Below are 144179 nucleotides of genomic sequence, written 5' to 3'. Positions count from 1 at the left end.
TAGCTACACTGGGCTGGAAAGCCACAGACCCTGTCAACCCCTATACCGATGCAGATAAAGAATCTCCAGCTTGCTATGAGCATCCAGCTATAAGAGGGCGCCGCCGGTTGTAGAGTGCTTTGTAATGTGTTTAGCATCTTCCTTAGAGCCTGAACAGGATGGTTCATTATGATGGTCCTAAAAATAAGAAACCCCAGATCACTTCCTGGGCTCAGCCTCTGGCTCAGCAATTGTTTGTGAGAATGTTTGTCACTGGATACAGTGATAGGTGGTGTTTGTGGGTGTCACCTTTATCCCAGGGACACAGAGCAGGCAAGGTTGCAGGACTGTGTTTTAAACCATGATCACAGTCATCAACAGTAAGGAGGACATACATTACACGCAATATTTACATGAATACATGAGTGAGTGGGAGGGCGTGGCATATGTATCCTTGTGTGTGGTATGTGGGTATATATGCTATCTGTGTGGTGTATATTTCTGTGATGTGTGTGTGTATGTGTGGTATATGGATTTGTATTGTGTATGTATGTGTGTGGTTTGTGTCTGTGATGTATATATATATGTATGTGTGATATATGGATTTGTGTGTGTGCGTGTGTATTTGTGTGTGCTGTATGTCCGTGATGTATGTGAGTGTATGGATTTCTGTATGAATGTGTGGTGTGTATATTTGTGATGTGTTTGTGTGTGTGTGGTGCATACTACTTCCTAATTTGGTGTGTTCTAGGCAAGGCTTAGGAATCTGTAAATTTGAAGGCTCCACACATGGCTCTTATTATCACTACTTTGAGAGCTGCCCAGACCTTGCTTTTTCTTCATGAAGAAACGCAAGCCCAGGGAGCTGGCACTTCGGTGAAGGTCACACAGCTGAGAGGAGAAGCAGGGCCCAGCGGCCCTGATTCCAGCTCAGTAGGATTGTGATAAACCATCCAAGTGACTTCCTGTGCACTCACAGCTGGAGAGCACACGTCTTGCCTGCAGTGACTGGCCAGGCCGCTCTCCTTAGCCAAGTGTCTGGTGACTGTAGGGGACAGCAGCAGCAGCTGTAGAGGGCCCTGCATCCTGCCAGGAGACCAAGAGTCCTGCATGCCTGCAACATGGTCCAGTCCCCAGGACCCTGGACTCCTATTAGGGATGGCTTGACCTCTTGATGTGTGTGCTCCTGGGGGCGTGTGTCTGGTCTCGTTCAGATCTCAATACTGAACTGCTGTGGGAGGAGAAGGGACAGGAGCCATGACAGCCAAAGTCTTCCCTTTCCCAAGGTCTGTTAGGGGCAGCATGAAGGAAGGCAGGCTAAGGGAGACCAAATGGAGGCTAGAAGGTCTGTGGCGGGCTCCCTCAATATGCTGGCAATATCTCGCTTCTGTATCCAGGGCCAAGTGTAAGGGGTCTGCTTGTTGGGCCTGGTGCTTGCTAGCGTTCCAGCAATTCGTGTCAGGAGAGGGACAGGCAGACACAAATCCATCTGAGCACATAATGAATCACAACCCTGTAGTATTATTCCCTCAAAGACCCTATCTTCCTAATTAATTAACCCATATTGAGAAAAGTACCTGCTTTTAATTATTGTTATTTCTAAATTTCACCCATAAAAATGTGTGCAGATGTTTTCTCTTTGTTTTAAAAGGAATTGTGTAACATCCTTGACTTTGCTTTCTGACTTACAACTTTTCATTGTGTGTGTGTGTGTGTGTGTGTGTGTGTGTGTGTCATTCTTGGTTTTTTATTTGTTTGTTTGTTTTTTGAGACAGGGTCTCACAATGTCCTGAAACTAGCTCTATCAACCAGGGTGACTTGTACTCGGAGAGATCCACTGCCTCTGTCTCCCACGTGTTGGGGCTAAAGGAAGGCCCAGGTCCCCACTGCCTGTGCACGTAAGTAGAGGCAAGACTTTAACATCGAGCGTCCTCCTGCGTTGTTATTTTATGTGTATTGGTGTTTTGACTGCATGTCTGTCTGTCCACCACACATGTGCAGTGCCCACAGAGGCCAGAAGAGGGCATCAAATCCTGGAACTGGAGTTACAGGTAGTTGTGAGCGCTGGGAATTAAACCGGGGATTTAGGATAGTGCTGGTGCTCTTAAATGCTGAGTCAGCTCTCCCGGCTCTCAACGTTATGAGACAAGCTCTCTCACTGAGGCTGGAGCTTACGGCCTCAACCAGAGCATCTAGCCAGGAGACTGCAGGGCTCTTCCTGCCTCTGCCTCCCCAGAACTGAGGGCATGCTGCTGCCACACCTGCCTTTTTATGTGGGTGCTAGAGGTTCAGATACATCATGAGCTTGCGTAGTGAGCTTCCTCAGCTGAGCCATCTCTCAGGCCCTCCCCTCTGCCGCTGTAAAGTAAGTTCGCTGACTGACTCTTGGGGGTGCATTCAGTCAACAGGACTGTGATGTCAAGAGACGGCAGAAGACAGACCATGCCACAGAGTTGACGGGACTTGAGACCGCCTGGTTCCCTAATACCCAAGACTTAATTGCTGTGAGGGGACAATGATCCGAAAGCTTCTAGGGCCGCAGAGCTTTTCCTTGTTGGCCGTTCTGGGACCAATGACCCATGTGTGGAGCAGTCTGCTGGCCATGATGCACAGTACCTCATTCTACAGTCCCCAGAGGACATTACCCATTGTTCAGTTGTGCAGCCCTTAGATTTCCAGCTGATACCAGGAGTAGCTTCCCCGCTGTGCTTTCCTTAAGACCGGCAGCCTGGCTCATAGCTGGCATTGGGGGTGAATAGCTTTCAAATCTCATCAGTCCAGGGAACAGGTAAGAACCGGTTCCCCAGCCAGGGGAAAAACACAACAAATATTTTGGACTGAGCCATGTGCGCCCTATCTTGCTGGAGCTTGCATGCTCCTTTGGAGGCTCTTAGACGGCTCTTAATTAATTGCTGGAGAGCCAAGTGGAGCCATCTTGTAAGCGCCTCTCTTGTGCTAATCTGATCCAGCCGAGCAGGGGGAGGGCGCAGAGCTGGCCTGGATTGGGGATATAGATGGGACAGGCCGGGGCCTGAGGGCTTAGTGGCTCAACCCTGAAGTTTGGGATGACATTTAAAATGGCCAATCCGTTGGCCAAGCAACAGACTCTTTCTCCCAAGCAGAGAAAGGCCTTCTCTTAGCTTAGAAAGGAGGGACCCAGAGTCAAATCTTAGTCTTGTCCCTAGCCAGCACCTTGGGTCAATTAACTCTTTAAGCGCCACAGAGTCACCAGCACAGCAGACACTGATTCTACATCTCAGGTCACCGAAGAAACCAAGTAAGACATGGATGATGACGTCACAGGAGTCCAGGTCCTGATCCAAAGGCTGTTGGCCAGCTGGGCACGCTGGCATGCAGAGGCAGTGCTGACCCTGGGCTGTGGCCAGCTGGGCACACTGGCATGCAGAGGCGATGCTGACCCTGGGCTGTGGGAAAAGCAGAGGAGTTCTACAGGCTGGGTACACGTTTCTGAGGATTGAACAAACAGCGGGTATCAGGGGTTACATGCAGGGATGCTGGAGGGTAGAGCTGGGGCTACAAATGTCAGGGAGCACATCCCCAACTCCTGTGTATTAGTGGATACAGCTCCTACAGGGTCTGCAGAGCGTTGGGTCCCCACAACCATGGAATCCACGGTAAAGCAAACAGCACACAGCCACACCTCTCTCCTCATCTTTCGGTCCTTCCATCTTCTCAGTCTATGCTACGGAAGCTTGTATTAAGCACAGTCTTGGTGTCAAACCAACGTCTCACCCTGACCCCTTTTGGTTTAGTGACTTTGAATAGTGATTAGTCATTTAGGAACAGACTCTGACTCCAAGAGACTTCCATCAGTAGTGACCTTGGCAAGAAGGCAGAACCCAGGGTGAGCAGAGCATACTTGGGTCACACCGAGGTGGTGGTTCGTAAAGAGAGAGCGGGGGAGTGGGAGAGAGCCCAGAGAGGCTCAGAGGAGTCTGGGAAGTGGGAAGCTTCAAAGGGTCAGTGTGCAGTGTGATTAGACCAGCTGTGCCTGGTAGCTGCCAACTGCTGAAGTTTGGCTCCTTCTCACAGGTGCTGCAGGCTGGGCCCTATCTTCAAGAGTTGGCTGCTACAAAGAGTAAATTTATTGTCAGCCTTGAGCTTCCTGAGGCAGGCATTTTGTGTGGGCAGAGACACATGAGGGATGTGGCCACGACTACTAGAAACTATGTTAGCATTTGTTTCAGCTTTTCTAGGTGAAAGCTGAGATCTCATAAGGAAGAGGGTTTTGAGGAGCCTGCCCAGAGTTGTAACATGGCGAGAGGCTTTGGTGTCCCTTTTGAGATTCCGGTTCACCAGCCCCGCTCTGTGTCCTTTATCGGTTTTTTCCCCTCGTGCTTACTCCAGGAGTAAGGACAGGTCCTGATGCTTTTGTGGCTTGCCAGTGCACTCGGGTCGTTCCTTTTCTAACCAACTGTCGGTCCATATCTCAGAGGATCAAATCAACGAGGCTTGTTGGGCTCAGCCAGGGTAGGAGGCAGGCATCGGTGTGAGGCCAGTGCCTAAGAACTGGCTGTGCTGGTTAGAGGAGAGGTGTGCAGAGAGGCCTGGGTTGGAAGCATCAGACAATCTCACCAACACAAGCACATCAAGGTGAATTCAAGCCACTGACATTCTAAAATCCCTGCAAGTGTGACAAGGTGGATGGCCTCTAAGGAGCTGTCCTCTAAGGAGCTGGCCTCTGGGGTAAGCCCCTGAGGCACACAGGACTTTCTGCACTTAGATTTTCATCCCTCAGTTTGGGGAGAGCTCACCAAAGCCCAGGGAACGGTGGGCAGGGTGCTGGGGTTGATCCTTTCCACAGGCTGTTCCTGATCTGGGGCTGGTTCACTGGGATATAAAAGTATAGTCCTCCTCTTGCCAAATGTGGTGGTGCACACCTGTAATCCCAGTACTCAGAGGCAGAGGTAAGAGGGCCGCTAGTTCAAAGTTAGCCCGGGCTATATAGGAGGGATATCTTGTCTCAAATATGTATATATTATTTATGTATATTTATTATTCATATATATAGTTTGCCCAAGGCAAACTACAAAACAAAACAAAACAACAAAAAAAAATTTAATTCCCTCCCCCTTAGTCCTTAGTCCATTTTTTATTGCTAGAAAAGATATCAAAATATAAAGAAAAGATGTTTACTTGGGTTCACAGTGCTGATGGTTACAGTGTCAGTTTGGTGAGGTAACACTGTCTGTTGAGGATCCTCCTGGCTGTTCTGAAAGGGTGTAGAAGCAGAAGGAAACATGGTTGCATGCAGAAAGGGTCAAGCATAGGGTTGGCCTCACCTCATAATGAGTAAGTCTCACAGTGACCTAACACAGCCCTTTAAGAAAGTCTCTCATTTCTGCTGAGGGCAGAAGCCTCTTTACCTGAGGCCCTTCCTCCAGGCCTCACCTTGGAAGGGGTCAAGGACCTTGACACCACCACACTTGAGAAAAAACTTTTACCACATGAACCCTAGGGGGTTGGGCCAGGTCCTAACCCCAGCAGCCCACGTGGGCCTTTGTGTGAGAACCAGAGGACCATGTTGGGACCCTGGAGCTACAAACATGGCTGGGCTTCCATAGCCTACACTCCATGTGTGTGTGTCCCTTCCCACTATAGCGACTGTGCCACTTAAAGAGTCTAAATCTGCGTTGTCCTTTCCTTGGTGACAGTTTTAGTTTGCTTTCTATGGTTGTGATAAAACACCAGGACCAAAAGAAAAGGGTTTATTCCACCAGGGAAGCCAGCGGAGGTACTCAAGGCCAGAACTGAAGCAGAGATGCTGGAGGGATGTTACTTCCTTCCCACGCATAGCTCAACAACCTTTCTTATATAGCCCAGGACGACTTACTCTGAGCTGGCACCGCCCACAGAAGGCTGGGCCCTCCCACATCGATCATTAATCAAGGAAATGCTCCGCAGACTTACCTACAAGCCAGTCCGATAGAGTCGTTTTCTCAGCTGAAGCGCTCTCTCTTCCCACGTGATCCTGGCTTGTGTCGAGTTGACAAAAACAAACAAGAAAAACCAACCAAACACAGTGGCACGTCATTGGTCGCTCTATAAAAACTGTAGAAACAATGACTATCTACAATTTTATCTTGTTGCACAGTCTCTGCCCCCGTGGAGCTGACACTTGGTGTAAATAAAGGCATACAAGGCAAATGCCAAGCTGTGGTCCAGACGTGAGGGCTGAGTGCTTCCTAGAGAACTGGGAAGCTGCCCTGCAAAAGGATGCTCAGCGTTCTCGGAGAAGACAGCATTGGTAGCAAGCCTTGAGGGTGCTGTTTCTGGAACAGGCCCAACAGCAACTAGTTGGAGACGCACAGTTCGGTGCTGACAGTTCACCACAGGCTCACACAGCTCCGGAGCCATGGCTTCCTGCTCTGTGCAGAGACGTCTGATGCCACCAGGAAGCAGGCTCTATGGGTGAGCTCTCCCAAGTGATCTGCAGCCCAAACTGGAGAACAATCAACTGCCTCTGTCCACGAGAGGAGAGACGCGGAGCCCACAGGTCGTACGAATGGGTCGCCGTTGGCTAAGAGCTCTGGTGTGATTAGGGGGACACTCAAAAGCTCAACCAACAGATGCAGGGGGGTGACCAATTGGGGAAAGTGAAGCTGCCTTGTGCTGACGCATGGATCAGAGACACAGAGAGGAAGAACGTGAATGATAGTTGAGCAAAGTCTCCAAGGTCCCGTCACACCTCGGTTCCACAGGGCCAGGACTCCACTCAAAGCCTTTCTCCTTAAAGATGTTTGACTTTGTTCTCTTTCCAGGGCTTGACAGCAAAATTCACCTCAGGGCTTCTTAGGGTATCTCCTCCTGGGCTTCAGTTTCAAAGGAAAATTTTGTTTTTGTATTTGTTGTTGTTGTTTTGTGTTTTGTTTTTAAGACAGGGTCTCACATAGCCTAAGATGATCTTGAACTTCTCATCCTCCTGCCTTGACATCCAGTTGGCTGGGATTCCGGGCCTGTACCACTGTGCCCGACTCACAAAACACTGGAGATTGAACACAGGACTTCCAAAACGCCAGGCAAGCATCCTGCCAACCCCGATATACCACAGCTCTAACCTGGGAGATTTGTAACTCCGGGTATATGGGTATATAAAATGGATCCACAAATAAAATAATTACTGGTAATAAATCATAAAGAAATTTACTTTAACCACAGAAGAGAGAGGAAGGATTTTGGGAGCCAGAGGGGCCATGGACATCGCGAGAATACAGCCCACAGGATCCACTAAGCAGAGCTCATATGGGCTCAGACACGGAAGCAGTCTGTGCTAGGCCCTCAGCATATGTGGTATGGTTCAGCTTGGCGTTTTAGTGGGGCTCCTCATAGTGGGAATGGGGGTGTCTCTGACTCCTTTGCCTGTTCTTTGGGACCTTCTCCTCCTACTGGGTTTCCTCATCCAGCCTTGATGTGAGGATTTGCGCCTTATTGTAACTTGCAAAGCCATGCTTAGTTGATAACCCTGGGAGGTCTCCTTTTTTTTTTTCCAGGAAAAAAGCAGGCGAGTAGTAGATCTGGGGGAGAGAGCAGTTCAGGGGACAGACTAGGGGAGGGGAGGGAGGGGAGGCTGTAGTCAGGATATATTATATGAGAAAAAATAAATAAAAAGAAAATTAAAAATAAAAAAATTAAAAATTAAAAAAATTAAAAATTACTTTAAAATAATGCTTTGATATACACATAATTTTATCATTTATTAGTAATGGAACCAAATTCACACACTAATGTAGGTATTTGGGATTGCCTAACCCAATCCAGTTCAATCCAAATATGTTAATTTGGTAATTAAATGCTGAGGAGTAATCATAGAGAAAGAATAAATATCTTTGTTCCCCATAATTCAGCCTCTGTGTTTTCTGTAGTAGAAAACGTCCTGTGTATGAGTAAAGAACAGCAAGTAGTAACACACGAGGGTCTTGAGTCCAGGCCACGATGTTTAGGCAGGGTTTTGATTTAGGTTTAGAGTTTTGGTGTTGCGTGGTGAGAAGTCCGGCGCAGAGCAGACTGTGCTCAGAACCAAGGGCAGAGTGAAGAGTCACATGGTGCGGCTCAGGCTAGTGAGCGTTTGCCAGAGACACAGCAGAGCTTCCGTGTGTTGTCCCTCTTGGTTCCACGCTGAGTTCAGCTTTGACTGTGAGGCCTTTTGTGAGTCTCAGTCACCCTTCTGTCTTTATGACTCCAGGTGGGGTCACAACTCACAGTTTAAGAAGCTTAGACCTTTTGAGCTGTGCAAATTGGAGAGCCTGCTGTGTGCTACACAGTATCCAATCCCTGTTTGCTTTTCTACACTGGCGTATTTACTCACTCAAGCCATGGGAGCCTGAGTCTCAGGGAGGCTCTGCAGTGTAGAGATCCAGAGCATGGCTTCTGAGAAGAGACGCCCACAGTGGGACCCCCACTCTGCCTCTTATTAGCGGGGTGACCGAGAGCTACACATGTTGCCTAACTTATCACCGGTTAATAAGAAAATAATAACCACACCTACAATATGACTATTTTCACGGTTAAATGAGATAGACTGCCAATGCAGGGTACTCCATAAATGATTAGGGACAGAGTTAGCTCCTGAGGTGTTTGCTGTGTGTTGCTGTGACTGTCTGTGGCTGGGATGAAAGGGCATGTAACTTGTGCCTGTCTGATTAGTGACCTGGGAGAAGCTAAGCTGGCTCTTCTTCAATTGCCTCTGCTAGATTAGATAAACCCAGGTGCCCAAGCCTATCCCACGACCATTTTTATGCTGATGGAGCACAGGCAGGGTGCTCCTAGACAATAGGCTAAGCCTCACTTAGGTCTCATTTGTCCCATTCATAGATGAAGAAAGTGGCATTTTATGACAATGAACTATACCCAAGTTCACACAGATAATTTGGGCAAGGCTTGAACTCTCTGCATTCCCCCATCTAACTGCAAAGTCCACCTGCCACCACACCAAATTACCTGATTTTAAGAAGCGAGGGGAAGAATAAGGGTAGTATAGTTTGTACGTTTCACTGAGGTGGGTTGAAGGAGACCTATTCAATTGGCATCAAGGGCAAGCAGGTGGAATGGCTCAGCAATCAGGGCTGTTGAGCTATTGGCTGAGTTGGGTTTGTGTTAATAACTGTACCACCCAGAATGAGTCCCTGACACTTTCAGGATATTGTTTTTTCTTCTCATGTACAAGGAGAGGTTTTATATTACGCACCTGTGCGCTAGCATGCTCTTCTCTCGTAAAACAATATAGAATTTGCTTTTTGTCTGAGCTGGACCAAGTCTGGAGCATCTAAGCAGCATTTTCGAACAGAGTGCCACATTTCAAATCTATTCAGCTTTGTGTTTGCATTGAGGTACGTGTGTATAGGACATGTATGTCACAACTAGTGGTTTAGCCTAGTATTCATTGTCTGGCCACGGAAGTTGTCTTAGTCAGGGTTTCTATTCCGGCACAAAACATCAAGACCAAGAAGCAAGTTGGGGAGGAAAAGTTTTATTCAGCTTATTTCCACACTGCTGCTTGTATTAGTCAGGGTTCTCTAGAGTCACAGAACTTATGAATAGTCTCTATATAGTAAGGTATTTATTTGTTGGTGACTTACAGTCTGAAGTCCATTTTTTTTTTTTTTTTAACAAAGGCCGGCAGCAGCTGTGAAGGATCTAGCAGATACTCATTCCCACAAGGCAAGCAGGCTAAGAGAGAGAACCTTCCTTCTTCCAAAGTACTTACGTAGGTCTCCAATTGAAGGTGTGTCCCAGATTAAAGGTGTGTGCCACCACACCTGGATCTGGGACTTGCTTGTCCCAGATGACCTTGAGCTCAGTGATCTCCTTGCCTTAATATCCTAAGACTCTTAGTCTCTATGCCTCGAGATCAGATCAGAGGTGGGCCTCCTAATTCTGGATTGTGGTTCATTTGAGATATAGTCAAGTTGACAACTAGAAATAGCCACTACACTGCTCATCACTAAGGGAAGTCACACAGGGCAGGAACTTGGAGGCAGGAGCTAATGCAGAGGCCATGGAAGGATGTTACTTACTGACTTGCTTCCCCTGCCTTGCTCAGCCTGCTTTCTTATAGAACCCAGGTATACCAGCCCAGGGATGGCACCACCCACAATGGGCTGGGCCCTCCCCCTTGATCACTAGTTGAGAAAATGTCTTACAGCTGGATCTCATAGAGGCATTTCCTCAGGGAAGGCTCCTTTCTCTGTGATAACTCCTGCTTGTGTCAAGTTGACACAAAACCAGCCAGCACAGAAGTCAATGTAAAAATTCCCCCTTTAGACACATACTGTCTGTGATTGCTGTTGTAGAATTCTGGCTACAGATCCACAGACAATGAAGTTCTATCCCTGATGGGAAAGGTAGCCAGACACAGTAGCTGGTTTGGCTAAGTCACTAGTTGTGACATGCGGTCTGTGGCCATCCATGTGACTCTGAGGAACAGCTGAACTGAGATTCCTTCTCACAGCCTCCTGTCAGCCCTTCACCCCTGGCTGTGTCCACTAGGCTTCAGCCATGATACCTCAGCAATGCTGTTAGTTATTGCTACGAAAGGGACTCTTCCTTCTCCTGGAACTTGGATTCCAGTTATATAATCCATCCCCATGCTCAGCTTTACATATCTTATATTCAGTTTCTATAGGTTAAGTACCATTTAAAACTATATTTTGGTCTATCTAATTTTTTTCTCTTGACTTGTCTTCTGGTTCGAGAATATCTTTTCAATATTTCCTTTTTCTGTCTCTGTGTGAGTGACACCTTGTGCGTGGGTGTCAGCGACGGCAGAAGAAAGAGTCAGATCACCCAGAGCTGGACTTAGAGGCGGTTGTGAGTGGCCTGGCGTGGGAACTGCTTTCTTTTAGCCACTGAGACTTTATCCAGCTCACGTTAATTCTTCCAAGTGCTCTATTTAGTAGGTTCTTAACTTAAACTTGAACATTTTCAGCTGTAATACATAGATAGATCAGTTCAGGACTCTGTCAAGTCTCAAAATAGTTACCTAGTTTTGTAGACTTTTTAATCATTTATGCATTTCAGGGTCCATTTTGGATAACTCCTATGAGAGCGTCTATTTATTTATTTGTTTGTTTATTTTGTTGGGCTTTTACATTTTAAATGTCATGTTTGGGAATTTCATACACACATGTAATGAATGTGTTTTGATCAAATCTACCAGCTATTTGTTCCCGTCTAGTTCCCCCCCGCCCCTTCCACCAATGTCCCATCTGCTTCCTCCCTACTCCACCTCCCCCCCAAAGGCATGCATTTGTTTTCTAAACCCAGAGTTCAGGCAGTGCTACCTGTGTGTGCACGGGTGTGGGACCCTTTACTTATGCACGGCTGTGTACCCCTGAAGAACATCAACTTTTTGTCTCCCACTAGCCAATGGCTAATAGCTCCTCACCTGGGGTTAAGACCTCTTGGGGCCCTTCACCGTCCCCGCTGAGGTTTCTGCTGCCTTGGCCTCATCAGGTCTCGAACATTCAGTCCTAGACACTGTAGGTTTCGGTGTATAACTGAACAATAACTATACCTGCCAAATCCTGGGACCTGTCTTTCACCTGTAATTCATCTGGCTTTTCTGTTATCCATTTACGTCTTTTGGTTTGCCCAGTACTTTGTGTTGAACCAAACTTTTTTGAGCTTATTTGACACCCTGCATGTGTTTTTATAGCAGTTTAGAATTATTTAGAGCAATTCATGCGACACTGGGCTGGTTGGAGTCCCAGCTCCTGTGTGTGAAGCTGTACGCTCTAGTCTCTCTTGCTCCTTGGGTATCCCACCAAAATGCATGTTCTTTAACCAGTAATGCCTTTCTGTAAAAAAAAAAATTCCATGTCTTGTCTCTTCATTCTTTAAGAATAACAGAGGTTTATAAACTGCTTAGCGTCGTTGAGAAATGAAAAATTGACCTAAGGAGAAAAGGTAGGAAAATTGACCTAAGGAGAAAAGGTAGAATCAAATCTCTGTTGGGCTCACCTTCTCCCATTCCCACATGCCCTCTCTTCCCATGAGAGTGTGTCCTCAGATTTCTTCCTGTTGGTTTGATATCTTCAAACATTGTCCTGCACATGGTCACGGATGCACACATGCATATACACTCTCTGAAGGTTTAGAAAATTGTTCCCGGTAGATGTGTTGCTCTCTAGCACAGGAGCTCATCAACTCTGGAGGAAGAAAACTTACATAGTTTTCACTGACCAAATGGATACCTAGCTAATTTCAGAGTAGGCTGCCTGGTGTATGTCTCAGAACCAGGCCTTTGAAAACCTAAATCTCACCGAGAGTTTCAGTAACTTCGTCGGTACAAGCCAAGAGCCACCCCACTAACCCCGTACTCGATTTCTCTCTTCTGCCATCTTGGATCTGTGTAGGGAAAACTCAAGCTAGCCAAGAGCTCATGTTTGAATCCCGTAGTGAACTTCGAGATAGAATTTTATTTTTCACCCATTCATCTATTGCCTGTTGGTGGCAGGCTCTCACTATGACGCTCAGGCTGGCCTCAAACTCATGATCCTTCACTTCTGCCTCCCCAGTGCTGGTTGTAGTTACGTAATGTCACCACGCTTGGCCAAAATGGTGAATTAAAAGATATCCAAAAGCAAAACCAAGCAATCCAAATGTGGTGACCATTACCCAGTGAAGCAGGGCATGTTGGACCCTAGGCTATGCATACCTCTGCAGTCATTACATGTACTTCTAGTCTGGGCAGCTCCTCCAGGAAAAATCAAGTTCTGTGGGATCTTGCTTGTGTCCTGACTCTGATACTTTCTGTCATCATTGTGACCAAATGCTTTTGAATGAGAACGGCAACTCCTTACAAACCACTCATCTTCTGGCTCAGACCTGTCCTTTTAAAATTCGGTTGCATTAAAGCGAGGGGCCCCGGCCTTTTAATATGTCAGAGATGGAGCTGAGTATTCTTCATTAAAGGTACTTATTTTCCCAACTGAATCCCAGGATTCAGTGCTGAGACAGAGATGAAGAGACTAATAGATCCTGCTGAGGGAACCACCCGCTAAGTGGTAAATACAGTGTGTTTTAAACTAGTGACAAACCCAAGGGCTGAACTGACTCTTTGATCTTTAAAAGGCTCATAAACAGGGCAGTGCACTTCAGCCTGTATTTATGTATTCAAGTATTGGGAGGAAATCCAAGCAGAGTCTTGGGCTGCAGGAGCTGGCAGTTTAGACAGAAGAAGAGCAATTCCATGGCCTTTTTACACAGGAGGCAGGCTTTTCTTTCCTCCTGTTAACCAATGAGCTAGCAGCTCGGAAGGCTTCTTTTTATGTGACACTTGAACCAGTCATTGTACAGATGTAAGATGTTTGCGAAGAGAAAGACAGACAGTTGAAATCAAAAGAAAGAATGCTTTTGTTTCTGAGTTACATCTGTGGTAGGAGCCGTTCCTGTCTGTCCTGATGAAGAACTCTGACTATCAATGCCTCGGTGCCACCCACATACACAGATTTCTCCCCCCATCCCCACTTTTGCACTGAGATCATGAACCACATCTGGTCAGTTAATTTATGAACAGCTTGCCTATCTCATGGAACAGCCATGAGCAAGGGCACCACGAGGGCTTTGGGGATAGATAGCTCTTGTTAAGAAGTAGTTTAAAAAGTTAGATATTGAGGCCATTCATATCTGGGAACAGTTTCGTGCTAGTGTGTTATCTATCCCCTTCTAATTCAAAATGATCAAGTCCTTGAGAAGAAATACACTGTACTTGTGTGTAAGAGTCCAAGATACCAAAACAGAAACCTCAGTGATGATGCCTGCAGCAGCCACACTGCCTTTTACCTGGTTGCTGTGGTAACTACAGGTGTGCACTGGTCACGTGACTGGTTGGCTTCTGAGATTCCATAGGAATTGTGGACAGCATCGAGCACAGTTGATCAAAACTACAGTTTGATCCATCATCACTTCACTTAAACCATGTTCTGTGAATTATGATGAAGTAAATGTGTAAATAACTAATCACCTAAGCTGATAGAAAAGACATTCCAGAACCCTTAGTAAATCCTTGTCTCATAAAACATAAACAAACATATTAGTCAATTTCCTGTTATTATCACAAAGTACCTGAAACCAGGTACTTTGTGGAAAAAAGAAAGAAAGCTAAGAGCTGAAAATCCAAGATGGGTATTCTCAGCAGTTGGTCTCTGCTAAGGGAGCCTGTGTGTGCAGACAGTGTCCTGAGGAGGACGTGTAAGCAGAAGAGATCACAGGCTGAGACAGGAAGCCAGGATGAGCCCAGGGAAGGGCCAGGCTTGCTCTTTTATCAACTTTCTCATGAGAGACACACTATTTCCAAAGACAGCACTCCCGGTGACTGACTGACTTACTCACCTTCCCCTAAAGAACACAGTCCCATTACTCCTCACTTCTCAGGGAAGGGGCTTCAGACATAGAACCTTTTGTAGGATGCTCTGCACTCTGGTCACACTGTGATCACTGAGTAACCTTAATCAGTACCTCAATTTTATGTCAACACCTATATGTAGATACCCACAGATACAGTATCTAGTTGTGTCTGGTTTTGAGTTTCCTACAGATAAAGTTATACTCTAGGTATTCTGATTATTACACACAGTGGTTACCCATTTTCATCCCCTTGTACTATCTATCCACCATGAGAATACAACAATGTTTCTATCCAGTCTTCAGGTGCCGGACCCTGAGTTTCCAGCTGTTAGAAGCACTTGAGCCTTTCTTCTGGTGCTCAAGAATAGAGACTATGAGACTTTTTTCTCCTAGTGGTGGGAATGTTTGGACTTTGAACAGAAATATGTTCATCTTTTTAGGAGTGGTGATACATTGTGTCCCAAGGTGGTTGTATAAATTTATATCCCCAGCTGTGGTCCAAAGCTCACTCCTGCTCCTGTTCATGTTTTGTATTGTGTTTCTTTCCAATCTCATCCAAGCCTTTATCATTTGTGGCAGATGGATACATAAACCTTCAGGTTTAATGACTTGTTTCTGTTGCTGTTTGCAAGCGAGGATTCCCAGAGATGTGTTGAACAGTTAAAGAGAGAGATAACAAATGACAAATAAGAATGGGGCACTGGGAAGAATGGGAGGAGGGAAGTAGGGCCAGTTCCCTGAGGAACTCAGGTCGTCACAAACCTCAGGGAGGAGTTGGGGGTGGGCAGGCATCAGGGTTCCACATGGGTGATTCTAGAGAGAGCCTAGTGCCTCCCCACAACCAGCCAGCCGTCTGTGCACATGGTGGTGGTACCAGAGCATCTGGCAAAACTTGTAGGAAGCTGGAAGGAATAAAATCCAGAGAGACTACTTCTTCCACTTGTCAAGTTTTCATGGACATGACTTGTGGACATGACTCATGTGTGGGCCGGTTAGGGTTAGGGCTCTCGCTGGTGATGGGAGCCTCATATAGATGAGAGATGATTACTTAGCTGGAGCAAGACATTGGCCCTTCAGAGGCTGGACAGGAGCTCTGCAGACACTGTGCAGGGCTCTGTCTAACGCAACACCATCTTCATTCCTTGGGATGTGGTGTTCTTGACCCAACCATCACCTCTGCATTTTAAGGAGGAGGATCAGGAGACAGATGAAAGATAAAGAATGGAGCATGCACAGCAGCACACATTTAGGAGAATTCCTGGAAGCTGCCACACCCCGAAATAGATAACATTGGCCAGAAGCTCGTCCTTGGGAGCAATAAGCCAGAGGGAGGCTGGGAGGTTTGGTCTTCCTTCCAACAGCCATGTGCTCACAGGGAGCTGTTTCCTGGGGTAAACACACACACATGATTGGCAGCTGCACCTTCTCTGAAGTTCATTAACGGAAGAAAGGCGCGCATGTTTTTGCAACACAAATCCTGTTGCTCTGCAGGTTGTAACACGAAAGCTATTTTGACAATCAAGGCACCACCGTCTTAGAGAAACCCTTCCTTCATTCTTGCCAGGAGAAGTTGGCATAACCGTCTTGCCACGCTGAGGGTCAGGGTACCCAGGAAATAAGGCCAAAGGAAGAGAACATTTCTCACCCGTTGATACAGAAAAAAAAAGAGTTCGGCCTTGATGCGACCCTGAAATGATTCGGCTCTGGGGCTCTGGAGAGCTTCTCAGCAGATGGGATGCTGCTGCCTCATGAGACCCACAGGCACCATCCTCTACAAGCATTTCTACCAGAGGTTCTCAGCAAGTTCTGTCAGCTACTGTACTCTCCACCCGATGGAGTCTCCATCACTGGGTCTGGAGGAACCAGCAAAGATCTTTTGGTTCAGTTTCCCTCCTTTTCCTGGACCACTAGCCTGTGGCTGCAGGAAGTACTTGTCTTTCCCCAGGCTTCCACGTTAAGCAATGGCCACTTTGTCCCGGGGTTGCTCACACTGCCGATTTCCCCCTTCATCTGTCAGCAGATCATCTGTATTTTCCAAGTGAGTTCACAGTCATCTACTTCTTACCCAGTGGGGTGAGAAAACAGGAGCTGAGACCCAGCTGTGTCTTAGTGATGGAGTCACTTCCTTTGCTCCATGATTCTTTCCTCTGCAGCAACAGGTTGATCAGTTTCCCCAAGATGCCTTGTGGACTCACTCCCGAGGGCATTAGCCCACCCCACTCTTCTCACTCAAGGAGTCAAAATGCCATTGGGACATTCCCCAGGATGACTTCACAAGGCCTGGGATGAATCTCCTGTTTCTGTTCCATCTGTCTCTAGGCCAGCTCCAGTGTTGTGACCCTGGCACTTGCTGTTTCTTTTGCCTGGAATAACTCATTTCCCTCACATCATAAGGAGTGCTTCTCTGGATCTCATCCCCTCATCCCATCTCATTCTTGTGTGTCCCATTTTCCTTCCTCTTCATGGACAGATTCCCTGTGGGTTGAATCATAAAAGGACAAGCTCAAGTTGGAACTTTAGGTTCCTCTGAGTATGACCTCATTTGGAGATAAAGTCTTTGCAGATAAATGGAACCAGGACAAAGTCACCGTCACAATGTGCCTCGTGCAATGACCACTGTGTGTTTAAGTGTGAAGACATGGGGACACAGAGACACATGGAGGACAATGTGTCACTGAAGGAGGTGGGGATGGGACAAGGTCTCAGGGCAAGTGCTTGTTCTTTGTGCTATCACAAAAAGAAAATACTGTGTTATTTACAAATAACAACAAGTAGTTTTCTCATAGGTCTAGAGAGCAGGAAGCCTAGGGACATGGAACTGCTGTCTTCATGCCTAGTGAGACCCCCTAGAGGGGCACCTTGTAGCTGTGTCCCCTCAAGGGAGAGACACTGTGTGGGATAAGGAAGCCATAGAAGGGGAGAGGGTTGGTACTAGTCCCTTTCACACATCTTTATGATCCCTTAACCAGCTGGGCATCCTTACAAACTTACTCCCCAAAGTCACACCTTTTAGCATGATCGGCTTGGGGATCAAGTTTCCACACAAGAATTCTGGAGGGCAGCTTCGGCCCACAGCATTGAGGAACACAACTGTGGGAAATGAGAAGAAACAAGGTTCAAGGGTTGTTCTTCCCTAGGGTCTGCAGAAAGATCAACTTGACTGATACCTTGAGTTAGGCATCTCATCTCGATAGTAACTGTCTGTCATTTGAAGCCATCTGGCACGGGGTGCATTGATCATCATCAGGAGGGCAAGAACATTCACAACCATGCTCCTGTGACTGGTGTGGTTTGGGGTATACAGTAGATACTGCAAATGCTTTCTGAAAAGTGAGACAAAAGTTTATTCTTCTGGGGCTGGTGTGGAGGGCTCTCCCTCCCACTGAATTTAGACATTTCTATTCTATCCCCTGTCTCTTTCCTCCACAGTGGGTGACTGCCCCATTGGTGGCAGAAAGGCCACTCAGGTGCCAAAGAAGCATCCCCCCCTGACTGTCAGAGGCCAATACCTTCCCAGGCTGCTGACGAACCAGAGCCTCTGTAAGGACTCTTGCTGAGTTCTTCACTTCAGAGATGTAGTTCCTGTCCCTGGGACCAGGACTCAGGGAGGGTTCTACTCTAGTACAGTATCTGGGACTCCTGCTGGCATAGCCCCTTCCCAGCAGGCAGCAGAGGGATGCTGTGACTACATCAGCCACACGCTCAGTGTGAGAGTTTCTAACACAGCAGGCAATGTACAAAGAACCTATGTACCTCTGCTCAGCCTCAAAAACCAAAGTTTTCCCACTTTCACAGCTTTGTGAGAGGCTCAAAGACATTTTGTAATTCACCCCAAGGACCCGAGGGAACCTGCGGTAGATCCGCAGTTTGATGGGGTTCAGTCTCTCTTGCTTTCTGATGGCCATAGATAGCAATCCTTTAGGGCAGCTCAGAAGGAATCTGCAGGGCGTGGTGGTCAAATGAAACTGTACGGAGCAAGAAATTCAGGCAGAGTAGCAACTGTTTTCTCTTTCTAACGCATCTTAGGATCCTTGTTTCCCTTTGACAGATTTATCCTGTGGACTGCATTTAGCTTAGTAAACCTGGTCTTCTGCTTGCAGTCCCGGGATACTTTGATGGACAGGAAGAGGTCCTGGGTGACAAATGTAAGCCACACAGGTTAAGTGCCTCTTATTCGGTGGGTGGATACCCTGAACCCTGGAGTTGGGAATGTTGACATCACACTCCTTCCCACGGGACTCTGTTGGGAAATAAAACAGGTGACAAACAGAATATTTACGTGCTCCCTTCAGCTAAATGGCACATACTGTGCTTCTGCACAGAGAGTCATAGAAGTGAGCTCACAGGACTCATATGCGATGTGAGCAGAGTCTCTGGGACCCTGCTATGGCTTTTGTCAGCTGGGGAAGGACAGCTCCACCACTGCCTTCATCTTCTCTGGCTGTTCCGCTTGTCTGTGTGCCTCTTGCTCCCTATTTCTGTCCCCACCCCTTTTCCTCTTTTTCTCAATAGGATTGGACTAGACGGCCACCCTTACATGTCAGGACTGCGTCTTTACCATATCCGCAGCAGGCTCATTCTTGGTTAGGCCACATGCTAAGGTGCTGGGATGTAGACCGTCAACATTATGGCTTAAGAGAGAACACAATTCAACCCACCGTAGTGATTTGGCTACTTTCTCTTCAGACAGGCCCAAGCAGAAACATTGCTGTGCATCTGTGGTTGATCATGCTGCCTTGGACTTTGGCTGAGATAGGAGCCCGAAGCCAGAATGCAACCTGAGGCCCTGGTATGGACTAGAGCAAAGCTGGGGCTTTGGTAGGAATTTAAATCTGGAATTTATAATTTTAACCTAGCACATTCAATGGCTCAGATGACCTTGGTGGTCCTAGTCTGGGAGCTCTGAGAAGCTGATCTAAGGGTGTGTGTGTGTACATGGTGTATGTGTGTGTGAGTGTGTATGTGTGTGTGTGTGTGTGTGTGTGTGCATTGCACACAGTTCTGAGAATTGCCCTTTGGATACAATTCTCCCCCTTACCCCATGTTCTTGTTAAAAAATAATTTTTCGTACAATAAATTGCTGACTATGGTATCTCCTCCCTCAACTCCTTCCAGATCCCTCCCTCCTTCCTTTGACGGGTCTCACTGTGTGGTCCTGGCTGGTCTGGAACTCACTATGTAGTCTAGGCTGGCCTCAGACTTCCAGAAATCCGCCTGCTTCTGCCTCCCGAGTGCTGGGGCAATGATACAATTGTTCTGTCCTTGACTGGTTCCAATATTCTCTCATTTCTGCATGTCCCCACAGCTGCACGGAGAGCCTCGTGCCACCTCCCGGAACCCCAGCTCCTAGGAGACAGCGCTTTGTCATCAGCTCACGCTCCAGCCCCATCCAGCTCCCAGTGCTTCCCTGCCCAGTACCATGAGCCCTATCTGTCCGTTGAAGGCAAATGGCACTTATTAAAATCTTTCCCAATGTCCTCCGGTTGAGTTTTATGAGTACTTAAAAATGTTTTTCATGCCTAATTACTGCCCCACCTGTTTTACTTTGACGGCTCATTTACCTGTCTGCGGAACCGCCGGCAGTCTAATTTGTGGGTCTCATGCAGAATAGAAACACAGGGCCTCTTATTAAAAAGTTATTAATAATTTCAAGATGGCAACAGAAGAATAACCAGGCTGGTGCGGGACCTTCCCGATAGCACGGTCCTCGCAGATGGCCTTGTCTGTCGGCCTCGTCCCCGGAGGCGAGCATCCTCACTTGATGCCGGCCACTCAGTGGATGTTGACTGAAGAAGTGACTCCACAGAACAGGTCTGATGCAGGTGGGCCATTTTGTGAGAGAGACCTCGCAGTTCAGTAGAGCCGCCCTCTTCCTCAGCTGCCAAGGTGAGGGGGAACTGTGGCGGCACACAGTTATTTGTAATAACAAATAATCACACTTGTGTGTATGTAAGACTTTTCATCTTCAAAACCTTTTCAAAACATTAATTAATCCTCACCAAAGCACCAATGAAATCGAAACCAAAAGAAGAATGTGAGGCATGCGGGGTTTAATTACCAATATTAAAAACCTGGCGCACAACTCAGTCTCCCTACAAGGACAGCGGACACACGCCACATGCTTCCCACTCCAGAAAAAAAGTGTGTGAGGGCAGGGGGTGCTCCTTCTGTCTGTCTAATCAGCAGTGGTGGGGGTGCTACGTGTGCATGTGTGTGTGTGCTCACATGTGTGTGTGTGTGTGTGCGCAGGCGGACCAAGCATCTGAGGGGGGTTGTGTTTATTTACTTCCGAGTAGCCCTAAGATCTGGGATCTCAAGTCTAGCTAAGAGTGGTCATGAGTCCAGGATGGTTCATTTTGGGCAAAGATGCGACCAATTCTTCTTGGAAGTCATAAGGTCCAGCTCAGGATTTATTCTCGGTGAAAACTTGGAATAATACCAACTTTGGAAGTGTGTTTGGACCAGGAGAGGGCTCTGTCTGCTGCTGAAGCGAAGCTTAGACAACAAGGCTGGTAAGACGACATGACAGACAGTGGAGGCCTGTGTCTAGTGCTCCAGGGGGCAGGGAGAGAACATGTCTGTCCTCTCTGGAGCAGAGAGAAGCCTTGACCCAAGGGACCAATGGTCCCTCTGTACCCTCTGAACAGGGCAGCCTGTGGGTTCTGGCTTTCCTGGAGTTCTGTCTTCTGGGGTGCTCAGCTCCCCAGAGCACAAAAGAAGGGCTGTCAACGGGGCTCCCTTTGAAACGGGTACTAAGGGAATGGCAGGTCTCTGCCACCATAGACACATGTGACAACAGAAGCCCCAGGCTAGTTTCCTGTCCATTGGAAGCCATTGTTCTCTCTGACCTGGCCTCCGAAGTGTACCCTGCTGGAGCCCCAGGCAGTGATGTCCTAGGCTGTGTCCAACCCAGCCCCTCCTCACTCTGATTCCTGATGCTCTCAGTAGTCCTGAAGCTTTCCAGAGTGGCCACATAGAATCACTAAACTGCTAGTAACCATTTGCACGGGGAGGAAAGACTTGGAAAGTTCTCCATCACCGCCAAAGCCAGCTTTGTCTTATTTACATACATGGGCAGACTGTGTAACTGGCTTCAGGTTGGACACGTATATTTTCCACTTCATGTCTGCACATTCCATTTTTTCCTTTTTCATAGGTGTGTGTGTGTCCATGTGTATGCGTGTGTATGGATTTGTGTATGTGTGCACGTGTATGTAAGTCTGTGTTTGTGTATGTGTGCATATGTGTGTGTATACATATGTACATGTGTGCATGTCTGTTTGTATGTATGTATGTGTGGACTTTTTAAGCTTCTTCTATTTCTTATTTTGCTTAAAACAGAGTATCTCAATAACCTGGAACTTGCTAAGTATGCTGGGTTGGCTGGCCCCAAGTCCCAAGGACCATCTCTCCAGTGCAGGGCTTCCAAGCACACAGGATCACAGCAGCTATTTATGGAGACTCTAGGAGCTGAGCTCCGGTCTTCTGTCAGGAGTTCTGTGCTGACTGAGATCTCTTTAGGTCTAGAGGAATTAATACACACCTCTAAACTTCCTCATAGCTTAAGAACCCCTGGCCCCTGGGGTACCTGACCTTCCTCCCTAGTTCAGGAAGGGCTCAGTCTCAAACTTGAAGTGCTCCATGGAAACATTTATATAGTGTGCTACAGTGCTCTTGGCACACATCTCGAACAGACAGACAGAAATCAATTTGACAGGGCATAGGTGCTTGTCAACTGTTTATTTGCCATTCGGGTGGGTTTTAATATTGGAGCTACAGAGAAGACACAAAGGAAGGAAGGTTTCAGTGGCTTAGGGCTGCCTGCACTGGCTCTGCGTGAGGACGAGGACAGGGAGCTGCTCACAGTGGAATGCCTGCTCTCCTGGGCTCCCGAGAAGGCTTCTGGGACATTCTCTCTTACCTTGTGTGTTTTAGGACCTGAGCCTGGCAGTAGCCCTTAGGAGGTGTTCTTAATGCTAGAACCAGGAAGGACGATTCCTTGTGACCACATCTGACACCTGCCTCGTGTGTAGGCAGTAGCCGAGGCTGCTAAACTGCATTTCCTGAGGTGTTTCCCCCCCAATACATGTGTTTTGCTGCTATTTCAATTTGGAAGTTTATTTTTTTTTCCATTGATTTTTGTACATCCAGAGTAACAGAAATAGCCAACAGTTCACTGGAGACTGATTTTTTTTTTTTTGCACATTCATTTCTCCTAGAACATAAAGTGAACTTTAGAAAAAGGTGAACCATGCTGTTTATTGTCTGTTTATAAAAGTGAATAAGAAGTAGCTTGGTTTTTTTAAATCTAAAATAAACAAGTGGAAAGAAGCATTTTTCTTCTACAATATTTAGCGAACATAAGAAAAAGTCCTTAGAAACACACACAAAATGTGAAAAAAGTCATTACAGGCATTAACAATATTTTATAATGAAGCTTGAAATCTATTTACATACATAAATACAATTGAGTTTGTTTATAAAACTCTTCTGAGGAAAAAAAAATAAAAGACAAATGATCAGCTTTGTCCATACTGACTTGCCTGAAAGAGGGAAGGGCATTCCCAGCAAACAACAATAGACCAACCAGCCGAGACCCCCATAAATGTATACTGCAGAGTAAACCAAACAGTACTTTGTTCAGATATAAAGAAAATATATTCTGAGATTGTTCTCAAACCATTTATTTTCATGTATGAAAGACCCTCAGTGTCTCATGCCTCCTCCTACCATCAAAATTAAAAGAAACAAAAACAAACAAAAAAATCATCAAACCCAAAATCCCCAAGACGGAATGTCCTGGGGGAAACGTTATTTCAAGAAAGAAATCTGCAGTCCTCAGTTGAGGCTGTTTGAAAGAAATGTTTGAGAAAGAAGAGGCGGAAGGAGAGACACTCCTTCCAGTCCGAGCATGCGTTCGCCTGCACGGGACACTTAGGCAGCAGCACAGCCACTCAGCCATGAGTTGTGACCCACGGAGTTTCTGTTGCAGTGTCTGGACAGAAAGCAGATCGAAAATGGCCGGCAACGCCTCTGTTCTGTTGTTAGAAAAGAAACCAGTGAGCCGGAGAATGGCCGACTCACTTTGTTCTTTAATAAACAGAGAACTGGGTTTTCTATGTTCTGGACACTTGACATGGTGTGTGTGTGTGTGTGTGTGTGTGTGTGTGTGTGTGTGTGTGTGTTACCTACCTATAGACTATGCAGGAGGAGAGTGTGGAGTTTGGAGGAGGAAAAAGAAGAGTGAGAAGGAACATTGGGGGACACGTAGGGCGAGAAAGGCCAGAAGAAATGAAGCATGTGTCCAAATCATAAATAGGGCTTGAATATAAGCAGTAGAAATGGCTTACCCCACTTCCCCTCTCTGGGCCAGTATTTCCAACAGCTCCATTTTCTCATGATTGGCTACTGGTCTTCCCTGAAGACAGTGAATCAGTAGAGCCCTTGATGCACCTGAGGGCAAGGAATAAAATTTCTCGGGTAGAAAAATATGTGGAATCTATCTCCAAGACAAGGAGCGCCTGCCTGATTTTTTTTTTCTAAGATGACTAAATATTGCCTATGTCGATGAAGGTTTAGGAAGCACTAGATGACTTCACTGTAACAAAGTGGCATGCTTCTTGATGCACAGTGCCCAGGGCAAAGGCTCAGTGTGTGAGGTTATCTGTCCTCTCAGGGCTAGAGCATCTTCAGGTATCAAAATTAATATGAAAAAATAGAAATCTTTTTCCTTCGTCTTTCCTTAGCCAGACATGGCAGCCTATGTAAGAGGAGCATCTAATTTTGGAGAGACAAACTAACGGCCCTTTTGAGAGATTAAAATTTATTTTTCTGACAGCACAGCTGTAGACGTGTTTTGTGGAATAGCCCAGCGAGACGGGATGGAGGAGGAAGGTATGTTTGATGTGAAAATCTATTCTGGATTTCTCCGAATTCTGCTAGAGCTCTTCTCCAGACAAGAACAACCTGGTATCACAGGTTACCAAAGTGCTGCTGCTCTATGTAAAACAAAGGATCAATATATAGATATAGATATAGATAACTCAAAAACAAGTTGTATCTTTTTAAATAAGTCCAGCTGTTTTTGCTGCCTGCAGCCAAAGATCTAATCTGAATGCTTAAATTTATAAAATAACAATAATAATAATAAAAAAATCAAACACTGCTCTGAAGTCCTGCTTTCAAATGCTCTTCGGAGTTGACCTGACATCATTTCAACTAATTTAAGAGGTACATTAAAAACAAAAGCAAAAAAAAAAAAAAAAAAAAAAAAAAAAAAAAAAAAAAAAAAAAAAAAAAAAAAACCTAAAGAACCAACCAGATCATTTTGAGCACATGTATGTCAGAACCAGCGGTTAGGCTTTATGAGTTGTGGAACAACTTAATGTTGACCAAATCGTCCACTTGAACAATAGTACCATTACATTTACAGTGACACAGTGCACATCTGGATGGTAGCCATGGCAGACTGCAGGGACAGGAATCTATCACGCTGATGCACAGGGAAAGTACACAAACCCCAAAGGTTAGGGACTCAGCCTGGTTGAAGAAGACGCTGGTGAGGAAGCAGCTTCTGGGAAGAGTCCTGTGCAGGATGACCTGGTATCTGTCTCCCATGACTGAGCCCACTACATAGGTAGAGGGAAACTGGCTCCTTCAGATGTTTGGGCTATGCTCTCTTAAAACTCAGCCTTTGGGCCTCAAAGGTCTTATCTCTTCTATTTGATTCTTTGGGGTGCAGCCTCGATTTTTGGATTTAGTCAACGAGCAGGCACTATCAGTGGAAGGCAATTAAAGGATTATAATCACCGGTTTGGGTCTGTGTACATACTAACCCCTGACCAGCAGATCGCTTGCTTGAACTCTGTAATAAAGCACACCTAAATGAGGAGGCCTTGGGGCAAGCATATCTCTAGGCCAAAATGAAATCCTCTTCAGAACTATAATCCTTGGCACCTCTCTGAACCCTCTGAGGACAGAGTTTTGCCCTTTTACTTTTATTTTTTGAGGGAAGGAGCCAGGTAGGAAGGAGACCATTTGTTGAACCTAGCAGAAAATTATGTACTTCTGACCTTGGAGTGACCCTTGGTGTCTACAATCCAATTAAAAACATTGCTGCATTAGCTACCAACTTGTTTGAGTAACGTAAAGGGAGTTTAATGTAAACAATATCTCTAGATAACCAAGCCATCACATAACCCATCTCTTTCTTTTTCAGCCATCTTCAATGCAATAAGATTTAACTTTGGCTATTACAAGAAAAATGTAGTACTTGATATTTCTCTTAATATAAGTACATTTAAATAATTAAAAAAGTATCAACACATATGTAAATGTTCAAACATCGAGATACATAAATATCTAGGGATTTCTTTGTGGAAATACAGTAGTTAAAAAAATGACCCAAAACTGTAAATGTCTCTTTAAAAAAAACACAAAAACAAAAACCAAACACAAATAAAACCCCCAGCTACATGAAAGTCTAAAAGTTAAATAAACCTTACAGAGAAGGGAATTTTATTTCTTTGAGTTGGTCAAAGGAAGAAAACAAAGCAAGCTTAAATCTATACATACTTAAAAATAACGACCACCCAGATGCAAACAGGCATTTTTTTTTTTTTTTTTTTTTTGCCATCGATAAGGTGCGGAAAAGAAAATAGATGCCAAACGGGGGCGGGGGAGGCTGCGTCCTCCCCTCCCGGAACCGAAAACATTCCACACTCTTTGGAATAAACAACGTGGTTAAAAAGTGAAGTCAAGGGTATAAAATCTTTCTTTTATTCACAGCATTACTAAATCAGAAGCATTCACAGTTTCCCTCCGGGAATCTTCCTGTTGGCCTCCAAGGGCCCTCCTGGCGGGGTCTGTGCATGGATGGACAGCGGGCGGGCTCAGTCCCCCGAAGGCGCTCAGTAGGGTCGCCACACGGCCTCCTCCAGGCGCGCGGGTGGCATGTTGGTGGGCGAGTTGCTATGGCTGCCCTCGGTCTCCACCACGTCGCTCTGGCTGGGGAGGCTGGGGTTGAGCAGCGCGGCGCCCGTGGACGCGTTGGTGCAGGGCGGCAGGATGCGCGGGGGCGAGCGCTCGCCGCCCACCATGGAGAACTGGTAGGAGCCGGCCGAGGCGCCGTAGTACAGATGGTAGGAGGGCGAGCCGGTCTGGAAGGGCCCGGCCTGCGCCTGCGAGGAGCCGGGGTAGGGCGGCGGCAGGTAGGTGTGGTAGCGAGAGGCCGAGCTCATGGCCGACATGCCGATGCCGATGCCCGACGTGACGGGCGGCGAGTAGGTGAAGGCGCCTGGGTAGTGCATGCGCGGGTCGGAGATGGACGGCAGCGTGGGGAACTGGCGCGGGTCGCCGAAGGCTGTCAGGTCCGGGGCCGCTGTGGGGGAGCGGGAGAGATGGCGTGAGTGTGTGGTCAGTGGGGGGGGGCAAAGGCTTCCTAGTCGGCTAGAGTGCTGCTCAGGACACTCATGGAGCAGAGCCACGGAGCGTGCTCCCACCCCAACACTCTGGACTGCCCAGAGTGCCCCAGCCGGCGGAGGGGTTGGGAGTGGGGGAACACATAGAGGGCTCCTGCCCCAATTCATTGGACTACCAAGAGTGCCCCAGTTCATGGAGTGGGAAATTCAGGGAGTGCTTCTTCCCCCAAACACTGGACTACCCATACTGTCCCTACTCATGGAGGGGGAGGACACAGAGAGTGCTCCTGACCCAAACACTGCACCACGCAGACTGTACCAGCCCATGGAGGTGGTTGACCACCAAGACTGTTCCCACCCAGGACACACAAGATTGCCCAGACTGGCCCTGATCATGGAGGAGGGAGCGCGAGGAGCGCCCCCACCGCCAGGGAGTGGGGGGACTACCCAGCAAGACCTGGGCTTCCCTCAGCATGTCTGGCATGAGTCACATCAAACAGTGCGAGACAGTGGTGGCAGACACGTCGCAGGACGTGGTGTAGCGCCGTGGCATATGTGCCGTCTAGGAGGTACCTTTCACACACACTGTAATCTAATGTAATGTTTACAATACCCATGAACGTTAGATCCCAGGCCGGCAAACACTCACTCCTCGGCCAAGTCTGGCTGCGGAGAAGTTTTGTGTGTCCTAGGAGCTAGGCATGAGTTTTATCTTTTCAAAAGGTTGTAAAACTGCAAAAACCAAAACACACAAAATTTGTATTTCTACTTTGTTAAGACGTAAGTCTCAATCTGTAGTAGAAGGCAGCCCTGTGTGTGCTTTCACGGGCGCTAGGTAGCTCTCAGTGCTCTTAAGTAACCAGGACAACAGAGCTCCCAAAGCTGAACAATGTCTCTTTGGTTCTTTACTGGGAAACAGGAAAGCCTATCCTCTATATGAAAACATTAATGCTGACTAATAGATTGGCAATATAATCAGCCTATCGGCATGACGACATTAATATTACAGTATACGACGGCATAACGTTGAGGTAAATGTGGTAGTGGATGCATTGATATGTTACTAGTACAATATTATATGTTAAGTATATTACAACAATAAGATTATGTCATTGCAGATAGTATTCAGGTTGGATAATAGAAGACTGTCAATGTTTGTAGGCTCTGAACTCTTGAAGGTGCCAATGACCCCGGGAGCAGTGCATGCTCTTAACCACTGAGTCATCTCTTCAGGTGCCTCGAGTTTCTAACATAAATGGATATCAAAACTTGTTTTGTCCGGAAATGACAAGCTTTCTTTACAAGACTCATTTTGGATTTACGGTTCTGCAGACAGCCCTTGGGTACGTTCCAGTGGTTCACCGCGTCCCTCCGCACTTGCCACATGGGCACACTGCCTCTGAGGCAGCCCAGGGGACAGGAGGGCCAGCATGGGTTCCCTTGCAGATCAGTTGGCCAAAAGTGGCACTGCTGTCATCTTTGGGCCGTATTATGTCTATCGGGTGGTTGGAGACTGACTTAGTCCTTGAGGACTGTTTGGAGGCTCTTCCGCCTTTACCCACAAGATGCAGGTAGTGCCCCCTCCCCCACTGCGACATCCAAAAGTATCTCCAGACATTGCCAAATAACCTGAGGGTGGGCAGGAGGGGGTGCACAACGCCCCCTGCCGAGAGCTGCCACCTTGAGTTAGGATGGTGTTGTGGTAGCTCATGTCTGTCAGTCAGAGTGAGGGCAGGCAGGGACTGTCCTGTTTGTGCCATCGCTGCTCGGCAGCAGCAAGGACAGCACAGGGCAGACACCAGAACCTAAGGTTCAAAATGTTAAATTCTCAAATTAAGGTACAGAAGACCTAAGGTCAGCTGGCGTATGGTGTAGACCCTTTTTGAGTTGAGCCTACTAGAGAGAAACCCGAGGGGAGCAAAAAAAGCTTCCTTTGAAAGAAATGCTACCCCCGTGGATTAATCTGTTTTTGGAAGGCATGGGCTGTGATCAACTTCCTTCTGTTCCGAGCCTATTATTCCAGCAAGGAGAGCCAGGGTTTGTGTTCTCCCCCCCCCCCCCCAATAATCTTTTATTGCTCTAACACGATTTTACAAAAGGAACTCTTGTGTACATTTGGGCTGAATGTGAGAGAAATAGACTCCTCATCAGAGAGGTAATTAGAGTTTATAGGAACAGCCCAAGTCTGCAGCAAATCCCTCTACTAATGAGGAAACCAGGAGTCTGACTTTCAAACAAACACTCCTGTTAATCTTTTCAAAGCAAGTCAGACATGTGGGCAGGGAAAGGCTGTAAACCAACAGTGGCTGTGGTGCTGCCCTGGCTAGGCTGCTCTCTAACTTTTCCTCCAGCCAGGCCACACCTCATTCTTCAGGGTTCATCTCTGCGCTCTGCTAGCAAACTCTGTGTCACTTGTTTGCTTTCAGAGAGCCGTGACCTGTTTGAGAGTTAACAGGAAGCTTCACTCCATTTTTTTTTTTACCCCCAGTTAGATTTATACAGTCTAGGGAGAAGCCAAGGTAGGAGGGAGAGCATCAGGCACACACAATCAGCTTGTCAACTGATGCAATACTCTGGACTCAAACAAATGACTCTGCCCATTATCCCTCTTGCTTCATTTGTCCTGAGACAAAAAGGTGAATCCACTGGAAAAAATGAACGAGAGGTCACCCCACTTCACAGCCGTGTCTTAACATGCTCTGCCAGTCCCTTCCAGTCCCTACACGGTAATGTGGTAATGGTTCCAAGTTACTGGAATCCCGAGTGAGCCCGCGATTTGTCATGGGCATAAGCAGAGTAATGTTACAGTCTCAGCTGCCGGGGACAGAGTGTGTGCAGGATCTCAGATAGTGTGGCTCTTTTCTACGGGAGGCCAAGTTCTCTCTCCTCCCTCTCTCTCCTCCTCCAAACCCTATTCCCTCCATCCCCCTCCTCTCTCTTTTTAAAACACTTGTGTGTGTGTGTGTGTGTGTGTGTGTGTGTGTGTGTGTGTGTGTACGTGTAAGTGCAGGAGGGAGATGCCCCCAGCAGGAACTGTGAGCAGTTGTGAACCAGCTAATATAAGCCTGGGAAGAGCAGCCAGTGCTCCTAACTACTGAGCCATCTTTCCAGCTCCACGTGTTTTCATTTTTAAATCCGGTCTAACCTTTCTTCTTACAACTCAGCAGTCATACAGGATTTATCCACCACCACGCTGTGGCTCCTCTATCCTTTTGGCTGGCCTAGTCCGCCTCCCACCCTCGCACCCCCAATTCAATATCGAAGGTGACTGCCCCTCCCCCATTTGCGGGGAGATTTTAAAAGTAGGAAGTCTGAGGATTAGAAGGTTCAGCTATTTTCACCGGAAGTGCCTCTCCCCCAGTGGTGCTCTCTGCCCTGACAGAGCTAGTCTTGGCTCTAAAGCCTGACTGTATGAGGATGAAAGCTGTCTCACCTCACGCCCCTCCCACTTCAGTCCCCTCCCACCTCAGGCTCCTCCCACTGCCCCCAAAGGATTAAAGGACCTGAGGCCAATAATGACCGCCTTAAAAGGATCTTCTGCATGACTCAGATTAGTGCGTGCGCTGTCTGTCGCCCAGGTTGGCAGCTAAACATTAATTAGCAAAAAGAAAAAAGAAGGGGGAAAAGAAAGGAAGAAAAGGAACGAAGAGGAAAGATAAACCTTAATATGGCAACTCCTTTCAGACAAGGTGTGGAGTCTGGAGTCTGTCTGCAAGGGACAGAGACAGACAGAGCCTGTCTGCAGGACAGAGCAAGGCAGGTGGGGCTGGGGGAAGCCAGAAAGCCCGGAACTAGAAGCTCTGGCTGGTGGGATTAGAAGGTACATCAGCCAAAGAAGGGTCAAGTTCGACAAGCTTTGGGCCTGGTACCCAGCCACTCCCTTTCAAGGATTCCACCCTCTCTGGCCCAGGTTTATGGCCACACTTTACAGGCCTCTGAGGCCTGTGCTCAGGGCTCGATTGCTAGAGAGTTTGGCCAAGCTGAAGCTCACTCTCCGTGCAGCTAGCTTGTCATTCTCTTGGTCTTTCCTACTGGGCAGCAGAGGGTCACTTTTGGGTCCTCACTAGGTGTCTGTCTGTCTGTCTGTCTGCCTCTCCCTCCTCATCCCCCTCTCATTCCTTGTTGAAATTCAGATTATATAGCCATGATTGGGACCTGTTACTTTGCTTTGGGTGACAGTGGCTGCTGGTAAATTGCAGTGTTGTGGTGAATGTCCCCACGCCCACTTGTATACGGGTGTTACTCCCTGCACTCGACTAATAAAAGAACATTTAAAAAATTCCTTAAAGGACATGATGTTTTGAGGGAGATAGATGGTCTGAGGAGCTGAGGGGAGGAAGTGGGTATGGTCCAATGGGTCATAGCCTTGCGTGCGATTCTCAGGGAGTATGAAGAGTGTGAAAGGCCACTCTCACATGCGATCGCCGGTCAGCAGGAGCTGGCCCCAGGTGCCGGTTCTGGATGGGGACCAAGCTAAAGGACTTATGTGATAAATTTCAAGGGACGAGCCCACACGGGGGACATTTTCCAAGGAAAACTGTTTCAGATGGAGGCTACGGCCAGTGGACAGAATTGTCACTGGGAATAATCTGCCCGCTGACAGGTGCTGCCTGAATCACACTGTGTCCCCAAGGGGACAGGCTTTTACACACAGCCAGATGAACAAATGCCAGTATTGCTGTTACCCTCTTAGTTCTGGAGACTGTCAGCTGCCTTGGAAGTGTTGACACGAATGGCCTAAAGTCAGGTGAAAACCGAGTAAGTTGGCTTTCGTGTTTCAATCCCGTGCGGGGAGGGTAGCTGAAGTAAGAGGCCCTCACTGGCCCCGGCTGAGACAAACCACAATGTCCAGTTACAACTTCTGTGGGTTTGTGTTTGTGGGGGTTGGGTGGGAGGGTTCTGAGGGTACCTTGATTTGTACTCTTGTGTGTGGAGGTCAGAGGTCAACCTGGGGTTTTGCTCCTCAGTGGGTGTCTAGCTTGTTTTGTTTTTCTTCTTTTTTGAGGCAGGGCCTCTCCATGGCCTGGAGCTTCCTAATTAATCTAGTTTGGATACGCGTGTATCTCCATGTCCCTGTGGTACTAGCAAACTGTACCACCACACTTTGCTTTATACCTGGGTCCTGGAGTTCATACCTGGTCTTCATGTTTGCAAGGCAAGGGCTTTACCAGCTGAGCCAGTCCCCCAGCCTTGGAGACATTTCTGATGGACAGACAAGGGCATTTGCTCCTGGCATCTAGAGGTCAAAGGTGCATCTAACTATTGTTTGGCACATAGGCTTCCCCTACCCCCATAACAAAACATGATGTCAGTAAGGCTGCTAGGGAAAGGCGAGCTCTAACAGCCGGGTGAATTGGGGGTGAATTGTGGAGGAGCATCTGACCCGCTGGAAGAGTCTTAAGCAATCGTGGCTGTCTGGAAACATAGTCTTTCACAACATTTAAAGCAGCAGCCCCCAGCTCCTCTGCCCTTCTGCCTGCCCCCTCATCTGTTCTAATCTGCCTTCTAGAGTCCCCAAAGCAAAAGCTGCCCCTCCCCCAGCAGACATGCAAGTGCCTTCACAAGCTCTCTGAAGTGTTTCAGTTTGCTCCGGCTCCAATTTCAAAAGCCCCAAACAGTAAGTTTCTTCTTTTGCCTTCAACAAAGGAATTTTTTCCCCCTGTGACTCTGATTTCCCTGCCCAGGAGCAAAGGTGAGCGGGTGCCAAGCCCAGAGGGCTCCTAGGTTAAATGACTAATATTTAATGAGCTCGCATTAACAACAATTATGCCAACCATGACACCTGAGCTTTCTACCTGGTTCCTAGCCTCCCCGGTCTGAACAGCTCTGAGCTGGGGATGTTTATCTTGGGGCGCATTTGTGTCCTATTCCAATATGTACCCCACTGTGCTGTACACAGGCACCCATGAAAACTCAACACCCCTGGAAAGAGCAGCCACAGTGTAGAGTTCAGTGGAGATGCTAATTTCCTGACCAAAGGTACAAACTCCTTAGACTGCTTTCACTTTTCAGAATAGTAGCCCTTGGCCACCAATGTTTCCTACCAGAGATGAGCAAACCCAAGATACCCAAAAGATGGATTGTCTAAGGCATTTCTGCTTTCTCATCTGCCATCTCTTAGCATGTCAAGAAAGATCAGTGCTCGAGCATTGGACCTGCGCAGAGGCAGGAGACTTTGTCTTTGAACCATTTCTTGGTCCATTAGTCATGCTCTGCCTTTCCTGTGTCTTTCTGTGTTTCCCCGAGTCTCCTGTGGTCGCCCAAACGTTCCCCTCCAGCCCCACTGCAGATATGTTTACAAAAGCGCTTACTAGAGAGTCGACTGGAAAGTTCCGCAGAGAGGCTGGTCATGCCGCTGGCACGACCGGGTGAAATGGGTGTCGCTGGGTGCACAGTAGAAGAGGTGATGGACCCCAGGTATTGGTAAGACTGATCATAGGACCACGGTGGGGACGGTTGGATCTGCCTGGCATCTGCAGGGAGACAAGGATGTTGGTGAGAGTTGGGGTGGGGCAGGGTTTTTTAAAACAAAAAAGTTCTTATAATGATAATTATTAACCATTTAAATAATTGCACATGTGTGTACACAGGTAGTACACAGTTGATACTTGTATCTAATGAGACCACTAGAGTCCAAGTATTTGATGCCTCTGTTGTATGAAAGCCCCCGTTAAAGATACTGAAATACAGTTCATGGACTTAGATTTTTATTTGGTAACCCTTTCATACACACACACACACACACACACACACACACACATGCACGTGGACACCGGCAGAGAGAAACAGAGAGACACAGACAGACAGACAGCAATGACAAACACGGACACAGGCACACCAGTGAAGCTGCTTAACAGCAAATCACACCAGGCTGCATGGAGTCTTGGAACCAGCAGTGTTTTTAAAGGGCAGAACTTTGAGAATGTATAGCTTCACCGAGAAGGAGCCGGGACAGAGCAGAGACTTCAGGCAAATGACTTCTGTCTGCTTGAGTCCAGGTCTCAGTAAGCCCTGTGGCTTTCTCTAGCTCACTTTGGTTTTAGTGTCTGGGAGAATAAAACACAACAACAAACCTGACAGTGTAAGGGCTAGAGACCTGCTTGCTCCTGGACAAACATTTTAACTCGCAATCTCCTGACTTCCTTTCAGATGGCGGAGGGCTTGTTTGAAGAGACGATTCAGGAAAGGGAGCTGATGCAGGTGCAGCCCGGTGCCGTTTCCAGCCGACTGTGTCTGTCGGCTGGAGGTCCACAGGAACAACACACCGTCCTGCACCCATGCACGGCACTGTAAGGATATGGCTCCAGAGTGTGTGCGGGAACCCCATGTGCTCAGATATTTCCCACAAGGCATGCCTGCGTGTTTGCTCCGTGCACTTAGCAGATGGACATACACTACTCAAATAGTTTAATCACTTAAAAAGCAAACAAAGGAGGTTCTGTAATTGTCGTAAAGGCCCCCGGGGTGTGAATTGCGGTATTGTAATCCATGCCTTGTTGTGTAGATAGCCTAGCACCCCAGCCCTGTGTCTAAAACCGCACTAAGCATAAAGTGGGATGCCAGGCTTCTTGCTCTGTCATGTTTTACTGCAGTGAAAAAGCTCAGCCTAGGCCTTTCTAAACTCGTAATTAAGCTGTGCGAACGTTGCATAATAGTTCACAGCCCTGCTTCGGTAAAATGACCTTTATGATTCAGGCTCAGGATCTTTTTTTTTTTTTTTTTTTTTTTTTTTTTAAACACAGGTTATAGACTTGGCACCATCTCTTTTCCCACCACACTGTTGAGTGGGACACTGAAGGCCACAGCCACATCAACCTTCATTTCCGGCATTACAAGGAACCTACTTGGGTCCTTTGCCGATGGTGAACCAGTAGGTGGTGGTGGTGGGCCTCTCCTTGTAATCTGGGTTGTTTTCAGCTGTTTTTAATGATCAGTTAAAAACAAACAAACAAAAAACCAAAACCAAAAGAACAAAGCAAAAGACTCCTGGTACGGCAGTACATTCTGCCTTTGTGTGAGAGGATCATCATAGTTAGGATGGGAGGAGAGGTGGGGCCACAAACACGGGAAAGCCAGAATCAAATCAACCATATTGCAGGTTGCCTAGCCGGGGAAAGAGCTCTAGGCCCATGTGTTTGGTGAGAAGCCAGTTGCCCTGGGTCAAACCTCCATAACTCTCTGTCTGCAGAGAGATGATCTCTGAAACCATCCAATGGTGACAGGTGAGGGTCCCCATTCAAATTAGTCCAACTCGAGGTTGCATCGGTTAGCTCCCATGTTGCTAGAGTCAGGTAGGGGACATGAGGCAAGCTCTAGGTACTTAGAATCCTCACTGTGTGCATTTTTGGAAATGCCACAGGGAGGGACTAAACAGGAGCTATGCAGAAAAGGGCACTCAGGCTGAGAGAGTCACTGTTAGAAAGGTGCAGGCGAAATATTCTTGAAGGAGTTGCCTCTGGTAAGCCAGTACATCTAAGTGGACAGGAGTTGGCTAAACATACACCACGTGCCAGGCACAGTCAGTGTGGCCAGTGATAGTGGTGACAAAGAGCCACATGGCCCCTGCTGTGGCTCATCAGGGAAAGACTTCTCTCTAACTATGTGATGCTTGGAAAGGTGGCTTCCTCAGGTACATGTCAGCACACTGAGCACTGCTTCACTCACTCACTCACTTTCATTCATTCATTAACTCATTCATTCATTCACTCACTCATTCATTTGTTCGACCACTTGTATATTCATAGGCTGGGGAAATTATTTACTTTTTCCTTCATTCATGTTTCCACAAATAATTTGCTTCACCGGGGGCCTTGGTGGGGGATTAACTAACAAATAGTTTTATAGTCTTTCCTTTGTAAGAGTTACGGCCACAGGATGATGTGAAGGTTGAAGAGCCTACCTGCTAGATCACATGCTTAATTTGGACTTGCAGATGGCTGCTTTAAGGCCATTACAAATCATAGGAAGAGGAGCTCCTTTCCCATTGCCAGACCCCACTCCCTTCCATTTGAAATGAAGGTCAAAGACAAGGGAAGGTAGGGAGATAGTACAAAGGACTGTGACATAGTTCACTCAGGAAAAGAATGTCTTAAAGGTACCAACATCAAAATGTCATCAGAGTCCCTCATATAATTTGTATCGGAGCCGCCTGCTTCTTCTGTTCTTAGCCCCAAAATGTAAAGGGCTGCACAGTTACCATTCTTATCCTTAGAACAAGGAGAAAACGGGAACAGAAAAATCTACAATGTTCCTGGATTGCCACAGAATTCTGGCAGCAAAGCAGGCTTCCACCCAAGTCTTGGGAGGCAGGCAAGCACGGAAGACCAACCTAGGGTCTGTTGATTAGAAACAGAAGCTCATAGGAACATATCATGGGGATGTCACAAGTTGCTGGAAGCTGAATATAGGCTGATAATAAAAATACAAGTCTGGAAAGCCATAGCTCTGTCCAAAAAAGACATGTCTGTGGCCGAGGAACCCCATTGGGTTCTCATGGGATCCCATCTAAGGGTAGACTACCAATCAAAGAGCTTTAAAAGCAGACTAAGGCAGACTTCATGGGAAACTCAAAGACAACAAGGGAAAAAATAACAAAGACACAGGTGTGTGTGTGTGTGTGTGTGTGTGTGTGTGTGTGTGTGTGTGTGACTGGATGCCTTTGTCAACTATAGCTTTGTAATCATTAAACCCAACATGATGAGCACAGAAAACTCACACCAAAGGTCTGAAGGGGGCAAAGTGAAACCAATCCAGAGTTTTATACCCAGCAAAACTATTCTTCCAATGCAAAGGAAAATTCAATACATCTTCTGATGAAGTTGAAATCAACGATCACCAACAGTCATATTTAAAGGGCCTCAGACAGCAAGAAAATGACACAGACAAGAAACCTAGATCTGTGGTGAAAAGGAAGTCATCAGAGAAGAAAGAAGTAAATCAAGTGAATTAAAACCTATTTTCTGTTTATCATGGATCTGAAAGATAACTGTTAGACATGATTATAGCCATAATTTATTGGACAATTACAGCATAAAGATGAAGGAAATGATAGGAAAGGAGGGATGCAGGTCAGCGGGTAGCACTTGTCCAACAACTTGAGCTCGATCCTCAGGACCCATATGGTGGAAGGAGAGAACCACTAATTTCTATGTGTTGTCCTTTGACCTCAATATGTATGGTGCAGCACACACACCCACACCCACCCACACACACACACACACAGACAAAGAGACAGACAGAGAGAGACAGACATATACACATATAAAAGACAGACAAACACACATAGACACATGCATACATGCACACACATATACATACATACACACACAGAGCAAGACAGACAAACACACAAAGAGACATACAGATGAATACAGAGACAGACACACAGATACACACAGACACATACAGAGAGACAGACACACAGAGAAAAACAGACACATACACACAGAAAGACAGATAGACATATATAAACAGAGAGAGACAGACACATACACAGAAAGAGACACTAAATTTTAAAAAGTAAAAAACAAAATTAAAAATAACATAACAAGGAATAACACTATTTGATTATGGTCTTAGTTTTTAAACCCTAGAACAATTATTGAAGCCATCTTTAAAAGATTCTATTTGTTTGTCTATTGATTGATTGATTGATTGATTAATGCATATTGGTGTTTGTTTTACCTCCATCATTTCTGTGCACCTCATGCTTGTAGTGTCTAGGGAGACCTGAATTGGGTGTTGGATTTCCCTAGGGTTGGAGTTAACAGACAACCTTTAGCCACTACTAGTTACTAGGAATCAAACCTAGGTCCACTGGAAAAGCAGTCAGTGCTTTTAATCTCTGAACCATCTCTCTAGCTTCCACAAAGCAAAATTTTAAAAGTTTATTTCTGCACCTGATACGTGAATAAACGAGGTAAAATTAAATCACATAAAATATTTCGTTACAGTGAGAGGAGGCAGAAAAGCAGGGGCTGGGTGACGACAAACTATGCTCAACAGACTTAAAAGTTAGAAGATGGCAGATAGTAATCCAGCTGCATCTATAAACAGTTTAAAGGCAAATTGTCTAAATCCACCACAGAGGTTGTCAGAACAAGCTACAAATAAAACTTAACTGCCTGACGCATACAAATGGCTCATTTAAATGCAGACTCAGATAGGTTAGGCATAAAGGGGAGGAGAGAAATTATGCTAACGCCAATCCACAGAAAACCCGAGTTGCTGTATCAGTTTTACACAAAGCTAATTGAAGATGGAGCTTTTCAAGATGAGTCCCATTATGATAATGTGGCAATGAAAATACATATTCCTTAACAGGTGCCAGTGAACGCAGGGTACCAAGAGATCAGAGGGAGAGAGAACTGAAACCCTAGGAAGAGCAGACAGACCCATCGTTATGGCCAGAGACTTCAGCACCCTCTTCAGTCACTGATAGACCATGCAAGCAGAAACTCAGCCTCCACTGGCCTGAATAGAAACAGCGGCAGACTACTAAAGAACCTAAAGAGCACTGGTAGGCTATTCCTTTCTGAAGCACACAGACCACTCACTAAGACAAACTACATCTGAGGCCATGAAATACTGCTTGGGCTTAGAGGCATAATCATACAAAGTGTTTTCTTAGGCCACAAGGATGTAAACTAAAAACCAGCAACACCTCCCCAGAAAAACAAAACACAGTAACAGAAAGATGACTTGGAAGTTCTCAGAAATGGGAGATTATCGGTGAATGCCACGGCCACCAAATAGGAGATCTGAAAAGATGCTTGTACTATTTCTCACTTAATGAAAATGGAAACACCAACATTTAGAGACTGGAGAGAAGGCAACTTCGGAAGGGAAATTTCTGGTTCTGAAAACATTTGAAAGGAAAGACCAAACACCAATAACTAAAGCTTATGAAATGAGGGGGGTGGGGAGGAACATGCCACGCCCAAGGCAGAGAGAAGTAACCATATCTAAAGTGGTCAATGAAATTGACTCCAGTTAGAAGAACAAATGCTACTACTTTGAAAATTCAAAGCATCCTCATCCAGCCTTGTGCCCTCCCTGTCCAAGGAAATGACATTCTGGGACATTAGCCTAATTCACTTGAGCCTTTGGTGGCCCTGGCACACGGTCTCATAGCCCGGGTTTCCTATGGGACTTGGGGATCTGGGGTCATTTCCTGACACTTGTGTCAGGATGGTGGGGTCTGCTGTAGTCAGAACCCTGTTCCTTGACTATTTGGCGGCCATCTCTAAAACAACAAGCCTTTCATTTGCCTTCAGTCCATCAAAAATAAACAGTGGGCCATCATTTTCTTTTTTAAAAGAGCAAAAACTGGTCTGTGAACATGTAAACCCAAGGGGCCTCTTATGGGTTTTCCCTTAGAAGACTCCCCATCTTTCTTCAAGGAAGAAGGCAGAGTCATCCTCAGGGTGCCTCCCGGTGTGCCTCAGTCATGGGTAGCTGGTGTAATGCCCTCTTGGATGCCTCAGAGAGCACAACAGGATGTGAGTCAGGACACAGAGATGTTGAGTCAGTTTCCAGGGTGATGTGTCAGGGCGAGCCCCAGGGGAGGTTTGCACCTTCTCATATGGGACCCTTGTAAAGAAAGACCCAGGATGCCTTATATTGGAAGGCAGCAGTGCCCCCAGATGCTTGGAGGCTACCACCTTGCCCCACACTGTGCAAGGTCAGCTCTCACAGTCCTGGTGTTGGGCAGGTGACCCCGACTGAAAGGCTACTTCCTTGTAGTGTCTGGTGGTTTTGAGCAGTGTTTCCTTTGGCTTCTATTTGGTAGGCAGTAAATCCACAACAAGTCAGACTAGCAGTGACCCCAGGGTCCCCCCCAGGTAGCCAGCACTGGATTAGCATCACCTAATCATACCAGTGAGAACCTGTGATAACAGAAGTTGGTTCCCACCAGCTCTGGATCCTGGAAGGAAAGAGGGTTGTGAAAGAGCCCTGGGATTTGCCAACCATTTGTCTCCCACTGGCTGCAGACTTTTTGGTTAGTCATGTGCAGCTCAGCTGCGGTCACTGTTCCAACGGTTACTTTGAAGGGAGGCATCCAGACTGAGGCAGAACAGAGACCTGCCTGCTTAGGCTGTTTCAAAGGCCTTGAGGATCTGGGGGACCCATTCTCCCTGACATCAATGGACCCAGGAGGCGACGGGACTGCCTGGGAAAGGGAAGAAGAAACTGTGTGGATTCATCTCCACTACTCCTGTTCCCGTACCCAAATTCCTCACTCAGCCCAGGGAGGTTTCCTGACTTTGTGGTCAGGATGCTGCAAATCTGAAATACTTATTCCCAGAATCCGAGATACTCCTAACCCCGGTGGCTCACCCCAGAATCCTTTTCCTCCCAAACCCCTGTTTCCTCATTTTTTAAAAATGGGGGTGGGGGTAAGCAGACTCACCTGCCTCACAGGTGTGAGAGTTAATTACTGTTTGTGGTACAGCTTTGAGATCCACAGATGAAAGGCTCTCCATAAATGCAAAGTGCTGTTCCTCATTAGAGCTGCCAGACAGTTCCCAGGGGAAATGGTTCAGCCCTCACCACCAGGCCGCTCCTCTTAGCCACATCAGTCTGAGACACGTCTGGAAAGGGCTCTGTATTTAGGCAGAGTCCTCCCTGTGCAAGGGTTCAGGGATAAGTCACCCGCTCCTAGAAAAGACGCTGTTTTCGTAACAGCTCTCATTTTCTGTTGGTACTGTCTCTCCTCCAGACAGAGAGTGGCCTTTAGTGTCCAGACAGAACGGTGGTGGCTCTGAGGGCTCCAAAGGCCCCGTCTGGTCTCCGAAGTGTCATTTGCTGCAGATAACTTATTTTGATAAACTTTGCTAAAGAAACTCCACCCCACCCCCAATGCCTCACCTGTGAGGGCTGTCTGCACCTCTGACCCCCACTTATGTTTTCTAGGCCTGGAGGACCCTATAGTCAGTCTGGGTAAAGCCTTGTCACTCTAGACCATTGAGTGGCAGGTGCCAGTCTATGAGCACCTGCTGAACTACCTTTTTATCCATTATCTCCCTCTGTTCAGTCTCAAAAGGCTGAGAGTAACGCAACACCATCTTTCTCCAGCCTCTTACTGGCCTTTACTCTGTCCGTGAATGGGGTGTCAGGGGTCGGAAGTCCCAGGTAGTTTTGGGAGCTTGGGCTCAGCCCTCGCTATGGGGTTGACAGGACTCTCACTTGTAACAGAAGCTGTTGACACCTCGTGTGGGTAGCTCTAAGCAAGAGGACCTCATGGCTCCAGGTGCCTGACAGAGTAGAATGTTCTGGGCTTGGCTCACGGACAGGAGCACACGCTGCAGACGTTCCTTGTGTGACTCAGGTCGTGGGATGTCGGAGATGGTTCTGGGTGCCTGCAGAAGGTGGCTGGTTCTGTCCTGTCTGCTCTGGGCTGCTGCTGGGTCTCCAGGGAAGCACCAAAACTGACATGCAGTAAGAGCTGTCCCTTGGGCAGACCACATTACATGAGCTGCTGAGACTTTATGAGGGTCTTTAACGTGCTTTAGGGTGATTGAAGGCACCAAGAAAGGTGTGGCCGTTCTCTTTGGAACTGCAGGGGGTAGAGATGATGGATCTATCACACATATGATGTCAGTCCGGGGCCCAGCCTACTCCAGACTCTGTCATGCCACTAGGCAGTCTTGCTTCCTTTGGGGGTCACCACTACCTGTACAGCCCTCAGATCTCTGTGTTGAGAGCTGTCACTGAGCCAACACCCGGGACCTCTGGTGGGAGGGCAGAGGTCACCTCTACCCCAGCCACTTGACCTGTAGTGTTGCCTGTGTATGCTCAACCTCGTATTCTAGCACTGTATTTCTTTCCCTAAATGTTAGAACTGCTTAGACATGTCTAAGATGGCTCTGTCCCGTGTTCCTCTGACCGGGGTCTTAAGGAGAGATTGCAGAATTCATTATACAGGAGAGTCTGAAGAGAAATTCATATTTGTAGGGACAGAAAAAAAAAGATTCGAGGCAATATCCTCTAAAATACTCCCTCCAAACAGAACAGAGGACCCCAGTTGTGCTATGGCTTATGCAGGCTCCAAGCATCTCTAGGATCTGGGTACCTCACCTTTCTGATGTCCCCTATTCCCAAACCAATAGCGCTGAGGCAACGAGAGAGCAAGGGGATGACTTTCAAGTCTGAGAGGTTGCAATGGAGACATCAGTTTGCCTGTTTCTGTCCAGGCAAGTGGCTTATCCTGGGGACACTCCCCTCCTGTGAGGAGAGGTCATTGCATCAGCCTGTGAGGTGCTGGAAGGGTGAATGGGACCTCGGCCTGATTACTGTCAGCTCAGTTGCTGGGATGAAGAGGCCAGGCAGTCTCCCTTGCTACTCTTTCAGGAAATGGTAACGAACTCGGAATGGGAACTGCTTGGGGTTTGTCCACACAGACTTCTTATCCACGCTGCCGCTACTCCACACGCAGAGACACCACAAGGCTACCAGGAATGGGACTTGCCTCAGCCAGCCAGACTCCCGGGGTGCAAACTGTGGTTCCCAAAACCCTGTGTGTGGTTCCCGGGGCTAAGTGCCAGTGCTGAGACACAGTGCGAGTGTCCTCTCCGAACATGGAGGCTCCAGAGGGAGTCTGTGCCCACTCTGCAGAGCACAGGCTCATGGCAGGGTGGCACAGTTCCTGCCAGGACACAGGGTCTGGAGGCTGAATTGCAAGTCAGGGATTCATTGTTCTTTGTCTTCTGAGGTGTGAGTCATGTCAAAGGGCTGTTCTTGCTTTAAGAGCTTTCATTCCACACTCCCAACTCACAGAAGAACATTCCAACACAGGGAAGTAGAAAAATTCCCCAAAGATGAAGCGTGCAGCCCCCTTGGGTAGACGTTTGCAGGAGAGACCAGACAGTGTCTGCCCCCTGTGTTCTCATGCTCTGTGCGTGGGGGTTAGGGTGGGGGTGCTGCTCTGGTCGTATGTGACTGTTCTCTTCAGCCTGAACCCTAGACACTTTTTTTTCTTTTTTTCTTTTCCTGCACATCAGACTCGGGCTCTTAGAATCAGTTCCCCAAAGCTCAGCCAGGAGGGCAGCACTGGAGAGAGAGTGGGAGTGGGGCACTCCCTTCCCCACCTTTCCCCATCTTTTAGCCAGGCCGTGCACAGGTCTCTCCCTGCATCAGAAGAATCGATAAATAAGTCTAGGGTCTTCCTGATGGGGGGGTTCAACCTTTCATGATTCCTGGCTGTTCTTATCTGGATTGTTCAAACACATTCATCTTGCACAAGATGTCCTGTCTGACTGTCCAGTACAATGGACATTAGACACTGCACTTCCTTTTGGTCTCCCATGGCCTCTCAGTGGTGCTAGAAATAATGGTAGATCAGAGAGGAATATTCGAATTATGTAAGGAAGGGTCCAGCTAGAGGGTTGTAACCCTCACATACCTTACCATCCTTCCTGCTGCGTGGCCTCAAACCGACAGAGGGGTGTGTGGCTAGGACCCCAGAGCTGACCTGCATTCTTGAGCTATGAGGAGCCATCCTATGGATTCACCAACCTCAGCCCATTTTCCACAGACGTGCCTTTTGGAGGCACGGTGCTTATCACACGCCCTTAACACAAGGCTCCTCCTCCAACGCCTGGCAAATGTCCTCAGACACACCTCTGTGTCTGAGGTTGTTAAATTAGATGTTCGCCATCAGGAATAGGTTTGGGGAGAGGGGGCTGAGACCCTCCCCTGGGCAGGGTTTTGTACATTTTCTACTCAAGCTTTGGGCTGTTTGGGGTTCCTGGATGTCTTCACTTCACTCTCAAGCACTAAGGCACCAGACACTTGTTTCTACGTTTCCCATCTGTAATCTCTCATTTCCGTGGTGGGAGAGCCACAGGGGGGGACTCACTTCGGGCCCTTTGCACACCCCAAGTAACCGACCTTGATGTGAACTAATTGGGATTGCAATGGATTAATAACAACGCAGGCTGGTGAGGTGGGGTCTGCCATACAGGGAGACCTTTGAAGATAAGAGTCATGAGCGCTTTCATAAACTAATCCCTGGTGCTCCGAACAAAGGACCTAAACTAATAAAGGCAAGATTCATCTGGGGGCAATCTCCACTCACAGAGGAATTCCACCCCATGCTCTGACTCAGAAAGGCAAACGGAAATCTGCCAGAATTCTTTTAAACTCCAACACAGATCTCAAAAAAAAAAAAGACATACCCATACAGAGTAAAAACTCCTGGTGATAAGCAGTCCTCTGATGATCTAAAGATCCACAGCTTCAGTTATTGACTGGGGAAAGTAAATGACATTTCAAATACAACCTTCACACTTGAATAGATGAGGTCACCCTGAGAAAGACGATACCGAGCTGAGTCCGGCAGTGGGAACCCTCCCTCCAGAGAGCTCCTTTGATTTACAAGGTCAAGGCAGCCTTTTATACAGAAGCAATAGGTTTTCAGTGACTTGGACTCAGATGGATGGAAAACATTGTTGAGATTGTGGGAAGTACTGACACATTTGTCCACACAGCGGGACTGGCCAGTGGAGGAAGGGGGGGCTGGAGAGCCGGAGTCTGAAGTACTCTGCACACACCCAATCAACTCACTTCTATTTTGCACATTGATATCTTATACGCATGGCCTAAACACTTCGGGCTTTCCCAGGCTGGTCTAAACCAGTAGGGAACTCTTCCTCTGGAGGACTTTTCATAATATCAGGAAACAGGACTACTCTTGATTAGTCAGCAGAGCCAGAGGCGTTTAGTGGGTAGAAACTGTTCGACATCGGATAGGTCATAAGAAGTTCCCATAAAAGTATGGTTGGGCTCCCAAAGTCAAGGGTAACTAAAATGACAAAGGATGGCTGACCCAGGGAGGGTCACACTGATAGGGTAGCTTGGCCAACTTCAACATCAAAGCAGAGGCTGTGACTTCTAGAGGTTGCTCTGATTTCCAGAGGTGTAAGCTCTCTGTGGCCCAGCAGAAGACATGAACTGAGGGGCTGAGGTGAGGGCAGCTGTGTCTAGGCTCCACCTAAGGAGAATCCTGTCTCCACACTGGCATTTGCAGAAACTGCTTTCTCACAGTCTCAGGCTGACACCCAGACTTGGCACTGGCTGAATCCAGCCCCGGAGGAGCCACAGGTGTAAATGGCCAATAAGATTGCCCCTGAGCTGACCACTGGCTTTGCTACCTTGGAAGGGACAGGCCAGCACTTGCTTCTCCCGGGCTTTCTGGGCATGAGTCACATGTAACTAGATAATGATGCAGATTGTTGTCAACAGTTCTGAGGTCTCATTCCAAAGACTCGTGGAATGAAGGGGCAGGAAGCAGCCCCAGAGACTTCTGTGCCAGCTCCAGCTCAGAGAAAATCGGCATTCAAGATGGAGGCACGGTCTCTGTTCCCCATACAAGGTCGTGATAGGATGAAGGCATATCTCCCTGCTAACTGTAGATGTGTTACTTCCATAAGACTGTGGCAAACCACCCCTCCTCCTATCTAGTGACCAGACCGACAAAATGGGAAGGCTTAACCTTCCAAACCTCCACAACCTACAACTGCGGAGGGTGTTGGTAAGGTGGGTTCTACTGAGCATAGCTCGTCCTGTGTACAGATCTGGGGGTATTCAGTGTTCCCCCTTTACATCTGTGTCTCCTTCGGTACTCACACCCGGATCAAAAGCAAAAGTTGGTGTCTTTTACTATCACAATTCACAAATAATTCAAAATCAGGGACAGGACGGGTAAAAGGTATTAGGGTGGGTACAGGGAGGAGCTGGGCTCTGTAAACAAGGACAGCGACTGGGGTGTCACGTTGGCACTCTTTGCCGTTCTTCTAATGGCTTTGAGCTGCCAAGCACTGTGCTGCACTGACTTGAAACCCTTTTATGGAGAGTGCCATACTCTTTCTGTTCAAATCACTTAGAATAATGAGTTAGCTGCACTTGTATTAATCTGTCTTTCAAGTGGATTAGATCCGTGGGCTCGTTCCCCTCCAGACTCGCAAGCTTTGGCCTGGCTGTCTGAACCGCCAGATTAGACTGACGAGAGAGCGCCGTCCAGACAGCAATGAAACGCAATTACCTAGGCAAACTTTTGAAGGATTTGAGCCCTGGGGCACAGGCTGTTTACCAGAGACTGAAAGCACCATTTGTGCTGAGCAGGGCCAGTTGCTGTGGTCTTGGGAGCTTTGGATCCTTCCTGACACTGGACTCCAGGCAGGATTTCTGGGGGCCCGATAACATCAGCTTCTGTCCGCACCTCAGCACCTCAGGGGCTTTCTGGTTTTCAACAAGAAGGCGCAAGCACCAACAAAAGCCGATTATAATATCTCCCTTTGTGTTTGCTGACTATCTCTCATTGGTGGGTTTCCCCCTTTCTTTCCCGCATGTATTGTGTACCACCTCGGTGGTGGGGGGTGAATCTAGAAGCAATCCCATGATTGATTGGCTCTAGAAGTTGGTTCTTTGAAAATGAACAGCCTTTCTAAAAAACAGGAACTTCCTGTCTTCTAAAAAAAAAAACAAAACAAAACAAAACAAAAACTTCATCCAAAGCACTTTCCCCTTGATCTGAACAAAAGACACCCAAGAGCACCTAGTGAAGGTTTCTCCCAAAGGGGGCTAGTGGACCAGGGAGGCCAATGGCTTCCTGTGCAGGACCACAAGCTGATACTTTTCACATAGATAGTGGGTAAGAGGGCATCTGTCTGTCTAGGAGAGCACCATCTTATGACTGGAGAAAGGACAAGAGAAAGGCAAGCCAGGCTTTCCTCTGTGGTAGGAGACATATGGCAAAGTCCCCAGAAGCTGTGGATGGGGCCTTGAACCCCCCCCACTCCCTGCCGACTCGGCAATGGATCAGTTATTTTTAAAGAAAAGATTTCTTGTGGTCAGACTAGAGCCTTGAACTTGTGTACCTGAGAGCTGAGAATGACCATAAACTTCTGATCCTCCTGCCTCCCCCTCCTGGATGCTGGAATTCAGCTGGTACCCCCATGCCAGTACACCAAGTATCAAATCTAGGGCTCACATGCCCTAGAAAAGACACTCTCCCGGCTCCAGTCCAGGCCTGGGCAAGGCTTTACTGGGGTGAAAAGGTGGAGGGAGAGAGAGAGGGAGGGAGGAAGGGAGGGAGGGAGGGAGAGAGAGAGCACTAAATAAATAGTTTCTAAGGATGGATTTGAAGAAGGATCTAGGAATGTGGTCTGGGAAGGAAGCAACAGACATACACACACCTGAAGGGCAGGAAGCAGGAACCTGGTTGGTAGGAAAGAGGCGGTATTGTGGTAGGGTTAGGATCCCTGGGAAGTCGTGGATAAATAAGACAGCTTATTTCAGGGCCTCTAATTAAGCATGCAAAGCAAGGTTCAGTTCAAATGTGTGGAAGGCTGCCTCGCCTCAGGTGAGGCTGAGATGTCTGCAGAGGAAGGAAGGCAGGGTATCCTGAGAGGAGTGAGGCTGGGAACAGCATGGGGGCGGGTATCCAAGGGTATCACCAACGTATTTGCCTTGGTGAACACAGCCATGAATTATGGGCCAAGATGTCAAGAGCCAAAGGGACCTGTCATTCCTTTCTTGCATTGTCACCTGCCTGAAACTTTGAAATGAGGTTCAGACTCACCAATGCTTGACTTTGACCTGCACTCCTAAGATCAGAAAAAAAAAGCTTCTACGGGGACTGCCACTGACTTCTGAACCTCAAGGCCCGAATTCCTGTGGACCCACAGCAGCGAGGGAAGGTTCATGGTTACTTGGGACTCTGCTGACCCTTCTGTGTGGGTCTCGGAGCCCAGACGTGGGGAAGGCCATGCTGCAGCACACAGCCTGTCCTCCTGTTAGCAGGCCACTGTTGACCGCACAGGACGGTGAGTCTCCCAGGACAGTGTGGGAACAGGCACTGGGCTCCACCATCTCTCTAGTATAACCAGAGAGCAGACATGGAGAAATGTCACAGTGAGAGGGACTGTCAGCCTTGTCTAGGAACTGGGAGAGGACTCAGTCTGGTCCTCCAAGAGATGAAGATGTCCTGTAAGAAGGGACACTCGGGATGTGTTGAGGTATGGGAGGATGTGGGTGCGGGGTGAGGAAGGTGGGTAAGCTACTGCTCAATCTACTTGGTAACCCCGCCTCCCTCCTGCTCCTGTTCTTGACTGTGGGTGATTTCAGAGCTTGGATGGGCTAGGGAGCCAGGGAGAGCCCCTCATGGCCTGGAACACCACAGGGAGGCATTGCTCTCCAGAAGGGAATCTAAAATGGGCAGAGAAAACAGCTCTGTGTGCCAAGCCTTTGGCCTTCAGTTGGCTTGAAAGGCATTAATGGCTTCTTTGGCCATAGGCATGGCCCTCTGAAGGCTACATGACCAGAACAGGTGGGCACAGTCAGTGGCACAGGGCTGAGGGAGGGTCACGGTGCTCACAGGAAGCCGCAGGATCTTCACTCACGTTGTCACTCCCTCAGAGTCACACCGACGGAATGCACAATTACTCCTGTGACATTGTGGCCACTCTGCTGCGTCTGAAAAGCCGTCCCTGTTCACCGAGATCCACATAGAGACACAAGGTGGCTGAGTAACAGTGACTTATCTTACAAGAGGGACGGGCGGAACTTGAGGTCCTCAGTTGCCCCTGAACTAACAGTGTTTGCTTCTGTCCCCACCCCCAAGCTCAGAGATGGGCCTGGTATGTAAAAGAGCTCTTTGTATCTCTGAGAAAGATGCCCACAGGCATCTAAGATGCCAGGTCCCTGGGAGACTGTTGAGCTGAGGCCCCAAGGCATGGTGGCTACTGGGAAAGCTACCATGGGTTCTATGAGGTGGCTTCCATTCAATGGGCTCTTGACACACGGAATGCCTGGGTTCATTTGCATAGCCTTTGTTCCAAGCTTCCCCTGTATAACACTGTGAGGATGTGTCCTTGGCTGACCAAATACACGTTCAGGGATACCAACCCTGAGGGGTGTCAACCTGGGCTGGAAGAGTCCCCCTCCTGTCAGAGCCTTGGGGCCCATGGCTAGTTCAGTTGTCTGTTGGCCTTGTGGGAAATGCAGGCTGGACTGTAGTGTGGTGTCTGGTACTTCATCAGTGTGATTCCCTTTCTAGTGTCAGCAGAGGAAAGAAAGAACTAGAAGAGACAGAACCACGGGTGGGGGATGGGCTCCGGTTCCCACACTGGGTGGGTGGGCTAAAGGTTACATTCCCTTCCTCTTTACCCTGAATCTCTACAGATGGAAATCGATTGTCAAGAGACCTCTCTCTCCTTATGCCTCAAGAAGGTCTTCATAACTGTTGGTTAGAAACTATATTTAGCTTCTAAATATAAATTTGTAAAATTAGGGGGATAGGAGTGGGCATGGGGGAGGGGACAGGAAAGGAAAAGAATTCAAGCATTGGCTGACCTGGTACTTCCCTAGTCTTGCCTTGGCTTCTTCAGCACCCCTCCTCCCAACTCCTCCCCCAAGCTCTGAAGGCTGGAGATGCCTCTAACAAGGCCCTCATTGTCCCAGACAGGTGTGAGATTGGACTTGATCTGCGGCCAACACCTCCAGCACCAGAACCAGCCCTGTAAGCTGCAAACATGCAGCAGCCCTCCAGTAGTGCCTCTGCAGACAGCCAGAGACTCAACAATTTAAGGCTTAACATGCACAGCATAAATCAGAGGAGGATGGACCAGCAGACCGGCAGCTTCTTGGGCAGGTGCCTGCAGACTGTCTGCAGATCAGACCCTGCCTGTTTGGGTTATTTGAGATACACACACACACACACACACACACACACACACACACACACACTATAAGGACGAGAAATTGGGTGGAGCCGTGTGCACAGGCACACCTGGGTTTGCCCTATCTTGTCCCAACAGCCCCTTGCTCGCCTGAATGGTGTTTGGAAGGGACTCCTCAGGATGGCTCCCTGTGTGACTTCCAAATACTAGGAATGTGTCCAGTGACCGAGATGAAGGAGAAAGCCAAGCACTCGGATAACAGCGTTTGCCACCTGTGACAAGTCACTTTACCCCTCCGGGCTGCCACTGCTCCTCTGTCTAAGGAACCGGCTGGCCATCCTGTTTTGCTCTCTTTGAGACATCATTCCTGACAAGCTCAGTAGCCATAAGTATGTCTCAGTCGGGAGGAATCATTAACGGTGGGCGATAAAACTCACTGACCGCTGGGACCCGGAGGGGATCCTTTGGTTTCCCAGCATGTCCTTCACTGCTTTAGCCTTATCTTATTTAGAGACTCGAGTTTCTCAGACAGTGGAGGAGGCAAGCCCAGAGTGTAAGTCCCCTGGGAGTTCGGGTCATGACTTGTCAAGAGCGCACTCCGTGGGTGGTGAAGGTAGAGATGACAAGCCAGCCGGCGGGGCTAATTAGTGAAGGGAGTCTGGTCCCCATTCTCTTTTAAAACCCGGTTAACTATTAAGTAAATATCACTTGAGAGCCAGGAGGAGTCCTCTGTCTCTCAGTTAAGGAACAGAGCCAGAAGCCACCCATCAATGCAGGGTCCTGGTCCCTGGCAGCTCTGGGGGAGAGCAGTGGCTGATCTTATAAATTCCAGAGCAGCCTTCAATCCAGCCCTTCAAGACCCTGACTCTGATTTCACGGCAGACTTGGCTGTCACAGGGACGCCTTTGGCTGGATACAGCTCTCAGCTCACTTCCTCTCAAGGCTGTACACGAAGTCTCCTGGGACAAAAGAGCTTGGCAGTACTACCCTGAACTGGGTTTAGGGGACTGTCACTCTGTGCCCCCCCCATCCTAGGCCTGCAGGAGTGGCTGGTGTCCCCACAGCTGTGGCTGCATCACCTCACACACCTGTTTGCTGTCCTCTTCTGGGCCTGACAGCCTGGGCTGCCTCCGAAGCAGGCTTACAGGGCATGGTTTTCAGTGGTGGGTTTGGCAGAGGGAGGTATTGACATAAAATCATTCAGGGAGATGAAGAGTCAATCAAAGAAATCCTTTAGCAGATGGGTACATTAAAAACACAGAAGAGTCAGCCATCCACACGTGGTGGTGAATCTGTCTAATCCAAGAAAACAACGGGGGGGGGGGGGGGGAGGGAGGGGCCGCCCTCCCCCACCGATGCCCATTCAGGGCTGCTGGGTTCAGGAAGTGACCTGTCAGCTCCATGCAGCTGTTAGCAGGCTGGGAGTGCTTGCCAGGAAAGAAGAGGAGGAGAAAGAGGGTAACCTCGTTTAATTAAAAAAATTAAAAATCCCTATTTTAAAATATGTCATTGTAATTATTTATTTTAAAAAATATCTTAGAAATAAAATTCAACATTAAGCAAAGGAGAAAAAGGATAAGAAGCTAAATCCTGCCCTCTCCCAGAGCCAAAAAACCACATTTCAGGAAAAGGCTGAGTAAGGCTGAACCAGCCTTGGGGAAATGAGCTGTTCCCCACATGACAGACATGAACACAAGAGGACCGGCGTGTACGGGAGAGTTCAGTTATGGATGGGACTGAGGCCGGAAAATCTCCAGGCCTTCAGGGTGTGGGCTGGGTGGGGGCGGAGCAGGGAAGAGGCCCTAGGCAAGGACGGTTTAAGAGAATATTTCATATTCTCATATGATCTTGTGGGATAGTAGCTGTGGATTGTCCCATCAGAGTTTACCCAAGGACCCAAAACTCAAATCACCCAAATGAAGGCCATTGTCAGAGTGGCTGTCCTCACAGGACAGGCATCATGGGAAACAGCCAGGGAGCCAGCAGCAAGGGCTGTCTTAGGAATGGTAGGAGCATTCTCAAGACCTTCCTGCAGGCTGGGGGCTGTGCTCAGCACGCCCCAGAATCGCATCCCAGCCGCAGAGAGGGGTTTGTGCAGGAGAGGAAAGACACAACCGCACCAAGACACAACACGCTGCACACCCAGAATTCTACTCGTGCCGACTTAGTCCTCAAGGCCATCTGACAAGTCAGGCATTATGAGTATGCCCATTTTACAGACGGTGACAGTGTGGCACAGGGATCTGAGTGCTTCCCACAAGGTCCTGTAACTAGGAAGTGTGCAGAGTGGGGTTTGAATCCCAAAGCATTATGTATTAGCATTAGGCTGCCCTAATGCATTAGGCTTTCCTAGGAGCCCCTGGGTTTATCCTGGAGCCCTTCTGATGACTAGCTGTGAAGATTAGTTCTGGGCTGTTTGATGACAGAGGATTAGCCCTTTTGCCCTGTCATTTCCAGCTCTGGAGTCCTCCTCAGGGGAAGCCATGACTGGCCAGGGAGGACGTCTGACAAGGAGAGCTGATACCTAGGCCCTCCACCTACTCTTCCCTCTCCCCAAACGTGATGGAATCAAATGGGGAAATCGGGAAAAGACACAGGAACAAGAATAAGGAGGTTTCCTTCCCCTTCCACCTGAACTGGCTGTCCGTAATTTTACACAAATTCAATTTCAAACCCCTGCATTGTAATTTATGGAGAGTCATATTAAATTAGACAGATCCATGTCTGGGCAATGATTTCTCTTATCTAGCAACATATGGTGGCTTGGAGCCTCTCTAAGTATGATCACATAGCAAAACGTATCACTGCCCCGTTCCCTAAAAGTCTGCTAATCAGAAGAGCAGGGTGGGGGCTCTGAGGCCTTGCTGTCAGTTTCCCTGAAAGTGTTGGGGGTGACTGTAATTCCTTCAAGCTACTGTGTCCAGGGTTACAGATGGTTTAGGACCAAGCAGTGAGAAGGAGGCCTAGGAGGCTGCGGAGATCAGTGCCAGGCATGGGGAGATTCAGTCAGCAAAGTGTTTCCTCAGAAGTCTAAGGCCCTTGGTTTCATCCCAAGAACCCATATAAAAAGCAGGGTGTGGCAGTAACCTTGGGGAACACAGAGAGATGGGGGAGACAGATGGGGACTCCTGGAGTTCTAGCCTACCCTACTCCGCAAAGCTCAAGGCTAACAAGAGCCCCCGTCTCAAGTAAATGTGGCAGTTATTTGAGGGTGACACTGGAGTCTGTCCTCCGGCTTTCACATGGACATGTGTGCGTGTGTCCACCCATATGCACCCCACCCCAGAAAGATGTGTACAGGGGTGGGGAATGTTAGGTAATATGAAAAAGAAGGAGCAGCTGAACGGAGTGTTCTAGAGGGTATCTTCTCTGTCTGTGGCTTCACCAGGCCACTTGCAATCTGTCCCATCAACGTAAACTACGATGTCCTTATTATTGCCTTTGATAAATGTCTGTTATGACAGTCTTTGTTGCCTCAGCTACTCTGGTAATAATCCAGCTGCAGACACAGTCACACACCTACTCTGAAGTTTTTAAATCAGGGGTGGGGGCAGAGGCAGGATCAAGTCTGAGGAGCTCTGGGCTCACTCTTTAAGACACTGGAAAAGCCAACGGAAGCGCATTCTTAAATGTGGGCCGTTCCGGTTGGTCTGTGGAGTGGGCGGTTTACCGCAGAATACAGAGGATGGTGAGCTGACCTTGGGAGGTGTAAATAAACCACTGAACGGGTAGAAAGGCCAAGTCGAGCCCTGGGGCCCGGGCTGACTTTTACAGATATTTTAATAACCTTATCATTCTGTAATTTGCCATCTGATATGTGCAGAGAGATGTGCTAATGGAAGGAGAGAGGCCACCGCAGTGTGGTCGTCCCAGGAGACGCCATAAAGCAAGTGTGTTTGTTCCCCTTGTATGGGCAGCATCTCTAAGAGTCCTCGGTCTCATTCTTTTTCTGCCCGATTTGGTCTCGGGATGTTCTCTCAAAGCCACCAAAGCACCCCTCAAAGTGTGCTCAGAGGAAAAGACCAAGATTCAGCTCTGAGCCTCAGATCTGGCTTTGGGATGATTCATGGGGAGAAGACCCCTCCTGCCATGAAGCTGGAGACGGCCCGAATGGGTGAGACACTGTACCCATGAGCAGTTTATAGACCTTCCTTCCCACGGGAAGTTCTACTTTAAGCCACCACTGGTATCTCTTCATTCTAGCGCAGCAGCATGGTTCTAGCACATCCTCTGTGACATTCCCAGGATCAACTGGTCACCACAGTGCCCAAGTCTTGATAAGTTTAACTGTGTTACACGCTGGAACCCCAAATTCGGTGACTCAAGTGAGGCTGTGTAGGAATTTAAGATGGGGCATGAAGGAACCAGGGACAGACTTGGCGTCCTCAAATGCTACCCTGTAGTTGTTGGGTGATTGGAATGTGTCTATGCATCTGATACAGCAGAGAGATTCCACCCACGTGACCCTTAGAGGAAAGGGAGCCAGAGTTTTGTGTTTAAAATGAATACCCTCCCCCCTTCTAAAACTGTAAGGTTATAAGCCATGGAGACCAGAATTTGACAGTGATGGTTCAAATCTTGCAGATACATCTGGAAGGTTCTAATCCTTGCATGCATCAGGAGACTCTGAGCAATGAGAGACCTTTCAACACAGGAAAGAGTCCCTTCTGGTCAGTCTGTCCTACCAGTGGTTCATTCTAGCACTGGAAACCCGGTCCTGCTTGCTCTGAGAATGCTCTACTTTTAAAATGTTAAGAACAGCTCCAAGGAGCCAGGCTCAGCTATGACTCAGCCCGAAGACCCTCTGTCACCTGGTCACAGAGATCAAAAACAAGGAAATGGCACAGTCCCTGCTTCACCTCTTGCTCTGTTCTCAGGCACGCACAGAGAGGTAGAACGTACACATGACTGATCCGTGTTTGTTTTCAGGGTGAGTTCTATTCTATTTTTCTCCTTATTACTTTGTCATATTGACTGTGGCTGGTAACCGAGTCGCCCAGCATTGACACATAAAACGTCCTGCCAGAAAGGGATTATGGGAGGAAACTCCGATGCGAGGCTTGTCAGTAAACAGCGCATTTGCAGGCTTTCTGCGGTCCATCCCTACCTTTAATCTCTACAACAACTGGCTGTTCTGCGGCTATGCAGGCAATTCTTTAATATCAATATAAAGTCTGCGTGGGGCCCAGAGCAGTGGAAACAGGGCAGAGACCAGGCACTAGGTGGCTGTTGTCTGGAAGGTAAGCAATACCCTGTGCCTTAGGCCATGGCTCCCCCAGAGTTAGGGTGGGGTGTCCTGGGAGCTAGAGGGAAACAAGACAAGACAGAGTGGTCAAGTCTTTGGAATAGGGCTGCGCTTACAAAGTCTACCGCTGGGAGAACTCCTAGGTGACCCAGGGCCCTTTCAGCTTGACAAATCTTTAGGGCCAAACTTGCCATTAAAGATTCTCTTGCCCCTCCAGACTGGAAAGGCTATCTGTAAGTGATTTGTGGCTTGGCAAGGTGAGGGGCCCAAAGCAAATCACCGTCCCTTTGGGATGGGTGTCTGTTTGACAATACTCTGTGCTAATACCACTTGGTGCTTCAAAACAACAACATGCCTGCCTCTGGCCTGGCTTCGTCTGGGAGGTCAAATTCTTGAGTCCATCCCAACTGGCTGGCTTTGGTCTTCAGGGCAATTTTTGTTTCTCTGCTTGCTGTTATCTGTGTGGCCACAGGATTTTGGAGGCTGGTCCAGGCCTCCTGTGTTCTGATCTGACATGACACCCTAGACGCCAGGGTGGGGCTGGGGGTGCAGCAATGGAATCCTCCTTTTCCCACCACCATTAACCCTTTGATTTCATCTTCACCAGTGCTCTAGAAACATTAGGAAACAGCTGATCTTGTCAGGAAAAAAAAAAAAAAAAAAACCAACCAACCAACCAACCAAACAAACAAACAAACAAACAAAAAAAAAAAAAAAAAAAAACACCTCTACTCTGGGGAACGGAAGAACCTCAACACAGCTCCAGAAAATGAAAGGCTGAGATGCCAAAGAAGTCCAAATGACAAGACTGGGGACACACAGGCACAGACTCACATTTACCTGGGCATTAGATTTACTCTGAGGGACAGGGGAAAGTTCTCACTGGACCAACCGGGATCCACTGGCTAATGTTCCAATGACATCAATATCTTGGTTTCGATCTAGGGCACCGAACGGTGGCACCAGAAAGGCCACATTCTGGCTGTTAGATTGTGACTAGGATCGCACTAGCAAAGGGGCTGGTCGCTCACACACACAGCTAAGTGAAGGGCACGGCCGGGGGTGAGTAACCTGGAAGTAGATACCGTGACATGACACACGTGAACTTTTAAGGAGCAGAGGGAGAGACTGCAACAGAGGAGGTCAGAAGAGAAGAGGGGGAGGGGTGCAGCCATGGCCAAAGAGTGCCTGGTGCTGGTAAGGATTAGAGGAGGCCAGAAGGGCCCTTTCTCTTAGGCCTATGGTGGGAAGGACATCTTTGTGTCACCTTAACATTGGGACTTGTAGCCTCCAATTATGAGAGAATAAATCTTCATTGTTTTAAGTCACTAAATCCTTGGTCCGTATGTTGGGTCGGCCACAGACAAACCAGTCAAGTTGGTTCTCTAACAGTGACCGCTCACCGAGGACATTCCGTGCCTCGAGTGTCTTGTCTCCAAGACTGACAAGGACAATTACTACTCCCGTTTTGCAGACATGAAGACAAAGGCTTTAGGAGGTTAAGCTTCTCGCTGACAATCCTAGAGGAGATGCAGTTTGGGTCAGCTTGTGGCTCTGCCCTTCCTTCTTAGCAGCTAAAAACCAGTGCCCTTTGGAGTCTCTGCTACTTACCAACACTGTTGAAAGCGCACAAATGACCACATGGTAAGGTCCCAAGGACACGGTTTAATGCACCCGTGTGCAGCTTCCAGAGTCATTAGCATCAGGGAGACATTCGACACCACAGAATCCCAGAGAAGGACGATTTGATTAGAGACCAAACCCCGTAGTCAATGATTTTCCCTTGTAATCAGAAAAGGTGCCCACAAGGGACTATCGGGATCCTGAGAATATGGGCAGACCTCTTCGAGCAACGGTCATGAAACAATTTGGAAACCAGGTCCTATGAAACTGTGGTTTTGGGTTGCAAAGACGGTGTCAGTTTAAGTGCTAAGTGATTCTTTGAAGGGCTGATTAAGTATTTGGGGGCAAGGTCAATACACAATACACTAAGGTTGTACACACTGCATTGTTTTAGGGACCATGGCACCTGTGCCCTTAAAGTGGCTGGTTGTGTTAGCACCTCTCACTCAGAGAGGGGGGGGAGGGGGCCCAGACAGAACACCAAGGCCTGTTGGCTCTTTCTCCCTCCCACCCGGCTTCCTCTTCTCCTGGCCGGCTACAGTAGTTTTTTAGCCTGCACTTTTGTACTTTAGACGGTGAGTTTGTGTTGCACTAGCTAAGAATATATTGGTGGGGAGTCCTCAGTTGCTGCCTTGAAAGGTTTCTCTATCTATGAATTTAGACTTCTGTGGGGTGAAAGGCTAGCACATACCACGTGACAGAGAGGGGCTGCGCACATACCACGTGACAGGGCGGGGCTGCGCACATACCGCGTGACAGGGCGGGGCTGCGCACATGCCACGTGACAGGGGTTCTGTATTCTGCACTCTTATTTCAGGGATTTTTCCCATTTACTTTTTCTTTCAACCTTTCCCTTCCCACTTCCCTGTTTATTGGGGGAAACATCTGATTCTGGGGTGTTGTGTGTGTACAACTCCTTCCGGTTCAGTGCCTGCCACAGACAGGAGTTGTTTTGAAGGGAAAGTTACTTTGTGTTATAAGCAATTTGCATGGGTTGGTTTTTTTTTTAAGTACTTTACTGTGTGTGCGTGAAATGGCCATTCAAAGGTTTACCTAGGGAATAGGCAGGCCCTTCCCACGCTGGCTTTAAAGGTATATTATGTGCCTGGAAGTGGGGGCATGAGGATGACACAGAAAGGTAGACAGACAGACAGATGGACACGCACACACAGATTGGGGGACAGAGACACAGAGAAAAGCAGGGAACCAATGCCAAGCACTTGGCATGCTTTACTCCAGGGTGGGAAGGGTTTCGGGGGGGGGGTTCTCTTCCCCCTGCTTATGCTAATTATTCTGTGGTGAGTGTCACTGTGGGCTGGACATGGAGTTTTCGCACCCTCTTGTGGCCTGGCTTTCTGGATACAGGCGCTTGCTCCTTTCTGAGGAAGGGGAAATGCTCCCTTCCCTCTGCATGTTCTGTGCGCAGAGAATCAGGCTGACATGGTAACCCTACCTCTAAGAACTTCACAGACAGTAGTGAATATAACTCTTCCAAAGGGACGTGGAAGAGCCCGAGCCTTCCTCGGCCACATGGAAGTTAAAGGGGCAACCGTTCTTATCTAGGCTGTTCACATGGTACCTGGGAAGAAGGCTTCAGTTGCAGAAGGCCACAGGAGAAAGATTCACACATGTAGGGGGGGTTACCCCAAGAAAGCATAGAGTTGCTGGAAGTCCCTGTGCCCCACTGTCCCCTTTAGGGAATGCTCGGAATTCCACTATTCTGATTGGCTTTCTTTTCTCCCCATCTTTAATGATAAAGTACCCCAAAATATGACTTAGTAAGGCACCCAACACATAGCCTGATGTTATTATCAACAGTAGCTTCTCGCTCTAATTACAACAGAACACATCTAATCTGTGTCTTCTACACGAGTGGCTAGCCCAACACCTCTCCGTGCCTGTTGGCCCAGTAGCGTACTAGTCCCTGAGCCAGGTGGTTCCCCCCACACCACCTTCCTCTGCACCTCCTTGCTGCCTGTACCTTCAGAGGGGTCTGGATTTGTCTTCAAGTTCATCACTGAACAAAGCTGGAAGTGGTGGGAGATGTTTAACCTCTGAGCTGAGAATTCTGTGTTTCTGTCTAAAAGCCACACCTCAAGATTACTGAGAGAAAAGAACGCTGTAGGCCTCAAAGGCTGAGCTATGCCCAGGTTCATCACAAGGACTCCAAAGAAAGTTACATCTTATAGCAAGAGGCTCAGAGCACTTATGAGGTCGGAAGACATTTCTGCATCAGTATCTTTATACCATATCTGCTTCTCCCCAGGAAAACCGAAGTTACACCACTCACTGAGGAATCAGAGTCCAAGACCTAAAATGACCACCAACTTGTGTTGCTCAAAGCTGTCTCTCAGAGGGAGGTGTGAGGGACCAGGTCTCGCTGCCCCAGAGCTCTGTAACCTACCCCATCTTCTGCTGTAAAAGAAACATAGGGAAGTCCTGAAATTTGGCAGGAGTCAACGATGGTGTCCTGACTTGTGTAAACATGCAGCCATGACAAAAAGGCTTTCTGTTCCACTTTAAGACTTGCTCAAATAGGAAATCAAAATTAACCTTGGCTGTTTCAAAGTTAAAACCTCAACAAATAAACAGTGGCTTGGTGGCATGGTAACTCCCCCCCCCCATCTGAACCCCATGCAGATCACTGGAGGTGTCTATTTGGTAAGATAAGGAAATATGATATTCTGTACCAATGATCCTCTGCTGGCAGAGCCAAGGGGTGTTGCTCCAGCCTACAACCCCCTGCTTCTTCACAGACCCCCCTACAGTGACTGACAACTCTGTGAAGCTGAAAATCATTTCCATGCCTCTGTGGTGTTGGGGCAACACCGTCTTGGGGTAGTTTTCTTAGAACTGTGGTTGCCGTTTCAGAGAGCCATAAACCCATGGTGTGGCTTCACTTCCCACCTAAGTAGGCATGCAGGTCTAAGGCTAAGACCAGGCAGTAACTCTCTGTAAGGACAGGAACAACATGAAGAACTTGTCCGCTACATTATCCTGTGGATGTTTAAATTTCAAAGGGGAAAAAATCCAAGGGGCCACTCAAAACTAGATTTGTTTTAAGTAGCATTTTCTTATGAGAAGAAAAATGATGCAAGAGGAGGGGGAGGGGAAAGAAGGGAAAGGGGGAAGGAGGGGGAGGGAGAAGGAGGGGGGAGGGAGACATAGGGCAGGTGGGAGAGACCAACACAAGAAATCGAAAGCAGTTTTACATGCAATATCTTCAACACTGTTTAAAACTGTCTGCCTGGGGGCAAGTAGATCCCTATATATCAAATTCATATACCGGAGGGAAAAAATATCCACAACATAGTCCATACATCTTCTCAAAGTACCAATCAAGCCCCTAGGATACTCTCAGAGCACGTTCTAGGATAATCTCAGAGTCTCGATGCTCAGCCACCTGTCCATGACGATGCCTCTGTGCGCCGTCAACTGCTCCTGAGGTCCAGGACTCTCCTGTGCACCCGGCTCTCTGCAGTCTGGGGACTAGGCATATAGGAGAGCAAACAGAAGCAGTCCAGGCTCACAAAGCCAGCACGGGCGACCTGAATTGGCTCCCCCATGGTTTTGCACTGTCTTTAAAAATGCAAAAAGGTTTTGGTTTGACTGTCCATAAGTACAAGGCAAACCTCATTCTCAGCTGCCTTTCTCTTTGGTTTTTACACATGAGATCTGGGAGAAAACATGACGGTAAACAGACATTTCCTTCTCCCCACGGTCACCTAAAGTGTCATCTGCCTCATCTCACTGCCAAGCTGCATTGTGGGATCTTCGGAAAATTAGTGTGAATATTTTGATTGATTACTCATCACTATTAAACACCAAAAATCCAACCAACCAAACAAAAAATCTATAAGGATTTTGGTGTAGCCTTTTCCTAAACACACCTAGGAAGAAACCCTATGTTTTGTGTCCTTTAATATAAAAGACAGGTACCATGCCGGGCTGACACGGTCTCATGTATCTCAGGTTGGCCTCAAACTGGCTACGTAGCCATGGCTGGCCTTGAACTCTAGATTTTGCTGTGTCCATCTTCCAAGTGCTGCACTAACTAGACTGTATCACCTTGCCTGGGGGCATGGGCTTTCTATATTACACTCTGGGAGACGTGGGCTTTTGTGAGCCCTGCATGCGTTTCTCCCCAGAGACAGCCATTTGCTCAGATTAAAAACCTCATCAAGTAGATGCTGCGTGTACATCCCATATGGAGCTCAGAGGAAACTGATCTTTGCTTTCTGTGAAGGGCAGAGCCTCTCTCCTGCTGCCGTCCCACTGCCCCTTTCTCTGTATCTGAGTCACCCCTGCCTGCATCTCTGCAGGAGTATCGCTGTAAGCATGTCACATGTACAGCTGTGTCCCACCGGTACGTAGGCTTTCAGCTCTAATAGTGTCACTGAGCCAATGGCCTTAGACATCAGCAGTCCTAGGTGCAGAAATGCACTATAGGTATTGTCCAACTTGGCACAGACGGTATGTGAAGTTACTACATCTTACAGCGAGCTTGCAGCTGGTGACCGACTCACAGAGTGGACAGAACTCACACTACTAATCTGAAAAGATTATGCTTGATCCAGCCCATGCCCCCCCCCACACCTCCCTCTTCATATTTTGAAAAGAACAAATATTAAATGCGAACTTCACTTGAAATCTGAAGGTAAGAAGAACTTGAAAACCCCTCACTTTTACCTTGTTAGGTTTGTATATGCATACATACATACATACATACATACATACATATATACATACACACGCACAAGCAATTGCGTGTATTGCAGCTTCAAGACTAATGGATAGGTAATAAAACAACACAGCTGAAACCAAGTCTTACAAACCTCTCACCTGTTGATATACAGGTGGCTCTTGGTGTCTGCAGGCTCTGAAGCTAAAGACTGAGCCAAAGGTGGGCCGATAATACAGCTTTTTAAATGTGCACATATTGCAATGTATTTTTGCTATGATTCCCCGAATAATACAATTTAGCGGTGGTTAGCACCGCATCTATAGTGCGTTAGATGCCAGCAGTAACTGAGGAATGAACTACAGTCTCCAGGGTGTAGGGCACATTATATAACACGCTTGGGTGCCTGTGGAGTTTGAGACCTGGAACGGATGCTCCAAGTGTGTACACTTAATGGCTTCTATAGTTATACTCCGTTTTCACACTCAGCAGCCACACGTCTCAATGTACAGATACTCCGTGGATGGAACAGTACTTTTCTCATGAGCTCCCAGTGGATGCTGCGGGTTTCAGGAGTTCCCTTTGAGCACCCAGAGGAAGGCCTAGCAGCCTGCGTGAGCTCTGTGCCTGGGACTCCAGCAGAGACAGAGGGTGGTGGGCTCCATGGGGTACTTACCCTGCATCTGACTTTGAGGCTGAGGGTTAAAGGCAGTGGAGTGGTTCAAGGAGGCCCGAGGGTTGGGCGTGGGGGCTGGGTGGTGCGGGCTGACCCTCATGGCCGTGCGCCGCAGCTGCTCCAGTTCACTGAGCCGCTCGGAAAAGGACAAACTCCCGGGCTTGGTCTGATCATCTAGTTTCTGCCGATGTCCTATTATAGGGACCGGGAGGGGAAGGGAGGAGGAGGAGGAGAGGGAGGCAGGGAAGGAGGGAGGGAAGAGATCAGAAAACGTGTTGTGGAGGGGGCTTTTCTTATCTTTCCCCTCCCTCTCCCTTCTCCCCCGAGGTGAGATGGTTGGACACTGCCCATTGAGCTGTCTGTCTGTGGGAACCAGGGCTGTCCTTCCCATGAGGTTCCTTCATCCCACTGGACCCCAGATGTTGCCTCAGTCTGGGACTCAGTGCCCACAGCTGTCTGCGCATCCCTCAGGAACTGCCTACGGTGGCCTAAGGAGGAAGCACGTTACTTGTTGGCTGTGGGCCTCAGGCTGACAGCTGAACTATGGCGGTCGGGAAAGGTGCCCTCCCGGGGTCAAGAATGCCCTGCCTTCCTGAAAACCGGAGCAGCAGGTCTGAGAGGTACCAGAGTGGGCCTTGGAACCTAGCAGTATACACCTTCAAGAGGAAATTGGGTGCAGCTGCAAACCCACAGCCTTGGAGTGAGAGTTCCTGTTGCATATGGGCAGGCACAAGGCACCCCTCTCAGTCCTAATACACCCAGGCCCCTTCCTCCTTCACACAGGCGTCTCAGGAGCATCCTTTCTTCCCCGAAGCCCACTCCCTGGGCGTATCTTAAGGAGGAAGTAGGCAGAAAGGTGCAGCCTGGGTCTGTTCCAATATTTCTAGTAGGGCCAGCCCTTTGGGAGCCCAGAAGGAGTGGCCAGCTGCTCTGCTGAGTTTTCCCAGGGCCTCAGGAATGAAAGCAAGTTGGGAAGATGACTTGTCAGGGTGGTAGGTGTCCCTGTTACCAAGAAACAGCAGGTAGGGGCATCCACAGTCAGGAGGGCTGAGCCTCCAGTCTTTTTCTCTTTATCGCTTCCAACGTATCATGAAGCTAGAGAGTGTAGCAGAGCCCGGGCTCCCACACAGATCACAGCCACAGCGGGCGTGGGGGATCCATCCCCCCTTTAAGAGGCCGGCTTGGTGCTTCTTCCTCGACCTTAAGGTTTGCTTGACTAGAACCCTTGCCGGAGCCACAGCCGTTCTCCTGTCAGTGGTTACACAGCCTCACAACAAGACAGAAGCTGTTGGCTTCTGCCCATAGAAATGCTGTTCCTGCTACCGCATTCCAACCCAGAGCCACACAGAGGACCCTGGGTACCGTCCCTCCAGCACAGGGGCAGGCACAAGGAGACCACGCCCCACCCCCACCGCCAGCCACCTAGTTCCCAACTGCTACAATTATAAAATTAGGTTGTAGAAGTTGTGTTATGGTTTCAAATCCCCATGGTCCGCCATCTCTTCCTGCCACGGGCCTCCCTGGTACCACTGGCACGTCTCAGATTCCAGGCCAGAAAAAGGGCCCACTATATTGCAGCGATTTTTATCACTGACAAGGCCTGTTTGGCTCCAAATGGGGGTGGGGGATACAGCTTAAGCACAATATTTGTGTAGTTCACATGCAGCGCCCCCTCTTTCGACGTATCGCCAAAGCAAATCTGGACTGTCATTCAGTGCTCACAGCACTGAACTCAATCACAAACACCCTGAGTCACGCGAGTTCGACCAGTGCACATGGGAGAGGCCTCTTACAGCCGGAGTAATCAAAGCTCTGTGGACAAAAGAGGCCGAGTCCCTGAGGCACCCCCTCAGTCTTAACCAGCAGAAGTAGAAAAATGTCTTTTTCTAGAACCTTCTACTTTCACTCAGTCTCAGTACCTTCCACCTCAGTACACACAGTTCTGCGTACAGCCCTCTTCGGCTCCTCCCTCCTCTTCTCTTTGAGTCTGAGTCCCGCTCCTCATCTCGCTGAGAAACCTCAAGCTTTCTCGCAGAAAAACAACCCAAGCTCTGAGGCCATTTCAAGCGTGGTGCGGCCTCTTTTAAGTATCTACCATGGTCTCATGCCAGTCAAGGAGGAAGGTAGGAAACATGAGTCCGGAGAGCTGTATGGTCTCAGAAAGAATGTGGGCCGGCAAGGGCTTCCAGCGGGCTTTGTGCTTCAGCCTCACATTCCTGAGGCACCCAGTGGCATTTTGGAAGAACACTGTGAAGAACTGTGTGTAGCCATGGGATGTAGTTAGTGTGTGTGTGAGTGTGTGTGTGTGTGTGTGTGTGTGTATGTGTGTGTGTGTGTGTGTGTGAGTGCGTGCACACGTGTGTCGCTGGGCATTAGTTACAGTTGTGTCTCTGTACAGTCTTTAAAGAGTGACTATCTGAGCATCTGGCTCTGTAAATTTGGGGACATGGTCCCTGAGAAGACACACAGGAATAAGCCATTTGTGACAAGCCACTAGGTGGCCAACACATGTGACATTATTTATTTTTATTTCTCTTCCCTCATTACTTGATGATTAAAAAAAAAAAAAGTTCTAATACATGATCTGTTTTTGTCCCAATTGACACCTGCCAAAATTGTAGTCATTTACAGAGATTAACTGAGGACTGCCTGCTTCGGCCGGAATGCCTGGGACTGGCTTCTCAGAGCTGCTTCATAAGCCCCAAAGAGTCTACAGAGTCTCTGTCTGGGTTTAATGCTCAGGATTAGGGAATAGTTCATTCCACACTCTCCCCATATGCATTCTGGGAGTCTGTAAGAGAGGTGCCACCTGAGAGGAAGCCTAACCCCCATGTTCAAGGGCGTTGAAGAGTTGCAATCCTAGGACACTCAGGAAATGCAGGGAATCATTGATTTCAAGGAGGGGCCCCGGTGCATTTAGAACTGAGAGCACCTAATTCTCTTCTGAAACCTTTGGGCTTTGTGTGCCAAACAGCAATATTTCGCATGGAATATGGAAGCTTCTGATGGAAACTTTCAGGCTGGGGGGAAAATGAATGCTTTATGTCTTCAGTTTCCTGGATCTGCATGCTATTAAATTATCAATTTGCCCCCTGAATTTTAAATATTGGAGCATGGAAAGTGCCCACTATGAAATCCTCTCTTCATTCTTACTGATTACCGGGCTCTGGAGGGTAACAGGGAATTCAACACTGGACCAAACCACACTGTGTAGACGAAACACACACATTCTGGTAGCCTGGACTTTCATGTTCACTGGGAGTTGACTGTGAAGTTTCCCAGAGTGGGACTTCAAGCTGTAGCCACAAGATATTGGGTGCATCTTTCTGATGCTCACACAGAGCTGAAAGGGGCTCCAAATATTCTATTATTATTTTTACATATTTTGAGAAGATACTACTCAAAGTGTTATTATAAATGCACAGTCTAGAAAACAACAAACAATGGAAAAAGAAATATATAATAAAATAGACTAATGCCACCTGGAATGTTGGCTCTATCCCAAACAGGTCTCTGTGGTTCTCCATGGTGGCTGCCCATCAGAGCACCCCTAAATGTTATCATATTTTATGGTAGATAATGAGATCAGTTGCCATCTTCTGTTTGTTAAAACAGAGGAAAGTAGCACACACAGCTCACTAACCCCTCAGCTGCCTTTGCTGGGGCACCACTGTGCTCTGTGTCTGAAAATAACTGACATATAGCATCTGGTCCTCTATCGAAGGCAATGAGGCTGCCAGATTTTCCTGGAAACGTTTGATTAGCCAGTCATCTGTCAGCTCTTGCTTCTCATAGCAGTTTTCTGGTTTTCTTGATAGATCTCATGGCATATACTTAAAGTCTTGTCCTGGTGAGCATACTGAGAAAGTCTATGTAAAATGTCAACACTGAGAATATTCTCTCTCTCTCTCTCTTTGTCTCTCTCTCTCTCTCTCTCTCTCTCTCTCTCTCTCTCTCTCTCTGTGTGTGTGTGTGTGTGTGCGTGTGCGAGTACATGCGCAAATTGTGGTTATCCTAAAATTAATGGTGAATTTTATACATTCACCTTTAAAATGACATCTGTATTTCAGAAAATATCCTCTGTCAACCCAGTGATGGCTATATGAGCTAGGTATAAAAGGTTTACTCTTTCTTTGGTTGGGCAGTTTTTTTGTTTTTGTTTTTTTGTTTTGTTTTTGTTTTTGTTTTTTGTTTTTTTTTTTTGTTAAGGCAGTCTTATGACTATGACTAAGAAAGTGCAGCACAGAGAATGCTTCGCCTTCTTTGTGTCAGTCAATGGCTAACTGCCCTGAGTGCCGCTCTGACCCTTCCTTGAACTGTCTTGCAGGTAAGACCAGCCTTCTGACCAGCAGACCTGTTATCTTCCAGCTAATTAAATGTTGAGAAATACCATCTACTATTGCATATTATTCACATATTACAAAGCACTGGGCATGAGGCTCAGTGAGAGACCTCTTTCAAGCATTCACAAGGCCCCAAGTCTCAGCTCTAGCATTATATAAAAGGAGAAAGAAGGAAGACAAAAAAATGTTCAGTTTAGTAAACATTTAAATTAATCATAGTGCATGTAAATGAATTCGCATACTATATATAAAATATGTAATGATATTATATAAGTTCACATACTATATATAAAAAATGTAATAATATTATATGATGTATACTGATATATATCCCAATATATTTTATATATGTACATTTTTACAGATTGTCCGATGATATGTGAACTTAGATGGTTTTATTCCTAATTTCCTCTCATGTCATCATGCTGAGAGAACAGGGCACAGTTGGTAAACCAAAGAACTAGAGAAGGGCCAGAGAAATCAGCCATATCTTTTTAAATGGCAGACGGCAAGCCAAGTTCAGAGAGGTTATGTCATTTAATTCATCTCACACAGTCAGATGGAAGAAGAACTCAGGTAGGTCCCAAATCATCCTCGGTTCCCCAACACTCCCATCTCTCACCTAGAGAGAGCAATTTTGATTTTGGTGACCTCAATCCCTGCCTAAGTGAAGAAATACAGAGACACAACTAAACTGAGTCTACAGCACAGGTCACATCACTCCTCTCTGTCCACTTCTGTCCCCAGTGTCCCCAATGGGTGAGGAGGGCCAGAGTGGGACCGTGGTCTGCACCCGTCTGAGGGCTCTCTATGCCTGGAGCACCTGGAGACTCTTGCAGGAGGTGTAGAGTAAGGGCCCGTAGAAGGTCAGTTTCTAGAAAGATCTGTGCGTTGCTGATGTTGCTTGTGTCAGGCAGTTGTGTGAGAGAAGGGAGGAGGAACTCCCCTGACTGGTCCATGAATTTTCCACAAGCCCCATGACATCCCTTCTCCTACAGGCTTCTGTTTTGCTGAGGGCTGGGGTATCACATACCAGTTAAAATCCCCCTCAGTATCTGTGGGAGACTGATTGCTTGATTTCTGCACATTTCCAAGCCCCTGGTACTCATGCTCCTGATATAAGTGGTCACACATTTGTATCCACAACCCACACATGCCTTCCTGAATTCTTTCAGTCACTGATACACAGACTTTTTACAGTGTATCTTTTGGGGAAGGACAAGAAGAAAAGTCTTCCTGTTTGATACAGATGCGGGTTTTGTTTTTGTTTTGTTTTAAGAAAAACATTTCAGTTCATTACTGGCTGTACTCTAAGTTCATAGTCACCTTGTGATGCCCTGTTTGGCGTGAAGCCTGGAGATTCTTTGGCTTATCTTTCAAATGTTCTTCGGTATATGCAGAGAAGCCCTTACCTGATGATTGTCATGTACAACTATCTCTTGCTGAGGCTAGATGGCTTTGATTACCACAGCCTCCTTAATGCTGTGACCCTTTAATACGGGTTACAATGACCCCCCAACCATAAAATTATTTTCATTGCTACCTTACAACGGTAAAAAAAAAAATCATAATGTAAATATTTTTGGAGACAGACAGTTGCCAGAGGGGTTGCAACCCACAGGTTGGGTAGCATGGGGTTAGAGGCTCCTCAGAATTCTTGAGGGAGAGGCGGCTCTAGCCTTGCCATCAGAGGGAGTTTAGAATAGCTGGGAACGGACCGGAAGGATGCTCACCTGGAGCTCATTGTGCTATTCTGGACATGCAGCAGGTTAGAGCTCAGAATGCCTCTGGGGGCCAGCCTCATGCTCTTCCCCCTGAGAGGCGGCCCTCATTAGGAGACACCATTGCCTATCTGGGTTCTCTGTTCTGAGTCTGGGCTTCCTGCAGACTCAGCTGTGAGAAGAGCCATAGCCCCTTCTCTGCAAGCCTGGGGTTAAAGACTAAAGGTGGATTCCCCCAGGGCCACCCATGGCAATTATGTCTGCTGCCCGCGTCTACTCGGTCTCACTGGATAGCTCTCAGCTTGCTGCTGCTTAGCAACTTCGTGGGATGCCATGACTCAGTTTCCTTAGTTTTTTTCATGCAAACACCTGGTCTTCCAGGGCTTTTCTCCAACCATTAGGACAGTCTTTAGAGCTCCTGTGTGTTGTGTGTGAGTGTGTGTGTGTGTGTGTGTGTGTGTGTAACAGGTTGTCATGTAATCCAGGCACGTCTTGAAATCACTGTGTAAGATGACCTTGAATTCCTGATGCCCCTGTTTCATGTTCTTTCGTACTGAGGAGACAAGTACAATCACTGTACCAGGTTTATACATTGCTGACTTTTGAACTCTGGGCTTCATGCATGCTAAGCAAGAACTCTACCCACTGGGCTTCACCCTCTGCTTCTGGCTTTTTTGTACAGCACCACTGTGTCACTGTGGTGTGTCTGGGCCCACTGAACCTTGAGTCCAGGGAGGCGTGGATCTCGCTGTCTCCTTAGTACCTCGGGCTCCTGGCAGGCACGTGTCTGGCTAAGGCGAAATGCTGACTGAACAACCAGCTTAACAGATGTCCATGAAGAGCGGCATCCACCCTTCCTTCCCTAGACTACAGAAAGGTAGAATTCACTTGGGGCAAAGGAATCCTGAACTGCAGTGTGTAAGCACAGTGTCACTGCTAGGAAGCTACCTGTCAAGGCAAAGTCTTCGCTTGAGCAGTGAGGCACCCTGAAGAACTGTCTTGTTAGAGTCACGTCTGTCACCAAAGCCCATTCACTTTCCTTTCATCATGCTGAAAAGTAAGACAAGTCCCTTGTGCAGGGCTGAGCACAGCACAGTGGCACGAGCCAGCAGCCGGAGTGGATGTTGCCTTTTCTCTGTAGTGTGTACCTGATGCACATGTGTTCACACACATGCTTTTACCATGTATATTGCATGCATCCACATATACATCTACTACATACGCATGTAAATATCTACATATTCCTATCAACTCATATATTCATCATTCTGGTCTACCATACATACTTCTATCATATCATGCATATATGTCATATATATGGAATGTTTTATATGTATTTATACATATATGTAGTACATGTCTATTATACACATACACAATATCACATATATGTGTTATGTGTACATGCATATACATACATGTGTTTATATCACACATGCATCTAACATGTTCTATATGTGTATTATATATCACATATACATATGTCACACATACATGTATACATGTCATATATGTGTGTGTATGTATGTGATATACCTGCATACACACATTCACATTTCTCAAACAGACACAAACTATTCTGTGGTACACACATAGAACAGTAAAGCCAGCTGAGGTCAAATCCAGACAGCGACTAATATAGTCACAGGTGGCAAGATGACAGTCCCGGCCTGTCCTACACTCCGAGGCCCAGGATTCCTTTCTCCCGATATGAGCCCCAGAATTCAGGGAGCAAAAAGAAGCTATATCAATCATTTTCCACTCTGGGCCTCGAGTGACAGACTTCAGGTGTGGTGGCTCTCACAGGCCCCTGGTGTCCTGAGAAAAGCAGGGTTGTCTCTGTGGTCCTAACCCTCCCTCACCTCCTGTTTTGTCTGGTGACTAAGGAGGTAATTGTAGTGTAGAGCAGAAGCTGTCTCCTGACCAGCAGTGGTCCTCTGTGGGGGTGGCTGGCAGGGGCAGCCTGTGGGAGAGCTTGCAGGGAACTCTCACAGTAAGACCGGCTCCTTTGCCAACCTGTAATCCCAAGTTTTATCAACTCTCCTGAAAGCACTGTCTCAGGACCCACTCTGCAAAGTGTAATTAAAAAGTAACCCTATGTAACTGTTCCTACCCACCTACTGGAGTAGCTGACACGGACTTCAGGGAAGGCGGCCAGGCACAGGCAGAGGCAGGGGAGTAGCATGGAGTCTGAAATGCACCTGGACTCAGGCCTTCAGCAGGGCAAGCCCCAGGTTCACAGGACTGAGAGGAAGGAGAAGATACCCCCGAGGCCCTGCCTCCATCTCTGTGCTTAGTGTTTGGCCTGCACAACCCTGCATCTCTCGCTTCTCTGAATGAGTTGTTCCAGCCGATGTTACACGTTACTGGCAGCGGTGCTGAGCATGTTTGCACAGAATCCGGATAAGTGGAGGCCTCTTAGGGGCTGAATGATGTCCCTGTAAAACCTGGCTGGGCGAGGGGTGAGTGAGTGAGTGAGTGAGAGAGTGAGTGAGCGAGCCAGCAAGCGATTGGATGCCCTTCTCTGTAGATGCTCAGCTGGCAGCATCAGCAATGATCTCTCTTCCTCTGTGCTTAGGAAAGGGGTAAAGAATAGGCACCGTCAATCCCTAAACCTGAAGAGAAGAGTGCCAATCGGAGTTCTAGGCTGGCCTCAAGGAAGTTAGACCTAGAAGCCATCACAGGGCAGATGCTGAGCAGAGTTCACAGCTGAGTTTCAGCAGAGCCCTGGCTGTATGCCACACTCAAGAAGAGGCTAGTTTCAAGGTGTTTGGGGATGACTCTGACTCTCAGCCACTGTGCTCTGTGATGGGGGAGGGGCACTAGTGGGGGCGGGGAAGGAAGCAGCTGCAAGCCAGGAAGGGCTGAGTGAGAAAACCTTGTCTACCAGTCCCAAGTACCCATCAACAAATGGCCATGTACTTAAAGAGCACAGGCCTGGTCACTTACAAAGGGAAAGTTGTAGTCATCCCGAGTTCTGAGCACCCCTATCTGCCCCTGGTGACCATATCTCCCAGGCAAGGAATAGGGAGCAATGTGGCTACTTCTCTAACAACCCTGGGCAGCATTCTGCCTGAGTCCTTCCCATATTTGTCAGTGGTGGGCCTTGTTCCTGGTCACCTAGGGACTGTCCTCTGGGAAGCTGGTCAGGTGAGACCCAACGCCTCTCTCTCTGCTGTCTTCAATAGAAAAACCACCTTTTCCAATGGAGTTTTTGAGTCTTTTCTTTTTACTACATCTCTTCTGCCCGAACACTCCTGTATGTCAGGACAAACTTTGGATCCCAGTAAGAGAGGCCCAGAACTGGGCAGATTCTCTGTTGTCTCTTCCCAGCCTGGGAGGTGGGGTGGGGCACCCCATTCCCTTCCTGTTCTCTTCCCTGCCCATCCCCCTCACCCACACACACCAGTCACCTCTGCTTCCTTGATTTTCTGTGCAGCTGCAGCCGAGGTATAGCAACTTTGTATAGGACTTTGAAAGCCAGCCTCGCAGGGCTTTCCAGACTCCATACAAGCCAACTGTTCTCTGCCTTGTTTTCTTTGGCTCCGGGTGAGGCAGCACCGAATGAGTCAAACAGTATTAACTTTCAATAGGGAAGTGGTGTGGTCAACCAAAGCTGTTTGTGGCTAGATTGTGGAGATAGGTAGAGCAGGTAATGAGGAACGGCCCAGCACACTGAGGAGGCGGGGTGTGGGGGGGAGCCTCGCTCAGCAATTAAGTCAACAGAACTCACACCATCTTTTTTTTTTTTTTTCCAGTTGGCAGAGGAATTAACACTAAGGTCTCTGGCTGGCCACAGCTTTGGGAAGTTGGCCATTAGGCTCGGACAATTGAGCACTTTGTGTGTTTACAGATTTTTTTTTCTTTCTTCTTCCTTTTTTTTTCTAATGCTGCCAAAGTCATGGGAAATATAGTTTCCCTGATTTCCCCCACTTAAGCTACTCTACTCTGCGTGGGCCTTTTCAGGTCCCTCTGCAGCAGCTTGGGGTGGTTGGGTGGATCCTCCCTCTGGCCCTACACCCTCTTGCTCCTCACTAGCCCCTCCCCCACACTCCCAGTGACCATCTCTTCTCCATCCCCCTCTGGACAGAATCCACAGAGCAGGTCTTGCCCAGTCTCCTGCTAGAGGCTGGAAGAGGATACTGTGCAAGCTCAGTCTCCTGGAAACATCCAATCAAGCTTTCAGGAGCTCAGAAGTGCCTCAGTCCTCACTACACCCTGCCCCCCAACTTTGTAGATGAGAAAATTGAGGTTCCAGCAGAAGCTGAGAACCTCACAGAGCCAGGGCCTGAGGGCTTTCCATTGGGCACTGCCCCCTCCCACTAAGGAGCCCCGCTGAGAATAGCTCCACCCTCCAAACTCAGGCTTCAGTGTTTCCAGTTCTTCCTCTCTACACTCCGCTGCTTATTTTGAGAATGGCTGAATCACTCTCAGCAGCAAAGACTCTCTGATCCTACCCCCAGCCTGTAAGACCATGCACAGACCATCCAGTGGCCCCAGAGCCTCCCTTTTAAGTAGCTGAAGGTTTTCAAACAGGCACAGGGTGGATCATTTCACTTCCCAGAAATTGAATCTCGGGCACACAGACAAACACACACACACTCTTTCTCTAACACACAAATTCACACACACACACAAACAGGCGCGCACACAGACACACATAGACATACACAGACACACACTCACAGAGACACAGCATAGACATACACTCTCACAACACACACACATACACATATATACACACACACACATACACACACACATACACACACACACACACCAAGGACTATAGACTCAGAAGCTGCAGGCTTCACTGCTCTTTCCTGCGGTTTTGCTACTGTGAGAGCTGTATGTAGAAGAAAATAAATTTAAATAAAACTCAGAACTGTTGATCAAGGTTTCTTTCTTTGTTTCCAAGTGCCTTAAAGAGTTTTAGATGGAGGCAAATGGCAGAGGGAAGAGTTTCTAAAAGTATAGGTTTACAGTGGTGGCTAATTTAAATGCCCATTTCCCCCCTATTTCCACCAGGCTGACAAAAGGAGACGGACCCTATCTTTCATGGTGGAGAGATGGTTCTGCAGTTTGGGCATGTGTTGCTCTTGTAGAGGACCAGAATTTGGTTCCCAGCACCCGAATGGCATCTCAGAACCATTTGTGACCGTTATTCCAGTTTGAGGTGATCAAAGGACCTTTTCTGGCCTCCAGGGCACCAGGCATGCACGTGGTACACAAACATACATGCAGGCAAAACACACATACACACAACATAAAACACGTAAATGTAACAAAACCAAAACTATCTTTAAGAAAACAATCACAACTTTTCTTAAGATCCCGAAGGGTGTTGCTCAATACCTGTAAAACATTAACAGTAGGTTCTTAGGCTGTGTTGTTTGCAAATATCTGACTCCCACCTACTGTATTCCTATTACTTAGTTGAGAAACCAGGCTTTGACATACACCACTCAAATAAGACAAAACCCTGTATAGTAGAGAGAGATCCCATGATGCTCATGGGTGACCCAGCAGAATTTTCTAGATGCTAGGAGCCTTGAAAAGTCACAGCAATGTGGATGCTTAATGTTCTGCTGGGAAATGGGGCTATATCTGATAAAGCCTTTATCTGGACCCACCTGCCTGTTCTCTGAAGAGGCAGGATGCAGGTTTCACAAGGTGGTACCTTGGTAAGTCTTGGGTTTGGTTTCTGGTGTGTCAGGATTTAAAGTGACCGTTAGGTTGGGTTGAAGGAGAACAGGTTCTAAGTGCTAAGTCCTAAGAAAACGGTTTACCAGATTTCCCCCCTCATTTTTAAATAACTTGGTACTGGTATTTAGTGAACACTTTAGCAGAATTCCATGTGGTTCCCTTGGTAAATGAAAGGTTGGGAATGAAGGAAAATGACCTGCCCGTGTTCCCTGGCATGTGCTTCTGTGTGGGGCTCTGTGCCGCAGCCTCACATGAAGTCTCCATGTCCTGCAATCCCCGTGATGGAGGTTTGTTATTAGAGCTGGAGTCAGGCAGCTAGCATCAGAGGGATGGTGCTCACCTGGTCTATCTTGTTTAATCCTTTGATCCCTTTGGGAGGTGGGCATCTGGAAACCCCTTCTATAGAGGGAAAAACTGAGGCTCCAATTCCCTCTCCCAATCTCCATTAAACCCTCTGATTTTGTTCTGAAATTCGGGGCCGGGGCCCCACGAGCAAGGTCAGATTAAGATGAAAAATGTCCCTCTGTGTGTTTCTCATTGCTTTGTAAAATGAGTGGACCAGAAATGCTATGCAACCACTTACAGACAAATGAAGATAAGACACCTGGGACAGAATTCCAGAAAGGGTCATAAAGTCACCCTGCACTTAAGAAGTGACTTATTTCAGGCGTTTACATTTTGCCTCAGATGACCAGAATATGACTTGCCAGCCATGGTGTACAAAAATACAAACAAGATCCAGCAAGCAAATAAAATACCCACTGTTCGACATTTCAGGGCAGGCAAGCACGCCAAACAGTGCGGGCTTTAGTCAATAGGTACTTTAATGGAACCCAGGCATATGGAATTCCTGGGAGCACAAAATTAATGTATCACCATTAACTTACTTCATAAGGGCCTGGGGAGTTGCCGATTGATTCCACTGAGTTACTTTAAGGGTGGTGTCTGGGGTTGGGGGAGGAACCCACAGGAAAAATACTTCCCTTTGGGTACTTAAATATTTTTCTAACCTTGGCTTTCACTGCGGACATGGGTTGAGAAAGTTTGATATGCTTACAGCAAGTTTTCCCAGGGAAAGCCTTAAGCAATGACCTTGAGGGAAAGTGAGCCAGGAAGAAGGGATTTGTCACCTGACTAATGGCCGTTCTTCCCCTGGTCTGACAGTCGCGGCACACGCCTATAGATTATAGTTAATTTCCCTCTTTCCTTTGAGTACTGCCAGAGCCCCAAAGCAGAAACCTTAGAGAAGGTTTTCAGAGAGAAAACATGAAAAGAAGAGGCAGATTCAAAAGAACTGCAATGAACTTAGACACAGATCTAAAATGAGGAGAAGAGGTTTACTTATTTAATCAAAACTTTGGAGGGAAAAAATCCTTGTGTGTGTGTGTGTGTGTGTGTGTGTGTGTGTGTGTGTTGCAATGGCCAGGTCCTTTGAGACACTATGTGCCAGCCTCTTCCTAATGGCCTTTCTCAGTTCACTGCTTACAGGAAAACCTAAGCCCTTGGGAAAACTCGAGTTTGTTCAAACCGGAAAAGGGAAAGTGCTTAGGCCTTGGAAGAATCCAAAGGGGAGAGGTGGACGTGCTGATGTGTTCTGACAACAGGGTCTGCCTGCCACAGACCTTCAGCAAGCTGGGAGGTCATTTGGACCCATGGGAGATGTATGACAGCTAAGTGTCCGAGAGCAACATCCACAGGTAGCAGGAGGAGTGTTCTTCTCCTCCTCTGTGTGAGGCCAGTAGCATCATGGTCTACCTCTCTCTCTCTCTCTCTCTCTCTCTCTCTCTCTCTCTCTCTCTCTCCACACACACACACACACACACACACACACACACACGGTGGGAAGGGGCCCTCCAGAGACCTGCCTTAGCTTCAGAAACTCAAAGGGTGGCTAGCTGCTTTGTGTCTGTGCAGTGTGTCTCCAGTCTTGCTGGAGATTGCAGGCACTCTGGAGTCATGAGCCCGGTACTCCACATCTGTGGCTGATACATCCTTGGAGTCAACCAAATCCAGGCTCCAATACTTGGCGAAGAAAACGTATTTTCTGAACACACAACGACTTCCCTAAGGACACAGTCTAACAGGCATGCATGCAGCCTTATCTAGAGTACCTCAGTAACCAGGAAGTGACTGACAGTCTACAGGAAGATGCACGTGAGCTATCTACAAATAATCTGTCATTTGATATCAGGGGGTCCCGTGTGGCAGTGTTGGTATTTGAGGTGTTGGTTCCTGGAACAAATCCCCTAAGGACAGCAAGGGCAGACAGTGGAGAGGTTCTGCTGTTTCCTAGAACAATGTGAGACTCTTCACCAGTTGTACTATGCACACACTGGGAAGGGCCCAAGTGTTAGATCTCAGGTATGAGCTTCTGTGTTATAAGGACATAAGTTTTCTTCAAGATGTTCACAAAGTATGACATTTGGAGACAAGTCTGTTGGAATCATGAAGGACTTAGGAAAAGTACTCAGAGTATTTTAAGGGGCCATAATATGCCAGAAAAGAAATGTACTGGGCCTAAATACAAAAAGATAAAATAAATTTAAAAAAATCAAAATGCATAAATGTTTAATTGCATCTCAAAAAGCACAACATTGAGGCTACTTCATGAATATTTAAATTTAGGGTTTCACGGGTCCTCTTTGTGTTTTGTCAAGAGAGATTTCTCATTTTCCACAAGATTCCAAGACAAATACACACAATAGCCAACATCTTCTAAACGGGAGTTATGTTCCAGGAACGGTTCTCAGGGTTCCGGGAGGTGGTCTGTTATACAGCCTCTTGACCCTAAGGCATTAATATGGCCACTGTCTGTTGGACTGAGAGCCAGGTATCAGCCTCCCAAGGCTAGCCCGGGGTGAACATGAGATGTATCATCTCAAGCTGAGTGGCAGAGACATCAGGAGACATTAGCTGTGTTACTTATAGCTAGAGGATCTGAAGATAAATTTACAAAGCCCTTTCAAAAACAGAGAGGAAGAGGGGAGGGAGTAGGGAGGGAGAGGAAGAGGGAGAATCTGACAGAGAACACTGCTGTGGAACCCCTCATGGGGGACATGATGACAGTGTTCAGGATAAGCAGTCCGGGATGGTGGCCTGAAAGGGGCCCCTGTTTGTGAGGAAGCTATACCTCTGTTCTGCTGACAATATTTTGTTACCCCAGTTTGAGTGGGAACTAATTTAGAGATTATCTCATCTCATTGCCTAGTTTGACCCAGGAGGAAACCAAGGACTAAAAAGTATTTAAGATAATTGCCCAAGTTCACACCCACAGGTCTGATGGCGCCAGGGTGAAAGCCCAGGTCCCGGAGTTAAGGATCCTCAAATCTTTTTTACACATTTTAAGATTAAGGAACGGAAGCCTCACTGTAGACAATATTATATTGTTTTTTTTTTCTCATTTTGTACTTCATGCAATCAATTCTAACAAGGGCTTTGTGTTAGCACAGACCCCGCTTCACTTACATGCTCTTCTAGGTAGCAATCTGATTTTACAGTGATCTGAGTCAAAGAAAAGCATTCAAAGGAATGGCTTAGCTTTTATTCAGTATACATTTCTTCTCTCTTTTTCCCTGCACCCAACTGAGGAGGTGTCTTGCTTATACCTTTCGAGTCTTACTGGTACCTGGAAAGAACCTGCTTCAGATGGCAAGAGCCACCTAACCCTTAGCAACTTCTGTGCACAAGTGGGATATTGATCAAAAACTCACTGGGGTAGTGTCAAGGTGGACTGTTGTTCATGGGTAGTGTCAAGGTGGACTGTTGTTCATGGGGTAGTGTCAAAGAAGACTACTGCTGTTCACAGAGAAGAAACCTGATTTTTTTTTTCTCACATTCTCAGTTTCCCCAGAGAACATTCTAGGCCTTAGCCTGAATTCAGGGAAATTTTGATGCTCACAAAACTCTTCTAGGTCTAGGGTCATATAAACTAAGGTAATAAACAGGAAGAGATTCTAAAGTTCCTTAGAGACACGTAGGCACAGTTATTAGTAATGCTTTTAGGAACTGCTTCTCTAAGTCTCCAGGTAGTTAGAGAGATTAGCAGAGTGGGAACCAAAATACCAGGGTGAAGAACTCCCAGAATCCCTTGCTTAGCCTGAAATGCTTTCAGAGTGGGACAACAGGTATACAGAGCAAGGAAGCCCCCCTCCCCCATCTCTCTTCTGCTTTACGTCTGGGTTGGAAGGAAGGAAAACCTCTCTGTTTCCCTTTATGTACCATGACTCTATTGTGAACTGGTGAACCTGCAGTGGTGATCCCAAGAGCACCAGGTCCTCACCTAGCCCTCAGCGAACCATAGAGCCAATTGTTAGCCCGTGTGGCAGCATCTGTGTATTGGGAGCTCCCTGGGAGGCAGGTGGGTAACTCAGTACACCCACCCGAAGGAAGAACTGACTCCAGGCAAATGTCTGGGGCAGATTCAAAGCTACAGGAAAACCAAGTGTGAGTCACACACACACACACACACACACACACACACACACACACACACACACATTGATAAGCTCTTCTTATCAGAGATACAGCAATATAATGCAATGAGGCTCAAATACCTTAGTTCTCAGAATCAGAGCTGGGTGTCCCGGTGCAGTGTCTGGATTCCTGAGCTTCCCTCCGGCTGACTAGCTGGGTGACCTTGAGTATCCTTCTCATCACCTTTTGCTTCAACCACCTTAACCGTGTCTCCCGAGGTCTTATAAGCAAGTGCCCTCAGCACTTTGAAAGGCGCTGGACAAACAGTGGTCACTGTGTAACACCAGTCACTATTGTTAGTAACTTTTCTCCCCAAGAGAAGATCTACACTGTTTTCAACCATAAGAAAAAGCCATAAACACCCATTTCACTCTTTTCTAACACTCTGCATCGTGAGTTCATTACCACCCTATGGATGGACGTCTTTCGTGCATTTTGCTTTTTCATTAGGGAATACTCATCAAACAAAGACTCTATTTAATGTACATGTATGCATACACACGAACATAAGATATTTCTTTCTGCTGCGTCCCTTCAAAGTCAAAGGAGTAAATTATATTCATGAAGCTGGGGACATGGTTCTGTCAGTAAGGTGTTGCCTAAGTATGAGGAACTGAGTTTAGATCTTTAGTGTCCGTGTCTGAAAGGCGGGTGTGGCAGTGCACACCTATAACCCTAGCACTGGTGAGGTTGAGATACAAGAATTCTGGAGATTCTAGCCAATCTAGCCAGAATTTCAAGCTTGGTAGGTTCCAGGTTCAGTGAGAGACCCTGACTCAGAGAAATAAAAAGGAAGGAAGAAGAGCGGTAGACGATGAATGAAGACACTTGATATCAAGCTCTAGCTTCCACATGAAAACACACTGCGGACACACCTACTCAAACATGCATCTCCCACATCTCACACACATGCATGTATGCCCATATACAGACTTCAACAAAATTCTCTAAAAAGCAGTTGGCTGACAGAGGCTCTTGGGTTGACCCATTCTAAGGATAATTTCATCTAGAATGTATCCATTGGCAAGTGTGATGGTTTTGCCCAGGAAGTGGCACTATTTGGAGTTGTGGCCTTGTTGAAGTAGGTGTGGTCTTGTTGGAATGGGTGTGTCAGTGTAGGAATGGGCTTTAAGACCTTCATCCTAGCTGCCTAGAAGTCAATATTCTCCCAGCAGCCTTCCGATGAAGATGTAGGACTCTCAGCTCCTCCTGCACCATGCCTGCTTGGATGCTGCCATGTTTCTACCTTAATGATAATGAGCTGAACCTCTGAACCTGTAAGCCAGCCCCAGTTAAATGTTGTCCTTATAAGAGACCCAGTGACCCTCCCCACCATAAAATTATTTTGTTGCTACTTCATGACCATAGTTTTACTACTGTTTTGAACCATAATGTAAATATCTAATATGTAACTCCCAAAGGGGTGGCAACTCACAGCCTAGGAACTGTTGTTCTATGCTCTGTAGCAAAAGTATGTGACATCTTCAGTAACAGGGTCTTACCATAATATTCTAGGGGAAACCAGAAGCAATGACACTTGCCTAAATTTTTTTTTTTTTTTGAAGTCTGTGGGACCCTTTTGACCAACAACTCTAAGGCGTGTATCCTGATCCTGGCAATAGGCTTGATGTTTGATGACCTCTGCTGACTGCCACCTTATCCCATTTCCCATGTAGAATGTCTTGGCCATGTGTCTGTTCACAGCAGTAAAACCCTAACTAAGACAGTGAGTCTAACATCCTGATGATCCTCTGAGTTTTAAGGAACGGCTGTACCTCGTTCTCATCACTGTTAATCTTAAAGCCTGAACAGTGACTGCTAAAGACACCTTTACAAGAGGGCAGAAGCTGTCACAGACACAGCCATCATTTGTTTCTTGACCTTTTTGAAATTTAATGGAGTCGATTCCACAGGTCACAGGTACCTGACCCAATAGTCAAGACTTCCCAAAACTCATCTTCAGGGTGGACCCAATGTATCAGCTGGTCCCTCACCCAACTTCCTCAGCAAAATCTCTCCTCTCACACCAAACCAAGTCATGCATCTAAATCCCATCATGGACTATATACAGATAATGTATCTCCAAAACACATGTTCTCATATCTCAACACTGCCATACTTTCCTAAATTATAAATGTATGGGGTTGAGAGCTGGAGTTTTACATTGTTTCTAGAAGTATCAAAGCAACATAAAACAACTCTTAGAATTCTATTTGTGAAAAAAGGTTCTTTTATGGTGCAGGGCTGGGGCTGGGGAGATTGCTTAGTCAGTAGAGTGTCTGCTACCCAGGTATGAGGACTCAAGTCCCCAGCCCTGCCTCACATGTCATTAGCTGGGTGATTTAGTACATCTGCACTAACCCTAGTGCTGGGGAATAGAGACCTGTAGGTCCCTGGAGCTTACTGACCAGCTGGCATAGCTCAACAGATTGAGCTACAGGTTCACAGAGAGACCCTGTCTCAAAAGAGGACAGTGGTTGGTGCTGACCTCTGACTTCCACATGAACCCATAGGATACACACACACACCCCTCACAGCCCCCATACACACCCATCACACACACACATGCCGTCACCATCCTTTTAGTATATCTTCTATCAAACTCTTTTAGCATGTTAACAAGTCATCCAATGGTCTACTTCCTGCCTGAAAACAAACACCTTCTGGTGGCATCTTCCCCTCTGAGGAACTGAATCCCCCCCATGTCCACTGCTGTATTGGCTGGAGATGTAGAAGCATCCCATGGACTGTGTGAAAAGCAAGTTTTGACTTACTCAGGGGCAGAGGGTTACTGATAGTGGTCAGTAGCCATCTAAACTGCAAAAGCTGGAGACTCTCTCTCTCTCTCTCTCTCTCTCTCTCTTTCTCTCTCTCTCTCTCCCCCTCTCCCTGCCTCTCCCCCTCCCTCTCTGGAGCACACAGCCTACTACAATACAGCTTCAGTCCCGACAACCATGTCAGCTTGAGGTTACCATGTACCCTACTTGGCAGCCTCAGAGCTGGGTCCCACATGAGAAATCTTGAAAGCCAGCCCACATTTACACAAAGAGATTCTAAAGGCAAGGAGAGAGAGCTCATGGGATTTGAAGTGCAGATGGTATAGTATGGATGGACAGATGGACAGAAGGATAGATGTGTAGGCAGAAAAACAGTCCAAAGACAGTGAGAAACTCCCTATCTGTCCTGTGGCTTCACTGTTCTGCTTAAACCTGGAAAAGTTACTTCCTTTCTCTGGGGCCGACTTTGCCAAAGAGCGAGAACTTTGCGGTGCTGCTCAGCGTGGCAAACATCAGCGTGGCAAACATCAGCGTGGCAAACATCAGGGTTCTTGGGCCAGGCTCACGCAGAATTCATGATCCTTCATTACCTAAAGCGGCTGCATTAGTCTGGCCGCCCTGCGGAGCACACGGGGTCCTCACTTCTCGTTGCATCAGAAAGTGATGGCGGACAGAACACCAGTAGAAATAATCAGGGTGCTAAGAGAACCGGTCTGAGATGTGGTGCTACAAACCCTAACCCCAGTCCTTGGGGTTGGGGGAGGCAGGGGCAGAGGGCTATCAGAAGTTCAAGGTCAGCCTGGTTTACATAGCAAGCTGCAGGCTGACCAGGACTACATAGCAAGAGCCTGTCTCAACTTAAAAGACAAAAATCAAAAATAGGAAGATAAGAGTAAGTGTAACCCCTAACAGCCCACCCTCACTTCTGGAGTTGGCCTGCGTTTGCTCTTGGCTTTTTTTCTAGAGGCCCCTTGGGAAACAGAAGACAATCTTCCTGGGCTACAGCCTCTTTATGCCACACTTAACCTTATTCTCCCTGTTACACTCTTCCCTTGATATCCAATTCTGTCTTAGAAAAAAGGCTGGGGCCCTGTTCCCAGTGACTGTTCTCATACATTATAAAACTGCAGGGGTGGCGAATGCTTTATCCGAATACTTGATCTACACAGCCGGTGGGCAGCTGTCCCAGTATGGGGACATTTCCCTTCTCTCTGCCATTTGCTTTTTTTAGGCTCAGATCCTCTCTCACTTCTTTGAATGTTTAGGGGAAAAATGCACACGGTGAAAACCTGTCTTTCTTAGGAAGAATAAGGAAAATGGAAGGCTTATTGTAGGACCCTACTGTAAGCTGCTTGCTCACATACAGCCATTGTATAACCTGTTCTGGAGGTAACAGCTGCTTTGGAGACCCACCGGCTAAAGGAGTCATCCTATGAGCACGTCACTCTCAGCATCAGCCTTCCTAAACCTTGTCCCTTTCCCTGGCCCCCGCACTAAGTCATCACTTTGGCTTGCTTCCTCTCCAGTCCCCTGCTCTGGGCCATGGCCCTCTCCTCTCCAGTGCCCAGAGCTTCTACTCTGGAAGCCCCAGGGAGTGCTAAGAGGCTTCTTGGGCTGGGTGAGAACTGTGTGTTACCTTGGTCTGTGGTTCACATTAGAAAGAAGCAGAGCGTGGTATTCAACACAACTCCCAGAGCTCCCGAGAGCTCCCTGAACCTGACCACGGCTGGGGAATCTCAAAGAGGTTAAAGAGAAAAGGCTGCACAGGATCTGGTAGGGAGTAAAATGGGAGGGATCTAGGAGGGCAGAGTGGAGGGAGTCACCAGGCACAGGAGCGGGAGGAAAGGGCAGCCAGCATGAGCACTGTGCCCTGGGCGTTTCTGGTGACCATGGGCTCTCTGTATGTTACTGCTTCTGGGAACTTGGGGAGATAGAAGCAGAGAGGTGACTGGGTGACTGGTTCCAAAGGGAGGCCAGATACCTTAAGTCATAGCCATGACAGCAGCAAACTCTGCCCTTGTGGATAGCCCTAGGAAGCAGAATTCCTAAGGGCCACTACCTCGGAGCCCCCATGAGCTGCCTGTGTTGACAAGGTTGCCTGTTGAGGGCCACACACCAAAAAACTATCACAGAGGCTCAAAGAGCCACCAGATAGGAAAGGTCACCAGGAGGGGACGAGGAAAGGAAGCTCCCCAGGCGATCGCTGACGGTTTCCTAAGCTCATGCCCTGCACCAAGCACATGGTATCATGTAGTGAGGTTTGCCAAAGATGTCGTCAGAGGTACATACATTTGGTAGAAGGAACCAGGGTTCTGGGAGGTTCTGAAACCTCCCAAAGGCTGAAAATTCCTCTTAACAGTTGCATTCTTACCATCTAACTTCTCTTCACCATAGCCTCTAGGGACATGAGGGACCGCCACTTTCCACGTCCCAGCCTCTGAGGGTACCCTTCCCAGGGGCACTTGGCATGGTTTGGAGGACGGAAGCCACTGTCCTTCAGGTCCCATCCACCTACAGACTTGGAACTGTGAGTCCAGTTGCAGCGCCTGGGCTGGGGTGTGGCTCTGGAAGAGTGTCACTCCTGTGTTTACTCAAAGACAGTCCTTAAGGCACTCTGAGGACATCTTTCCTCCAGACTAAACAACCCCACTCCGTTTTAAACGCTCTCCTCTCAGGAGCTCCTTTTGAGACCATCTTTCTATATTTACTGCCCCCCCCCACTCTAGCCCAGACTCTATTTTAAACAGTCTTAGAATAAGATCTGCTCAAGGGAAGAAGAGAGGGTTATTTTCACAGATTTCATCTCTGGCCTTACCACATTACCATGGGCATGGATGGTGAGCTGCCCCTTCTGGTCCACTGAGACCTTCAGGTCTTCACTGTCACATCTAATACAGGGCCAGTCTCCCAGCCACACTCTGAGTCTGATCACACTGAGCTGTGCTGTATATCTGCCGGTCTACTCCTTGCCTCAGAAAAGCCCCCAAACTTCTTAACTCATCGGAGTTGGCCTAATTTCCTTTTGACGTCTAAGACAAAGCGTTAGAAAGAACCCAGTACACAGAAGCGTCTGAGAGGTCGGAGAGTTGACCTGGAAACGTCTCCTGTCTTCAGGGGCCTGACATCCCTTCAAGAGGGAGGCCGAAGCCTCAGATACATTGCGAGACCGGGTAGGTCTTTGTGCAGTTACCAGCCCCAAGGGGACTCACTTACTTCGGGGTTCGCGGGGGCCGTCCACTGTGATTTTGATGGCTCTGTGGTAGGTGGCAACTTGTGGGGGGTTTGTAAAGACGGTGATGGTCAGAGTGAAGCTCTTGCCTGTGGAGAAACAATACAGAATAGAACATAGTGAGGGGTGGTCTGAGCATCTCCCCTCTGAGTCATCCGAAAAAGTGACAGAGCTGGGGCAGGAGGACTTGTTCTCCTGGTACTCCCAGGCTTTGTTTCCAATCTGGAATGGACACAGTGGGTTCACCATGCAAGGCACACAGTGGGTTCACCATGTAATGCACACAGTGGGTTCACCATGTAATGCACACAGTGGGTTCATCATGTAATGCACACAGTGGGTTCACCATGTAATGCACACAGTGGGTTCACCAGGTGGGGCATACTGCATAGTCACGTAGCTATAAGTCAAACATTAATTATCAACAAGATCCGGGGAGATCAAAATTTACTCCCTCATCAGGACTTTGGGAATTGCTAGCTGGGACTCATAGCCATCCACTCCTACCCTTCCTCTGCCTTCCCTGCATATTTATAAAATCCAGGCCAAAAAAAGAAAAAAAAAAAAAAAAAGAAAGAAAAGAAAGAAAGAAAGAAGGGAAGAAAGAAAAGAAAAGAAAGGAAAAAGACACTATCTACACATTTCCCTATTTACTCTGTACTGCAGAGGATTAGACAAGACTGACTTTCCAGGCCAAGGGTAGCTCAGTGGGTAGGGGGGTTGTCTAGCAAGCGTGAAGCCCAAGGCTCTATGCCAGCATTGTGTAAACTGGGGACAATGCTGAACGTCTGTAATGCCAGCACTCAGGTAACAGAGGCAGGAGAATCAGAAGTTCAAAGTCATCCTCAGCTATGTGGTGAGTTTGAGACTAGCCTGGCCTACATGAGAACCCTATCTCAAAACAAATGAACAGAAAAAACGCATCAACAAACGTTGGGTTTCTAAGTGCGAAGGCCTGCTAAGTTAGGCATTATTCTCTGTGAATATTAGAAATTGATGGTTGACATTAAATGCTATTTATAAATATCTGATAGCTAGATGTTACGATAGCATGGCTGGGGCAGGACGGAACAAGGGACATGGGTAGGACAGACGTGCAGAAGGCTGACTGAGATCCAGATGCATTGCTCATACAAACATGTGCCTGGCTTTCTCGGTGACATTATTCACAACTCTGCAAAGGGTCAGCCCAGAGTTCAATGAAATACATTGCTTCTTGGTCTCCCGGCTTCAGGGAATGGATTCTGGGCTTAAATTCCTGATGCTTGACCCACCCAGTCACTAGATCCAGACTTCTCTGTGTTGTTCAGGTTCAGTGTTTTTCCATGTGGGCCAGAGAGAAGGATAAATGAAGTATTACAATAGTGTCTGCCCCTGGTGTCCGAAGGCTTGCACACACCTCTCCCCGCCCCAGAGCTCCATATGGGATGCCCATATTTGGTTGAGTACAATATTAAGTCTACCTACACATTAGTTTCTCAGCTAGTACAGTTTCTCCTCTTCTGTAGTACATAATGAAACTCAGGGTAAACAGAAATAAACTGTGTCCAGAAGGCGTTCGCTATTGTAAAACCCAGCTTACCTGCCTACCCTCCTTAGAAAAAAATCACACCACTTTCAGCTGATATTTGCGTATTAATATGGCTGAGGCCGCTGAGGATACAACCTATAGCCACAGCAAGCAGCACTCCCGATCAAGAGAATGTCCCAGAAAGAGCCCTGAGCATCTGAAGTCTATCTGCTAAAGTCAGTGCCAAAGAGATCACCAGTGCCAGGCGAGGCTGAGGAATCCCTCCTGAATCCCTCCCCCCTCCCCTAGAAGAAGGCTGCCAGTCTCCCGGCACTTGGCATCTGACACCATCAGGGGATATTCCATGTGGTTTTTCTACCTTAGCACCTAGCAGACGTGGAGGGATGGTCCACAGAAGCTGAGGATGGGCATGTTGAGAATGATGTGCTGGTGTAACCCGAGGGAGTTGCTCTCCACTCTCTGTAGCCTGTAACTGTGTAAAGGCAGTCCAGGCCCTGCTGCTGTTAAGGTAGGCATCCTTCAGCCTCACAGTGGGCCTTCCTTTCTTAGCAAGAACCCTTAATGGGTGAGCCCTTGTATCATCAACATGGAATCCTAGAGACAGTTTCCAGAATCTTCTCCCTAAAGCCCTCCCCGCTTCTTTCTGCAGCTCAGGAGCTCAGCTCTTTAGCTAACACCCAGTAACTCTGGGCTTTCTGTGCCCACCGCCACTTCTTTAGTCATTCACTCAAGTCCTTCGTCTTCAAAGCCCAGAGGGTGGCCTACTGATCTCTTTCCCAGGTGACTTTCCTGAGGAAGAGTTTGCTTGTGGCTAGTTCGGATTGGTCCCATAAATTATTTTTACCTTGATGAATTAGACCTTCTGCTTTGATGGCATTTGTGATAGTCCAAACTTAATCTGCCTGAGGGCCGGGACCATGTTCTCCAAAGCCTAGCTTTCCTCAGAGGTGAGAAAGGAGAACAGGAGGCAGCTGGGGGCAGCAGAAGATTGTAAAGCCATAAAGCCAGAGGAGAAATGGGAAAAGAACTGTGAACGCCAGTGACTGGTGTAAATGTAGCTTGTACCTGAGCTGGCCTTGGTGTGTGTGTGTATATGTGTGTGTGTGTGTGTGTGTGTGTGTATACGCTCACACTTGTGTGTTTACACGAGTGAATTGAGGGGAGTGAATGAACAATGATATCTGGTGCCTCCAGCTAGAGAGTTAGAAGAATTGGAATTCTTTGCACATTTTTGCCTCTATTGGTCTGACACTGTCTCCTGAGCGGAGGCAGTAGGATGCCTGCATTGGAGCTTGTAGCCCTGGGTCAGCTTTATTCTCTGCTCAAGGTTGTGGAGTGCCTGTGGCATCTAACATTCTTTGATGCTAATTTCAGCCATGGGTTGCCTGAAATGTGTCCTGAAGGTCTCCAGTGATGTCCCCAGACCTGCAACTATCTAGCCTACTGTCACCATGCAGAGCCTCTTCAGAAGTGCAGAGACCCCAAGAACATTGAGTTCAAACAATCTTGGGGCTGCTGTAATACAGAGCTGTGGCTTAGTGCACACAAATTTCGTGCACACAGATTCAGTCTTTCATTCTGGAGGCCACAGGCCAAGATGAAGGTGCCTGTAAGACATCTTAAGTGGCAATGGGGTGGTTGGTTCCTTCTCCTCCTCTGACTTCCTGGCATTGTCATCAGCACTGACCTGTAGGAGCTGCAGTCTCAGTGCTCCAGTCACTGATTCTACCTTTGTACACTGCCTTCTATAGTATAGCGCTTGTCTTAATCCCCCAGTCCTTACGAGTGGTCATGAATGAGCTCCACAGGAAGGTCTTTATTCATGGACTCCACATGAAGGTCAACATACATGAACTCCTCATGAAGATCATCATACATGAACTCCTCATGAAGATCATCATGCATGGGCTCCACGTGAAGGCCATTGCGCATGGGCTCCACGTGAAGTTCTTCATACATGGCCTTAACCTCACTGCAGTGGTGAATTTCCTAAATAAAGAGCGTATTCTGAGATTCTAGGTGGGTGTGGACTGTCCAGGCACACCTTTCATGCTGGCACAAATACACAGCTTTGCACTGCAGCGGTTTCTCAGCTCTGGAGCATCCCAGTTCTCACCAGATCTCCCTCCATAACTCTACCTACAACAAAAAAACGTGTTCACACTATCGACATTTGTAGGTATATTCAGAACTCATAATGTTTTCAACACATTCCCACGGATTATTTCCTTTGGTTGTCACAGCAGACTCGTGAAATGAGCAATGTGGATTTTACTAGTCCTTACGAGGGTGCAAGGCTAAGACTTAGAACATAAGACGTTATGTTCTCAAAACCACTCAGCTCAGGTTGGCAAGATGACTCAGCTGCCAAAATGGGCCACTCAAGTTTCATCCCTTGGGATCCAAATAGTGCAGAGAGAACTGACTCCCACAGGTTTACCCTCTAACCTCCATAGATTCGCCACAACAGACGCATGTGCACGCGCACACACACTTGTACATACATACGTAATATGTAAATAAATAAAATATTAACCACCTAACATAAACACAGAGAAAACAACCTTTAACTTCACACTCATCACCTTTGTGTTTCTGCCACTGGTGTCATAAATTGCCAGCTGTGCAAAATCCAGACTCAGGAGCCCCCATCTATCCACCCATCCCCCGCCCCCATCCTCCAGAGTGAAAACTGGCCCTGCGACTCTACGTGCAGCTGCCTGGAGCTGACTGGTACTTCCAGAAGGCGGAAGACTGTCAGAGCACTGGCTGAGCCAGAGACTCGCTGACCTAGGAAAGAAATGCACCTGTGACACCAACTGTAATGGCCACCCCTCATCGCCGTGGCTCTTGCTCCTTTATGCTGACCCTTTAAAGTGCAGACAAGAGGAATTCCAATCAGATTCCTACCAAGTGGGGAGATTAGGGAGAATTCATGTCAGTAATGAGGTTCACCTGGGAGGAGATAAACTGGTGGTTATCCTCACAATGGGCTCTGGTTACAGCTGATGTGTGTGCATGTATGTGTGTGTGCCCAAATACACATGTGCACATATATGGGGAGGCCACAGGTCACGTATACATTATTCCTCAAGCTCTGAGCATCTTGTTATTTGAGGTGAGGTCTCTCACTGGCCTGGAACTCAGCTAGATTCAGTTAGGCCACAGACCCAGAGACGTGTCTGCCTCCACTTCCCCAGGACTGGGGTTTCAAACGTGCATTACACAACTAGCATTTAAAACCTGGGCTCTAGGGCTAGAACTTGGGTCCTCCTGCTTGTGCAGTAGGGATTTCACCAGATAAGCCATCTCCCCAGTCCTGGTGATAGCGTTGAGGACAAGGACATCTGCTTATTATCTCTAGACCATGGTGACATCTTTTGTTACCAGAGAGAGTGACCTTTTTCCCCTGGCAAAAAACCTGACCTCCATTCGCTTGTATTTTTCCAGCTGGCTTAAGCATTGTCGTTGACAATGGCTTCCAGGTAGCCAGAGGCACATCTGGGTGCTCAAAATTACTGGAGCTGCATGCTCTGTTCTCCACCCACCCAGGCCCACGGTTGCTCAGACATGGCCCTGCTTGGCCAGCACCTGAAGACGTGGGAGCTACAGCCCCAAGCGCATATGTGTTGCTAGCCAAATTCTCTTATTAAAATGACCTATGGGCTTGGTATTTTAAGTACATGGGCGTGGAGAGGGAAACACTCTCAAGTGTTTTTCTCTGCAAGTTGCAGCCAGGAGAGGAAGGACTCACAGGGGATCATCTGGAGTCCTGGTCAGCAAAATAATACTCGATTTCCTGGATTTTTCAGGATCTAAGGCAGGGCAGAGAGACTGGGCTGCCCAAGACTTCATGTTCTAGTCTGCTGCCTGATGGGAAACCCCACTTTCCCAGAAACCCTCACTGGCCAGGACAGAGATAGCCTTGGTGCTGATTTGGTGCTGATGTAGGCACTGCCTGGAAGCAGAAGCTTTTGGTGGTAGAGAGGCAGGCTGAAAGCCACAGATGCTCTGAATCATCTAGCCAGTGGGAGGGGCTAGGGAAAGACGGAAGCATCAAAATCTTCATTCTGCTCCCGGTACCGAAGGTACTGAAGGAACCAGAAGCATCAGCTGCAGTGGATGGCTGTGGTTCCGGAGAGCAGGATTGCTATTTGACAGGATCGACAAGGGGGCTGAGTGAGTGCTCGGCAACTCAGCACACCCGTGTTCGAATCACACCCGGTGCCTGTACAGTCAGGGTCATGGGCAACTTTCCCACCATCCTACCCCTCTAGCTTTCTCTTCTGCAAAACAGAAGAGAGTAGTGACAGCTCTTGGGTCTCATTTTCATGTGGGCTAAAGGAAATGAGGAATAGAAGGTCAGGCACCCAGCAAAGCCCGGGGGAAAAATGTCAAAGACATGACAACCGTTCCACAAAGATATTAAAACCCCAGAGATCTTGTGAGGAGGGGTTGAGGGGAGCCACCCAAGGACACCTGATTGGGGAGGACTTGGGGAAAAGGAAGAATGTTTACAGGTGACAGACAAGAGTTGCTACTCAGATTGATTTTAAGTTGACCTTAGAGTTCAGGATGCACCGCCAGTTGCCAACCCTTTGTAAGGCAGAACAGTGAGGGGCTGACGCATCTGCTTTATAAACAAGCCAAGACAGCAACATGTGTTTTCTCCCTGGACGCCAGTCTGCCCATCCAAAGGGCAGAATGAAGTACGAACTGCTTTATTTAGTTGGAAAGAAGGTCACAGGGTGAGCCTTCCTGGACACTTGCTGCGGGGTGTGGCTTTCCTGGGCCTCAGGGCAGGGCTCAGTGGTGCACACTGATAGTCCTGGGGTCTAATAAAGCATCAGCTGGACCTTGTCTCTCTGTCTAGCCTGAGACACTGCTTCTCCTTGCTTCTAACAAATGACTAAACCAGAGGATCAAGATGACCACAACACAGTACACGGCTTCCCCCAGGAGGGCTGAGGGCAGGAAGCAAAAAGTAAGCAAGAGGTAGGTGGCTGGGAACCACTTCTTGGCCAGGTTCCAGACGTCACTGCATTCCAACTTGACCCCCACCCCACCCTCCAAGCCAGCAGGGTCTGGACTGGCCCCCAGTCTCTTTCTGGGACTGTGGGTGGGCTGCCCTACCCCCTGTTCCTCAACGACTCTATAACTCTCATCCTCCTTGGTGTCAGTTGGGGGTTGGGACTCCTGAGTCATCTTCTCCTTTTGGGGACTGTTTCTGGGGATGTGAAACTTGCCCTTTGTCACGAAAAGGAAGATTACACATGCAAAGAATCTTCTGCCCCCTCCTTCTCGTCACCCCCCCCACTGCCCCCACCGCCCCGGGATGTGGGGTGGCCATTTTCCTTATGCAGTACAAAGCCTCCCTCCACTGAGTCTCTGTGAGGGAGGCCCCTGCACTTGGCTACTTGAGGCACCCTAAAGCACGTGAAAGGAAACTTTTTTTTGGTTGTTGTTAAAATGTTGCCTTTGATAAATCAAAACAGCCAGGAAGGGCTGGTGTGGAGGTCTTCTCCACAAATTCAGGAAATCCCCAAAGATTCTCAAAGGTTGTAGGAACTGTAGATTATGCCACGTCTGATTCTGGACACACACACACACACACAAAAGTGAGCACTAAAATAAGTGAGCCCAGACCTATGGAAGTGCTTAGTGAGTGAGGGACTGCTGCCAAACCCAGTCGCCTAAGTTCTACCTCTGATACCTACATTGTGAAAGGAGAGACTGATTCCCACAAGTTGTCCTCTGAGATCCACACTTGTGTACAAAAGGATGCATGCCTACACACACACACACACACACACACACACACACACACACACGTGGGGGATTTTTGTTTTTAAGGAAATGACTGCTCCCTTAGATTCCGAGGATGACTTCCATGTTAGCAGGATATTCCCAGCATGCACTTGGCATTTTTCCTCTTATTTTTTTTCATCGGTGCCTCCTAACAGCCGACCCTCTCGCCTGTATCCCTTCCCTTTCCCTTCCTCTTCCTATTTCCACCACAATCTGTTGGCAGTAGAGCTGTATAATTTATTTGGGGACTTGTGAGCAGGACACAAACCATCTGACTTGCAAGGCTCCTGTAAGCTGAATAATATCTGTGCCTATGGCTGACCTTGTGCAAAGAGCCCATGTCCAGCTGGCCTGACCCAGCCCCATCTTTGTCCATGTAGGCAGAATGCAGGCCAGAGTCCCTGCTTTTGACCAGCATCCAAACCTAACTGAAAATGTGAGCACAGAACTCAGGTTAGAAATGACCTTTGCCTGGCTGTGTTAAGTCTGAGAACAAGTGGTCCAGGAGGATGGGATTCTCTGGAAGTGACTCAGTGGAGTCCAGGAGCTGAGCCTGGACCCTATGTATGTCTTTTTCTTTTCTAATATTATTTAAAATAAACAGAGCTGGGTAGTAATGCCCCCACTTTAAACTCAGCTCTCAGGAGACAGAGGCAGGTGGAGCTCTGTGAGTCTGAGGTCAGCCTGGTCTACAGAGTGAGTTCCAGGATAGTAGGGTTTACACAGAGAAAGCTTCTCTTAAAAAACCAAACCAAACCAAAATGAAAAACAAAAACAAAAAGGGGCTGGGGATGATGGGATGCAGAGATGGCTCAGCAGGTAAGACACTTGTGTAAGAAGTCAGTGAGGAGCAGGCAGTGTACCCCATTCCTGGGTTTGGTACAAATGGATTGGGGGGACTGTCAGCAGAATCTGTGAGCTCTAGGTTTAGTCAGGGACCTTTCCTCAAGTCAAAACACAAGTGAACAGCAGCTGCTGGCTTCCACACTCATCTGCACATATTCGTGTGCACACACACGGCACACGCACGAGTTTGATCGTGACTCATTGAGTTCTGCCGACTCTCAGCGGCAGCTGCCTCTGCCTGGGAAGCACGGCCATACGTGGGGGAACTTGAGTTGAAAACCTTAGAGAAGAAATGAATGCAGGGGGTCCTGTCTCCGTCTCTGAGGGTCCAGCCCACCCCATATGCATGTGCTGTGAGGCAGGGATGGTGAGTCATCCTGAGGTGATATAAACTAGACCCAGGAGAGGGAGAGCAAGTGGATGGCTCACAAACGCTATGCCCGTGCCAGTCTTAATGAGGTATAGATTCTGCCATCTTATGGGAGACCTAAAACTGGATAGAATGCCTATCTCCCTTGCCCACTGCCCCCAAACACCAAGATGGTCCCCGGGACTCCGTTTTCTCTCCTCGAGCTGCATGGTTTCTCCTGCCTCACTCATCTGGAATCCTAGCCCCACGTTATCTCAGCTGACTAGCCTGGTTTCAGCCCAGACATGCACAAGAGTCTCTTTAGGTTAAGGCCACACGCTCTTCTGTCTTTCCGTTCAGAGACCGTCCGTTGACGCGCCCAGATTCCCCAGGCCCTGCTTCTCTCTCCAGCTTGTGTAGGGGCCTCACAGGGAAGGCGCCTAAAGTGGCTTCCCAAGGCTGCCCGAGGAATCCCCCTACTTATACTGGGGTTCGAGAGCCTCACAGGGACAGCACAGGAGCTGGAGATACAGGAGCAGTAGGGAGTCTGGGTGTGAGTGTGGAGATTCAGAAGGGAGGGGGTGCTGGGGTCTCAGCTTCTGCTGTGAGGAAGAGCTGGAGGGCTGGATGCTAACGGAGGAGAGGAAAGCTGGACACCAGTCTGAGGTGGGAGCTAACTTGCCCTGGCCAGGACGCTTACTAAACTTACCAGTACTTACTAGTACTCCAGCACCCCCAAACACCTTTCCTACTCTGCATCCTGCAATCTAAGTTTGCGTGTCACACATGTGTGGCAATGCACCTCTCTGCCATTCACCATGTCCCTGGCATCAGACCCAGGATGAATGCCAGGGCCTTAAAGCACCCTCTGCCCACTATACGCCAACGCCTCCCGAGCAGGCCTCCCAAGTATCTCTTGGTTCTTCAACAGGCAAGGCGCGCCCCCACGCCCCACCAGACATGCACTTTGTTGCCTCCCAGAGGTATCAACAGAGATGACAAGTTCCCTGGGGGAAGCCATTGGCCCTTCACTAGGTCACACACAAGTTCTATTTGCTCCTGTTGCCCCTGCCCTTTGTCACAGAGATGCCACTCAGAACAGCGAAGGTCTGCTTCACTGTCACCCCTCATGAAACCTTGGTCTTGAGAACTTCTCCTCTGCTGACTCACGATCCTCTAGTGCCAGCCGACACAATAGGTGTGTACACAAGCACGACGAATGAAGGAATAGATGGGTGGATACATGGAAGGCTGAGGCAGGAGGATCACTGTGAATTCCAGGATAGCCTGGGCTAAACAGTGTTATCCTGTTTCTAAATTTAAAAAAAAAGCAAAAGAAATGAATGAATGAATGAATGAATGAAGTGCTTTCCCTAAAACACTACAGGAGACAAGGTAACTAAACAGACTTAGGGAAGAGAAATGAATGGCATATGCACAATTCCCAGTACCCAGAACATGATTGGTTGTTTTATTACTGTTACACACACATTGATTTATGAATATGTAGGACACCTCCATTTTACCAGGTCCTTAGCAGAACAAAGGGATAAAAGTTCCTTGTCATGGATGAGGGGCAGTAGAAGAGGGCACCACTTTTCCTAAATTTCTGTCATCTCTCTCCTTTTCCCACAATCCTGCACTTCAGTAGGAAGAGCCACCACTTGTCTTCGAAGTCTCTCCGAGTGTGTCATCTTGATATCACCATCACCATCATCATCATCATCATCATCATCATCATCATCATCATCATCCTTATCCTCATCCTCATCTTCCTCATCATCATCCCTGTGAGGCCTGGATGAAAGGCACCACTGTGCCTATTCCACAGGAGGAAAAACTAAGGCTCACACATCTCAGGGAGTCCTGACCCACTTCTCAGTCTCCCTCACACAGCCTTCCAAAGACCTGCCGCATCATTCCGAAGAGATGCGTGTTTCTGTGGAATCGCGACGACGAATTGGGTGGCTTTAGTGTGACCCGGGGCCCAGGGATTTTGCCAGAATGCAAGACAGCAACAGTGCAGTGAGAGGCAGCTGCATGCAACCGGGCGGAACGTCTCCCTGGGTGCTCACTGTCCACCAGAGAAAACCCAAGTGTGAATATCCCCTTGAAAACGATTTAAAAAGAAAACACCAAAACAAGGAGCTACGAATGGCTTCCGGTAACAAAGGGTCGCCTAGAGTACTATCCAGAGCAAGCCCCAGTCACATAGACAGAAACCTTCCCTGAGCTTGGGTGGAGACAGTTCTACCACTCGGGAAGAATGCCGGGTGCCTGTCTGCACAGCTCTGCTGCGGGACAGAGGGATTATCCTGCCCCATTGTCGAAACTCACTGCTTATTGTTAAAATACACACGGGAATTAGAAGGGGCATGGGTGAATCATAAATATTTGCATACCCTCAACGATTGGACAAAAGGGTTGGACTGGCTGAGTGGGGAGAGCCTTTTCCCAGGAAAAACGGCGGTTGCATTACAGTCCATTTTTAATTTCATCTCTTCCATCGCTAATCGGAAATCTCAGTGCCTGCTGGGTATAACCCTTTCCGGCCCTCAGAGCTCCAGGAGGCTGAGGAGGAAGAGTAGGTTAGGAAGCTTTCTCTCCCAGAAATCCACAAGGAGCCACAAGAAACAAGTCTATGGGTGACCCTGCCGAAGTCCCTGTCCCCTCCAGGGATACTGTCCCTGCTGAGACCTGACCCAGGTTGCAGACTTGAGTCAGCTTGTTCTTACCCAGGGAAGGCATAACCTAAGCAGTAACCAGCGTTGTTTATCTCTGAAATCATTCCTCACCGCTCCTCCTCCTCCGGGACAAAAGCCTGGGGGAGCTTGGACAGGACAGGCGCAGAGGGAAGTTCTCCTGAAGTTCCCCACCCTCAGGGGAGGGTTGATAGTGTCCAAGATCTTTCAGATTGTCACCACTAAGAAGGTAGACTGGTACGCTGTCAAACATCCACCAATGCATGACACAGCCACCTTTTAATTCCCCTGATGGCCCCAAAGGGAATGGGTGCTCTAAGTGCATGGAAAGACATCCTCTCTGCTCTCTGGTAAGAAGGTGGGGAAGTCTACTGCCCAGAGTTAGACAGTGCTAAGTGCCCCAAGTTCAACAGGTAGGCTGTGATCTAAGGAGTGGGTGCCTACTTGCCAGGCAGGAATTGCCCACTGAGGGTACCACTGGGCAAAGCTAGGGGGAATATCCTGAGACTTCATTCCTCAGGGCTTCTGGATAATTCTTATTCATTTATCATTTCATTGTCTGTTTGGTTTTAGACACAGTTTCTTGTAGAAAGTGGAACTCAACGTACAGCCAAGGAAGACCTTGAACTTCTTCTGATCCTCTTGCCTCTACATTCTTATTCTGTGTGAATACTATGAATTAAAATTTTCACAGATTTTGTTGTTGTTGTTGTTGTTTTGTTTTGGAGGAAGGAAGAGTGTGAGGCAGGAGGAGCAAGGGAGCTATCAACTTTTGAGAGTGTTGGGCCAGGTTTCCCCCAGTCTTGACATGACTGAAGTTTTAGAATTGGTCTTTGTTTGGGGTAGGAGGGGCTATTCTGCACATAGTAGGGTGTTTAGCAAATCTCTAGCCTTATCCACCGGGTTGTAGGGACCACTCCCCTAGCCCATTGTGTGACAATCACAAACATCTGCAGACCTCTTTGAAGTCCCCGAGGGGTCAAAACCCATCCCAGCTGAGCTGCACTTAAGCAAGAGGCTTGTCAAAATTAATCAGTCACCAACACAGGAAAGAGAGTGAAGGGGACTCCTCGGATGGAAACGGGACCCTTACTACAGGTACTGGAGCCGTCATTTAAAAGGACAAGACCCTTATGAGTGTGATCCAGGTTCTGATACCTTCTCACTAATAAAAGACAGAAACTTATAGAGCCTGAATATTCTCCTTACAAAGATCTCAAATAGAAAGAAAAATGTCTGTGAAGAGAAGACCCCCACAGCCAGTGCTGTAAGCAAACCGGAGTCTTTCTTCTGCCAAACAGTCCCTCCCTTCTTGTCTAATCCATAAAGATCCGATAAGGGTGCAGATAAATTCCATACAACTCCTTCCTTTGCATAAGGTGACTTGATTAGAGGCACACAGTTTTCTAGAGGACAGTGGCCAGCCCTCCCATCCACTGGACCTGGGCCTCCTGGGGTTGGGGGTTAGGGAGGTAGTGTGGCTGGGCTCACGTGTTCATGAAGAAGGTCTCTAGTCTCTAAAAGCAGGGAGTACTTCGAGTCAGAAAATTTGCTTCAAATTCACTTCCATCTTCTCTGAGAAACGTAGAGTTTGTGTAGCTCTGGAGTGACTGTTTTTTCCTGGCTTAGGAAGCCAGCGGAAACACTGGTGCTCTGGCATTACGGCATAAGCCTCTCACAGGAGACCACTGGGATTTCTGTACACTCCGAGGGACCCATGTAGCCTGGCGTTCTGGCTGAAGAAGATTTGGGCATAGCAAACAGAGTTCTGAACTGCATAGGCTGCCCAATACAGGCCAATAGAGGCAGGGCCGTGAACTGGGATCCCAAAGCAGTGTGGAGCAAAACTGAACGGTACCATTAACTCCACTCCCCACACAGCCCAAAGACACGGGAATGTGAGATTCACTGCAGAACCAGCCTCGGAGGACATGGAGGCATCTCCTGAAGCTCGCTGGTGTGTGTTCATAAACACAGGCAGGGTGTGAACAGCTGATCCGGCCCCACCTGCTCCCTGCCAGGCAGATGGCACTCTGGGAGATTGTCACAGACCACTTGCTCATCCGTTCTTGTTCATTGCTTGGTTGGGTCTTCACATGAGCTGATGTTACCAGCTTGGACCCAACCTTCAAGAACATTTGGGTCCAAGAACTCTCTCAAGGAAAGTAGAGGCACCTGAATGTTTTCCTCTGCCTAATGGCCAGCAGAGCCTACAAACAGCACACCACTTCCCACGGATTCAGGAAGTTACAGGTTACAGATATCTGTGGGGAGATCCGTTTGTGCTGAACACATACAAGGACTTCTTTTTATTGTTTTCATTACTATTCCCTAAACAATGCCACAGCGACTATTTATGTGCAAACAGTATTCTGTTAGTTATCCTTAGTGATCTAGGTGTGATGGAAAGCATATTAGAGGGTGTGCAGAGGGTTATTTACAAAGGCTGTGCCATTTCCTATAAACGGCTTGAGCAGCTGCCCATGTCTGAATTGAATGGAAGGGCTTTCTGGACCAACCTTCCTTAGACACTGAGGGTGACTGTCATCCTTAAACATCCTTAACGTGAGAAAACACGTTGTTCTCAATGTGTTTTATAATCATCAGCAGGGAGGGGACACGCAGCAGACAGTACACCATCTCTGCTTCAACAAGTAATTTTTCTTAAAAAAAAAAAAATCCTGAAACACAGAATATATTCTTCCATGACTGGCCTACTCGCAGCACCAAAAGGAAGAGGAGGAAGAGGAAGAGGGGAGAAAGGAAGGGCAAGCAGTTTGATTTATTAGAACGAGTCTCCCTGAGTGCCTAGCTGGATCCCTGTTGAGGTCTATGATGCTGTTGAACAGGAAGTTCTAAAAGCCATTCAACCATTATCATGGTTTCTCCCACAGGCGGCTCTTTCTGATTGATAGTCTTCAGTCCTGACCAAAAAGGGCTGGCTCACTAGAGGAAAACCCAGCTGCTGAGGCTCGGGTGGACTGCGGCCTCACAGAAGAGTAGCTTCTGCCCCACACAGAAACATCCTATCCGTGCAAATAACCTCAGCCACAAAAAGTTATGTGACACAATGCCCAGCACTTCGTGGGGTAGAGCATGACACTAGTTTCCGCCCGGCAGCTAAGACTCAAGCCACCCTGCACTTTAAGCTGAACAGGGGGAAGCTTGCTTGGGGAAAGTGTTGCTAACCCTTTTATTGCCGAATAAAGAGAAGGGAAACCTGATCTATACAGGCAGACTCTGAGTCAGCTCCTCAGTTCCTGGGTGAAGCTTGTTGACCAGCCATGGAAAGGAAGTGTTTGCTAGGACCGGTTGGGACTTGTTCTCTGAGGGGCCCTGGCTTTGTTTGGTTTTGCTGGCTTTTGTTTGGTTTTTATTTCTGTTTTTGTGCTATTTTATCCTTGTGTGTTTGTGGTTAGGTTTGAAGAAAACAGATTTTACTCCATGTGCTATTACAAACCGTGAACCAAAAAATGCAGAAAGAAAAAGGAAGGAAGATGGACATTGGATTGACACAGCTCACACCTTTTCCTTCTCCTTATTCTCCCTGGGAGATGCAACAGCCAGTTTCTATTGTTTGCACGAACTGATCTCCAAGAAACGTCCTTGGGGCTGGCAGTAGGATTTTTTTTCTTCCTCCACGAAATGAATTTGTGATCAAATGAAGAACGATAGGGACCCTATGATGACATCGTGAGTCACTGAGACCAACTCTCTGGTAAAAGCCAGCACATCAAGATGGCCCTCCCTGTTCAGAGCAGCAGAACAGTTTATTCTTCCCGAAATGTGTCTCCACCACAGCCTTCCGCTCAGCCGAGAGACCACATCCCACACTGGACCCCAAATCACGTAGAAGGGGAATGGAAATACCTTAAGAAACCAACACTACACAAATATGAAGGAGCCCAGACTGTGACGGGATAAATATTATGTCTGGGGTTGGGGGTCGGCATGGCGACATCGTCGAGAGTCCAGGAAGGAATTTCACTTCAGAAAAGCACAGTTTTCAAAATGGACAGGTTCCGAGCTGCCAGAATGGCGGCATAAAGAGCAGATTTCACCAAGAAATGAAACGGTTTCCTGGCAGGCAATGGGACACTTGTCCGGGGACGTGAGCGTCCCCGCAGTCAGGGCTGATGGTCACTAGGGAAGAGACTGTGAGGCCTGCCCTGGCCTTTTAAATTGGTTGATACACCTTCCTAACCCCCACTACAGGTCCCGAGTGTACGGATTTTGCTGCCGCCAAAACAACAGAGGGGCACAAGAAGATGTCAACCTTGTGGATCTGCTTGTATATTTATTTTCCCGGTTATGTGCTGTGTTTAGAACTTGGCATTGTACTGACCCTCCACAGTCAAAGACACATTCCAAAGCTGAATGTTTTAGTATCTGAACATCCCAGAAGATCCACAAACAAGCCAGAAACTAAGCTGCACTCAGATATCTGGACAAATGTACATTTCTCTCTCTCTCTCTCTCTCTTTCTGTCTCTCTCTCTCTCTCTCTCTCTCTCTCTCTCTCTCTCTCTCTCTCTCTCTCTCTCTGGCCCTCTGGAAGTCTTTTGGAGGATTTTCAGAGTTATCTATGACATCTCCCAAGGTTTAAAAAATCACGGTCTTGGGACAAATGGGAATTGGCTCTGGTCTACCCCCCTCACATCTGCGATCCGACTATTGTCACACTGGGTAGTTGAGTGCTCTGATCCCAGTGACAGACATCTTTACAGCTGTATTCATTGATGGATCAGCTCCCTGGCAGCTGGCAAAAATGCTCCAGCAGAAAATCGGTGTTTGCAGATGACACTGCCCAAGTTTCATGTTTGTCACCTCACGCTCTGAGGAGCTCCCCTTGCCCATGAGAGCTTCCCACTTGCAGTTCTAGACTGAGAAAAAGGCTTAGCTAACTAACCTCATGAGAGAGATTTCTTTTTGACCCTGAACTTGGAGGTGACTGATAGTCTCAGGCCCTCTGACCAAAACATATATTGTTCTGGGCAGCACCCTGAGTGCCCTCCTAATCTCTGGACTTCAGAGGGTCTCCCAGGATCCCCTCTGATTTTCACCCCACCCCTAAGCTCCCAACTGGGAGCGGCTATCTCTTCTTTCTGTGTAAAGGCACTGATAATCAAAGGGAGAAACATTCCCGGGGAGATACACCCAGGACAAGATCTAAACTACCAGAGAGCAGGAGGAAGCCATGGTCACAGAGGAAGAAGGCTCCAGCTTCCATTGCTTTCACCAGCATTCACCGGGGCCAGCAGCAGCCAGGCCTTAGAAGCCAGACAGGCAGGTTTTCCCAGTCACCGGCTGAACCTGGGGTTAGGAGCTGTGTCGTTGGCCATCAGCCAGCACCCAGACAGATCCATTTCTTGGAACAGAGAAAAATCCTTCCTTGGGTAACTGGCAGTTTCTGTGAGGGTCACAATCCCCAACATCTGGCATCCAGTAAAAAGAAAGGGGTAACCCATTCACACCATCTCTATCCTGAGTACCCAGGGCCCTCAGAGAAGCCATCACTGACAGAATCCCAAACTGACCTTACAGAGTGTGGATGAATGAAAGGTTAGGACCTTCTGGGCCAGTGTGTGGCCTTCGAGGGCATATTTTTTGGCATATTAAAAAAAATGTGGAAAATGAAGTAGTCCAGTCTTAAGATCGCTCAGTAAAGCATAGTGACTACTTATAAAGGATAAGGTTCAGCCAGGGGATTAGGGCTTAATTGTGAGAATCAGCGAGAGTCTTCTCTTTTATTTCTAATGGGAAGCAAATCACAAGAGAGAAAGAGAGAGGGGGTGGGGAATATCCAGCAGGCTTTGATGGCATGAAAAAGCAAAATAAAACCCTATTTTGTGACTACAAAGTGAAATTATAAGATAAAACCATGTTCATTATACAGACAGCCCTCTCGTCTCGTTGTTGACATACAAAATTTAAACCTTAAAAACTGAAGACCAGCATTATGTATAGAAACCGTAACTGGATCCAGTGGTCAATTAGTCCTCTGGAGGCTTAATTACCTGTTACCACTCACGGAGAGGGGAGCCTGCTTAAGTCAAATATAATCCAATTTGTTTTTGCATATGATTAATTTTTCTTATTTCAGGGTATGGGAAGACAGCCTGGACTTGGGCGCTGCTGTTTTCCTCGGGGGGTTTTATGCAAACTCAAGTGCACACTGGCACGAATCAGGCCACAGAATGCAAACAGTCCACACCCTGGGGAAACAGTCGCCGCTCCCCAGGTAAACACCAGCACCTATTAGTCACCCACTCAAAACAGAAATGGCCAGAGAGGGGTAGGAGCGCAGATCTCAGCGCCACAAAGGTAAGCATGCTGTTTTCAAAACCCCACTTTTGATCACCGTCAGCTTACTGTGACGGCTGTCACAAAGCCACCATGGAACTCCCTATGGGAAAATGTCCCTGGATAGGCCATTAAACAGTCTTCAAAACTTCCATAGTCACACATGACAAAATGACCCACTTAGACAACTAAAGTATAGGCGAAATTCCTTTGGCAAGCCAGCCGGCCTCTCCTGAAGGCAGCGGTTCCTATACCGGTTAAGTTTATTGCTCAGCAGGTGAGTGTGGGCCCAGCTATGGGGGTCTTTCTTTCTTCTTGGCCTCCCACCCACCCAGCGACTCATCTGAGCCCCTCATGATGTTCTCTAAACACACGGCTCCGACCCATAATGCAAATTCCATTTGATGAAAGACAGACTTCCAGTCTAACAAGTGGATCACTTAATGGTGCAGGCTCTCATAGGCCTTCGGTAAGTGGACTTTTTCAGACTTTTCTCTGAACCACCCTATTAGTAGCATAGTAGTGAGGACACGTATTTTCAATAACGGTGTATGTTTTCTGAATTTTTTTTCTCTCCAGCTGGGGGGGCAAACCCAGAAGCCCAGACACACAAGCTTAACCCTCCTCTCTTCCCAGCTAACACAGAATTTCTACTGTTTCCAATGCCTTCAGAAACAGTAGCAATGATCCTGTTAACAGTGCTTGCTATTTTCTGTTGCCAGTCTGTCTGCTTTGTTTTGCTTGCTCGGGATCGAACCAAGGGCCTTCGACTTGAGGGGCAAGTGCTCAGTCACTGAGCTAGGACATGACTGGTCCATTCCTGTGTCCTCCTCTATGGGAGAACTCACCGTATCACTTAGATTGATTTTGTTCTGATTGAGCTAGAAATACCTTTTACGGCTAAGCTTATTCAATTCTGCATGACGAAGGAGAGACTTCAGACAGTCCCCTCGCTCTTAAACTCTCACCACTTGCTGACGTTTGTAAAATATGCCTTCGCTCCTCGCAATGAAGAGAAAATACAGCTCTTGAGAGAGGGCTGGAGAGCACACGGGCCTCCAGAGACCGGATTCCTCTTTTCCCTCCAGTACTTTAGTAACTGGTTAAAGGTGAAAGAAACATAGTAACACTGCTTGTCCAGAATAGTCTGGTCTCTAACATGACCACATCTATGTTAAGTGAGCCTGGCTTCTCGGATACATTGTAATAGGGCTTCGAAAAGAGTTCATCACGAAGGCCACACTGTTCTCAAATGGATTAACAACATCCCTCCTTCCCCGCTTTTAAATCCTAGAAAATATCAGCTTGCTTAAAACCATTGAAATCACTAAGGGTTCCCCAAAATTATTGATGTGACCCATTGAATCCCTGTCGCATGTCCTAGGAAGCACCAGATGCTAAAGGTCTTTGATTATCCCATAGTAACCTCTAACTACACAACCTCAATCCTCATTTTGGTGAGGTTCGCTCACTTTTCTGGTTTTAGAAAAACAGTGGGATGCTTTACTGAATCTCGAAATTCAGGCATTGCGAGATTGCGTTCCGGGCCAGTGGTAAGCCAATCCAGTCATGAAACGTGACCATATCCAGTTGGAAGTGTTAGCTTTCAAATAAACGATGTTTTAAATGAATATTATTATACGGCATCATTAATAAAAGAAACTGCTGCTAGTGGGGCTCAAATTCCCAAGTGCATCCGTGAGATACGCACCTCTACCACTCCGACCGACAAACCTCAGGTCGTTGAATCTTGCCACCTGGTTCTTCATGGCCGCAGTGGCATTTCTCAGCTCCGCCGAGTAGTTTTCATCGTTGCCTGCCATGACGGTGACCAGAGTGCCATCCGGAACGTCCCCCAGTGCTACCACCTAGACACCAACCAAGGGACAAATGTAGACGTCAGTGCTGTCACAGGTCCTTGGCTGTCCCATTTGTATGACAATTGTTCTGATGTTAAACTTATGAGCAATGGTGACTCTCTAGCATCCTGACAGAAAGGGCGTGCCGCGAGTTCTGAGACGCATAGACGGTGTGGATTTTCAAATAAGGAAGACACCAAGATTAAAGCCACTTAAGGTCACAGGACACAGCCGAGAACAAGACAAACAGGGACAGGGACTCTAAAAAGCTGCCGTTTCTCATCGGTACAGTTATCACTTTAGACCTCGTATCTCAAAGACAGAATGTCTTGTGTTTGTAGATTTGTGATCTAATCCACTTTTCAAAAAGATTTATTTTAGTATTTTGAATTAGGGTATGTGGGTGGGCACGTTCTTGAGAGCAGGCTATGGAGGCCAGAGGCCTAGAGAACTCTGGGACTGGAGTTGTAGGCAGATGCTAGCCACCTGACATAGGTTTTGGGAATCAGAACCATTCTCTGATCATGTATCATGGGTTCTTAACCACTGGGCCATCTCTCTGGTCTCACCTTTCATTGCCTGGCCCTCCCTTGGTTCACCTAAAGGAACCTGGATGAAAGTATTTAAATTTAGATCTGCTTGCGCTGACTTTGCTACTGTTTTTAGTTTGTTTGTTTGCTTTTTGAGGCAGGGACTCATGTAGCCCAGGCTGGCCCCATGCTCATCATATAACAGAGAGTGACCTTGAACCCCTGATCTTCCTGTCCCTGCCCTGCTAGTGCTGGGGTTACAGGTGTGTGTACCACCCTGTGAGCAGCTTCCAATGATGAACTGAAAACAGTAAAACCGTCCGTTCGCAGCTGATCTCTGGTACCTCTTCCTGCCCCTGTTGGACTCTCGGTGAAATCTTGCCCCCAAGGAGAAAAACCAGAAATGTGCCACTTATTTATTATTAATTACAAAAGGGATGACCCCAGTAACAACGGGGGCTCCAATTTAATCATTCTCCTCAAATCAAAGATGGAACCAGATGGCAATTTTCGAATCTGAATCAACTGTGTTCTGAGGGATTCCTTTATTTCCATTGGGGGGGGGGGCGCTATTATATTCTGAAGAGAACTCGTAGATAAGCATATTTTATATCCAGAAAACTGAAAAGTAGTAATTTCAGATTAAAACACTCTGAAGCACACGCCTTGAAAATATTTCACAAAACATCATCTAACGATTGGCTGCTATTTGATTCTCTTTTTTTTTGTTGTTTTAGGGCCATGGTTTCAAGATACAACCTAGAATAGGCTGGAGCTCAGAGTCCTCTTGTTTAGCCTTCGAGGCCAGGGTTTACAGGTGTGCGCCACCAAGCCTGGCATCCTTGGATGTCAGCTAAGTTTTTCAGTTTTGACTTGATTTTTTTTTTTTAAATGTATTTGCCCTGTTCCATTTTCAATGCCCCTGAGAGTTCAGTTTGTTCCAATCCTTCCAGACACACATTGTCAGTCTGCAGCAAAACGTCTGTTATTTAATCTCAGTTGTGTGGTAGGTTTTCTCGGGTTGGTACCGGTGAGCATCTCTCCATCTGCATTTTTTTGTACAATGGCTGCTGCACAGTCTAACGGAAGGATATTTCTCCTTCTGTGTGTATGAAATGACTAACTCTGCCACCGATTTGCTAATCTGGTATCAGTGTCCAACCGTCTTGCCATCCTTACTGATTGCTTAGTCATGTCCCCCTTCATTGTCCGCTGTCCTGCAGATGGTTATCTGGGTGATTTTATCCCTCGTAACCTGCTCCATCTCCTGAGTTCTAAAGAACACATGCCAGGAAGTTGCCCCAGCTACCCTGTGAAACGGACACACGGGGCGCCAGGAACATCAGCGGGACGCTCTGCTCTCTGGTACTGGGTACGTGTCTTGCTATCTCTTTAATTTTTATCTGCTTTCACCCACTTGCTTTGTGAAACAGGGACCCAGCCCCATGCCTCTGCTTTTAACCCTTTCATGTCAACTCTTGGACATGATCTCCACAAAGGAGATTTTAAAACGCTAATTCTCCAAGCAATCTGTAATTAGATGTTTCTACCCCACCACAAGTGTCTGATGGCCTTTAATTAGGAGGGGTAATATGACAACTCTTTTGTTTCAAAGAACATCATTGCAATAGATCTCCCTGCTCGGTTAATTGATCATTACTATCTCTTTTTTCTACTCCTACAAAATGTTACTCCTGTAAAGTCTGTTTTTAGTCCCATTTCTTTCTTCAGTGTTCTTATGTTTATTCCCCCATTTCTTTCTTTGGTGCACAGTTCTCTCACAGTGGTGAAATGTCCTCTGTGGAAATGCTTTGCTCCCTTGCTCTCATCTCCCTGTGGAGACCTAGTCTTTTCCAGTTCATCTCAACACCCACTGAGCATCCAGGGTACTGAATATACAGCCGGGTTTCCAAAGTGAATATCTGACTGTTGGGGCCCACATCTCCTAAGAGGCTAAAATGAATACATCCTGTTTTATAGTGCTCAGAGGCATGCTGAGTTATGGAGCTCCAGCTGCTTTAGTGCCTCAGTTTACCACTGTTGCTCCAGTGATTCCTTCAACACGGAGATAGCAAACCCAGGAGGCTCTCTCATCTATAGTGTGGGAGGACCATGGTAGCTAAGAAAAGCTTGTTGATGTTGGAATTCAAACGTCTTCGGAGTTTAAATTGCATCACCCCCATTTCTAAAGGAAGTGGGAGGGGGCGCCAGGAGCCCAGTTCCCACTTCTCTGGCTTTTTAAAATTTATCTCTAAAGAGTTTTAATGGAGAAAGGAAGGAGGCAAAATTAAATCCAGGGACATTTAACCCTGCACTTAATCCAGTGACAAGCACACTTAGGCTAGGTTATTAGTGTTGTTGTCTTATTTAAAGCTAAGATGCCTTCCAATTTGATATAGATTTTGTCGTTGAGAGATGGTATAAAAAGAATTTAAAAAAATCAAGCTTCAAACAGAAATACAAAGCAGCATCTGCAGCAAGAAGCCATAAACAATAGGTAAGAAAAGAGAAACATTTACGTTTAGCACAGACCAAACAGACAAGAAGGGACTTGCTGGCCAAAGATAGCTCTTATTTTGTTGAACTTCTCTGTTCTTCAAGTATCAGGAAGTTGGGCAAAATATCAGCTGTGCTTTCTACTCCGAGGACTTCCCAGCACTGCTCTTAGCTAGCCTGTTCTTAGTTTGAAACTGTCATTTTCCAACAGTTTTAGAGATTGAAATTAAAGTTACAATTTATTTACTGCAAATTTCTTAATCTTCCAGATTTTCAAGGAGGCTGAGGAGTGGAACGTATAATTTATCTGAGATGACATTAAATGAATAGCTAGGGACCACGGTCTTCCTGCTAGAATTATCTTTATTTATTTATTTTTATGAAAGGCATATGAACTTCCCTGATGAAGGTATGTTTCTATTTTTGTGCTCTGGTGTACCAGGGGCTAAACAATCTATACAGTATTACAGAGTCTACTGCAAGTCACCTAAACAACTTTGTAGGCGGCATCTGCAAATACTGCACAGGATGGAGCAGACTTCCCAGTTTCTCAGCAGCGAAATCAGGCGTCTCTCCTATGCTAAGGTAAAGGGTCTGGTCTGCAGGTGGAAAGAGGGGTAGATGATTGGAGGGACCAATTAACATAATTTTAATCTACCTTCAAGGGAATTCATGACTTTAAATCTCTTGATAATTCTGAAGATTTAAGTGGAGGACTTAACAAAATTCCAGAAGATTCCGGAAGATGCTCTTCCATGAGTGATCACTGCTTCACATAATCTGATTTTATTTCAGGGGATAGGATAATTCCTGCAGGATTAACCCTTGGGTCTTATATATATATATATATATATATATATATATATATATATATATATATATATATATATACATACATACATATATAGGTAGAAACTGTTTCAGTATGTTTGGTAGGAGGTGGCACACAGAGAAGCCAGGGACCTAGAGCAAATACAGCAAAGATGCTAGTCTATTTTGGAGTACAGCATCGTCCTCTTAAACCCAGCCTTTAAATCTCCTTTCCCTGGGCAAATTCTATCTACTGACTGAGGTCAGTAGGGTGCTGGGCTCCTTGAAGCCGCCTTCCCTCTGTGGGACTGCATACATACGAGGTGACAGATATTAATCCAGAGGTCTGAGTTTGCAACTTCCCTGTCCACCGTGACCTTTGTCATAGCTACTGGGCTGTCACTCAGGAACACACACACTGAGGTTCTTTTAGAAGCGGGTTTTTCCAAAATCATTTATAAAAGGGAATGTCTACGGCAGGCAGTGGTTATTTTTGTTAAAAGGAATTTTTCGTGGCTTGTAAAAGCACTATGTAGGGCCTTTCATTCTTTTATAAAGAAAATAAACATTGCCATGTGGTGGCTCAAGCCTGTACCACTTCAACTCCTGAAGGCCATTTTGAAAAGTAACCATTTAGTGTCTCCATAAACTGAGACTCCACGGCAGAACCAGCAGCAGCAGCAGCAACAACAACAACAAGAACAGCAGCAGCAGCAGCAACAGCTCAGAAAAAAAACAAACCCAATTTCTTCCCCCAAGGAAGCCGCAAGCCCCTTTAGCTTCGATGCACAGGGAAACCTACCTTAAATGTCCCTTTGGTTGACTACAACCAGCCCGACCTCTTCAGTTCTCTGACAGTGACCTCAGGGCTGAGCCCAGTCAGGTCCCTCTCAGGGTAAACGGAAGACCACACCAGCTAAATTTGTTTTTCTGAAGGAATTGGGATGGATTTTCAAATAACTCAAAGGGAAGGACGAACCAGGAGCCCGTCTTCCCTCCTGACTCAACCCCACCAATACCCCTTCAAAAAGTTGCTCATGGAACGGCGGCAAGGGTGCGGATTCCATAGACAGAAGCAAATTCTACTTCTATGATTTTTAAAAGGTGGAAGGCGGCTTTTTAGCATTAAAAAAGGGAACCCGGGTAGCACTTTTTTTTTTAAAAAGTGAGCATTATTCGTTGTAATTAAATCAAGTTCCAGCTGAGGCCTGGAACTAAGAAAAGCTTAAATTAAATCAATCTCCTTCCTAAATGAGACAATTATTCAGCTGAATTGAAAAAAGAGAGCAGCTTCACCCCCCCCCACCGCCTTCATTGGCCTTTTAAAAGAACACAACTTGACAAAGTCAATTTGCTTTCAGCAGTACCTTTAAAAAACCCACCAGCGAAGAAGAGCAAAGAAGAGAGTCTAAACTCCAGCTCCCTGACTGAGTAGCAGGGTTTTTTAAAAACCGCCCGAGGTTGTTTATATATCGCTTCTGAAGGCCAAGTTTGTTCGGCAACTCAAAGCCAGGGCAAGATCAGGGTGAAAAGGGACCAGATTGACGCGAGCTGCCCACCTGAAGTTGCCAGGTCTACGTGGCCCCCTCCGCCACCAGAAAAGCTGTCCGACTGGACCCTTCCAGGTGTCGAAAGACACCTCGTCACCTTTCTAGCCCGAGGCTTAATTTAGGTGAGCCTGCCTTAATAGTCTAGAAAAAGCAACAGGATTCACTACTTGCGGCTTCTGGCAGGAGCAGGCTACAGGCTCGAAAAACTCCTCCGTACTTTGGCAAACTTAACTATGCCTGCCGCGGACTTTGGACACGCTGAATCCGAATCCTATAGGGCGGTTAAAAAAAGTGGCGGGGGTGGGGGTGTGGAATCCCTGGCGGTTTCCCTTGGTTTATTCTTACTGACCGGAAGGTATTAAAGCATCTCTTATTTTATTTCCTGATGCCTTCATTTGAGAGACACTAAACGGCCTCGGTGTCCGACATCCAGAGGTCCGGAGAGCCTAACTTAGGAAGATGGAACTGGCCCGCTCCAAGGTTCTAACTTTTTCTAATTCTTAGCAAAGATAAGGAAGGTCCTTGATAGATGTTCTGGGATTATCCTTTCTTTTATTTTCTTTTTTTTAAAACTCACTCTTAGATACCTCTGAGGTTGGATAAGGTGGGTCCCTCCCAAGGGTCGCCACGGCAACGCAGCATTTCCCCCCCCCCCCGCCCACATCCCAAACTCAGTGAGATGGACCAGAGGCTTCTACAGGCAGCACCTTCTCTAGAAGCGGCCTTCGCCTCTGCCCCCTGGCTCACTCTGGCCATCGGCTGGCCCCCACCTGCTCCTCCCGCCACCCTTTCCGGGCAGGAGTACCTTGAAAGCGATGGGCAGGGTCTTGTTGCAGCGCCAGTGAGTGGGCAGCACGGAGCAGAGGAAGTTGGGGCTGTCGGTGCGCACTAGCTCGCCGGGGTGGTCAGCTAATACCTCCACCATGCTGCGGTCGCCGCTTCTCAGCTTGCTGGCCAGGGCGGCGCCGCCATCCGGGGCGCCCAGCGGCAGCGCCTCGCTCATCTTGCCGGGGCTCAGCGCGGTGGAAGGCGGCGTGAAGCGGCGGCTCGTGCTGGCATCTACAGGGATACGCATCACAACAAGCCGATTGAGTAAGGACCCAGGAAACAGCTCCTACTAGCCGGCGACAGGGGCTCGGATCTTCTGCAAGCTGCTCCCCGGAGACCAACATACAAGTCCAGTAGCCTTTATTACTACCCGAGGGTTGTAGGGGTAGAAGGAGACTAAATTACCACCAGTCCCGGACTGAGATCTAGTTACGCCTCACACCCAAGCAGGGTTAGCAACCGGCCGCCGGCCGCTTAGTGCATTAAAAAGTGGGCAACCCAGAATTCAAAGTCAAATGCCCAAAGGAGCCTCGCTTTGAGAGTTGAAGTTGAGTCTTTGGCTATTACAAACGGTCCCGGAGGCAAAATTCCCGTACACGTCCTAAAATATTTATGCGCAGAACAACAACAAAAGACTAGCAAAAACTAGATTTGGAAGTTCCAGCAGTTAATTGCCTGTCAGTTTGATTTTTTTTTTCTTTCTTGCGGGTCAGTTTTGTTTAAAGTCTCAACAAAATACAAAACTTAGTAGTGTCTTCCATACAGCGCGCCCCTCTTACCATGAAAAACTCACTTCGTTTCTCAAAAGCAAGAGCCGCAACTTTAAAAGATTGTGCTACTAATGTATGTGCTCGTATATATAAATATATACATATGATCTACTTCATAAAATATTTACAATACAATCTGTAGAGAATTTAAACACAACAGAAATCCATTAATGTTTGCTGCAGTTTTTTTTTTAAGTAGCCTTGAAAATCAGCTTCAGTAGTTGGGAGGCAGGATAGAAACACTTGTCATTTTCCTCTCAATAAATTCTGGCCAAATAAATGGTCAGAGCTTTACAAAGATCTCTAGCTAATCTCTTTAAAAAGAAAAAAATCAAACTCGATGACATCCAGGGTAGAGCTTCCCACAGCTGAGGACTCTGGTTTGGGAACGCTGGTTAAGTTTGTGGCTGATCCTGTGGTTTGGTTTGGTGGGAGTTGAGCCGCAGTTGGGTCATAGAGACAGGCAGACGCGCACTCTTCGGAAGTCGGCCACTGTCTACATTGGTTGAGTGAGTCAGCCCAGACTCTGGCAGCAAGATGATCTTTCTCCAACGTCGCCCGGCGTTGGCTGCTTTTCTGCTGGGGCGCACAAATGCCCAGGAGCGAGCACCGTGTAACCGCAGCAGGTGGAGCGGGCCTGGGAGGAGGCGCCGCCGTAGACCAGTAGGCTCGAGTTACACACGCTCGCTCCCACGCACCCTGCCACGCACACGCAACTTCACCGCTCGCCTGGAACCCCGGAACACTTTCTCCCGCAGTTGTCAAAAGAAACAATCGGAGAAAAGTTCACAGCCGGGAGAGAAGTTGAAACATCCAATGTCTAGAAGCCGGTTCATTCAAAAGTAAGAAAGAAACAATATAAAAAAGGAAAGGAAAACAAGGAGGTCCAACGTAGATCTAAGAAGAGCCGCAAAGGATGACTTTCTTGCGTCTCCGGGAGCTCAGGATGGAAGTGCCAGCCGCGGGGCCGGGCAGCGTGGTGCCCTGGCTGGGTCCGGCCGCGGGGCGCCCGTCCTGCCCGCGCCCGCTGGCTCTATGAATGAGAGTGCCTGGAAATGAACGCGCTTTTACTGTAAGCCCGGCCCGAGGAATTCCATTCCCTCAGCTCGTTTGCATAGGGGAGACGGACGGCCAATCACAGGCCTTTCCGGTATCAGCCTGGGCGCGGCCGCCCGCCGCGCTCCTGGAATTAGTGTACGCAGCCGGGGCAGGGACTCGGTGGCAGCCCCTATCGCCCCCAGCCCCGGCACCCACGCCGACCCCGCACACACACGCACACTCTGCCACGTTTTCCCGAAGCCAGGCCCAGGTTCAGACCCCACGCCAGGCAGCCACGCGCGGGGTGGCACTGCTGTACTCGCCCTGGGTGGGTTTGCGGGGCGCAGCGGCGCCACCGGCGGCCACGGTCCCGAAGACCCCGAAACAAGAATCAAGAGCCCGGTCGGGCTTGGGGACCAGGAGCTGCGTTCTGAGAAGCCCGGGCCCATGAGATCAGCGGGAGGGAGACGCCCTGTGCGCCCTGGACACATAGCTGCCACCACGAGACTCCGGGGACCCGGGCTGGCATCCCGGAATGGTCCCCAGGCAGCCTTGCACCGCAGTCCATGGGCCAAGGCTCCGGGTCCTGGGAGGAGGACAGGGTGGGATTCGGCCGCAAGAGGGCCGGAGGGCTGATGGCCGGGTAGGGGAGGCTCTGAGCGCAACCCTGGGCCTGACTGGTAGCTGAGGCGAAGTGGCACCGAGCCATTTCAATACGGCCAGCCGCTGCTCCGCCGCAGAAGTTTCGGGTTTTAAGCATCTTCTCCTTGGTAGAGTTGCTTTATTTAGTGTCTTTTCTCTGCGGCTTGGCTGCGGCTTGATTACGCAGCGCGCTGCGTTCTGAGTGTGCGCAGTGGCTGGAGAGGAGAGTTTTCTAACCAAGGCCTCCAAGCACCCTAGACTACAAAAAAGTCGAAAGCATCCGGGGGGCCCAGGCCACCCCGAACTCCCGAGGTCGAATCCACGCTCCAGCTCTGGGGGAAGGCCGGAGCTTTCCTTCGGGCGCTGAACCCACCCTGCTCGCTCACTGTGGGGGGCCCCTCCCCCCACCTTGTCTGTCCCCGCGGCGCCGAGGGCATTTTCGCTAAGCTTTGAGGGTCCCGTTCCTGCTGGGCGCGCGGCCAGTTACTGCCCTCAGCCGGAGCAGCTGGCTTTCCGTGGGTCCCTTACTTTTCCTGGGCCTTGCTTCCTCCGGGACTCCTCACCACCCACTCCATGGAGCCCGCAACTGTCCACACATAACCGAACCCCTTCACTTCCATCTGTGCTCGGGTCCCTGGCTGGTCCCCGCGCGTGTCTTCCCTCCACACGCATCTGCGCAGCCAGGGTTCAGTGGCGGAGGAAAAAGCTGTGGAGGTCCCAGCACCGAGGCCTGGTCGGGAGTTTGGGGCCGCTTCTCTTGCCCCAGGCGAGTAGAAGCTGGCAGCGTGGAGCACCGGGCAGGCCTTTCACGGTCATGTCGGGGCTCGGGGTGGACGCCAGGGGGCAGCAGCGGCCCTCGTTAGGCTCCCTGGGAAGCCGAGCTGAGGACTGGGCACGCCTGGACGGCGCAGGGATCTCTCACCTGGATTCTTTAGGGTCTATCTTGTGAGTTTGGGGACAAACATTGAGAATCGGCCACCTAAGCTCCCCCGTCCCTCAAAGGTGGTGTTCGGACCAGCCTGCAAAGGAATCCCCCTCACCCCCACCCCCCGCCGTTGGCTTGTCTCTGCTGTCGCGATCCCACGGAAATTAGAGTCTCATTTCTTCTCAAAGCTTCTTTGCCTGGGCCCCGCCTTAATCTAGTTCAGAACCTTTAGTTTTTCGGGTATCCAGCGAGCGCCAGCGAAGGCTCAAGTTCTCCAGCCTTCTGTATTTTCCCGAGTGGGCCCGACTTTTCCCCTTCAGCACTAAGATCGTGGCAGCAAGAAAAAAAACTCAGTGTTACCCTGGAGTTTGGAGGGATCCGGAGCTATGGGAAGAGAAAATTTCCTTGCTTTTCTTTTAAAATAAATCTCAAAGAAGTCCCGTTTCAGGTGTCAACTCCCTAAATGTCACCCCCCACCCCTTGCTTGAGTGATGTCAGACAGAGCAGGCACCATCCTTAAGCCCGCGCTTCCCTGCAGGGGCCACAGCTTCCTAGTGCCCTTGAGCATCCAAGTTCTGGTGGGCCGGCTCTACTGGAGAGTTAGTTCATGGCCATTGGAAGCTAGACTCCCCTCAAATGCACTCTCTAAGAAGCAGACTTCAGATTTAGTGCTCCCGGGGCCACAGCCAAGCGCGTCCTCAGGGACTCAGGATCAGAACAGTGTGGCTAAGCTTTAAGGGTCCCGTTCCTGCTTGGCCTTGATTCCAGGAAAAAGGGTATCTTTCCAGCCCTTCACATGGTTAAAGGAAGCTCCTTGGAGTCAGGCCTCTGCTTAAACCCTCAACCCCCTCATGGGGTTTAGGGTTGTCTGCCTGGCCCAAGCCTAGGAAAGGCAGTTACAGGAACACCTCACTGATTTTAGCTTTTAAGGTCCGCACCTTGAGCACTGCTAAGCTGAGTTACTGACTAAAAGTCGCAAAAATAAACCGGGCCTCAGGCATCCCTGGACATGTGCTCGTTACGGGAAAAGCAGAAACAAACAGAAATCATTGCTCCTCTTTACTGCTGAATAGCAAACAGCAAGCGCGCGGCGGCTGGGACTCAAGGCGCGTCGTGCATACGTAGTCCTCAGGGCTTTGGACAGAGTTCACGCAAGTCCCCTGGCAGGAGAGGGATGTGAGGAATTCCTTCCCACCCAGAGCGCGCACTTCAACACCAGCGCATACACCAAGAGCTTAAGGAAAGGTTTACAACTTTCACTTCCAGGCTTCCCCCAGAGTGACACTAAAATTTACATGATTAAAAGGAAAGAAAAAAAAGCTGTAACGGAAAGATTTGTTTAAGCTGCTACTGTGCGACAGTCTAGCAAGTTTGTTGCTGCGGGAGTTTAAAAGTGAGCGGACAGGATTTGGACTTTCTAGCACGGATGTAAAAAGTAGCATTCGGTTCAGTGGGAGGCAGGCAACCCTTTCAAAGGAGGGCAGAGCACCTTAAAGTGACTGGGTAACTGTAAGTTGTCTTACACTTACAGACCAAAGGTTTTGTGTGTATGTTCTATGAAATCATCTCCAAAATAAAATGCACATAATGATGGTTCTGGTAAATCAGACTTACCCCTCCAACGTAATACTCTCCTGTCCGAGTCAGATTCTAGGCGTATAGTAGTTTTATAGTTATTATTTCTTCTCCTCTTTTCCCTTCCCCATTTCTTTACCCCTCCTCCTTCCCCTTCTTCTGCTTCTTCTTCTCCTTCCTCCTCCTCTTCATTATCACCACCATCATCATCATATCCTATTTGCAGTTCTAGCCCAGCTCCCTGCAGTTGGGACTTACACAGGCATGGAGCCAGTCCAGTGAGTGGTGGTCACTGTGTAAGCGACCGGCTGTCCACACCTTCTGGCTTTTGACACTTTTCTCTTTTCTGGAGAACCTGCACGATTATTCCACTTGTCACATTTGTTTACTACGAGGACCAAACTCCTGAATTCTTGAACCACCCCCTAAAATTTCTATGCCGTGCCGTGGGAACGCTCAACTCCAACTTCATAACCCCCCTGCACATCTTATAAGGAGCAAACTGAAAATATTTCTCCCTCCCCTCCACACAATTCAGGGTGCTTAGTAAACATTTTACCCTCATAAAATTTTGCGTCGCCGTTGCTCTAACAAGTGTAATAAACTCCATCAGGGCTGATGGAAGCCAAGCCATATTTTTTTCAGAGAGTCATATAGTCATTTAATAACAGCAGGACGTGTGAATGGTGAACGCCATAGAACTGAAGGTATCATTTAAGACTTTCATTGGGATATTTTATGTGGTATGACAGCTACAATATGATTGCTCCTTTTAAGTACATTTGAATCAGCAAAAAAACTTTAATTATGTGGCAAAATGATATCATAAAGTGTGTATAGAAATGCAGAAACAGAAAATCGTACATATAAATATATATATGAATATATATTTCATAAAAATATAAATTGGAACCTAACATACCATGAGCCTCTCTAGGATCCACTTTATGTGTTCACTCTAAAATAATAGAAAATAAAAAAATAAAAAATAACCCCATGAATAAGCTGAGAGCTAAAATCGCCATTCTAATTACAATGCTCACTGGCTATAAAAATCAGATTTCCTACTGAATTCTTTTGTTTCTCCCATTTCATCGCTTGCCATAGTTTTGAGTATTGGGAGTTTTATATCATGGTCCAAATGAATCTATCCTCACTGGCACAAAAATAAAATAGTAAATCACCAAATACATGAACTGTGATCTGTCTAGCATGTGGTTTTATGTGATTTCTGTCAGCCCCGGGTTCAGAATGCTGAATCTCTGTGTCTCTGTCGCTCTGAGATGCATGCATGAACACACACATGTGGATTATTCACTAAAGCTCTGGAGATGACTCAGAACTCCAGGTGAGATTAAAACCAAATCCCAGCTTAGTACAAAATGGTTTTAAAATCAGTGACTTGGCAGAGGCTAAGCATAAGGAGAAAAAAAAATCTGAGTGTCACTCAAAGCAATTTATTTCCTTAAAGCCAGTGTTTATCCAAATAAACAATTGAAATACATTTTCCATTTGCTTCCCTCTAGTGATAGGACATTTCAGAAATGCTTCCCTCTTAGACCCCCCCCCCCCCAGCTAGGAGTGCAGTTTGTCTACAGTGACATCGATCATTCTTTAAACGACACAGCCTGAGATACACAGTTGGGAATCACCATCACGTGCTAAAATCCCGGGATGAAGCATTTCCTGCATTATGCTGCTTCCAAGGCCCAGGAAGACCCACGGGGAAACTGCTTTCCCTCGGGTATTTACAGATAGTGTGAGTTAGAAATCACCCCCAGCCTTGCACACTGACACTGGTCAGCACCCAGTGACAGCAAGGGCATATGGCCAGTCTCAAAGCCTTGGGATCTGGGCAGCCACATTCCATAGCAGGGAGGAGGAGGAGGGAGAGGAGGAAGAGGAAGAGGAAAAAGAAGAGGAGGAGGAAGAGGAATAAGATTAGGAAAAACAGGAAGAGAAGGAAGAGGAAGAAGAAGAGAAGGAAGAGGAGAAGGAAGAGGAGGAAGAGGAGGAAGAGGAGGAAGAAGAGGAGGAAGAGGAGAAGGAAGAGGAGGAAGAGGAGGAAGAGGAGGAAGAAGAGGAGGAAGAGGAGAAGGAAGAGGAGGAAGAGGAGGAAGAGGAGGAAGAGGAGGAGGAAGAGGAGGAAGAGGAGAAGGAAGAGGAGGAAGAGGAGGAAGAGGAGGAAGAGGAGGAAGAAGAGGAGGAAGAGGAGAAGGAAGAGGAGGAAGAGGAGGAAGAGGAGGAAGAGGAGGAAGAGGAGGAAGAGGAGGAAGAGGAGGAAGAGGAAGAGGAAAAAGAAGAGGAGGAGGAAGAGGAATAAGATTAGGAAAAAGAGGAAGAGGAGGGAGAGGAAGAGGAAAAACAGGAAGAGAAGGAAGAGGAAGAAGAAGAGGAGGAAGAGGAGAAGGAAGAGGAGGAAGAGGAGGAAGAGGAGGAAGAGGAGGAAGAGGAAGAAGAAGAAGGGAGCTAATTCAGCTTTCCAGACACTGTTTAAACAGGCAGGAGGACAAGATTTGCAATTCCCTAGTCATATATAAATATTTTTCCAAAGCAAAAAAGATCAAATAAAATAAGAAAGACTTCCACAGGACTGCCCTCTAATGAAAGACTGAGTGACTTAAATGTGTGGCCTCCAAGGAACATCCTCAAAATAATTTTAAAAGACCATGCTTTACAAGGACATCAAATAGCTCCGTAAAGTTTCCTTTTTTTTGAACAGAGTAGGGACAGAATAGTTTGCACTAATTATTAAGGTAAGACACGGTACGAAATAACAAATGGACTGAGAAATTACTGCAAGCTTGGTTCTAACTGGCAAGGATCGAGCCTAAGAGACTGACCCAGGCAGACTGACCAGACCAGGTAAATTTCTTCCAGAGACCTGGTGGAACCAAGCCCCTGGACATTCTCTCACGACACTCAGAGACACCTCTCCATGTCAAGCTGAGAAGCCAGAACAGCAGAACACAGAGAGCAGGTGTTTGTGTATACACTTAATACTTTGACAATTCTTAGAGAAGAGCCGAAGTTCTCTTTATCCTAAAAACCTGGCCACAGCTACTGTATTTGGAGAGGACTATGTGTTACTGTTAAGGAATTTCTTAGCTTGGGTAATGGTAATGTCAGCTTGAGAACAGGGAAACTGGCTGATCTCAGGGAAGTAAACAAACATTAACACATAAAGGCAAACCTGTGGAACTATGAAGCAATTTTTACCTCCAGGATCTGGGTAAGATGCCACCCTGGAGCTGGGAGAGAGATGAGAGTCTATGAACCCATTAATGGAAGCTGGATATGACAGGTTTGTGTCTGCCATGATCTCTCGTCTGTTCCCACTGTGCTGTCAATTATCATACGCCAGGCAGTGATTGGATACTTGCCCTGCTTAATCCCAGGAATCCCGCTGTCTCTCTCAATTTATAGGCCAGGAGCCTTCTCTTTAGGAAGCTTAGGAAACTTGCCTGTGGACACACATGCACACCCATGTACACATGCAGAATCAAGTTTGTATGTACATACAGGCTCAGGTACACACACATGCACAATTATGCACACACACAAATTCGAGTGTGCACACAGGCACAAGTACAAGCACACATGTACACCCATGTACACATGCAGATTCTAGTATGCAGGCACAGGTACACAAACATGCACACTGACACCCAGGCATATTTGTACAGTTTTGAGTATACACACACACACACACACACACACACTCAGGCACATGAACACGCACATGCACATGCATACATAGGCACTGGTACACACACTCACATGCATACACAGTTCCACGAACACCCACAGGCATGGGTCAGCTATGTTTCTTAAGTACAACTGTCAGCTTTGAGAAAATCTAACTCCTACCACATCATCTTTTACCTCTCCTCCCCATGTCTTGTCTTCATTAGAAAATATCCCAAAAATTCTTCATGTGCAAATTCCAAATATGTAGAATTCTTATCCTACAGTCAATTTCTTGTCACCCAGAGAGTTTGGACGGATGATCACTACTTGTTTGAGATACTTTAAAATCCATAACAGGCTTTTAGTCTTTTCTGACCTCTAGTCTTTCCAAATGGCGACTCTTAGACTCTCCGAGAGCATGAAACATCTCATTATCTTCCTCCAGCCTCCCTATAGTGGTTCCTATGTGTCAGCCAGAGTTCTGGGCTCTGATGACAAAGAACAGACAGCACGTGGGGTATCATGGCTACCAACAAGCATGTGTGCGTTGGTCCAGAGAACAAGAGGGAAAGGACAAAGGAAGAGGGGGCCAGCAGCACCCGGGGGTGTCTAGAAGAGGCTTTGGTCTTAACACAGGTGATGTGCGATTGATTTAGAAGAATGGAACACATACTTTCTGGATCCTAGAGGAAGAGCCTAGGGAGGTGAGGTGAGCTGGAAGAAGGGAGGAGCATCATAGAGAGTAAAGCGAGGATCTTGTGAATCAGCTCACCGTGCCAACCCCAGCAGAGACTGAGGTTTGAGGTCAGCTCCTGGAGGATGGGGTGTGGTAGCCCACACAACCTGAAAGGACTTAACCTCAGTGTGAGGGCAACCAGTTCCAGCACAGCCAGGGAAGCAGCCTAATGGATACTTTAGAAAAACAAGTCCACCAATAGTGTACAGGTGACCAGGTGACTGGAGCAGACAGACATGGAATCCTAAGGCTAGGAGTGAATATGGGAGCGCTGGAGAAGAAAGAGGAGGTGAAGGGAGACAGAGGGAAACATATTTGCCTGGTGTCTGACTGTTAGTAGCAGGGGAGAAAAGCCCAGGGGAGGATGTTGATAGAGGTGGTGCTAAGATTGAGCTTTGAGCATTCAGGTCTGGATCTCTTGGGCAGCTGCACAGAGAGGGTGTTAAGTCAGAAGAGGGTATGAAGGAGGTGCTGGTCAAGTGAGCAGAGGGTGTGCGGCTATAGTGAGGCTGAGATAGGGAGGGAAAGGTGAAGAAGAAGGTCTTAGACATCATAGGAACATGGGAGTCTACACAAGGATATCATGTCCCAAAAGTTCCAACATGGCCACGAGGATCAGGCAGGAAGAATGATGCTGAGTTTATCTATCAGAACCCGTTCATTGTGACCTTGTCCGGGATAGATTTGTTTCAGCAGGAGCAGCAAAGACAGAGCAGAGAGGTGACTGTGATTCAGGGAACGGAGGAACGGCTTTGGGAGAAGAGAGGGGACTTGGTGGAATGGAAGAAGAGAAAGATCAGTGTCGGATGCATATGTGTGTGAGTACATGTGTGTTAGTGTGGGAGAATGTGTTTGTGTGTGTTTATGTGTCCATGAGTATGTATATGTTCATGCACATGTGTATGAGTGTGCATGCATGCATGTGTGTGAGGGTGTGGCCATGTGTGTACATGTATGTGTGCATGTGTGTATATGTGTGTGTGTGTGTGTGTGTGTGTGTGTGTGCTAAGCTTTGTTGCTGCCACTTTTGTTGCAGCTACACCAAGTCTCTGGATTCAAACCCACGGGCTTACTTTTGTTTCCATCCCTTTTGTTGCTAAGTCCTCTGTGTAGTTTTGCTTTGGTTGTTATGAGTTCTTTCTTCTTCCCGAGTCCATCCCAATTGCTCCTACCCCAGGGCTAATCCTCTGATTTCTTGTCAGATTTCTTGCAAATATATCCTGACAAGGGATCTCCAAGGCATTTCTAGATCAGTCTTTCTCACAGGCTTCTGCACCTTGCTTTTCTACGTACTCTGAACCTAGGGCAAGCTCCTCAGCCCAGTGCTGCAGGACTAAGGAGCACCCTCCCATCCCAGTCATGGAAGGATGTGTCAGGTTTCTTGCTCAGGTTAGATTCCCTCTCACGGATCATCCACATCCTTCATCATGGTCTCCGTGTCTCCCAGATGACCTTTGAACTATACTTGGTGTCTCAGCCATTGTAATGATGGAGGGCGAGGCTGGTAAGAGGCAGGTAAGAGGCCACTTTCCCCTGGCTTCAGGTTTCTATGTGGAACAACATTCCTCTGTATGCAATCCTTGGCCTCTTTCCACACCCCCATTTATTCTTTACCGTGAGAGACACAATTACCCCACCAGCAACTTAGGAGGCAGAAGCAGGTATATGAGGCAGAATCCTAAAATAGACCCTTAAGATTGTCCGTTCAAACCAGGACGGTGAGGGAGAGGAGCCTGTATGAGCAGGTTGTAGAACAGGGAACAGAGAGAGGGCTTTTCACGTGTAAAGAGGACTTTTCACAGTAGTTAAGGTTGCTAATCAGTTGGTCTTGAGTCAGCCTGCAGATACGCTCCTAGTAGCTACAATGTAGCCAAAGGAGACAGTTAGAAACTGTAGGTTTTCCTGCCTGGGGCTGGAGTGAAGTCAGCTGTTGGGAGGGGGGGAGGGAGGGAGGGAGGGGCACACAAGCAAGCTAGCTCTGACCCTCACCCTGGCAGCTAGCCAGCAAGGAAGCAGAGTCTGCCACTCTCAGGTTTATGAAACTGCATTCCACCAGCTACCTGCGTGACCTTGGAGGAACATTTCCCCCTAAAGTCTCAAGCTAAGAGTTTAGCTTGGCCAACCTCTTGCTGGAGAACCCAGGGAGACTAGTGTGCTGACTTAGGGGAATTGTGAGCTAATAACTGGGTGCTCATTAAATTGAGGTTTTTAAACTTGTGCTTTGATAGCAATGGAAAAGTAGCAAATTGACCTTCAGTTGTCTTGATCAGCGCAGGCAACACAGCCTGAACTTGGTGGGGCACCAGCAGTTGAAAGCCACAGAACCAAGCCACACTCTGATTGTGGTGAGCTTGCTGTTCTGATTCTCCCTGCTTTGTCTAGCGGAACAGTTTGTTTTGGGCCCCTGGGGAGCCGAAGTCTTTTTATTGAGTTCCTACAAAGACACTGTATAATATCTTCTTCTCTTCTGAGTCACCCCCCACCTCTGCCACACACACTTGTGGACAATGCACACTTGACCCCTGGATGTTTACACACCTTGTCCGTGAGGTTGTCTAACTCATGTTTCAATTTGTTGGTACCACGGCACAAGGCAAACCTGATGGAAGCCCAGGGGGCTCTGAGATTCTGACTCAGCAGGTGTGGGGAGAGACCCAAAATTTCATTCCAACAAGCTTCCAGGGATGTCACAGTGGCTGCTGGTCCAAGACCCACATCTACAGCTAACAGGGGTCCTGGAAGCTCTTGGGTCTCCAACCAAAACTGTGTCCAGCATAACCTCTTAGACAGACTGAAGGGCCTTTCGTAGATAACACTGTAAAATATGAATTCATAGCAAGTCTTCTCAGACAGGGTTCTTTAAACTGTTCTCAATGGGCTGAATATTTGGGGTCTGCTTGGAAAGCCCTCTGTCAGACCCCTAATCCCCTGTGGGATGGTTGAGCTCAGGGCCTTTAGAAGAAGACTGGATAAAGACCAGGGCATGGAGGTGGGACTATACCCTTATATGGCTTTCTCTTGCTGGCTGTAGGGGTGCACACCATTAATCTCAGCAATGGGAAGGCAGAGGCGGAGGCCAGCCTGGTCTACATTGCTAGGCTAGATAGGGCTACACAGTGAGACTCTATCTCAAAAAAAAAAGGGGGGGAGAGGTCGGATTCTTTGTTCTCCTTTCTCTTTTCTCCCTCCCTTCTATTCCCTCCCCCCAACTTATTGCCCCTCTCTCTTTATTCAATTTCTTTAGACATTCTTTTATGGTCTTTTTCGGCCTTGGGCTCACTGGAGACGTTCTCCAGAAGGGGACTGAAATGTACACACAAGCAGCCTTTTCTCGCCCTGTTGGGACTTCCAGAAGATGTGGCCAAGGCAGAGCTGATCATCTGGGGCACGGAGCCTGGCAGGCATGGGCCACTGTGCCCGTACCAGCCGTATGTAAACCGGCCAAGAATCACCTCTCAATCTGCAGAAACTATGCAGTACATGTGATCTAGGGTTTCCCAATAGCCAGTGTTTTCTACTTTTGTAAACAAGCAGATGGCATCCACTAAGTAACCCATTAGTTAGTGAGGATTAATTCATCTACGCACTGTGTGGGCATGCGTGCTGCAGCTTGTGTGGAGGTCTGAGAACAACTCCTAGGTCTTGTTTCTGCTTCTCCATTTTCACCCCACGGGGCCTGGGCTCACACGCAAGTCACCAGGCTTTGGCAGCAAGCACCTTTATCTGCTGAGCCATCTTGCCAGCCCAATGGTAACTTTCATGATGGTTTATTCAACCATTATTTAGACCTGTTGTCAATACGAAATTAGAAATCTCCATTTTTTTAAATTATATTTTCAAAAGTCTATGCATGTTTTGTGCCCACAGCACATTTCGGTTTGTCTGGCTGTTCAGTCGCCGCTTGTGACCAGCGACAACTATATTGGTTGGAGCAGGACTGGCTACTGACCAGGCAATCAGTGCCGACCTGCAGCTTTGATGCTTTCCTCCTGCAGCCCCGGGGCCATTTCTTCCCTGCCGTAGGTAAAGCATTCAGGTCTCTTGCCTGACTTAGGTTTTCCCTCTGAACATAGTTTGCCTTTCTTTATTTGATGTATTAAAACATCTCCATGGTTCCACGTGGAGAAGTTAATAGAATGGGATGGAGCAAGGGTCAAGGCCAGGCGAAGAGAAGAAGAGAAAGAGAGCGAGGAGGAGGGGTTTCGGTCTTTGTAGGGGTAGTGACGTCACTTGCTCCCAGGTGGAGATGGGATTCAGAACTGATGTCTTCTGGGAATGCTTTGGCTGTTTCCAAGGCAATTGATGTGCTAGGTTCCTGTCACCTGTGGGTGGAGCCATTGCTGGAGGAAGGGGCTATCCTAATGCCAACATTAATAGTTGTCTGAAACACTCCTACACTGTAGCCCTGGCTAGCCCCCATGGTTTTTCTGGTCTAGCCTCCTGAGTGGTGAACTTCAAGTTTCACCCAGTTGAGAGGGAGCAGCAGGATCCGGGTTCAGGGCTACAGTGGCTGCCGCCGCAGGAGGCTGGCTCCTACTGTCAGCAGGCTCATGTCCTGCAGCCCAGCAGAGCCCTCATTCTAGTCTTTCATTTCATACCCACGAGCTGTGACGGCTCAGCCTGCGAGGACATCATAGAAAGGATTAAGCTAGATCCCTAAAAGACTTGTGGGCTAGATTATGTTTTTTTTAAATAACTTATATCATGGGTGCCTTGCCTGCATGTATGTCTGGGCACCATATTCGTGCAGTGCCCACAGAGGCCAGAGGACGTTGAGAGCTGCCATGTGAGTACTAGGAATCAAGCCTACAGGGGGGGAGGAGGGAGGGGAAGGGGAAGGGAGGGGGAGGAGAAGAGAAGGAAAGGGGAGAGGGGGAGGGTAGAGGAGGGAGGGAGGAAGAGGGTAGAGGGGGAGGGTAAAGGGGAAGGAGGAGGGAGGAGAAGGGAGGGGGAGGAGAAGAGAAGGAAAGGGGAGGGGGGAGGGTAGATGAGGGAGGGAGGGAGAGGGTAGAGGGGGAGGGTAAAGGGGAAGGAGGAGGGAGGGGAAGGGAAGGGGAGGATAGGGGAGAAGAGGGGGAGGGAGGAAAGAGGGGGAGGGAGGGAAGAAGGGGGAGGGGGAGGGTAGAGGAGGAAGGAAGGGGAGGGGGTAATAAAAGTATCATGTCAGAATTTTAATTTCTAATTCTTACTTTACATGCATGTGGTCTGTCAGTGTGGGAGCATGTGTGCGTGAGTGAGCACAGCAGTACCAGGTTTCCTGGGACTGGTGTCACGGGTGGGGAGCTGCCTGCCGTGGCTGCGGGGACGAGGGCTCCACGAGGGCAGGAGCAGCCAACAGCACTAACCACTGGACCATCGCTCCCATCTGAAAGTAGAGTTTTATGGGAAATAGCCCTGAAGCCATATCTGTCCTGCTTGCTTGTGGGACCAGAAACTTGTCATACTCTATAAAGTTTAATTTCACGTCTATGAAATACATCACGTAGCTGAAGAAGTCAGCAATGGTGGAAGCGACAGCTCTCATATCTAACATGTATATGCAAATGCATTTTCATGTAAAATGTCATAAAATCACTAAAGTCTGTGCACACCTAGTTGCATATTTCATACTAAATTAGTAACCTATACTTGAGGTTCAGGAAATGATCACACTTCTGTGGATCACACATCCTGCCCCAAAGTGAGTGAACATTTCTGAGGGCGGTTCTTATAAAACCCAACCTGTCCATCATTTTTCTCTCTCAAGCAACTGGTTAAGTCAGAATTCAACTTTGGAAATAAAAATAAAGATTGTTTGAGGTTTACCTAGAACAATGCTGCCCTCAGAGGAGTAAAACACAAAGCAAATTTGACTACCTTCCCCAGTGAGAACACAGCAGGAGTTCTCTGGAGCTTAGCTTCTTGTGGGAGTGGGAGGGGGGAGAAGAATGACTGTGGGGGACAGGCATTCCTCAGCAGATATGATCTGGTAGCTGGTACTCAGCTTACATTTACAGGCCCAGTGAAAGCAATCCACAGACAGGGGCTCAGAGTGATTCAAAATGGTGAAGCCCAAAAATAACATTTGAAGAATTTTGCACTCTTTTTTTTTTTTCCTTTTAGGGTAGGTAGATTTTTTAAAAATAGCCACAGCCAAGCAATAGATGTTTGCCCACACATAACCACAAATGACCTCAAGCTGAATTCGAGCTCACTTTCATTGGCCGAACAGACACAGACATTTTACCGCTGGACCACCGTCTCCCCTGTCCCCCCAAATTTCTCTAATCACTTTGACAATGCAAATGCTCATGAAGAGGTCTGCTCTGAGGGGTAGCCTTTCACCTGCACCACCGGTTAGCAAGCTTCTTTTGAGTAAATTGTAAGAGGGGTTTGGAGCAAGATTGTTGTAGAGATGTGGACTTCAGGTTTTTAGGGAAAATATTGTAGATGGTGTTGGCTTGTTCTGGTTGTGTGTTGGGAAGAGTTGCAGGCAGCTCGTGCTGGCAGGCACTTACTTTGTACCTGGGGACAACTTTGGATTCCTGATGCTCTTGCCTCTGCCTCCCAAGTCTTTCTTAGAACGGATTGTATAGTGTATAGAAAGGTAACGATTTTGTTTAGTCAAACCCTCCCTTTCAGTGGGAGCCACCAAAGTCCTCTGAGAAGCAGAGAGGGCCTGTCCAACACAGGCTGAGTTAAGGAGGAAAGGCAGGACATCTGTCACAGACAGGAAGTGAGAGGGAGGGGGGAGGGGCAGATCCCTCCCTGCACTAACCCAACTCACAGGAGGAGTCCCCTCTCTCCTTTTGCCTCAGGCATATCCAGGGTGGCAGTTTTCATCCCATGACTGAGGTGATGTGCCCCTTCTTTCCACCTTGCCCAAACAGAGTAGAAATGGGTTAGTCTCCAGATTAAACCCACTCCTTACTACAAAATAAGAAGAAAAACTCGAAAGGATATACTTTTCTGACCAGATGCCCACTGGTCTGGTTGACCATATCCTCCCTAAAGTCTGTCCGTATCAAAGACTGAGGCCCAACGATAAGAGAACAAAACTACATGCCTGTTAGTCAGAATGTTACCCACTGCCGTTGTCTTTGTGTTCGCAGCCGGGCAGCAGCCCACTCAGGGAATGCAACACATGGGAGGCTGAGACAAGGGGATGACATGGAGTTTGGGGTGAGCCCTGGCTACAAAGAGAGACCCTGTCTTACCACACCGCCACCACCAAAGGGATTTTCTAGATGCAAGCTAGGGCGCTGCACATAACAGCAGTGAAAGGCACGTGGACTCCCCACAGAATGGAGAATGCACGAGGAGACCAGGGTCCTTTCCCTGGTTCCCACCCCCAAGTCTGCAGTAGCAGATCAAGGGGAAGCAAGAGCATTGGTAGATGCCTAGAAAGTGCTGGGTCACCCGAAGCTCACCAAGGAATTTTTTTTTCCTCTAGAGAAGTTAAAAATAAAACTTCTATAGCAGAAACATCCTCTTCTTATTGATTTTTCAGATTTTGGAACATTCAGGTCCTAAGTACATGCACCTCTAAACGACTCTGCGGCAGCTCAAGAGCAAAGCCCCTCTCCGTCCCAGCAATGTTCACTGTGTTATGAAGAAATAAGTAAACAATGGGACTCAGCATCCTCCTAAAATCTAATCCCCTCCTGCATGGATATTTACACACTCAAACATAACTGTGGTTCCTGTCTGCGTTTGAAGATTAATACATAAGTACATACCACACAGCCCTAGTGGGCTGAAGAAGAAGTTTATCTTTCCCATCACAAAGAGCCTAGCTAGCAGGAAGAGGTCCTGACCATCCTGGATTGCTTATGCTGGGGTGTGACAGGCCGGGGTTCGTGAAGAAAAGGCTGGGGCCTCTGATCTTAACCTTGGGAATCCATCACATGCTTCAAGTATATGAGACGGAGAGTCGTGGGATCTCAGATGTAAAAGCCTTGTTCATGCTGATGGGCTTTTGTTAGCCAAGCGAATGTTAGCGATCAAATACCCGAGCTCTGCAGTAGCTCCAAGGCTGTGGCTAAGACTTTTTGTCACGCTATCTCATTGAATCTAAAGTTGATAAGTTGAGGACATCATCCTAAGCCAAAAGATGTCAAAGGACTTGCCCAAGGCTGGAGAAGAATGATGCTCATCTCTCATATGTCTATGTACACATGCATGTTTTCATGTGTGTGCACATGTTTGTGTGTATGTGCATGTACCTATGTGTTTACCTGTGTGTATATGTGTGTGTATGTGTACGTATGTGTATGTATGCGTGTATATATCTATGTGTGTGTATGTTTGTGCACACATGTGCATGTGTGTATGTGGGTGTATGTGTGTGCATGTGTATGTGTGTATATGTGTGTGTATCTGTGTCTGTATGTATATGTGTGTGTATATGTCTGTGTGTATATGTGTGTGTATATGTATGTGTGTATATATGTGTGTGTATGTATATGTATGGGTGTGTGTGTATGTCTGTGTGTATGTGTGTATATATGTATGTGTGTGTATATGTGTGTGTATGTATATGTGTGTATGTGTGTGTATGTGTGTGCATGTGTATGTGTGTATATGTGTGTGTATCTGTGTGTGTATGTATATGTGTGTGTATGTCTGTGTGTATGTGTGTATATATATGTATGTGTGTGTATGTATATGTATGGGTGTGTGTGTGTATGTCTGTGTGTATGTGTGTATATATGTATGTGTGTGTATATGTGTGTGTATGTATATGTATGGGTGTGTGTGTGTAAGCCAAGGATTACCCCAGGAATCACTCCTCAGATGCTGTCCTTATTGCTATCAGGACAGTGTTTCTGACTGGCCTAGACCTCACAGCGAGCCCTGGGATCTGCATGCTTCTACTCTGCAGGCCACAGTGCTCACGGTCCTGGGACGGAGCTCAGGCTCCCATCCTTTGCTCTCAGTGACTAGAGCAGATGCTTCTTGAATTATGGGCCTTTTGAGAGCAACATTCTTCAGCTCCCTAATTCCAGCAGTTTCTTAGAGATGACTTTTTGGAAGGACTGCTGGCTTGTTGGGGACAGTGTCCCACAAGGGTATAGTGAGCAGGCATGCCAACAGACCCACTCCAGCATGCATCTGAGGAAATGAGCTGTTTTAACAACACAAAACCCAACGAGCTGCAGAGATAGTTCAGTGACTTTTCCAGAATGCTACTTAAGGAGCAGAACCCATCTCCACTTGGGTTTGAGCCCATGGCCTTATGGTTTAAATATAAAATGCATTATAGCTCTTTATTTAGAGAGCCATATGCCATTTTTAGGGAGCAGCCCCAACTCTCTCTCTCTGACTTTAGTGGGAGGACACTGCAGATAGGTGTCTCAGCGCTGTCCTTAGTATTCATTATTTATTAGGTTTTGATGGTGGATTCGAAACCAGAAGGGAGGGTTATGTGCCCCTAAGCTCTAAGGTCAGGACTTCCAAGTGTAACCCTTGGAGGCTTAGGAGATGGCAAGGAACCCAGAATAGGACAAGCCTCCAAAGTTCAGGGCCAGAGAGAAGAGAGGGGCGTCAATATTTAAAAAGAACCATAGGTTTGCTGTCACAGGGCAGACTCCATTAGTACAGAAGGAAAGGAGGAAAGACAAAACGCCAGACAGTGACCTAATGCCACTCAGGGAGGCAAAGTTTGCTTTCCCACAGATCTACCATGGCAAAGGCCTTTTGGCTGATGGTCACTATTCAAAGAAGTCTGAAACCTTCTGACCCAGAGGGAAGTCTGTCTGAGAACACACTCTGTCACATGAGTTCCATGGCTAAGTGTGGTAACAGTGTGTGACTTGGCAGATTCCCAACCTTCTCTGTGCCTCTGTTTCCTCCACTGCCAAGTCTGAGACCATGCTGTTCTGAACACATCACAAAGAAGACCAGACTTAGTTGGAACAGTGGGAGCACCCTGAGGTGCTGGAGCACTCTAGCACCTGAGATGCTGGAGCACCCTGAGATGCTGGCACACTTTGAGATTCTGGAGCACTCTGAAATTCTGGAGCACCTGAGATGCTGGAGCACCTGAGATGCTGGAGCACCCTGAGATGCAGGAGCACCTGAGATGCTGGAGCATCCTGAGATGCTGGAGCACTCTGAGATTCTGGAGCACTCTGAAATTCTGGAGCACCTGAGATGCTGGAGCACCTGAGATGCAGGAGCACCCTGAGATGCAGGAGCACTCTGAGATTCTGGAGCACTCTGAAATTCTGGAGCACCTGAGATGCTGGAGCATCCTGAGATGCTGGAGCACTCTGAGATTCTGGAGCACTCTGAAATTCTGAAGCACCTGAGATGCTGGAGCACCTGAGATGCTAGAGCACCCTGAGATGCTGGAGCACTCTGAGATTCTGGAGCACTCTGAAATTCTTGAGCACCTGAGATGCTGGAGCACTCTGAAATTCTGGAGCACTCTGATGCTGGAGCTGGCCACCCACATGAAAGGACAATTCTGAAGTAATTGAGAGAACAAGGTTGCCCCAGTGACCACCTTTCTGTAGTAGATGCTGCTAATCATTTTCCTTTAGACAGACACTTAATATCATTTGTGTACTTTTCAGAGAACAAGTGGGCTCCAAGAAACAAGTTGACTATTCCCAGCTCCCTTATCTGGCAGGCCTGGGACCCTCCCCTGAGAAGGTGGTCTCACACCCCTCTGTAACCCTGGGCTTCTTCCATAGGCCATTTTGCAACTTCCCTAAAATCAGGAGGGTCTTGTGAAATTTTCTCTAGAAGAAATTTAGAAGTTACTCCTGGAAAGCTTCTAAGTCTTTCAAAGTCCTTCTCTGACAGCAACTCACAAGTTTACCCCCAGTCTCCCAGAGCCCTGGGAACTGAAGAAAACACAAGGAAGAACACAAAGGAAGAATTCTTTGGGATTCTCAAGCTGTGGTACAGTGAGAGGGAGCTGGCATTAACTCTTCTCAGGAGCTAACTGGATACTTTTCCTTATTTCTTGATTCTAATAGTTAAGAGCAGAAAAAGGAGACTTACTCGAGATCACATTGGACCGAGGGACAACGGCCCGTCTTACTGGACAAAATGTCCATCTGTGGGGAAATTTATTTTTTAAGTAGCATTTCTTTAATGACCTAAGCTGGAACAAAGGAGAAAACAAGACACACAAAATATCTTTGTTTTTCCTCAGCAGAAGTGTCTTAGGACAGAGTGGCCCCCACAGTGAGGGAGGGTGTTGCTCAACGTTGTGTTACAACATGATTCTAACTGTCACCGGACTGGGATGCCAGCCTTGCATCAACCCCCTGCAAGGTGTTTCCGGGACTTTGCAGACAGGGCTGGGGGAGGTGCGGCTCCTTTTGTAAAGACAGATAATGCCTCCTGCTCCCTGGGCAATCTTCTGGGGCTCGCCCTGTAGATAACAGCTTCCCTGCCCCAGTTCCCAAATTGTAGATCTATATTGATGAAGCTTTTTGTTTTATCAGACGCAATTTTATCACCCTTCTCCAAATGCCCTCAGTCACACTCAGCCTTTGAGCTTTCCATATTTATCAAACAGGACCAGTGATTGAGAGGATATAAGGGCTTATCTGCAATTCTAAAAAGAAAGGGGAACCAAGCCATGTGTGTGTGTGTGTGTGTGTGTGTGTGTGTGTGTGTGTGTGTGTGTGTACCCATATGCTTGTGTGTATATGTATGCACACAGAAGCAAATGTAGGTGTATTTGCACATGCATATGAGCACATGGAGACAGAGGGAGTTTTTTTTTTTAATCTTTGGGGCAGTAGATTGCTCTATACAAACATGCATTTGGTTTTCCTGGACACACTGTCTTGGATTGTTATTGAGGCCCCAGAGTAGGTGGGTGAGCTCAGTCTGAGCAGCAGACTCTTCATGTGCACAAGACCCACTTTGCCCTCACAGAGATCAGGAACCTCTGAAACCAAGTATCAGTCTTTGAATAGAGATCTATTCTGGCTTGTGTTACTTGTATCTTCTTAACTTGCAAACGATTGACAAAGCCTTTTGAAAGGTTCCGGACACCTTTAGAATCTTGTCTCTTCTTTCTTTTGTCTACTTCCTCTCCCCCTCCTCGTCTTTCTCTCCCTCTCTTCCTCTCTTCCTTTCTCTTTCCCTCCCTTTCCTCCTTCCTTCCTCCCTCTCTCTCTCCCTCCCCTCCCTCTCTCCTTCCCTCCCCCCCCCCCGTCTCCCTTGTTCTTATATCAAATCCATCAATCTAGAAAGGAGGGAGGTGGGACACATAGTAGGGTGAGCCCTCTCTATGCTGGCACTGAGGCCCCTGTGATGCTTCCAATGTCAGAGAGAATGGCAAGGAAGGGAGGAGGAGAAGGGGAAAGGAAAGGCACTGTGTACAGAATTGGAGGGGTTTCAGAAGGGAATGCCCACCCCAGATCCACATTCTTCCTTGGGTTTGTCCTCCAATCTCAGACCCCAGCAGGCTGCTCTACTAAGGCGTGATTGTTTACCACTGCAGCAATGGGAAAGGCAGCCTGAGGAAGACCAAGATGCTTCTTCGGAGTTCTGAGGCCTCTCATCAGCACCCACCCCCACCTTTCCTCCTCTTCTATTTCCCCCTCCTCCTTATTGTTGCTCCCCCCCACCCCAGCTCCTTTTCCCTTATTCATTCGTACACACACATGCAAGCGCACAAGGACATGCACACGGCACACATATCATACATGTACACAAACACATGCTCGCACACACACATATATGCACATGCAAACACACATGAATGGCCATGCACACACATGTGCACATGAACATGTACACACACATGTACATGCACACAAACCCACACAGCCACACAGAGAGAACACACACATACACATACACACACAGAACACATGCACAGTCATCTGAGAACGCCTGTAAGGCTGTTGCAACGTTTTACAGGATCTACCTGGACAGTGCCTGGCCCGGTGTCTTGTCACTGCAAGACACCCTCACTGACTTCTACGGTTCACACTGATGTTTGATGTAGAGTCAGCGTGACTCCTCAGTACAAGGTCTGCTACAAGGGCACAAGAAGCCTTTATTAAGACTCTTTGGGGACAGTGGGAGCTGTTAGTAAGAGATCAGGTGATCGTGTTTAGATCCAAGCTTATAAGCTCCCGTGGTGGGGCTGGGCTGTGGATGCTGAGGGTCTAGCATTGTTTACAATAAGCATCCGAATGCATTTGTGGGATTGTGTGAGCAGGGGTATTAACAGAGGAGATGCAGTGTCTATTGCTGGAGGACCTGGACTAGAGTTCTGACAGTTTAGGGAGCCTACATCATGAGACACAGAGGGGGAGCCATGCCAAAGTTATTCACCAGGCAAGTCAAGACCTGTGTGCAGAGAGAGAAATGAGCCGCCCTGGCTCAGGGTTGGAGGCTTTGCTTGGAAGGAAGGAGGTACAGCTTTCCCCAGCAGCTCCATGGGGCTGTTGTCTTCTCTACCTCATTCTGATCATGTCTGTCTGATCTCCCCAACAGCTTCTGCCCCATGCCCCCTGCAGTCAAAGAATCAGAAAAAGGATGGGCCAAGTCTCTCCTCCAGCCAGTCATCCCGGTGCAGAGAATCCCAGGCCCTGTGGGAAGCTAGCCCAGCCACTGCATGGTCTACATAACACTGTCTGCTCAGCTTACTGTTCCATGGTCCTTATTCTGCCCACAGATACACAAATCTCCCTCTTCCTCGGGACCTTTTAGCATCTCTCCTTAGCCAGGGCGAATGTCCCCCAACCTTCCAGTTTCTGTCATGGCCACTCAGTTGTCATCTAGGGAAGCATTAGCTGAAGTAATCTCCCTTCTTACTTCTGGTATAAAGTCACTCACTGAACTCCTTTCTACCATCTAGTCCTTGTCTGCTCCAAACCTCAGACTGAAGGGATGCCAGTCTCTAGGTCTTTAGTTGTTAAAGGAAACCAAACCAAACCAAACCAAACCAAACCAAACCTAACCAAACCAAAGCAAAGCAAAGCAAAGCAAACCAAACCAAACCAAACCAAACCAAACCAAACCAAACCAAACCAAACCCAGTCTCTGTCCATCTCTGATGCTACCTCCCCTGTCAGCCCCCCATGTCTTGTCTCTCTTGGGGTATCCAGGGCTTTGGAAATTGGGGAGGTCAGCAACCCTGAGACCACATGGGTGTTTTGGGCACAGTGGTAATCACAAGTGGCCAGCGGTGGCCTCCTCACCACACTCCTGCCCTGCTCATGCAAACTTGTGGGGTTTCTCTTTGGTAAACGTTTGTGGCAAAACCAAAAGCACAGGAGGGAAGAGGACAGCATCTTTCGACTACGGTCTGCTTGTCTGAGGCTCAGGTGGAGTTGGTTAGAGACGACGTCTCTGTATTTGAGGGAGTTGTGTCAAAGGCAAGTCTTGAAACTCCTGGTCAGTGTTAGGATTCTTTCTTTACACATAGGCCTCATGTGTGTAGTGACCGGAGCTCAGCTAAACATCCAAGTTGATACAAACCAGGGCAGTGTGAAGGAAGCTTCCTTCCTACCACTGGGGCTTCATCCTGGGTCCTCTTTGTCACTGGTTCTGACAGAGTGAAGCTCACTGCCCCACAGCGCTCTGAATAATCTGAGGGTGCCACCCACAGAGCTCACTGTGACACTGTGACACTGTGACACTTTGCACTGAGACCTCACCCTTCTGACCAGTCCTGGGCCTGGGTGGGCTTGTCCTTGAAGCACACGGCCACTGCAGCCTCACGCTCACACTTCTCTGAGTAGAGCATCACCCTGGAAAGGAACACACCCACAGTACTCAGGCAGGCTACTCAACCGCAAAGGAAAGAAAGCATTGCCGGGGAGCAGATTGTTCGGGGACAAGCTGTATTCCTTCACGTTCAAGATGGGAGTAGCTGATCTGGGGATAGCACTGAGCAGGGCTGGCTGACCTGATCCTGGCTTCCATCAGACACTTGCTTCTTAAGGCTTGTCACCTCTCCGTCATTACTGTCATGGCTGTCACTACGTTTGTCATTCAACTTTTTACTATTTTCCATGGGGACTCGTGACGGCTCGGACATTTTGTACAACCCTCCAACATCGGGTTTCAATTGGGGGCCAGGCCTGGGGACTCTTTACATCATATCCTTTAATAATTCAAGTGGCAGCATTGTAGGGCTTCTCTTAACTGCTTCTTAAAAGTAATTAATTGATTTTCTGACATATCAGTTAACAATGTATGACGCTGACACAAAGCTGTGCTTCAGCTCTTGTTTGGAACAGAGTGCCGTATGGATTAAATTCAGCCCAGAGCTTAGCTTGGGAGAGACTAAAAATATGCCTCTATAAAAAGAAAGCCTCTTTACATGGAGTGTTGTCTAAAAATCTAAACCATATGTTCTTTCCGGGGTTCTCAATGGGGTGACGTATAGGTTCAAATTTTTGTGGCTGTTCAGGCTTGGAACATTCAAGAAGCATGGAATGACCTACCGTTACTCAATATGCTCTGCGGTCTAGAGGGGAGAAAAAGTCACCCAGGCTGTGCTGAGGGCAACGGGAGGCTCTCCATCCAAACATGGCTTGCTAAAGTTCTGTCCTGGGTGTGACTGTCCACCATCAGCCAGGGTCTTTCTGTAGCTAGGATTGTAAGATCCACCCACTGTTGGCCTGTGGCGGAAATCTCACCCACAGGGAGGATTCCCCTCCATTGTGCAGATGCTCTGAATGGCGACATTCAGACCAGTACTGTAACTGGCTTTCCCTGGGTTGTGTGGTGCAGAATGTGGACAGTAAGCATGAACTCTTGGCCTCTACAGAGATGCCCGAGACAAACTTCTGCAGTGAGGAGGTAGCATTTCCCCCTGGGAGTCTCCACACTGACTTAAATACACGCTGGAAACTCTCAAGGGATCCATTTTGGTAGAGTGGTATTTCTTCACCACTGTGGACCTCACCGGGATGTGTGCTGATGATGGGTAAGGGATGGGAGGGCATGAAAGACTCAACTGCCTCGCCTCCCCTTCTGGTGATGGGGCCTGGTGTGCAGTCTGTGTCCTCAAGTTTTACAGGCCTAGCACTGGCTCAGTCGTTTGAGACAAGGGAGAAAGAACCTCAAGCCCCGGCAGGCAATGCAGCTGTGACACTGGCTGTGTCCCACTTTTTTATGACCATGTGTGAACTGATCCTTTACTCAAGAAGGCAGCCCTTCCTTCATCAAAGTCCTTCATTGGCACCACCAAAGGGATCTGGCGTAAAGCCAGTAGATAAACCCTTCGGAAGGGGACACCTGAGAGGGTGGTGCTTCTTCTGTGTATCTCTGGGGCTGGTCGTTTAGTCTGTTTCTTTAGTTCCAGAAGGGGGACAGCAGTTCCTAATTTCCCACACTGCTATGATGACTGAACGGCCCAAGCCCCTCAAGGAAGCCTTTACGGCTCTGAGCAGCCGCTGCTCAATGAGGGGAACACGAGCTGTTAAGAGTTTTCTCCCTAGAGTGCTAGAAGAACGGCAAGGAAAGTTGATGAAAATTGCTACAATGTGTTCACGACATGTTGGTTTGCTTCTCAGTATTCGAGAACATTTTAAGTGCCGAGGCTTATAAGGAAGGGAATTCTGGGGAGAGTGATGAGCTGAGAGGAAGCAGTGACTTCAGGGAGGCATAGGGAGTGGCGGTCGGGTGGGGACAGGCTGGAAGCAGGGTCCCAGTAAGGATGCTCCTCTTGGACGATTACATCTTTTTTACACCTTGCCTACTCAAAACTGATGTGGGGAGCCTCCTGCCCCTCAAGGGTGGCTGTTGAGGTGAGCCACAGGGAGGGGAACATTGGAGGACAGTCAGAGAAGTTCCTGTGAATGTAAACTGGCGTTGCTGCTTTTGATGTCTGAGTATTTCCATTTTGCCTATTGCTATACCTGCGCTGCCTTAACCAAATGGGCAGTGTCACCAGATGGGAGAAGTGAATCCGAGACACCGATAGTGCTGCTAGTGACTCACTCCAGGATTTCCCCTGGATAGAAACACTGTGGATTCCATTCTTCTAGGCCAGTGTTACAAAAGCTAACGTTACACAAGTCTGTAAAATTAAATTAATAAAGCATCCTTGGGTGTTTGAAGTGTGGACTATCGACAGCTTCTTCCCATCCGAATTTTTGGAAATAAAAAGCTTTTATCCTGAAATATAGGTTGTCTTTACTCCTCAAGATCTTGGTGCTTATGCAGGTTCTGAGAGTTATTCAAAAATGGGAGAGGATTTTGTTTTTCGTTTTCTTTCTTAGTAGGGCCGTGGGGAAGGGGCATGAATTATTTACCATGGCTCTAGAGTCAGGAGAGAGCTTTAGGACTTTGCTCAAGTCTCAGATTGATTTTCTGACACACCAAGTGACATGAAACTCGAGCTTAGTGGCACGTCAGACACCCGATCTGCGGTGTATGCAGGTCTGTGATAGGACAGGGTTGATCTCTGTTGCTTTGTAATTAGCACACCGAGAAAGCATTTGAAGATATTAGCCTAGGAGCCGTACACTCAGTTAACACAGGGCAAGCACTCCTCATGTGCTAAGTCCTGTCCTGTGCATTTTGGGGAGTGGGACGGGTGGAATTTGATTAAATGATCCCGCCCTTTAATGGCTGTATAGTCCAATGGGGGATGTCAGATTGAGCTACAAAAGATTTGGCAAATGTGGTCGTAAGATTTAAAGCACAGGTCACAAGAGCCTGGGATGGGAGAGTAGAAGGTCCTGCCTGGAAGGGCTGGGGAAGAGGGCGAATGTGGGATGTCACTGAGTGGCTCCCTTGGGGTCCCAGTGCAGCACACGTTTGCCTGAATTAGATAGAGTGCATGGGCTGGAGGGGCTGCATTCTGACGTTGTCAGAGCCCGAGTGAGTCTTTTATGTGTCTCCTCTGGCTGAAAACTCATCACCACCAGTGAGGAAAGGACCTGAGATGGTCTCACTTCACACAGATAGACAGGGTCAGACAGCAGGACTCAAAGCCTCCTAGCCATTAAAGCAGCCAAGCCAAGCCGAAGACTTCACCAGAACAACGTAGATACTGTGAGCTCCTGTTGTTTCTGTTTCCAGCATGCTAGAAGCACTCTAATTCAGTCTCTGTAACTAAGGGGTTTGGTGGCCTCTTTCCTAGGGGCAGGTGGCCATCATTAAGGGTTTTGACTGGCAGGTCACATGAGCAGTTATGCCTGAGATGGCAGTGAGGAGGATGTGTGAATAGCCACCGAGGCCCTGAGCCAACCAGAAGGTTCGGAGACATCGGGGTGAGGGACTATGGTAGTCTACAGGGAGAGAAGCAGATGGAGAAGACAAGGTGAAAATGGACCCCAGAGCTATGAAGCTAGACGCTCTGGTGCTTAGCCTGGGAGACTGAGACTGAAAGCCCACATTAGAAACCGGGCAAGGATTTAACTGAATCACTAGCATTGGGATTTTACATCTGGTTCCGAACGCATGGCCACTTGATTATTAGTCCAGAAAAGAGATGTTGGATGGAGTTAGAGATGCTCCTGTTGAGGTGACATTGGCTCTCGATTTCTCCCACTTTTGGCAGAGAAGAAAGGTGGAGAGAGAAAACCAGGTGCAGCTACACGTTAGCTAGCGTGCCTGGGTTCTCCAGTCTTCACAGGGCTACAATGCGAGCAGAGCTTGGTGTCTATCCAAGACAGGCCTATCATCATCTCTGGAACTCAGAGTCAATGTGTAAGGTGGCTCACCTTGACCTCAGATGCATCAACAGAAGTATAAGGCACGTTTTCCACACTGGCCATGAGTCTATGTGAATATCAGGCTGGTCAGAGACCCTCTTTCCCTGGTGTTCTCAGCTTGGGAAGACAAGGGCACAACAACCCTTCTCTCCTTACAAACATCTCAAGGACATGTCCTGATGTTGTTCACAACTGTCCTCTGACCTCTGAACCCGAGTCACCAGACCAGTGCCAGCCACATTGGTTGTGTGGGAAGCAAGGCGGACCCAGAAGGGTCTGTGCTTGACTGTTCATTGGAAAAGGGTTCTCAACTCCATGTTCATTGGGATTGCCTTAGTGGCCTTCGTTTTATTCTTTGTTGAGATGCATTGACTTTCTAGGTATGGGGGCTGTGCTGTAGATCTTTTATAAACTTCTAAAACCAAGCTGAATAAGACGCAGAAAATATGGAGGTTAAATCGAGGTAGATATACTGCTTAGCACATGCCAGGCACTAATGTAACATACCAAGTCCCTGTCGGCTGCTGTGAGCCAGTTCTTACTATCAGGCACTTTGAGTAGATGGAGAAACTGAGGCACACAGACATTCACAAACTGGCCTAATGTCATAGCACATGACGGATGGAGCCAGGATTAGAACCTGGGCAGGTTGGTTCCTGGTGTGTATCCCGAACCACTTTCCTCCATATCAAAGCCTATCAAAGCCTATCAGTCCTTGGCAAGGGACTGCAAACCCAGTCTGTGACAAGTGCTGATGGTGGAGAGAAGGGGATTGTGGGAGAAAGGGTAGCAAGCGAGAACCAAGGTAAGAAACTCACTATGATTACCTTTACCCGTGAACCAGGCTGAGGAGGATTAAGGATCCAGCTGCCTTTTTGGACTTCCTACCCCATGGATATATGACTATTTATAGATCTCTGCAAGAGTCCCTCCTCTCTGCCCACCAGGCGCCCTGTCCTATCTTTGCTTCAATCTGTTGGTGGGCTCTACTCCCTTCTTAGAGGCCTGGTTCTCTGCTAAAGGCTGGCTTCCTTCTTCAGGGAGAGGTGATGATTGACCGAATTATCATGGAGATAAAAGTACTTCCTTCTTCCACTGAGTGATCTCCTCACAGACCCGAGACAGAATCAGATCTAGGAAGTGACAGGTTCTTGGTAACTGATGTTTGATAATTGTGCATATTGCATTCAAGTTTCTGCCCAACTGTGTTAGTCAGGGTTCTCTAGAGTCACAGAGCTTATGGTAGTCTCTACATAGTAAGGGAATTTATTATGATGGCTTACAGCCTGTAGTCCAGCTCCCCAACAATGGTCAGCTGTGAATGGGAAATTCAAGGATCTAGTAGTTGTCTAATCCTACAAGGAGAATAGAATCTAACAGATGTGTTGGCAAGAAAATGCAAGAAGGCAAAGAAGAGAAAATTTTTCTTCTTCCAGTGTCTTCTGTAGGTCTCCAGCAGAAGGTGTGTCCCAGATTAGAGGTGTGTGCCACCACACCTAATTCTGGGACTTGCTTTGTCCCAGATGACCTTGAGCTCAGAGATCTCCTTGCCTTAGTGTCCTGGGATTCATAGCCACTATACCTCATGATCTCTATGCCAAGATCCAGGTCAGGAACTTGTATCTCACGGCCTCAAGATTTGGATCACAGGTGAGCCTGCCAATTGTGGATTGTGGTTCATTCCAGATATAGTCAAATTGACAACCAGAAACAGCCATGACACCAACCAAAGTATTTTAGAAAATACTAGAAAATGATCATTTTAGATGAACTATCTTAGGTCTGAGTCAAATTGAGAAGGAAGCATGCACATTTTATAATAATACATTTATATTTGTGAGGCACACCAGTAAATAAATAGAAAAGGTTTATGTTAGTTCGTTCATTCATTCGTTCATTCATTCATTGATTCATTCATTCATTCACATACTTGTTTAGTGGCTAATCACCGAGCAGGGATTCTTGGAAATCCCTCATTTGGATCTCTGATTAGCATACTGAACAAAACAGCAAAACCTTCTGGAAGTCCACATTCAGTGTTCAGATGGAAAAATCAGAATGAATTCAGGCCCATGTTTGATGGCCAGATGCTACAAAAATAATCACCATCAAAGGGAAAAAATGTTCTTCATCTTCAACATCCTGGTTCCCACTGTCTTTCCCTCCAGTGCTGAGGCTTCTCAAGGATTTTCTTTAAAGCTGTGTGTTATATTTTAGCAATTAAGTAACTGTTACAGCCTCACTCCCAACCCCTCTAATAAATACTTATCTTGATGCTTTCTCATTTTATAACCAAAACCTTTCCAAAGACCCCAGGCTGTCTTCCACCTGATGGTAAATCATGGGCAAGTCTCTAGGAACAAGGATTACTCTGTTATGTTCCTGGATGCCTAGATGAAGCAAGAAGAAAAAGAAACGCCCAAGGCTCTCGGCACCACCCGGGAGAAGCAGATTCCAACCAGAAACACCAAGTTGTTTGCCAACTTCTGACCACAATGAACAGCCAGGGAAACAAAACCCGTTCTGAGCAGTTTTCCCTTTGTACCTCATATGTCAGCTGAGGCATTGCCTTCCTGGGAACACCTGCCTGTGTCCTTTGGGTGACTTTTTGGAGAAAGTCTTCACACTTGGCATTCCTATGGCTCTTTCTGCTTCTAATCCAAAACCTACAATGAAATTTGTGGCCCCTCTGTTCCTCTGTTAACAGCGTGTTCACATACGCACTATAAAGCCCTTTGTGTGAATAGCAAGACCTTTACTAATATTACCTCCCCACCCATCTCTTTGATAATGGTAAACCGTACCCTACACAGCATTTTCCACTGTAGTCATTGTCAACCGTATATTTCCATGAGGTAGGTTAAGTACATGTAGGCTATTCTGTGACTGTCACCTACCACCCACCCCCAGAATATTCTTATTTTAACTGAAACAGTACAACATTTTAACAACTCCAAATTTCTCCTTCCTGCTAATACTTGGCAATCGACCTACTCTGTGTCTTTCTGGCTCCATTAACTTCCTGTACCTTCATGACGGGGGAATTGTAGAGCATCTGCCTTTCTTTCTTTCTTTCTTTCTTTCTTTCTTTCTTTCTTTCTTTCTTTCTTTCTTTCTTTCTTTCTTTCTTTTTTAAAGACTGGTTTCTTCTGGGTCCAGCTGTGCTGTGGAGTCTATCCAAATGTGTTTCCTTTCATGTATGTGTGCATGTGTACAAGTGTGCCAGTGATGATGTGTGTGCCCGTCTGTGTGTGGGTATGTGTACAGGTGGGCATGTGTAGGAGAGAGAACATACATGTGCGTGTGTTTGAATGTCGGAAGTACATTTCTCATACCCTCTTCTAGAGTCATCTTTTTTTTAAAAATTCTATTTTATAGAGGAAGAAGCAAGTCTCAGGGAGGATATACAGTGTTATTTATGGTTCACACAGTTGGTAACAGGGTATGGCAGGATGGGGGTGCTTATGACAGCCCTCAGTATCGGATATTCATTATCCATGTACCAATGCCCTGTTCATGTGTCATTCCTGTATTCTGCTTCCTCTCCTACAGTGAGGGCCTTGCTTAGTTTTATTTTCTTTTAAGTAATTTATTTATTTTTATTTTATGTGCACCGGTATTTTGCCTAGATGTCTGTGTGAGGGTTTCAGATCTCAGAGTTACAGACAGATGTGAGCCGCCACGTGGTCATCAGGAATTGAACAAGGGTCCTCTGGAAGAACCACCAGTGCTGTTAACCTCTGAGCCATCTCTCCAGCCCCCTGGTTATCCTTTCTAAAGGACGGTGTGCCCCTGGCTGTTAGGACAGGTGGCTGAGTAGCTGCACCCGGAAGGAAAAGACAACGCTATCAGGCACTGTGGGCTGCTGATTCTCTTTCATCTTGTGTAACAGCAGAGATGCAATATCTATATTTAAGTTGCATTGTCTAAGAGGTGGGCTGCCATTGTCCGTTAGCTTTGTGGTTTTCATTTCTTTCCAGTTTGCACTTGAACTTGTGAAGAAATCACAAAAGCAATGAGACGGGCTGGGCTCTGCCTGTTCCTGATGACAGTTATGTGCATTTTAAGGTCGTGATGTCATGAAAACAGAAGGCACATCCCCAGAGTCTGAACTTAGAAGTAAACTTTAATTATAGTTGTCACAGAAGGAAAAAAAAAACTTACCCCCAAACCCCAAGCCCCAGTTTTTAATTCCATGAAGTTGAGACATCCCATGGGAAAGCAAGACACTCTAGTGTGAAACCCAACTGAAGCCTGGCTCCCAAACACACTGGGTAACCTCTTTTCTGCATCCAGTGAACAGACCTTTCACCCAGTGCTCAAAACGGGGGTCACAGCTGTTCTTCCTCATGTAACCCCACTTGTTTTTATCTTTGTTTTATTGGCCTATATGCCCCACCTCTTGCCCATCGGCGCTGTGTCTGGAAATTCTCGTATTCCCTGGGCCCCTTTACAATCTCGTCTTCAATACCCTTGTTCATGCCTTGCCTCTCCCATTCACATCTGACTGTGTTTTTCTGAATGGTACTCTGTGGTTGCCACCTCCTGAATGTACTGTCCGTGTTTGGAGCTCTACCATGTACCCTACACCTCTCCTTGTAGGTCTAATGGCTTTATTGTGTCGATCTGCATGTAGCTTTATACTATACAAATCACCGTATGAACAGGGTCTTTGCTTAACGAGGTGACTTACAGGGCAGGATGTGCCCTTCTCTCCTGGGGATTCAACACAGTTGACAGGAGCTCGGCCCTCAGACCCTCCCTAGAGACTGTTCCTCTGTCAGGCCTTAGTTGGGTCTATCCCTCATTTCCTTTTCTTTAGAATTAAAGTAAACTGCACTTGAGCAGCTCCAAAGGGACTAGTCGCTAAGAACTTGGCTCTTGCTATTTGTTGAGAATACAGAAAGGGTGCAGTCTCTGTCCTGAGCCCTTCAGGTCAAGAGTCACACAGGTGTAATGGTGGCAGTCAGTGGAGTGAGACTGATTCTCTTGGGAAGTTCAGGATTCCCGGATGTCAGGACGTCAGGGTTAGGCAGGTGGAGGGCTGACTGGAGACTGATATGTGGTGGTGGTAAGAAGAGGGTGTTGCTGCAGAGTGAAAGACTCACACATAGGTGTGCACACCTGAGAGAGTACACATGGAGGACTCCTTTGAGACTCTGGCTCTGAACACTTCTGGGACTTGAGGTAAGACAATGAGCTGAGGCCACAAAAGTCCCCTGCTTACGAGACTAAAGAATCTCAGCTGTCTCTCTTCTTCAGAAGTCCCTCCCCCTCCACCTCAGTTAGCCAATGTTATCTAGACCAAGAAACTTAAACGACATGTATTGGTCGTAGTTCTGCACCATTGTCTCCTCATGAGATGCAGAGAAACACAAGCTCCGGTGCCTCTCTTTGATGGCTGCTAATCCCATTCAGGAGGGCTCCCCCTCAGTAACCCATGACTTCCCAAGAGCTTGGCCTTCTTAGATGTGTAATTAATATTACACATTAATTACACTTCTTAAATTAATATTTAATGCTCCAGTGCTTTCTCATATGGGTAGAGGTGCTGGGGATCCAACCAAGCTCAATAATTTTTACAAATTCTTTGTGTTTCCAAGCCATCTCATGCTTTCAGGAAAACCATGAGAATTTCCAAACCACTGATAATTTGGTCACGTATCTGAAGATGTAACTTACAAAGACCTCTTATTATCCTCTAACGAGATTTAACCAGCTTATTTTGACTTCCATGGTGTTAAAGACTGAATTGTGTCCCCCTGCCCCTTCCCCAGGCCAAGCTAAACTGAACTCCTAATTTTTAGGAATGGCAGAGGTGACTGCTTTGGAAGTATAATCTTTACTATTATAATCAAGTTAAGATTAGTGTGAGCCCTGATCCAGCATGACCGGTATCTTTATATATTGTGTGGATGTTTCCTCCAAGTTGAAGCATTCCTTTGTGGTGGGAGGGGGAAAGCTCAGAGGACTCATGAAACAAAACTCTTGAGTCACCAGCGAGGAGAGGAGGCACTCTTCATAGGCATAGAAACCTACAAGCTGCATAGAACTGGTTCAGCTTTCATAAATTGCCCCCAATGCTACCATAGGCTTTGTTGATATAAAGCCACCTTTGTTACACCTCCTTGTATGAGCGACCCCTCCCCCACGACTCCATTAGCATTCCCATCAAACATGTTAGTCCAGCAAGCTCAGTTCAAGATGCAATCTTTTCTTTGGGCCACTATTGCTCTATCTGGGGTGAACAGAAATATTCTTCCCAGAAAAGGTAAAGAGTAGCATTATAGAAGGAACAGAGCATCATGGGAAGACAGAGTCACATAAGGAGAAAGAAGGCCTTGTAATGTCAGCAGCAGAGACTGGAACGATGCAGTCCCAAGTCAAGCCATGGGAAGAGGCAAGAATAATTTTGTGGCCCATCACACATGATCAGGGACAGAGACAGCAATGTTCTGCTGTTTAAATGCAGTTACTATGTAGAACTTTCTTAACAACAGCCTGAGAAAAAGCCAAGATATCAGACTATTGTCAATTGTCCGTTTCTTAGAGACACAAAGTAGAAGGGACATCTTAGCAATATCAGGGCATAGCTTAGAAAGGTGCCTAAGAATGTTAAATTGGCACACTGTGTGTGTG

At 47.7% G+C, this 144179-nt stretch overlaps 1 protein-coding gene across 2 annotated transcripts; it reads right to left on the bottom strand.

Moving 5' to 3' along the window:
• Positions 1 to 26053: 26053 nt before the first annotated feature.
• On the bottom strand, positions 26054 to 110172 carry RUNX1 (RUNX family transcription factor 1). 2 transcript variants are annotated; one of them, XM_080918779.1, is made up of 6 exons: positions 109507 to 110172; positions 103168 to 103324; positions 83903 to 84007; positions 61670 to 61861; positions 33077 to 33238; positions 26054 to 26725 (listed from the first exon to the last, which is right to left on the bottom strand). In XM_080918779.1, exons 1-6 carry the CDS (start codon positions 109774 to 109776, stop codon positions 26256 to 26258), a joined length of 1356 nt encoding a protein of 451 aa, XP_080774905.1. In that variant the 5' UTR covers positions 109777 to 110172; the 3' UTR covers positions 26054 to 26255. The 2 variants fall into 2 exon arrangements, with proteins under 2 accessions (XP_080774905.1, XP_080774906.1); XM_080918780.1 differs by lacking the exon at positions 33077 to 33238.
• Between the last annotated feature and the right edge of the window lie 34007 nt (positions 110173 to 144179).

This window comes from Micromys minutus, assembly GCF_963924665.1.
Source record: "Micromys minutus genome assembly, chromosome: 7".
Classification (NCBI taxonomy): domain Eukaryota; kingdom Metazoa; phylum Chordata; class Mammalia; order Rodentia; family Muridae; genus Micromys; species Micromys minutus.
The sequence above is the reverse complement of the archived record's forward strand: the minus strand, read 5'-3'. Positions and strand labels throughout refer to the sequence as shown.

What these genes read in the sequence shown, in the direction of transcription:
- RUNX1 (XM_080918779.1), bottom strand. Translation starts at nt 109,776, where the DNA reads ATGCGTATCCCTGTAGATGCCAGCACGAGCCGCCGCTTCACGCCGCCT. An exon ending in TGTCGGTCGGAGTGGTAGAG is followed by an intron (nt 84,008 to 103,167) that starts GTGCGTATCTCA and finishes GTTTCTCCACAG; the next exon opens with GCAAGAGCTTCACTCTGACC. An exon ending in ACTTTCCAGTCGACTCTCTA is followed by an intron (nt 26,726 to 33,076) that starts GTAAGCGCTTTT and finishes GCTCCCCCACAG; the next exon opens with CGGCCCCGGACCTGACAGCC.